Here is a 124,184-nt window from a genome sequence, read left to right as displayed (position 1 = left end):
TTCTATTATTTCTGTGACAGATTAGAAGAACACGGCTGCTTTCTTCCAGGAACAGCGCCTCTAGCGTCCTCAGGCCGCGTCAGGTATTGCACCTCCGTACAATGGACATCAATAGCGCCGCCGATTCTGGAGAACAAGAAAGCCGCCATTCATTTCTATTGACCTTTAACATTTTTTTTTTTAAATCTGATTCCTCATAATCCAAGATTATATTCACTATTTATTCAGTATTTAGGGAGTTTTTGATCGGCTTTGGGTTTTTTTTTTTACTTAATTTTATACCATTTTTATAGCAAAAAAAGAAAAAAAAAAAACTTTAAAAAAGGGACTTGGAAGCATCATGTGAACACTGCCCACTTGAGATTTTTTTTTATTTTTTTTTTTACAGGCATAAAAGTTTTCTTTTCACATACGTTTGTATTTATATAGCATATACGACGATAGGAAAAAGGATCGGTATAAATGCGTTTTTTGGGGGCTTTATGGCACAAACAGATGCGTTGTGTACATCACAAATCATGGGGTGATAAAAGTTTTATTTAGGTTTGATACAACTTTTAATTGATAAAGTCATGTGCCGATTACATGCGTTATTACTGCATTTTCGCAACAGAAATCCAATTAAAAAAAAAATCACTTTTTTAATTGATGGATTTTCTGCACACATTCACATCTATGGGAGGGAAATAATTTAAAAAAAAAAATTTAAAAAAATCGACAAATGAAAAAAGAAATTGACGTGTTGTGGAATCCAAAATGCAGCAAAAATCAGTTTCCAGAGAGAAAGATAAACCACAAAAAAAATGAGCACAAGATGTTCATAAATGTCAACCTTAGCCTAAAATAAGGTAATCTTCACCATTTAACCCTTGAAATGCCACAAACAAACCAGCGGAGCACACGTTGAACCGATTGGCTCATAAAATATTGATGTGTAGTCCCGCCCCCGAGGAACAATCAGAACTGTAAAGCCGCTCCCAATTCTGGGTGGGTTGGTTTCATAGCCCTTCCCTTTTAAGATTGGGATAATCTCATATTTGCCATGATTGTTTTATGAAAATGAAGGACTGTTGGAAACTGCTGTATGATCACGACATTTTTTTTTTGTGGGGGGGGGGGGGGAGAGATCCATCCTGACAGCTTAGGGTCCATAAAAAGACCCCTGAGTTGTCTGATCATATTCCTTGAAGTTAGGGCATATTTAAAGGGGTTGTCCACAACTTTAAAAAGGATTATTTATAGGCCTAGAGTGGTACAAAAAAAAAAAAATATATTTATTAATAAATAATAATCATAACAATAATATAATAATAATAAGAATGATGATAATAATAATAAACTATACTTACTTACCAGACCCCACCGATCCTCAGTTGGTCTCCATTTTTTTTCTGGCTCTGACAAAGCTTGACTGCTGCAGCCAATCATCTGTAAATGATTGTCTGCAGTGGTCACCTTATTCTTCAAGAAACGGAAGCCAGGAAAATCAGTGTAAGACACAGAGGTCCGGTATGCGAGTATAGAGTTTGTTAAGCACCACTCTGGACCCCATAATAATCCTTTTTATACTAGTAAGCACCCCCTTTAACAACTCCCTGTAGTACCAGTTTACAGACACATGTCAGATTGCCAGAAAATTTAATTCTAGAAAAAAAATAAAGGAAAAAAATAAATAAATCGATATGGGGTAAAAAAAATTTTTTTAAATAAAATAAATGAAAGAAGTAAAAAATGTAAGTAAAATAAAACACCACAAATTATTATTATTTTTTTTTATATAATAAACTTTATTAAATAGTATTCCGAAGGCATAAAATAATATCAACATATTTGATATTGTCTCATCAGTAACAAGACGTAGGGTCATATATGATGATTGCTGGAGGATGTAAGAAAAATAAGTTTAAAATTATTGAATTTTCACTTCAATAAAATGTTAAAAAGGAAATACTAATGCACCTAAAGAAAGTGCAACCCTTCCTGCAAAAATCAAAGCCTCGTACAGCTACCTCAAGCACATAGGACCCCGTAAAATTATATTGTGACCCTCTGTATCTCTGGAGGACCAGACAGGTCCATACATCACATATACAAGAAACAGAAGAGGTGTAATGCCTCATTTTGCCTGCGGGGGAGCTGCAGAGATATTAAACACTGCATGAAATTAGTGCATGCTGGCCCATGGCTCTTCTTCCTCATCAAAAGTATCATTCTCGGTAGTGGCATGCTGAGACTTATAGTTTCACAATAGCTGGAGATCTAGAAAGTGACACAACCCTGTTAAAATGTTCTTGCAGGAGCTGGAAAATTTTGTTTTTGCCAACTCGTTTTATGTGCCCTATTACAGAGTTTGCCAAAAACAGGGAGGACTGGCAACTTTTTGAAGAAAATATCCAGCCCAGATGGCGCTGCCCAGGATGAGGTGGCCGGTTGGCATAAAATCTTATTATATAACCTATATGTCATCTGCTCTTGTGAAAGGGAATGGAAGAAGGTTCCAGAATAATAGCAAAATCAGCAGCAGAGTATTGGGGAATAATGATTGGTCCACTCCTATTCTTATGAGCTGTCCGATTCGACATCAGTGTGTCCTGGCATACTCTGTGCTGCCGATCGTGTGACCATTCTGGAATCAAGCGGAGTCCTGGGTTCTGTTACCGTGGCAATGGGATTCTACAAGACCTTGTTCAGACCTAGGCTGGAATAAGGCGGATGTAAGAGGCTAGATGAGGGTGTACTGCGGACGGGGAGAGCTCCTGCTGCCCTACAGAAAATTCCGATGTATAGACGGAAAGTGCAGGGTGTGAACTGTGACCTACAGCGGTGGTCCAGAGTCATAGGATAATGGGTCAAATCTCGGCAAAACAAACAAGAAGGATGACTGCAAAGACCCTCTTCCCCTAAATGTTGCCCCAACGGTCTGGAATGATGCCGCCTGTGCCCCATGCCGTCACATCACACAATGGACCTTTCTGAGGATCTTCATTAACCTCCCCGGTTTCTCTTCAGACTGTGGACGGAAACTGGAGCACATGGCGCGGCCACCAACAGAGCCCGGTGAGGCTCGTAACCACTACAACCCCCATCAGGAGAAGACAGAGTCAACAACGACATCTCGGGGTTTAAGAACGCTGCCAAGAAGTCTTCCTCTGATCTCCCTATCCCGAGACCTCAGATCGGTGATTCATCCTCATGTTCCCAGGATTTACCCAGAAGAGTCCACCTCCCCTTCTACAGACTGGTAATTATCGCGGCAAAAACAGCAAATGGCTCCAGGATGATGGGCAGAGTAATGACTACTCCAGTCAGAGGCAGCACCCGCTGATGTCACTGCCCGCCGCACTGGGAAGTCTCAGAAGGAACCATGAACACAATGGGAATTACTCCAGTCGTAGAATCCATTGATAGACATTTCTATTTTTACCCCAAAATCATGCGAAGAACCAGGGCGAGATCAGAGACGAAAGAGGGGGCAAGGAGCCTGTGATGGCAGTATGACCCCGGCCGTGACCTCTAGGATTCATACTCCCCCTGATATAAGGAGTGGCCCTTACATAAAGTCTTGGCAGCGGAGTTTGGAGGGGCACCGCTAAGGGAACAGTCATGTACCACCAAGACCGGGCCGGACTGGGACCAAACAGCAGCCCTGATATCTGAAAGCAGACCGACCCCATGTAAGGCAACAATTGTGAAATACTGTCGTAGCATCTCCTCTGCATCCACAGAGGAAAAGATGCTACCTATTAATAGAGCCCCCTGTGCCTCTGTACATATTAATAGTCCCCCCCTCTGTGGCTCCATACAGTAAAAGTGCCCCCCAGTGATACTACATATTAATAGTGCCCCCTTCTGTGCCTCCATATAGTAAAAGTGCCCCCCAGTGATACTACATATTAATAGTGCCCCTCTGTGCCTACATATAGTAAAAGTGCCCCCCAGCGATACTACATAATAGTGCTCCTCTCTGTGTCTCCATATAGGAAAAGTGCCCCCCAGTGATACTACATATTAATCGTGCCCGTCTGTGCCTCCATATAGTAAAAGTGCCCCCCAGTGATACTACATATTAATAGTGCCCCTCTCTGTGCCTCCATATAGTAAAAGTGCCCCCCAGTGATACTACATATTAATAGTCCCCCTCTCTGTGCCTCCATATAGTAAAAGTGCCCCCCAGTGATACTACATATTAATAGTGCCCCCATGTAGTGATAGTGCCCCCTCTGTGCCTCCATATAGTAAAAGTGTCCCCCAGTGATACTACATATTAATAGTGCCCCTCTCTATGCCTCCATATAGTAAAAGTGCCACCCAGTAATACTACATAATAGTGCCCCTCTCTGTGCCTACATATAGTAAAAGGGCCCCCCAGTTATACTACATATTAATAGTGCCCCTCTGTGCCTCCATATAGTAAAAGTGCCCCCCAGCGATACTACATAATAGTGCTCCTCTCTGTGCCTCCATATAGTAAAAGTGCCCCCCAGTGATACTACATATTAATAGTGCCCCTCTCTGTGCCTCCATATAGTAAAAGTGCCCCCCAGAGATACTACATATTAAGTGTCCCCTCTGTGCCTCCATGTAGTAAAAGTGCCTCCCAGTGATACTACAAATTAATGGTTCTCCCCTCTAGGTGCCTCCATTTAGTAATAGTGCCCACCCTCTGGACCTCAATATAGTAATAGCACCCCTCTCTGTGCCTCCATATAGTAATAGTGCCCACCCTCTGTGCCCTCATACAGTAATAGTACCCCCTCTAGGTGCCTCCATATAGTAATAGTGCCCACCCTCTGTGCCCTCATACAGTAATACTACCCCCGCTAGGTGCCTCCATATAGTAATAGTGTCCCTCCATGTAGTAAAAGTGCCCACCCTCTGTGACTTCATACAGGAATAGTACACCCTCTTGGTCCATTCATATAGTAATAGAGCTCCCTCCTAATGCCCTGGCTATAAAACTAGTAAATATATTTATATCGAAACTCCTCCCATCCCGCTCCAAAAGATGAATGGTGGTGTCCTCTTCCTCGTTCCTGCAGCTCGGCATGAAGTGACGCCTTAACTCCACCAGATGTCCCCAGACTAACCGTCGATCTCTGGCCTGAAGCAGTCGGTGGCCAGACTGAGTGGTGGAGGAGGGAGCCGGCGGCCAGATTGAGTAGTGGAGGAGGGAGACTATGGTCAGACTGAGTGGTGGAGGAGGGAGCCGGCCGCCAGAGTGAGTGGTGGAGGAGGGAGCCAGGCGCCAGACTGAGTGATGGAGGAGTGAGCCGGGGGCCAGACTTAGTGGTGGAGGAGGGAGCCGGCCGCCAGGCTGAGTGGTGGAGGAAGGAGCCAGCCGCCAGACTGAGTGATGGAGGAGTGAGCCGGGGGCCAGACTGAGTGGTAGAGGAGTGAGCCGGCCGCCAGACTGAGTGGTGGAGAAGGGAGCTGGCCGCGAGGAGGGAGCTGGCCGCCAGACTGAGTGGTGGAGGAGGGAGCCGGCCGCCAGACTGAGTGGTGGAGGAGGGAGCCGGCCGCCAGACTGAGTGGTGGAGGGAGCTGGCGGCCAGACTGAGTAGTGGAGGACATAGACTGCGGACAGACAGTGGTGGAGGAGGGAGCCGGCAGCCAGACTGAGTGCTGAGTGGTGGAGGACATAGACTGCGGCCAGACTGAGTGGTGGAGGAGGGAGCCGGCCGCCAGACTGAGTGGTGGAGGAGGGAGCCGGCCGCCAGACTGAGTGGTGGAGGGAGCTGGCGGCCAGACTGAGTAGTGGAGGACATAGACTGCGGACAGACAGTGGTGGAGGAGGGAGCCGGCAGCCAGACTGAGTGCTGAGTGGTGGAGGACATAGACTGCGGCCAGACTGAGTGGTGGAGGAGGGAGCCGGCAGCTCACTGCTCTCCCACCGTTTAGAACGGTATCCGAGTCCTTAGATTGCAGATACTGTTGTAAGTACTGTGGATCCAATCATCCCACCACCAGACCTGACAGATGGGTGGTCCGGTCCCGCCACGAGATGAAGGACACATACTATATGGCGGCACCGATGAAGGAGGCAGTGCACCGCAATGTTCATATTAGCAATGCAGCGAAACCAATGACTGTGGATGTGGCGCCCCTTAGTAATTGAGGTGTGAACAGCCGGCATCTGTAACAATCAGATGATGGCTCCATAGTAAAGATGAAATAAATGTGGATAATTTCAAAACTTTTATTACAAAAACAGCCCATAAACTGGCATCATTTATAACGCAAAGTGCCAAGTGGCAAGGCTACGACACAGCGGGCGATAGAGGCGACAACTAAAACTCAGGTGACCAATCAAATGCCAACATTCATCTCCCGAGACAAACAAAATGACGTCTAGAATCTGATTGGCTGCCTCGGACAATGCGGCTGCGATGCCCTCCTATATTACAGCAGAGCCAGTGTGGGCGACAAGGATTACACAGAGGGGCACAGTAGGATGGTGACGGGGGCATCAGCAGTCAGACGACATGGGGGGCATATTACAAAACTAGTGCAAGAAAGACGAGCTCGGCAACCAATCAGATGATTAGAAAAGCAGTGATCTGATCGGCTGCCATAGGCAGTGTATACATTTCTTTAGTGTTTTTTTTTTGTAATTGATCCCCAGTGGAGGGATGGCGCTCGATGCCAGGTATGGGCCATCTTCCATTAGTGTTATATTTGGTTGTCTGTTTTTGGTTCCTTCGAGTGCCGCCATTGTCCAGGCAGAGGTCCCCACCCGACCCCTCTCGTGGGTGCTTCAACACAGCAGCCAAAAAGTCAACAACTAGGCCTGGCCCATAACCGATGCCCGCGGGCCGAAGCTTCCCTGAGATCGGACATTCAGCTTTCCTTCTGCCCAGGGCATCATTAGAGCCGGAGTGGACGAGCGGGCGAGGCGGTGAATGGAAGGAATGCCTGCTGAGGCGGGCATGTCTGACAAATCTAGCACCCTCCTACTCTCTAATCATCTGCCCGCACGCTCGGGATCCTCATCATGTATCCCTTACTACTACCCTCATCATTGATTTCTGAGCCTCAATGACTACTCTCTCCCCTCCCTCCTTAGTTTGTGTCCTAGCAGCTCTCCATTGCATTCCTTATGTTCTCCCGCCTCGGATCCTTTCTTCGCCCTCCACATACGGATCCACGGGTGATAATGTAAACATTATGAAGTTCAGAAGATCCGGTTCGGGCGTCACCATGGCCGGCGCTGTGCGGACACAGAAGTCGCTAATGCCCCCTGGTGGCGAGTCCGATATCTGAGCGTCCATACTTATGCGTCAATTTTGCGCAGACTTGTCCGGGTGAGAGAGTCCCTGAAATAAGAGCAAGTACCTTATTATATTGAGTGAAGAACGACGGCAAGACGTGGCGCGTGGCTGCGGGCATACGTGGCACATGGCTGCGGGCATACCTGGCGCTTGTGTGAGGCAGCAGATCGTTATACAGCTGCGGGATCTTGCGAGACGTTAGTGGGGCCAGAGCTTCCCGAAGACGTTGGTAGTTCCTCTCTAGCTCCCGGTGATATTCCCGCTGATCAGCTCCGATCAGAGTCTTATTTTTCCGTAGGGCGTCTTCACACCTAAAAATGAGCAAATATACACAAAGTATGAGCTGGTGCTTAGTGGGGGATGGCATGTTGTCACATAGGGAACCTGTGCTGGCACCCCAGAAAGTACCCACGTCATAAGCTACAACATGTGGACCAGAACAGGTCATCTTCTGTACGGTCTCCATTATCTGTCATTTTCCGTCTACACGGCTGATCTTTATTCTTTTTCCTCATTTTTGTGGCCCTCATTGGGCGTCACCCGTCACCTTGCAATGTGTGGCACTGTATGGGCCCACCCAGGACTGCGGGCTCTCTGGGCCTCCAACCTCATCATTGTGACTCGTTCCGGGCCCACAGAGTCAGCTTCCCCATTTTGTCTATTTCTGGGCCCCTCTGGGATAATAACATGATTAGGATTTTCTCTCTGGGTCCCTCCTGTCTTTAGCCCAATTATTATGACCCTCTTTGGGCCCTCTCAATGCAATACTCTGTGTTCCCCCACTATAATGCCATTATCGCCTTCTTTTGGTCACATATAAGGAAACAGAAAATCCAGTTTGGCCTTCTCCAATATCCAGTGTCACCCAGTGTTTCCACATTGAGCACCTCTCGGAGCTATACCAATCCCTTTCTCCCCTTTCCATTGTAACCCATTCGGTTCCTTCAATCCCCCATTCCGACCTCCCGCTGTGGGACTGTTTGTACCCTCCAATCTGCCCCTGACACTGTAGTCCCTTCTGGATCCCTAAGGCTCCTCCCCCCTATTGAGGTCCCCTGTGTTACGCTCTTATATTCTCCGCTCAGGCTTTGCTCCTCTCCCCGCTACAGTCTCCATTCTTCTACAGTCCTCACCGCTTGGTGAAGTCCCTGAAGCAAAGTCGGAGTTTGTTGTGGAGTCTGTAGAGACGAGGATCCTCTGGTATCTCTGAAAGGAACACTTGTGCCACCTCCAGCGGTCCCTGGGGAAAGAAATCGTACATTAGTGACACCCCTTACTCAGTTACACAAGTCTCCTCATACTCTGGAGGAGTCTAGATGTCTAGACTCGTCTCCAATTACCTGGTTAACAGTTGTCCCCACACAGCCCTGAAGCACCATCTGCAGCATCTTGGCATCAGCTGGGTCCTGGTGGGTCGCAAATGCCAACTCTTGTGTCTTCTTCTGCATATCTTCAATCGCAACTTCAACTGGTATCAGCACCACCTAGAAAACCAACAGAGATACCTTCAATGTCCGCCATGGCAAAAGGATGGCCCTGGTATAAGAAGGCCCCACCATGCTGAGCGAAGGATGACCTTACAACCACGAGGAGCGAAGGACGTCCTCAGTATGAGGAGCAAAAAATGACCCCCCCAATATGAGGAGCCGCCAAGGATGACCCCAGCATGAGGAGCAATGGATGACCCCCCCACCATGAGTAGCAAAGGATGACCCCCCCCATCATGAGGAGCCAATGATGACCCCAGCATGAGGAGCAAAGGATGACCTCAGCATGTAGACCGGTACCATAAGGACCCCAGAAAAAAAAAACACCAGCATGATTGACGCCTACCATGATGGCAGAGGGATGGTCCCAGTATAAAGACCACACCATGATAGAAAGATGACCTCAATATTAAGACGCTGCTATGACAGAAGGTTGGCCCCAGTATGAAGACACCACCATGATGAAAGAAGGATGACCAGTGTGTTCTGCCTGCCCCTGATGGCATTACCTCCTCCCGATGTAGGACGTTGACCCGCGTCTTGATGTAGGGGAAAGCATGTGACGTGGTTAACACGGTCTTGCGCTTGTACTGCTCATGGAGATCTCCGTGCGCCCGGCCGTCCAATGTGAACGGTGTACAGAAGAGGAAGGTCCGGAGGTTATAGTTCTTATCAAAGTAGGTGACCCTGTCTTTCAGTTCATATGTGTCAAAATATGGCTCCACGTAGGTGATCTGGATGAATGCCTGGTGGGAAAAGAGGACGTGTCATGTCGAGGGTCACAAAGAGGCTTACAGAGAAGACGCAAGACCACACACAGTTCTGTGAGGGGAAATGGTGCAATCTTAAAGTGACCCTTCAGATTCTAATGTCTTCTGTTTTTAGGACTGCCTTGTGGGGCTCCTAATGTAAGAAAGTGCTCTCATGAACCATTTTCAGACAATAAGATGCTATTGCAAGCAGCTAATGCCTTGAGTTTTGCTGGAAATGCTCCTTGGAAAGCAAAGTCCAGCAAATGAGCTCTCACCCAGAAGTAAGAAATCTCTCCAGCTCAACCTAGCGGTGGCCATAGGGCATCGGGCATCAGCCATCTGCCAGCATTGAGTCGTCGCTCACCTTGTTGGGGTCCAGTTTTGTTTTGTCCACAGGATTCGAGTCCTTCACCACCTGCACTGTCCCTTCTCCAAACTGTTCAGTGTAAAACTCCTGAAATCACAAGATGATATGGAGGGTGAATCACAGGCAGATATGAAGACGTAGAGCAGCTGGCAACACCGTACATACACAGGGTATATATACAGACCCAACAGTGGAGCCCCCTCCCCATACCTCCAGCCGGTGCGAGATCTCAGCCAGTTTAGTGATGGACGGTTCTTTATAGACAAATTCTTGCTCATCCAGGTCACCAAACTTGGAACCATAAAATCCAACACGGAAATATGTCCCAAACATCCGCTGTGCGTCTGTGGGAAAAGAGGGACGGCAATATTAAAGTATATTTGTATGTATATATGTATATAATATGTATATAATATGTTTCCACATTAAAATTGGACGAAGGGTTTAGGAGTTTCAGCTCCTTAATATGTGCCACCCTGTTTTTAAAGGGACCAAAAGTAATTGGACAGATTAAATAATTGTAAATAAAATGTTCATTTCTAGCACTTGGTTGAAAATCCTTTGTTGGCAATGACTGCCTGAAGTCTAGAACTCATGGACATCACCAGACGCTGTGTTTCCTCCTTTTTGATGCTCTGCCAGGCCTTCACTGCGGTGGTTTTCAGTTGCTGTTTGTTTGTGGGCCTTTCTGTCTGAAGTTTAGCCTTTAACAAGTGAAATGCTGCTCAATTGGGTTGAGATCAGGTGACTGACTTGGCCATTCAATAATATTCCACTTCTTTGCTTTAATAAACTCCTGGATTGCTTTGGCTTTATGTTTTGGGTCATTGTCCATCTGTAGTATGAAACGACGACCAATCAGTTTGGCTGCATTTGGCTGGATCTGAGCACACAGTATGGCGGCTCTGAAGACCTCAGAATTCATTCCTGTGTCACATCATCAATAAACACTAGTGACCCAGTGCCACTGGCAGCCATGCATGCCCAAGCCATCACACCGCCTCCGCCGTGTTTTACAGATGATGTGGTATGCTTCGGATCATGAGCTGTACCACGCCTTCGCCATACTTTTCTCTTTCCATCATTCTGGTAGAGGTTGATCTTGGTTTCATCTGTCCAAAGAATGTTCTTCCAGAACTGTGCTGGCTTTTTTAGATGTTTTTAGCCTTTTTATTCTTGACACTTATGAGTTGCTTGCACCGTGCAGTGAACCCTCTGTATTTACTTTCATGCAGTCTGCTCTTTATGGTAGATTTGGATATTGATACGCCGACCTCCGGGAGAGTGGTGGTCACTTGGTTGGCTGTTGTGAATGGGTTTCTCTTCACCATGGAGATTATTCTGCGATCATCCACCACTGTTGTCTTCCGTGGACGCCCAGGTCTTTTTGCATTGATGAGTTCACCAGTGCTTTCTTTCTTTCTCAGGATGTAACAAACTGTAGATTTTGCCACTCCTAATATTGTAGCAATTTCTCGGATGGGTTTTTTCTGTTTTCGCAGCTTAAGGATGGCTTGTTTCACCTGCATGGAGAGCTCCTTTGACGCATGTTTACTTCACAGCAAAACCTTCCAAATGCAGCACCACACCTCAAATCAACTCCAGGCCTTTTATCTGCTTAATTCAGAATGACATAACGAAGGGATTGCCCACACCTGCCCATGAAATAGCCTTGGAGTCAATTGTCCAATTACTTTTGGTCCCTTTAAAAGCAGGGTGGCACATGTTAAGGAGCTGAAACTCCTAAACCCTTCATCCAATTTTAATGTGGATATCCTCAAATGAAAGCTGAAAGTCTGAACTTCAACTGCATCTGAATTGTTTTGTTTAAAATTCATTGTGGTAATGTCTATAACCAAAATTAGAAAAAGGTTGTCTCTGTCCAAATATATATGGACCTAACTGTATGTATATATATATATATATATATATATATATATATATATATATATATATATATATATATATATATATATATATATATATATATATATATGTATATATATATATATATATATATATACATATACATATACATATACATATATATATATATATATATATATATATATATATATATACACACATACATACATACATACATACATACATACATACATACATACATACACACACACACACACATATATATACATACATACACACAGCGGTGTGAAAAAGTGATTGCCCCCTAAACCTATTAACTGGGCCACTCTTAGTAGCAACAACCGCAATCAAGCGTTTGGGATAATGAGTCTTTTACAACGCTCTGGAGGAGTTTTAGCCCACTCTTCTTCGAAGAATTGTTATAATTCAGCCACATTTGAGGGTTTCCGTGCATGAACTGCCTTTTTACGGTCATTACAGCATCTCAATTTTATTAAGGTCAGGTCTTTGACTAGGCCACTCCAAAGTCTTAATTTTGTTTTTCTTAAGCCATTCAGAGGTGACCTTGCTGGTGTGTTTTAGATCATTGTTCCGCTGCACTTCAGCTTGAGGTCACGAACAGATGGCCGGATGTTAGACAGCAGAATTCATGGTCCCATTTAACAAAGTAAGTCTACCAGGTCCTGAAGCAGCAATAACAGACCCAAACCATCAGACTAATACATCCGCGTCCGATGTTAGTAAGGTGTTACGGTCATGCCACAGCATCTCAACCGGACTAAGGTCAGGACTTTGACTAGGCTACCCCAAAGCCTTAATTTTGTTTTTCTTAAGCCCTTCAGCTGTGGGCTTGCTGGTGTGTTTTGGGTCATTGTTCTGCTGCATAACCCAAGTACTCTTCAGCTTGAGTTCATGATCAGATGGCTGGACATTCTCCTTCAGGATTTTTTGGTAGACAGCAGAATTCATGGTTCCATTTACCCCAGCAAGTCTTCCAGGTCCTGAAGCAGCAAAACAGCCCCAGACCATCACAATACACCACCATATTTTACTGCTGGTATGATGTTCCTTTTCTGAAATGATGTGTTACTTCTACCCCAGATGTAATGGGACATACACTTTTCAAAAAGTTCAACTTTTGTCTCGTCCATCCACAGAGTATTCTCCCAAAAGTCTTGGGGATCATAAAGATGTTTTCTGGCAAAAATGAAACAAGCCTTTATGTTCTTATTATTCACCAGTGGTTTTCGTCTTGGAACTCTGCCATGTAGGTCATTTTTGCCCAGTCTCTTTCTTAGGTCACGGACATTGACAATAACTGAGGCAGGTGAGGCCTTTAGTTCTTTGCATGTTGTTGTGGGGTATTTTGTGACTTCTTGAATGAGTCCTCGCTGCGCTCTTGGAATAATTTTGGACGGACGGACACTCCGGGGAAGATTCACCACTGTTCCATGTTGTCGATATTTGTGGACGCTGACGTCCCAACGCTTGAACAATGGCTTCATAACCTTTTCCAGACTGATAGATCTCAATTACTTTGTTTCTCACTTGTTCCAGAATTTCCGTGGATCGCAGCATGATGGCTTGTTTTTAAAGGATCCTTTCTTCTATTACGCTTTGTCAGGCAGGTCCTATTCAAGTGATTTCGTGATTGAGAACAGGTGTGGCAGTAATCAGGCCTGAGTGTGGCTAGGGAATCTGAACTCAACTTCTCAAAGATGTGATAAACCACAGTTAATTTAGGTTTTAAGGGAGGGAGGAAAATCACTTTTTCACACAGCGCCCTGTAAGTTTGGATTTCTTTTTCCATTAATAATAAAGACCTCCACTCGGATGTTGTTTTTGTGGGAAAAAGATTTCTCATACTTACGGAAAATCGCAGTCCCAGGTGTGGAGATCAATATGAGGTGCAAGGCGAAGAGAAGGGAAGAGAAAAAGAGAAAATTACAATCTGGAATCTGATGAGGAGTGAAGTAAGCTGGCCACACACGGCGATGGCTATAGGGGAACACTGGGGAGTCTTAGAAGGGGCGCCGTAATATCTCAGATAGGACTCACTGGCTGATATTTAGTTGAGGGTATAAGGAGCATCGGAGATGACCATGTGTGGCTGCTCAGATGTGAATCCATCATTTACATGCCGTGCAGCAGCCTCTTGTGACATCGGGCAGAGTACCTGCACTTCTTTAGAAGTCAAATCCATTTCTTGAAGAAATGAGAATAATTGGGGTCTCCACTTTGAACAACCCCTCTTTGATCATGCAGTGATCAGCAGTGAGAAACCTGGTGACGAGTCTTTGGTTTCTCTGCAGCACCACCGCAGGAGAGATGGAGAAGTGCACCCTTCCTATTGTAATCAATGGGCTTTTGAGTCCTCCAGAACAAGAGGGCCCTGGTTAATAGAGAAAGACCTCCTTAAAATTCTTGAACAGGGCATTTATGAATGGAATTTCGAAGCCAGGTAAACCCAGATATTAGTCCGACCCACAACATGGCTGCTATCTCCGAACACACATGATGGGTTCACAAACTTTGGTGAAGTTATTGTGAGTGCACTATATTACATACGCGACTATACGAGTGCACAGTCACACGCAGAACATGCCAAAACCAAGGCGTGCGCCCGTCATCCACAAAAACCCGTGACCGGCGCTCAGTAAATAGCCTCATGTGATTGCACATACACAAAGCCACGCACTGTCCTCCATAGACACCGGCTCTAGTTATGTAATAGGACTCAGCTGCTCAGATTTGTCTCCGGTGCCCGTCAGCGGGTAGGAAGTGTCACCCACCAACGGAACAGGACCGTCACCCGGAGGGCCGCAGGGTTAAGATCTCTGCTTTTCCTATTGCATAAGTAGATCCTGGCAGCGCGGTGAGCGTTAGCTGCCGTGCAGCAAGTGATCGTGGGTCAGAAAAGCGAGGTGAACGCACAGGTTAATTTTCACACTTCCTACCTCCCAGCTTGTGATCTGCCCGGGAGCAAAGGGGAAAAACAAAGAAGTGGAGAAAATAAGATCAGTCAGCTGGAAGAGGCAAACATAAGGACAAGAGAGGAGGAAGACTGGGGGAGGTGGAGTATAAAGGGGGAAAGGAGGAAGGAAAGGAAGAGATACAGACAGAGGAGCAAGTAAGACCAGAGAGCATGCGTACGCGCTAGAGCCCAAAGAGCATGGTACGTGCTAGAGCCCAAAGACCATTTGTACGCGCTAGAGCCCAAAGACCATGTGTACGCGCTAGAGCCCAAAGACCGTGTGTATGCGCTAGAGGCCAAAGACCATGTGTAGGCACTAGAGCCCAAAGACCATGTGTACACGCTAGAGCCCAAATACCATGTGTACGCACTAGAGCCCAAAGACCATGCGTAAGTGCTAGAGCCCAAAGACCATGCGTACGCGCTAAAGCCCAAAGACCATGCGTACGCGCTAAAGCCCAAAGACCATGCGTATGTGCTAGAGCCCAAAGAGCATGTGTATGTGCTAGAGCCCAAGAGCATGTGTATGCACTTGAGCCCAACGAGCATGCATACATGCTAGTACCAGAGCATGTGTACAAACTAGTGTCCAGAGCATGCATACGCACTAGAGTCAAAGCCCAAAGAATATGTGTACGCGCTTGAGCCAGAGCCCAAACCAAAAGAGCATGCGTATGCGCTAGGGTCAGAGCAAGAACCCAAAGAGCATGCGTACGTGCAAGAGCGAGCATATGTAAGCGCTAAAGCCTCAGGTGCATGTGTACGTGGTAGAGCCAGAGGCCAAGCAGAAAGGAGGGAAAAGGGAAAACCGTGAAAGGCGAAGAAGGAATCAATCAGGGAACATAAGGAACGGAGAGAAATAATACACAGTAACAAACAGTAACACCCAACATCTCCTCACTATCTAATCACAGCAGCAGGAGCAGGGTTAATCTGCACTGAGAGGGTCCTCTATGGAGCAGAACGGAGGAGATTGGGGGGTCTGTATGTATCTGTAGGGAGACTGGTCCTCGCTGCTCTCCTGACCATAAGTGATGCTCCCTGGGGGTCTACATGCTGGGGGTCTACATCCCACAGCTCCCAGACTATAGACCTTCAGCCGCCCTGCTCTGTCAGCTATCTAGCTTCACTTATTTACCCGTACAAACAATAGCGCCCCCACCTGGTTAGTGATTTTGTTGAACGCCTCCTGCAGCTTCCCGTGGACTGACGCCAGTTTCTTGTAGTCTCGATGGGCTTCATAAATGGGGATGAGAATTTTATAGACTTCGTTCACCGCCTCGAATAATGACCCCTGAAGACAGAAAGCACAACATAAGCGCATATGTATACCGTATCACCCAGGAAATATATATACCGTATATTCAGCTGCTAAAAAATTGTCCATATTTAGAAACACAAATTTTTGCCTTCCAAAACCAGCAACAGACTTACTCATCCCTGAACTGCAGTACAAGACAGAGGGACATAGGGAGGACAGAGGGACCAGGGGTGGGCAGGGGGACGCGGGGTGCACGTCACATGCACAATTTTGGATATGCCATAGGTTTGGGTATTGTCCATCTAGTAGGCCGCGTCTCCTGTATGACAAGTGCGTCTTGTAGATGACCAGAGAGTCCACAGACATTAAATCACTGGTGCTCCGTTACATGGAAGGGTTCTGCTATATGGATGAAAATACTTTTATGCTCAAAAATGACAGAAGGAGTGATAATTCTTCTGATTAGCCAATAAAGGTGTCACTCCTAGAACACTTTTGTCATTTTTTGGACATAAAAGAATTTACATGGATTTTTCTGGCTACCACAATATCATTCTTATTGCACTATACTGGAAATTTAAAGGGATATTACATTGATGGCTTGCAATCCTTATGGTGAATTGGCGCCCTCTGATGTCATTGTGTGGTATTACATAGGAGTTGATCATTGCAATATCTATCCCTTGCTCTTGGGCAACTTGGGAACTACACCTCCCAGGCTGCCCGGGCATGCGGGACCCACATATAAACACGTCCCTACCATAGAGAAGCTGGCACAGGCTTGCTCCAGCAGTCCCACCAGCCCGGCCTCTGTGAAATATTTCCCGGCACAGATCCCCTCCTCATCTGGCGACACGACATCATCCGACACGGCCGACTCCTCCAGCACATTGGAGGAGATGCTCTGCGGGGATACGAGGAGACCGGTATATAACATATACACGCCGACACCGGACACCCCCTTAACGTAATAGTCACAGTACCTGGAAACTGACGCAGCCCACGGGGAGGTGCCTGGCGTCCTCAATCATGCTGAGATACTCCGACACCAGCGCGGCTCCGTGGACCAGGCAGTGAGCCGCCTCGGCGTGGTTCCCACGCTCCGTGTGCTTGGCGGCCATGTTCTGGAGCCAGGTCAGACGCAGATCCGGGGAGTTCTGGTAGCCTTTAGCGATCCTGAATTATAAATGTAACACGAGTTTAATAAATATATTACTCTCCCCTTCTAATACTGTAATACTGTATGTACTGACCTGGAGGGCACTAGAGAAGAAGCTGAGCAATACAAGCACTGATGGCAATTTTGCCTTATAAGAGTGGGTGTCTAGAGCCGTAGCTTACTTGTGGTCTCCTGACATGCCGCAAATCTGGTTAGTGCACCTATATATTGTAATGGGTCCCAGATAGGAGCACAGTGACTACTGACGTGTGGACTGGATTACTGGTACAGGCCCAAAGCCTGAGGCTGCACTACTGAGACTGAGGAGAACACATGGAGTACATGGCCGCCGAGTCCTCTCACCGGTACATGAGATCCAACAGCATCTCCGGATCCTCCTGGTGTTCCTTCATCTTCACCGTATCCGTCAGGATCATGTGAAGATTAAACACCAGATCTTGGACCTGGAAATAAATAAATAAAGCACATGACTGTTTACTTACCAAAACAGCGCCACCCTTGTCCATGGTGGTGTCAGGTATTGCAGCTACTGAAATAAATGTGGCTCGGCTGTAATACCGGGCACAACCTGCAGGCAGGAGTGGCGCTGCAGCATGGTACGGTGAGTCTATGTGGCCGGGGGCATTACCTGCTCCGGGAATGTGGTGTCTCTCAGCTCCAGATCCTCCTCCGAATAAGTCAAGATAGTCTTCAGGGATCGCCGCAGATACTCTTCATTAAATTTCTGGGAGGTCCCCACTAGGGAGGACAGTGACATGGTCACCTGCATCTTCACACGGGCGAAGTTCTGATCCAAAATATTTAAAAAGAAAAAGAAAAATTCTATTAAAGAGCCAGAGACAGAAAATGTTTGTGATTGCTGCTGCCCCCTCGTGGGAATAACTAAGTATTACAAGCAAAGAACAAGTAATGTGACGGAATCTTAGAATGTATCCCTTTAATATGGCAGGTCCCATAATGATGGCAGACTTCTGATAATCCGGCATCTACTGATACTGGACTATAAGAAGTTCGCTGTGTCGGTAATGATCACATGGTGTGGTTTATCACTTACATTCCCGATCTCAAAGTTCTGTCTCATGAGCAGGTAGAGCGAGGCGCTGGCGTGGGTCCGCACGCTGCTGATGCAACTGCCGCAGTGGCGCAAGAGGCGCAGGCAGAGATCGGAGCAGAGTTCGGTGTCATCCTCAAACAGCATCTCTGGGAACTGAGGGTTTAACGCAAAGATGGGGTAGAGAAAAGTGCTGAAAAAGGGGAAGGAAATGACAGGGTCATCTGCGATGCATCTGGCACACTCACCTTGCACACCAGCGCCCGCTGGCTGGTGAAGCAGTGCTGCAGATACAGGGCACTTTGGTCGCAGCTCATACTGAGCAGTAGCACCTTCAGCACTCCTCCGAGGACGCTTTCCTTCATTTCAGACACCATGACCGTCTGCAAGACAAATGGGTGATGGGCAAATCTGTGCACCTCTGTGATGGCAGGAGACTCCCCAAGAGTCCAAAAATTATCCAAAAAATTATCCCTGCCATGGTAGAAGCACTCACCTGCACAATGATCTCCAGGGTGTCCAGCACCACCAGGTTGGCCTCTGCCGCCATATTGCCATCCACGGTGATTTCCAGGTCTCGTTCTGCCTGTGACCTGAGATTAGAGGGGAGGGAGTTACTTCAGACCACTAGGTGTTATATATATTAATATGCTACAGATGATTGGGGTTGTAGTACTCACTTCTCAGTTTTCTCACCGCTCGGTTTCCACTGAGTGACGTTTTTCCTCCATCGAACGTTTTCCTGGGTTGCAAAGGGGCTGCGCTCTGTAAGGAAAATCAGTCGGTGCGATGGCACAAGACACCGTCAGCGGGCAGTGTACCCGCATTCAGCGCACCGGCCGTACAGTCCTGTCCGTGGTGCCGCATTCACGCCAGGCTGCTCACCTCGGCTGCGCTTCACCATGTCCTGGCGGGCACCGATGGTCCCCAGTATGGCCTCCTCCAGTCTCGCTTTCATATCCAGAGATTTCTTGAAGGTCAGGCTGTTTATACGCTCAAACGCCTTCTTACCCTAAAGGAACAACAGAAAAACATAAAAATGTAAAAAAAGGAGGCACAGCGGACCCCGCGCCTCGAAAATGTACTGGTGAAGAACGCCTTATTATGGAGGAATGAAGTGTCCGCTGCCCCTACAGATAACAGAGGTGGTCCGGGGGCTCTTTGCCTCGTGTATACTGGTAGTAGGGGGTATGGGGACCCTCACCTTGTACTGGAAGCAGGACACACACAGACTGAGCCCCTACAGATAACAGAGGTGGTCCGGGGAGCTGTGCCTCGTGTATACTGGTAGTAGGGGGTATGGGGACCCTCACCTTGTACTGAAAGCAGGACACGCAAAGACTCAGCCCCTACAGATAACAGAGGTGGTCCGGGGGGCTGTGCCTTGTGTATACTGGTAGTAGGGGGTATGGGGACCCTCACCTTGTACTGAAAGCAGGACACGCAAAGACTGAGCCCCTACAGATAACGGAGGTGGTCCGGGGGTGCTGTGCCTCATGTATACTGGTAGTAGGGGGTATGGAGACCCTCACCTTGTACTGGAAGCAGGACACGCACAGACTTAGCCCCTACAGATAACAGGGGTGGTCCGGGGGGCTGTGCCTCGTGTATACTGGTAGTAGGGGGTATGGGGACCCTCACCTTGTACTGGAAGCAGGACACGCACAGACTCAGCCCCTACAGATAACAGAGGTGGTCCGGAGGCGCTGTGCCTCGTGTATACTGGTAGTAGGGGGTATGGGGACCCTCACCTTGTACTGGAAGCAGGACACGCACAGACTCAGCAGCTCCAGCACACGTGTCAGCTGTGCCACAGTCAGGCTGGAGAACCAGCGCTGCAGACAGTCCTGCTCTGCGTTCTTCAGCACCCACAGGGCGCACACCAGGAGGTTGCGGCTGGACTCGGCGGAGAGGACGCTGCCGGTGCGCACAGACTAGGGGAGGACAGGACACAGGATGTAATAATACAGGTGGGGATCCACTTTTTAGGGGTGGGGGTGTTATTATTTCTGCACTTACAGCAGGGGGAAGAGGGAAGCTTGTGGTCTTCTGCGCTGTGGGTAGTGGAGAGCCTGCGATTGCCAGAGCGACTGTCTGGCTGATGGTGCCGCCATCCGAGTCCACATCATCCATCATGGAGGAGGCATGGCGGACCCTTTGGGCATGTGGATCTGCTGAGAAAGGGACAGGAGGGGGGGTCAGCATCTTCTCAATAGACTTAACGCTGTCGTTCCCAGATCTCTGCTTGCGGTCAGTGAATGATCGGACAGAGCAGCACTTGTCAGTGGTCAGGAAAGGTTTTTCCAAGACAAGCTGTTGCCATTCACTGACAGCAAGCGGGACTATTCGGTGCAGTGTGTGGCATGGACAGTCACCCGTGAAGTCGTACAGCTGGGGCAGCGTCTCCATCACGATGCCAATCAGAGGAAGATACAGACGGGATATGCTCCGCTTTACCGCCGGCTCCGTATACCGCAGGTCGGTGTCGTGGCTGCAGAGCAGATTGTGCAGAGCGCTGATCGCCTTCTTCTGGAGGAAGAAAACTCTGCGGAGAGAAGAACGACACAAGATGACGGAGGGAGAAGAACGTCATCTGACACCCCGGTTAGTACGCAGATCTCCGCTTGCCATCGGTGAATGGAAACCGGCCTTAATAAGCTGTACATTCACAAGGCAGCAAGCAGAAATCGGAGGCTGCATGGGCGAGGAATGGCCACGGAAAGATGTAGCGGCAGAATCCAGCCTGCGTAATACTCCGTCTAGCTGCACTGACACATTGTAGCAAATGATCATGTCCTTTTAAATACCGGACTCACCCTTCAACGTCGGGCTCCAGTATTAGGGCGAGCTCGGTCAGGATGATGCCGGAGAGGAAGTGCTGCTGGCGAAACGGGACCGACAGCTCAAACATATTGGTGACCGTCTTGTCCTGAGCCGGGCTGGAGAAGACGGAGCTCTGAGGAAGACCGGACGGAAACAGTCAGTGCGAGCCCGATTATCAGACGTTCTGGATCACTGGACGCTCACACAACAGGATGTAGAAACCGGCTTGTGTAATTCCACATTATGCTGCTGTTCTGCGCCCGGATTATGGCACTTTCTGAATGATCAGATGCCAGATTAATGGACTTTTACTGGACGGAAAAACTTCATAAAAGCATAAGAAGCTCCGAAATTACCGTAATGCAGCCGGCGATACAGCTGTGAGCAGGAGAGAGATAAGGGGCGGCAGGACACTCCAGGCACCGCTTATCAACAACATCTATACTATCTATCCCCAATGGCCAGGGTCTATGGTGTCACAGTCTATATATATTAGATGGTCAGCTCATGTTAATTAACGCGGGGGTCTCATTACCTGCGAGGTGGTGGAAGAAATAGAGGGTGACGGAGAATTGGGTGGGGAGAGGCGGCCGCAGGGCAGGTTTAAGGCGACGTAGTGTTCGTGGGAGCACACGATGCGGATCAGGTCCATGCGCAGGGAGATCAGCACATTCGGGTTCGGAGCCTTTGGTAATTTACTGTTGATCTGTAAAACATGGCAGCACATATAGGGCGGGAATAGGAACGCCACAAATCTGTACTGCCCCCCTGACCCCAATATAAAATACCCCCACCTGCTTGTAGTAAGAGCGGAGGAGGTGAAACACAAATCCCCGATCCATCAGGGATAAGAGATCGTTCAGGAAGAAGGCCAGGCTGCTGTTCAGCCGCTCGGCAAGTTCTGCATCCTAAGAGAGAGGAGGAGGACGTCAGGAGAACCGTCAATGGAGGGCAAAAGGGGCAAGATGATCAAAAGGAAAGAATAAAAGAAAAATGGAAGAAAAAAAAAGGGAGGGGAGGAAAAAAAGGGAAGGGGAAGAAAAAAAGGGAACGGGAGGAAAAAGGACACGGGAGGACAAAGAAGGGGAGGAAAAAAGGGAAGAGGATAAGAAAAGAGGAAAAGAAAAAAGGAGAGAAAAGAAAAAGGAGAGGAAAAAGAAAAAAGGAGAGAAAAAAAAGAAAGGGGGGAAAGGAAGTGGAGAAGAAAAGGAGAGAAAAAAAGGATAGGAAAAAGCAAGGGGAGAAAAAACAACAACAACAAAAACCATGCCCCCATGCCCATAGGCAGCTTCTGGTATTGCAGTTCATCCTCATTCAAGTGAATGATGCAGCGCTGCAATATCAAACTAAGTCACAGTACAACAGTGGCGCAGGTTCTGAATGCTTTTGATTGGCGGGCCGCTGCGCTTAGTTTACCAACATACAGGCAGGTAAGGATGATCATGAGAAAAAAAAAATCGTTAAAGGGGTCCTCCACTTCTTATGAAATAAGAGCCTTCAAAAACAAGCTGATCACAGATTGTCCCATCGACAAGGATCTCAGCGATCAACTGTGATAAGTGCATCATTCCCCTGCAGCGCCACCACAGGAGAAACAAAGCATTACACAGTTCTCATGTGAAACAGACGTGTTGGGTCGTCCAGGGGAAGAGGCTCCCTGCGGCACTTTCTGCCCAGACTTGGAACGTAATCGTATGTCCTACGTCAGGTGCGGGGTGTTAGACTGGTACCTTCAGGTATCGGCTGGTGATCTCCGTGCAGACGTTGCACACAAGGGCCGATATGTCGTCCACGAACCTCTCCGGGAACCTGTGTACGCGGGGCGCGTCCAGCCGCTCAGAGTTATGGAGGTGCAGCGTCATGCTCTTGGTCTGAGTCAGGGAAAAGGACAGCATTATGTGGAGATGCCCCCTCCCAGTACATCCCAGTCTACAACCACTTACCATAAGCTGGAAGAAGAACCAGGCCTGGCTGAGGGCCGCCTCTCGCACCGGAGTGCCGCTCACCACCCACTGCAGCGCCAGCTCCTCGTGTAAGAGCTGCACAGAGAGAACAGCGTCACATCCCGACCCGACCGCCGCTGATCTGTACAGCCCCTGCCCTCAGTTTAGTGCGCAGCTCTACCGATGCACACTGCCCCTCATTAATGGGAAATGTCCATTTACACAGGGCGCAGGCATTATACCTGGCACCTCCTCCTGTCACCCTGCATGTCACATAGTTCCTCCCTCCTGTCACCCTGCCTGTCACATAGCTCCTCCCTCCTGTCTATCACTATCCATGTCACATAGCTCCTCCCTCCTGTCACCCTGCCTGTCACATAGCTCCTCCCTCCTGTCACCCTGCATGTCATAGCTCCTCCCTCCCGTCACCCTGCATGTCACATAGCTCCTCCCTCCCGTCACCCTGCATGTCACATAGCTCCTCCCTCCCGTCACCCTGCATGTCACATAGCTCCTCCCTCCCGTCACCCTGCATGTCACATAGCTCCTCCCTCCCATTACCCTGCCTGTCCCATAGCTCATCCCTCCTGTCACCCTGCATGTCATATAGCTCCTCCCTCCTGTCACCCTGCATGTCACATAGCTCCTCCCTCCCCTCACCTTGCCTGTCACATAGCTCCTCCCTCCTGTCTATCACTATCCATGTCACATAGCTCCTTCCTCCTGTCACCTTGTGGTGAGAGGGGCAGACTTCAGGTCATATAGCTCCTCCCTCCTGTCACCCTGCATGTCACATAGCTCCTCCCTCCCATCACCCTGCATGTCACATAACTCCTCCCTCCCATCACGCTGCATGTCACATAGCTCCTCCCTCCTGTCTGTATCACTATCCATGTCACATAAATCCTCCCTCCTGTTACCCTGTGGTGGGAGGGGCAATTTCCATGTCACATAGGGTCTGCCCCTCTCACCATAAGGTGACAGTCAGGGGGAGAAGCTATGTCACATGGCTCCTCCCTCCTGACTGTCACGGTGTTGTGGGAGGGGCAGACCCCATGTCACATGGCTCCTCCCTCCTGACTGTCACGTTGTTGTGGGAGGGGCAGGCCCCATTTGACATATCTGCTCCTTCCTGTGCCACACCGTGGTGGGCGGTGTGCTGAAAGCTCATCAACAGGAAACATTTTCCTGAACATAAGACAGATATTTCTGGTTATTCGGATTAGTGAGCCGGTGAGAGACTTGTCAGCACCCCCTCCGCACCACGGCGCCCGCTATGTATTAACATGAACTAGCGAGTTACCAATTACAAGTCAAGGTCCATTTCTGTCTCCCTGCGTCCTGCTGCGCCCATTATCCCACAGTCCGGGCTTTATCATATACCTTTCTGGCGACGGGGCGAGGCTGGGCGGAAGCAGCTTCGCCCTCCATGTAGCTGGAGATGCGGTTGGGGCTGCGCTCATTGCTCTACGAGAGTTAGAAGGCGGCAGAGAGAAGGCGATGGAGAGGTAACATGGAAAAAAGGATGATGGGTTAGAGACCTGGTGACTATGGGAGAGAATAGGACACGAGATGGGTGGAGGACCACCATAAAATGCTACCAAGGGTGACATGACAGTAGTCTAGATCTGCAGTGGTGGTCTCCAGCCTGTGCTGCCCCAGATGTGGTAAGACTACAATTCCCAGCATGTCTAACAGCTGGAGCCCCACGGGCTGGAGAACAGGACGTGCCTAAAGTAATGTGGCTCATACCCACCACAGCTACATACAAGGAACCTGCATGTGCCGCGGTGGGAGACACAAGGAACAAGCTACAGAGAGAGAATGGAGATGGCACAGATGAGGGTCTACACAGGGCATGCATGGGTGGAGAGGCTGGCACATGCATCACACATATATAATGGAGGGCGAGTGCCACCTGTCGAAGCTCAGTGTTGGAACTGGGCTGGGTCCGTCGTTGCACAGATTTTGGACCCCCGGGACAATAAGCCGAGTTCACCCAAGAGTGAGAGCGATCGATCCCCTGCAGAAGAGAGAATTACCAGGAAGAGTGGCTGGATCAGTGGAGGGAAAACCAATGTAACCAGTACAGGAGGAAGGCACACCCAGTATAGACCAAGATGGAAGACATGCCCATAATATACTATGCTCATTCTGAAGAAGGCAGAACGTGATGATGGAAGACACATCCGAGAAGGAGAAGTAGGGTGAAGGTGGAGAACACGTCCAAGGAGGAGAAGAAGGGTGATGGTGGAGGACATGTCGGAGAAGGAGGATTGAAAGGGTGAAGGTGGAGGACACATCCAAGAAGGAGCAGACGGGTGAGGATGGAAGACACGTCCATGAAGGAGGAGAAGGGTGAAGGTGGAGGACATGTCTGAAGAGGAGGAGTAAAAGGTAGAAGATGGAGGACACGTACGAGAAGGAGGATTGAAAGGGTGAAGGTGGAGGACACATCCAAGAAGGAGCAGACGGGTGAGGATGGAAGACATGACCGAGAAGGAGGAGAGAAAGGGTGAAGGTGGAGGACACATCCAAGAAGGAGGAGAAGATGGGTGAGGATGGAAGGCAAGTCCAAGAAGGAGGAGAAGAAGGGTGAAGGTGGAGAACACATCCAAGAAGGAGAGTAATAGTGAAGATGGAAGACATGTCTGAGAAGGAGGAGGAGATTGAGGTGGGTAAAAATCGAAAACGTGTCCAGGAGGCGTAGGAGGGTAAAGATAGAAGATGTGTCCATCGGTCTCTCAGGGAAAGAATGTGACATGGGGAGACTCAGCAGACACTACACCAGGAGGATAAAGTATGAATAAACAGGCTGGACCAAGGCTAGGAGGAGAAGGGAGGATTAAAGACACGCCCAGTAAAGAATATGACACCAGAAGGACGTGGATGAACAAAAGACAAGTCCAGAAGAAGAATGAAGCTGTGAAGGAGAGAGGACCCGAGAAAGATTATACCGGGCACAGAAGGGTGAAGTAGGGATCGATACTTCATATTCAGGAGATTAAACTGAAAGAAGGATGGCAAAAAAAAATTAAGATTTAGGATTGACTAAATCAGAAGGAGGATTAAAGTCAAAGCTTTGTCTAGGGGGGAGTAGGGAACAGATAAACAAAAAAGACATACCCAAGGATATGATAAAGGAAAGAAGATGAAGTATGAGGATACGTTTAGTATAAGAAATTGCCAGGAAGAGATGAAGGGGAATCAGGAAAGAACACAGGGCCAGTATATACCACCCCAGAGAAGAGAGGATAGGCATGGCCGACCAAGGAGGGATAAGAGAGGATGTAGAAGGAACATTTTGAAGTAGTGTATGGATCAGGGAGGAGAACAAGGACAATGAACAAGTAAGATATAGCCAGAAGAGACCCCATCTCGGGGGCAGGGTGGGACTGGAGCATCACGGCCCACCAGGGCAAACGTTCTGAGGACCAACCATCATTATCATCTATTCCACCATGAGGTCTTCAACCTTTCAGGTTCATAATTGTGCCAGAATCAAGGCCCAATGTAGGGTCTCCTGCTATTCTGCCAGTCCGACTGTGCCCAGGAGGAAAACGCCAAGTATTGGCAATGCCCAGGAGATGAAGAGGGAATGTATACCCAGTATAGAAAACAGGCATCAAAGTGGAGACATAGTCAGTAAGAAATAAGACGAGACAGAAGACATAGCCCTGGCTGAGGCCCAGCTGCCCTATGTACCAACGCTGCACGGCCCTGGCACTCACGTCCATCATCTATCCGGGTGCCAAATCCTCATTGTAAGCTGTATGACTGACATAGCGCCACTCTTGTTCCTGGGCAGTATCTGGTATTACAGCTCAGCCCCATTCTTATTATGGTTATTTGGCTGCAATACCAGATACAACCATGGACGACAGTGGCGCTGTTTCTGCCTGGTCTATATAACCTATATAATGGCGGGCCCGTCTTCTGTAGCCTACAATATCCTTTAACACTTATATGTCAGCTCCTTTCAATTCCTCAGAATCTCCCCGAAGCTGTCTGTGACTAGAAACAATCCAGAGTACAGCCCCCAAGATAATATATATCTGGCCGTGAGGTTGTCCCACAGTGCACACTTAGTTGGGAGCCCCCCGTAGTGATCCCCCCATGACTGACGGCCCACATCCGGGCAGAGGTGGTACACCGGGAGCTGGAAATCAGGGAGAACAGACGTATAATACAAGTACAGAGGAGGACGTGAAGGCAGAGAGGCATTACTACAAACAGGAAACCCCCCGCTGAGGCGAGCCGAGCCCCCGCTTCCAGAAATAACCACGGCCCAGATGACGCAGCGTGTACCTTGCCTCCCATGATCTTCTGCACCTCCTCATCGTCTGTGGAGCCCGGCGTAGTGGTCAGATCGGGGTTACTGTTACTAATACTCCGGCAGCGCGCCAGGTTGACGCCGGCGGGCCGCCCCGTGGCACGAGAGAGCGTGGCGGACTGGTACGCAGCGGTGGGTGAAGCGTGGGAAACCGCTGTGGAAAGTGAAGAGGACGAGAGCGTCAGTGAGGTACCGGGGTGGGGGGAGGTCAATAATTCTCACCCTCTTATCTAGTGTGACGGCCATTACTGCAAAGGGTTAATTAAATCCGGGGGTGGGGGGGAAAGTGCTTCAAAACAAAAGAACAACGTGCCATACAAGGCCTCAGCCAGCAGATGGCACCGATGAGACACACTTAGTGCTTGTGGCCACTGGATGATAACAGAGAACAATTACTTCCCAGAAAAAAAAACCAAAAAAACGTTTATACTCAAATATTAGAATTTAATCATATACTGATTTTTTTTCTTCTGTCCCCATGCTTTACACTGCAGCCCTGCTCTATAATGAGTAAGAGCTCTCCAGGACCTCGGCCCACATTAAGGCTCTGCTGGGCTATTAGACTGACACTTACAGCTGCTGAGCTGGGCCGGCATGTCGCTGGGAAGGTGGAAGGCGTAGTACAGGTATGATGCCAGGAGGCCGTTCCTGCCGTGCTGGTCCTGAGAGCCCTCCAGCGTGCGGTGGATCTGGCTCACCAGCAGGGCCACCACTTCAAAGGCCGCCCGGCCCAGGTTCACTGCCAACAAGAATGGGACAGGACTCAGATTGGGCAACATCCCAGTAAATCACGTCACATGCCGGGATCAGAAAGAGTCTGGGGATTTACAGTAACATGACCATGTGCCGGGTCTGCTATACCAGGCGTGACCATGGAGCAGAGGGGCGCAGTTTCTGGAGGAAAAAAAAACAAACAAAAACACAGGCACGCTTTTTCTAATCCTGGAAAACCCATTTGAGACTCCATATGTAAGAATAAGAAGTACTGACCGATCTGCCCCCCGATGATAGGGGGTCTCACGATGAGCAATATGAGCTTATCCAGGAGCTGGTGACAGAAGCAAACAGAGGGGCCGAGGGCGGCGAGGCGCAGGTTGCCCATACTGCTCTTCAGCTCAGACTCCACGTTACTTTCTGTAATGATGACGTCCTTCAGCCGGAAAGGAAAACTCTGCTCCTCCAGCACCTGCACCAGGGTGAAGAACTTGTCCAAATGGGGGTCCTGGAGGGACAGAAAGAAAAGTGGGTGGCTGTAGACATTCATATACACCGAGCTCTCCCTAGTGGTGGCTATGTGGAGTGCTACCCCTGGTGATGGCTGTGGACATTAGGTATGTGCTGAGCTCTCCCTAATGGTGGATGTAGACATTCGTACGAGCCGAGCTCCCCCTATTGGTGGCTGTAGATATTCACACGTGCTGACCTACCTCTAGTGGTGGCTGTAGACATTCATATGTGCAGTGCTCCCCCTAGCGATGGCTGTGGACATTAGGTATGTGCAGTGCTCCCCCTAGCGATGGCTGTGGACATTAGGTATGTGCAGTGCTCCCCCTAGCGATGGCTGTAGACATTAGGTATGTGCAGTGCTCCCCCTAGCGATGGCTGTGGACATTAGGTATGTGCAGTGCTCCCCCTAGCGATGGCTGTGGACATTAGGTATGTGCAGTGCTCCCCCTAGCGATGGCTGTGGACATTAGGTATGTGCAGTGCTCCCCCTAGTGATGGCTGTGGACATTAGGTATGCACTGAGCTCCCCCTACTGATGGCTGTAGATATTAGGTATGCGCCGAGCTCCCCCTAGTGGTGGCTGTAGATATTAGGTATGCGCCGAGCTCCCCCTAGTGGTGGCTGTAGATATTAGGTATGCGCCGAGCTCCCCCTAGTGGTGGCTGTAGATATTAGGTATGCGCCGAGCTCCCCCTAGTGGTGGCTGTAGATATTAGGTATGCGCCGAGCTCCCCCTAGTGGTGGCTGTAGAGATTCATATGTGCAGAGCTCCCCCTACTGGTGGCGTAGATATTAGGTACGCGCCGAGCTCCCCCTAGTGGTGGCTGTAGACATTCATATGTGCAGAGCTCCCCCTACTGGTGGCTGTAGATATTAGGTATGCGCCGAGCTCCCCCTAGTGGTGGCTGTAGACATTCATATGTGCAGAGCTCCCCCTACTGGTGGCGTAGATATTAGGTATGCGCCGAGCTCCCCCTAGTGGTGGCTGTAGACATTCAGACTTACGGTATGTACTGTATGAAGGGAAGCAGAGAATTTGGAGACAATGGGCAGATCATCAATGTAATAATGGCATTTCCCTATCATAAATGTATTGTGGCAAACACCTATTTTATATAAATTTTCTCATGCCACTTTTTTCTATACATTTAATAGTGGGCGAGCCTTACGAGGGTCCTTTAGCTCCCTTTTATAAATATAAAAAAAACATTGGGGGAAAAAAATGTCTTTCGCCAATGCCAGATTCAGAAATTTGTTATGGGGTCCTATGATTTTCAGGTATCCCCAGCACTATTGCTGACCAGTGACAGTACTCCACCTGTGTGTGCACCGAGGATGCCGCCACCAGGTCCACCGTGAAGACGGCTTTATGATTATCCACCCACTTCATCCCCGGGAGCTGGACCTGTAGAACAAGTGGGATTATTACTGATCCTCTGCGGCAATCTGCAGGACTAAGTATGCCGACTAATGTCTCCCACCCATATGGCGGACAGACGGTGCCGTCTGTGTACTCACATCAGGGGTCAGGACCGAGTAACTGGGTGGTGGTTTTTCCAGAGACACTGGAAGTGAGAAAGATCCAGATCTCAGGCGGCCATGTTGCATCAGAGGGATCCACTGTGAAAGAGACACAGATTTATATGGGCATCTTAGAGGGATCATTCTCAATAACCCTTCAGGAGCCCACCAGGACTTGGTGAAGATCCAGGGGTGTCTCGCTCACCGTATATCCTGCGGGGGTCTCCAGGGACGTGGTCTGGTTCTGCCGGCAGCTCACATGGTAGAAGGTGAAGAGAAGGTGATGGTTTTCCGTCAGATTTCCCGGAATTTTCATCTTAAATTCTTCATAAAATTCCGGAGATCTGAGAAAGGATTGAGACTCCGATTAGGCGTGTGGGAAGTAACTGGGACTGTGTTCAGTCTATTGCTCCCTGTTATCAGCCACCCATTATAATGACTTGGTCATTACTGGTATATAAAGATGGCCGCCACCACACAGAGGACAGATCCAACTCACTTATTATGATAGACGATGGCGGTGTAACTCTCGGTGTAGAACTCGTTGCAGCTGGACCTGCCGAATATCACCTGCGAGGGCGGAGACCGGGCATCAGTACGGGGCGTTCAGCAACATGGCGCCCACTCTCCCTTCTTACACTCACCGGCAAGGCTTGGTTGGGGTCCTCTCCAGCCATGAACTGCACCTTTATGGCGATGTTCCTGACCGATCCCTGGCGGCTGCTGAAATTGAGGCACTTGGGGTAGACGTATAGAAGGTTCCTGCGGAGACGGAGGGAAAGGAAACATGGAGAACCAGATACCAAAGCAGAGACAGGACTGATCATTCCAGGGCTAAAACAGAAAATGTCTAAGCTTCTAGGTTTGATAAGCGGCATCATAAGTGTGATAACCGCTTATCTCCAGAGTTCATGGCTGGTGGCCACACAGCTCCCTAGATGGTGGCCACACAGCTACCTAGATGGTGGCGATAGGGGCCTTCACCGAGGCGCTGGCTGACAAAGCAACCCATCGGCCATCAGCGTGACAGCAGCAATCTGAGCCAGCTCCGGTCACTGCTGTATACTCAGCAACATGGTGCGGGAAGGGGTTAAATAACCATAATATGGTCAGATATTGATCCTTTCTCCTATACTCTGAAGCATTTTCGGGTGGGAATGATAAATCGTAACTTTGGCACAGAGCGGGGTATGCCATGGATGCCAGTGGACGAGCTGCGCCAGCCGTCATCCCTCCTGCATGATGTGGGCACAGTCACAGAGGCCAATGAGGAGGCAGCAGACGGCGTCACCTCTGGGTAACCCCGGGGCGAGGTCACCTGTGTTTACCTGGCAATGACACCAGACGGGAGAGGACGGGTGAATGAACTTATGCAACAGCTGAATGAATGGGGACGAGTCTGACATATAAATGTATAGGTTACATATACAGAGAGCGGCTACGCTGCCCGTCACGTAATATTATATAATATAGCTTAGAGCTCGATCGAAAGAGTGCAGATCAGCCCAGATAAGCGGTGGCCTCTCGCCCTTCTCTTCCAGGTCCGACCTGCTGTAATCTCCAGCCCGGCTTACACAATCCGGCACCTCCTCGCTCACACCCACCTCTCGGGTGCCTTTAACCCGGCATGCAAGCCGCATCAGCCTCCTCACTCTGCCCGGCGCCCATTCCCTGCTGTGCCATGCTGCTCGTGCTCCTCATGGTGCTGCCGCTCTCTCTGGGTGAGGAGCAGAAGACGCCGGCCATGCAGGAGGACTTGAACGTGCTGGTGTACGGGACGCTGCAGCTGGGGCAGGCGCTGAGGGACACCTACAGCTCCACCAACGACAAACTTCAGAGGATCGCCGGCCGACAAGGCAAGATGGAGAAGAGGATCGAGAGGCTGCAGGCGGAGGTGTCCAGGGCGAGGCGAGAGGATGGGAGGATTGGAGAGGAGGTGGACAGGCTGCAGGTAAAGTCCAAGCTGGGCGACCATCTAGAACGCCATTGTTGGTGGTCATCTTTCCCCGAACAGTAGAAGCCTCTCTGTGATTTCCGCTTCCCTTCGAGTGACTCATCGAATTCTCCCATGATGTCATACATAGTACAATGTTCTGATCTCCTGACCTCCCGGGCAGAGAGAAGAGCACGAGAGGAGATCACTCTCCCACAGAGCGGCGGAGGATCTGCGAGACGCCCAAAGGGAGTACGCAGCGCTCCAGAGATGGGTGCACGATCTGGAGAAAGGGGTGCGAGCTAAGGAGCAACGTCTTCCTGACCTTAAGGTAAGAGGCACCACAGGGTCTATAGAGCGATGATTTACATTCCCGGAGTCCCCCCACCGCTATAACGAGTCCACCAGAGGGAACCCATGCTCTTAAAACCATGCATACTCACACCTGTGACTGGGCTCCCTCTGGCTCCTTTATCAACCCCATTAATAGTTCATTTGGCTGAATATATCTAAACATCCCTCGTCCGCTTGGGAAGCAAAAGTGAGCGGGATATAATGTTCTAACTGGTGAAACAAGCCAGGTAACTGGGAATACTGGAACAATAAAAAGGAGTTCTCCGCTTTGGACAATTCATAGTTTTCACCAGGTTGCAGCTGGTGTTAAATTTCCCTATAGCACCCCCGCAGGGGAAATGGAGTATTACACTGTTCTAACTCAAAAAATCAATGGGCTATATGTGTAATACAGAAGTGGTCGGGTCCTCCAGGAGGAAGACGCTCTACATTGCTGCTCTCCAAGTGTCATGACCTATATTGTCCAGTGAACGTCATGTAGTCGTGGGGGCCGGTTAGAAGGGCCCAGAATGCCAGACAGAAGTGAACCAGCGTCCTAATATATGTTAGACCACTAATTTTATATTCCGGAGAACGCCTTGTGTGGGCATACGAGTAACTTCCTCCAGATGACGCCCGCTTTGTTTTGTTTTTTTCACTATAGGAGCGTGTAGAACAGCAAAATCTGATCCTCCAAGTCATCACGGAGGAAACGGCGCGGCAGAAGAAGCAGATGACGGAGCAGAAGGAGCGACTCCTAAGCGTCCTCAGACAAGTATGTGATCGAAACTTCTCACAGTTCACCTGGCCCTAGAGTCGCATATTCACCCCCCCCCCCAAAAAAAAATAAAAATAAAAAAAAAACATTCTATATATATATTTTAGATATATACACGCACACACACACATATACACACACATACACACACATATATATATTTTGTTTACTTTAATAACTTGCTTGTGTTCCTTTAAGGGAATCAAGTCATGTTAAATATGCAGAAAAGGTGCGGCCAGCATGTTGTAGAGCAGGAGGTGCTGAGCAGATTGATATATAGTTTGATAAGAAAATAGAAGAAATATTATTTTTTTTGTTTATTCTGGGTGTAATAGTCAAGAGGGCGGTCCTATTGATAGATAAGACCACCCACTTGACTTTAAAAAATATTATCCATATATTATAAACACACGTTAAATACTTTTAAAAGGGAAAATATTTTTTTTGCGCATTCCAGGCTCAGTAGTCAAGTGGGCGGTCTTATTCATCATCAAGACCTCCTACTGGACTCCTAAAAGGGGTTAAAAAAATGTAAAAAGGTTTTACTGAATCTTTTTCAATAAATTTATCTATTAATCAGCTCTGTAACACGCTGCCCACCCACAGATCGGACTGTATGTTCTGTATGACAAGTTCCCTTTCAGAAGGTAACCTTAATGTCGGTATCTAAAAAATGACCAACACCGATTCAATGACAAACCCCATATAATTTTTTTTTTTTCTTCTTACCAGGCCTCTGCTATTGGTTCTAGTTGAGAAAGAGCCCCAAGGGCCATTATTCTACCGGGTCCAGGCCCCTGTGACCATAAACTAAGGACAACACGCTGTGGATCGTGGCTTACCATTCCGGGGCAGCTAGTAGCCAGAGTCATGATGGCGTGAGAAGTAGACGCTACTATCCCACCACATTATATACTAATGTAGACATCACAATGGACTGTAAATATGAAGGACAACCCCTAAAGGAAGTCATTACTGTGCCCATAGCGGTTCCCATAAAGTAAAACATTTCCCATGGATCTGCCTCTGCAGATTTCATTAAAGGGATATTCCCATCTCCAAGATCCTATCTCAATATGTAGTGGGTGTAATAATAATAATATTAGCAAATACATCCAATTAGAAATGTACTATAGTTTTTCTGATTCGCTATGTTGCTTACTCCATGTATGGGCATTGCAGTAGCTTAGGTATCCATGGTTACGACTACTAACAACTGTCACTATATGAGTGGTTGTAACCATGGATATTTAAGCTACTGCAATGCCCTGCACATGGGGTAAGACGTCGTCAATCAAAGAACTACACTATATTTCTAATTGGAGGTATTTAATAATATTGTTATTACATCTATTACATATTGGGATAGGATATTGGAGATGGAATACCCCGTGAAGTATTTTCTAGCATTGTATTCATGCACCAGGAGGTCCAGGATAAACGACGCTCTAGTATATGCATGACTAGCAGTGTATGGACTGATGTATATAACTGTACGGTCTTTTTTGTACGGATTTTGGCATATATCGGAATATTATAGCGCTTCCCGACAGTAAGCGAGAAGCTGGGGTATTATTTATTTTCTACGAGCTTCTGAGTAAATGATAATAAAGATGGAAAAAAAAAAAAAAATTATCAATAAAATATTAGCCAATAATGATGTGTCAGTGGCCAGCGGAAACTTATCTTCCTCGATAGCCAACTCTGGTTTTAAAAGTATCGGTAAATTTATTGTCCTATTCTTTCTTTAATGTGAAATCGCAGGTTATTCTCTGTTATCAGCCAAGAAGATGTCTGAAGTGGTGAGAAATGGACGACTATCACCCAGGAGTCGTGCACATGGCCGCCATTAATCAGCCTCTCGTCATAAAGACCTTTAAAGGCAATGATCACAAGAGCTAAGGATTTGGGTTTTGTTTTTTTAAGAACCCCAATAATAATAAGTCACGGTGGGTCTATCCGATGGGGACGGCGGTCTTGGGAGATAGCTGTGGGCCAGATGCCCTTATTAATAACTTGGTGCTGCCTCCAGATCTTCTCTTGTGCTGCACGCAGACGGCAGTCACAGAATAGACTACAAGGAGTGTGAGGTGTCATGTCGCCTATGGGTCCAGTGGGGTCTCGCGTGCTATCCGGAGGGGTGCTCTGACCTGTAGGAGGTGTAGGGCGAATACACGTCCCGCGGAGTGATCTCCAGGATCTCTTTGGTGGGCCGCACACGCGGATCCGGATACGGCTTCACATGACGTAGTTCAGGAGAAAGGCAAAACTGGGGGGTCTCCGGAGCAGGCGAGACATCGATCTTCAGCTGAGCTAAAAACAGGAGATTTCTGGGCTTAGATACACATACTCCGCGGACACACAGTATCACACATGCCAAGCTCAGATACTGGGGCTCAGCAGACTGTATCGCATGCTAAAGGCTTCAATATGGCGACTCTTTTCAGATGGTACCACAAATGACAAGCTCAGGCACCTATGTATCTGAGCTCGTTATATGTGATACCATCTGTAACAGAGTCATCATATCTAAGCTCCTCATGTTTGATAGTCTTGGCTGAGCCTAACACAGCTTAGATGCAGCAGCTCAGCAGGCAGAAGCACACACAACAGGCGGCTTAGATACACATGCTCGGAAGACAGCATCACGCATGATAAGCTTAGATGCATCAGGCATAAATATAGTGACTCAGTTACAGACAGTATCACACAATGTGCTGAGATACATTGATAGTCTTTGCTTAGCGTACTGATCTCAGCACAATGTATTATACTGTCTATTAAACAGGAGATTATTGATGCATCTAAGCTTATCATGTGTGATACTGTCTTACGAGCATGTGTATCTAAGCCTCCTGTTGCTATCTCGCGTGTTTCTGCCTGCTGAGCTGCTGCATCTAAGCAAAGGCTAACAAAGTGCCTGAGCATTACACATGACAGGCTTAGATAGACTTGTCATCAGACAGTATCACACAATAGGATTGGATACACATACACGGCAGACCGTATCATACAAATAATACACCTAGGTACAGCAGCTCAGTGGACACATCATAGGCTTAGATGCACTTGCTCATCAGACAGTATCACACATGATAAGCTTAGATGCACTTGCTCATCAGACAGTATCACACACACACGTCACCTAGATAACCAATGTTCACCGGTCAGTATCACGCAGGATGTGCTTAGATACAGCGGCTCAGCAGGACCACCGACGCTCGCTGGGGTCTGACAAGGACTGTGTACAATGTCCCCCCTCACCGGTCACTGGCCGCAGTCTCCGCAGGACCGAGGTCGGTCTTTTCATATCAGCCAAGAACTTGTAGAGATCCTCATCGCTCAGACGATCTCCTTCCTGTGAAGATGACAGAGCGGCATGGCTTATCCCTACTGACCCCATCCTCCTTCTCGGCAGCGGACAGTCACGGGGTCGGACGTTTCTCACCTGCTTAAAGAAGTTGGTGACGGTGAGCGTTGCTGGTCGGAAGGAGTTAAACCCGCACACGTCATCCCCGACGCTGAGCCTCTCGAAGGCTTTCTTCTTCCTTTCATTCCACGTTCCCTTCCTTTCTGTGAAGGGGAGAAGAATGGAGACGATGACATAAAGGTCACAGGAAACATCTGCTAATGGCCGAGACGGAGGAGCGCTAATTCAGGGAAGACGCGTCAGGAGTAGTCAACTGGGAAAATGGGGCATCGGACCATTGTGACCAGTATGGCTGTGACCTTAAAATTTTCCAGTCTGCCTTAAGCGATGTTACATCTGCCATATAATGAGCCGTGTACACAAAGTCTAAGCGATGTCTGTCCATTTCAATAATCCCCGTTTTAGTGAACATTTTTTTTTTTTTTTTTTTTTTTACATCTAACAGACTTGAGAAAGGGGTTAAACTCCCTTTAAAACTTTTCTGAAGACGTTGGGGCGGCTGCATAAATGCATTTACATTACCGTGACTGCCCCCCCTCGATAAAGTTGTCGAAAACCACACCTATTCTGGGAATAAGTAAGGTCCCGATGACCCTTATAGAATTATTCTTACCGCTCTCAGAGTCGGAGTCTCGATCCGATGTCACCGCGCTGTTGATGATGTTCATCAAATGAATGGCCGTCCAGGCAAAAGGCATACGGTACCGGCCCAAACGGGAGCAGAACTGTTCCGCCTGCGCCCTCAGCTTGTCCACTTTCTCCTTGTTCTGGTGCCGGAAAGGAAATAGGGAAAGAGGATTTCTGCAATGTGACTCCAGATTCGATGCAATATATTACATTAGGTTCGGATACGTATGAGAAGGTCATGCCCAAATAAAAACACACTCGAAACATATGTAAAAACCCTGACAAGTCGGAAGTTAAAGGGTGCGTGCACCCCATTAATAAATACCATATACTGAACTATACCCAAGAGCCGCTCCCCAAGTGACCTCTTAGTAAAGGAACCCCCCTAGAAAGGAAACCCTGTCCCCATAGTTGTTAGGAACTCTCCCCTAGAAAAGAAACCATCTCCATAGTTGTTAGGAACTCACCCCTAGAAAAGAAACCCAGTCCCCATAGTTGTTAGGAACTCTCCCCTAGAAAAGAAACCCTGTCCCCATAGTTGTTAGGAACTCTCCCCTAGAAAAGAAACCGTCTCCATAGTTGTTAGGAACTCACCCCTAGAAAAGAAACCCAGTCCCCATAGTTATTAGGAAATCACCCCTAGAAAAGAAACCCTGTCCCCATAGTTGTTAGGAACTCTCCCCTAGAAAAGAAACCCTGTCCCCATAGTTGTTAGGAACTCACCCCTAGAAAAGAAACCCAGTCCCCATAGTTATTAGGAAATCACCCCTAGAAAAGAAACCCTGTCCCCATAGTTGTTAGGAACTCTCCCCTAGAAAAGAAACCCTGTCCCCATAGATATTAGGAACTCACCCCTAGAAAAGAAACCCTGTCCTCAAAGTTAAGAACTCCCCCCTAGAAAAGAAACTCTGTCCCCATAGTTATTAGGAAATCACCCCTAGAAAAGAAACCCAGTCCGCATAGTTGTTAGGAACTCACCCCTAGAAAATAAACCCTGTCTCCATAGTTATTAGGAACTCTCCCCTAGAAAAGAAACCCTGTCTCCATAGTTGTTAGGAACTCACCCCTAGAAAAGAAACCCTGTCTCCATAGTTGTTAGGAACTCACCCCTAGAAAAGAAACCCTGTCTCCATAGTTATTAGGAACTCTCCCCTAGAAAAGAAACCCTGTCTCCATAGTTGTTAGGAACTCACCCCTAGAAAAGAAACCCTGTCTCCATAGTTATTAGGAACTCTCCCCTAGAAAAGAAACCCTGTCTCCATAGTTGTTAGGAACTCACCCCTAGAAAAGAAACCCTGTCTCCATAGTTGTTAGGAACTCACCCCTAGAAAAGAAACCCTGTCTCCATAGTTATTAGGAACTCTCCCCTAGAAAAGAAACCCTGTCTCCATAGTTGTTAGGAACTCACCCCTAGAAAAGAAACCCTGTCTCCATAGTTATTAGGAACTCTCCCCTAGAAAAGAAACCCTGTCTCCATAGTTGTTAGGAACTCACCCCTAGAAAAGAAACCCTGTCTCCATAGTTGTTAGGAACTCTCCCCTAGAAAAGAAACCCTGTCTCCATAGTTGTAAGGAACTCTCCCCTAGAAAAGAAACCCTGTCCTCAAAGTTAAGAACTCCCCCCTAGAAAAGAAACTCTGTCCCCATAGTTATTAGGAACTCTCCCCTAGAAAAGAAACCCTGTCTCCATAGTTGTTAGGAACTCACCCCTAGAAAAGAAACCCTGTCTCCATAGTTGTTAGGAACTCTCCCCTAGAAAAGAAACCCTGTCCCCATAGTTGTTAGGAACTCTCCCCTAGAAAAGAAACCCTGTCCCCATAGTTGTAAGGAACTCTCCCCTAGAAAAGAAACCCTGTCCTCAAAGTTAAGAACTCCCCCCTAGAAAAGAAACCCTGTCTCCATAGTTGTAAGGAACTCTCCCCTAGAAAAGAAACCCTGTCCTCAAAGTTAAGAACTCCCCCCTAGAAAAGAAACTCTGTCCCCATAGTGTCAAGCAGCTGCCGCTAAAGCAAACACAATCTTGTTTGTGATGTATAAAAAAAAAAAAAAAAAAAAAAAAATAGTATTCTTGATTATCTCACCATCCAGGCAGCAATATTGAAGGCCATCATATAGTATCTCACCTTGATGCCATCACTCTCCTTTAGGACCATGTAGGGTTCACAGCACTCCCCTATGTCCCCCTGCTGTAGGACCTTCTCCAGCTGGAAAACAGATCATACAAATCAGTATACATACGCACATCAAACAGTGGCCAATATGGAAAATGGAAGAAGTCCCACAACTCCTCCCTTTATAATCCCCCCAAAAAGGAATATCAATAGAACAACCCCCCCACCACCACCGCTGCGGCCACCACCCTGTGCACCTTGATGACGAGAAATATGTCAGGTGATGGGTATGTGATGGAGAAGATGGCGGATCTCGCGAGGGTGGAGGGCGCTTGGTGGCCACCTTGTGTCCGCAGCAAATTTTTCATGGTGTCTGAGTTCAAGTCGAAATGAAAGCTTTCCGATATCTGAGGATAGAGCAAAATTAAAAATGCAAATTATATATATCAGTATGTAAAAAGGGTGTTACAGAAGCAGCTGCCATGAGGCACAATTGGAGACCCCTTCAAATTTTTAGAAAAGGGTGAATATCTTGCTGCCGTCAAACAGGAGCACTTAAATTTTCATTATATATATATATATATATATATATATATCATATAAAGTCATCTCATTTACTGCAGAATGTTTCTAAATTAATTTTTGGAAAATTGGAGCTCATAGTACGAGTCTAATTCCAAAAACTGACCTTTTTCTTCTCTTTAGCATCATACAAGGCCATGACACAAAATATCGGTTCAATCTCAATCTCAAACCTAAGAGAGAAAAATATAATATATTAACACAAAAAAAACAACACAAAAAACATACAAATGTCAAAAGGAAAAGTGGAGACTAAAACTCACTTAAGCGATATACACTTCACTAAGATTCTCTGTCCAAAGTGCTCCTTGGGTACGTCGGGAATAGTGGAGCGTTCAACAGCTTCATCCTACAGAACAAAACCATGGAAAAAAAGAAACTGTAAAATAAATAATACAGGGTTAAATGGGTAATAAGAGGATGAAGAGCCAGGTTACTGTAATAAGAGGTTACAGGGGTAATAAGAGGATCAGGAGCTGGGTTACAGGGTAATAAGAGGATCAGGAGCCGGGTTACAGGGTAATAAGAGGATCAGGAGCCGGGTTACTGTAATAAGAGGTTACAGGGGTAATAAGAGGATCAGGAGCCGGGTTACAGGGTAATAAGAGGATCAGGAGCCGGGTTACAGGGGTAATAAGAGGATCAGGAGCCGGGTTACTGTAATAAGAGGTTACAGGGTAATAAGAGGATCAGGAGCCGGGTTACAGGGTAATAAGAGGATCAGGAGCCGGGTTACAGGGTAATAAGAGGATCAGGAGCCGGGTTACAGGGGTAATAAGAGGATCAGGAGCCGGGTTACAGGGGTAATAAGAGGATCAGGAGCCGGGTTACTGTAATAAGAGGTTACAGGGTAATAAGAGGATCAGGAGCCGGGTTGCAGGGTAATAAGAGGATCAGGAGCCGGGTTACTGTAATAACAGGTTACAGGGTAATAAGAGGATCAGGAGCCGGGTTACAGGGTAATAAGAGGACCAGGAGCCGGGTTACTGTAATAAGAGGTTAGAGGATAATAAGAGGATGAGAACCCAGTTTACTGTAATAAGAGGGTACAGGGTAATAAGAGGATCAGGAGCCGGGTTACTGTAATAAGAGATTACAAGTTAATAAGAGGATCAGGAGCCGGGTTACTATAATAAGAGGTTACAGGGGTAATAGGAGGATCAGGAGCCGGTTACTGTAATAAGAGGTTACAGGGTAATAAGAGGATCAGGAGCCGGTTACTGCAATAAGAGGTTACAGAGTAATAAGAGGATCAGGAGTCGGGTTACTGCAATAAGAGATTACAGAGGTAATAAGAAGATCAGGAGCCGGGTTACTGTAATAAGAGGATACAGGGTAATAAGAGGATCAGGAGCCGGGTTACTGTAATAAGAGGTTACAGGGTAATAAGAGGATCAGGAGCCGGGTTACTGTAATAAGAGGTTACAGGGTAATAAGAGGATCAGGAGCCGGGTTACTGTAATAAGAGGTTACAGGGTAATAGGAGGATCAGGAGCCGGGTTACTGTAATAAGAGGGTACAGGGTAATAGGAGGATGACCAGGAGCCGGGGTACTGTAATAAGAGGTTACAGGGTAATAAGAGGATCAGGAGCCGGGTTACTGTAATAAGAGGTTACAGGGTAATAAGAGGATCAGGAGCCGGGTTACTATTATAAGAGGTTACAGGGTAATAAGAGGATCAGGAGCCGGGTTACTGTACTGCAATCAGAGGCTCAGGCAGTCACATACAGTATACCTGCGCTCTCCTGGCAGTTGTAGTGCTCAGTATTACCTCATCAGGGGCAGGGTATAATGACAGGATGTGGGGGTGTCTGCTGTCCCTCCTCTGCTCCTCATTGATCCTGTCCATCTCCTCAGGAGGGGCTCTGTCTAGAAGGTTCGCTAATAAGGGGTCAGGTGCAGAGTTCTTCAAATCAAATATACTGGAGGCCCAGCTGCCCCGCGGGGTCTCATCCATGGATACTGACGCCCTTTTTTTTTCCTCCTGTGGAATCAAGGGAAAATATGAAGTCTATGTTAATAATGACGTGGACATGGCGTACATCACCCATCACATTTCAGCCTTCCACTAAAGAAGGTTTTAAAAAAAAAAAAAAAAATGATGCCCCTCTTACCTGGCGTCTACACACAAAAAAATATAACAGTCAATGGTTTTCAGTTGCTCATCCTTTTAACCCCTTAAAGACCAATGGGAACTAAGTGACAAAACAACATTGTGCCCAAATTTAACTTTTTTCTCCCTCTTTCGGCTTCCCCTCAGGGTCCCCCCGGCTGTGTCTGACACCCCTACGGCCATGACGCCACAGATGGGTAGACTGGGACACAACATCTGTCTCCACAGAGATGAAGAAGTGGACGGGGTAGGGCCTGCAGGGAAGAAAATATCAGGCCTCATTTTTCAAAACGGTTTGCCCATAGCAACCAATCAGAACTCAGCTTTCATTTTACCACAGCAGTTTCGGAAATGAAAGCTGGACTGTGATTGGTTGCTATGGGAAAGTACATCTTAATCCTATAGCTACAACCACCATACATGCTTATCGCATGTACTCACAACATGCCTGTAGCGGGCTCAGGAGTTGAGCACACGCCATACAGCGCAGGGTGTCAGCTGTGTTGTACAGCCGGTACCCGAGATTAACTGATGCTAGCTCTGATTACAGTAGTTTAACCTCTTAAATGGTGTAGTCAAGCTTGACAGCGACATATCAATGGCTTCATCATGGAGGATCGCTGTTCTGCTAGCCATTAGCCCCCCACACAACAGTCAGGGGCCTACTATAGTCCCCCATGTTTGCCTGTGGTTAGGCCTCATAGGAGGCACCCAGTTTTCCAAGACAGTCCATTAAATAGGTGAACGCGGGTTCAAATTGTAATTACAAAAAAATATCTCAATAAAAAGGCAACACAAGCAAATCTTTGGTTTATATAGTAAAATGGAGAATTTTCTTCAAAACTACAACTGGTCTGGCTAAAAAAAAAAAAATAATATAATACTATTATACAGATAGGACCAGAAATATTTAGACAGTGACATAAGTTTTGCCATTTCAGCTGTTTATCAAAATATATTCAAGATAATTAATACGAGCTTATAGTGCCCTCTCTCAGCTTTAATTTGAGGGTTTTGGATTAAAGGCTTAGGAATTACAGCTCTTTAATACGTGGCTGCCTCTTTTTCAAGGGACCAAAAGTAATTGGACAGATATCTAAAACGCTCTTCAATGGGCTGCATTTGCTATTCCCTCATTAATCCATCATGGATTAAGCAGGTAAAAGATATAGGGCTCACTCCAGGTATGGCATTTGCATTTGTAAGCTGTTGCTGTGAACCCACAACATGCATTCGAAGAAGCTCTCAATAGAAGAGAAACAGGTCATCATTAGGCAGAAAAATAAATAAATCAAGCAGAGAGATAGCATAAATGTTAGGAGTGGCCAAATCAACAGTTTGGTATATAATGCAAAAAAAAATAAATAAAAATGCACCGAGCTTGGAAACGTAAAAGGGCATGGACCTCCACTGGTGGGCGATGGAAGAATCCTTTCCATAGTGAAGATAAAACTCTTCACAACATCCACGAAGTGAAGAACCCTCATCAGGAAGTTGGTGATTCAGTATCTCCCATAAGTCTACCATAAAGAGAAGACTCCATGAGAGCAAATACAGAGGGTTCACCACGAAAAAACCCGTTCACGACCTTGGGGTTTTCCGTTTACGAGCTTCTATTTTTTTGGTCCCCTTCCTCCCAGAGCCATAACTTTTTTATTTTCCCGTCAATATGGCCATGTGAGGACTTGTTTTTTGCAGGATGAGATGGACTTTTTAACGACACCATTAGTTTTACCATATAATGTACTGGAAAGCGGGAAAAAAAATTCAAAGTGCGGTGAAATTGCAAAAAAAGTGCAATTGTTGTTTGTTTTTTTACCATGTTTACCAAATGCTAAAACTGACCTGTCACTATGGTGTCTAAATACTCAATGATCTGGAGAATCAAACATGCATAAGTTGATTTTTATTTAAATGGTGAAAAAAAAAATCCAAAATTTGTAAAAAAAAACATCCAAAAAACACCATTTGCATTGCATTTTATTGCAATATTGCGGTGACCAAAAAAAACATAATTCTGGCGCTTTGATTTTTTCTCTCGTTCCTCCTTTTACCAATCGGATTCATTCTAGTTATATTTTGATAGCTCAGGCGTTTCTGAACACAGCAATACCAAATACCGTATGTTTATTTTTTATTTTGAATGGGGCAAAAAGGAGGTAATTTTATATTTTTTTAATATTTTTTTTTCTACTTTTTACATGCTTCTATAGCCTTCTTAGGAGACTTGAAGCTGCAGTCGTCTGATCGCCTGTGCCACACAGAGCTATACTATGTGCAGCAGAATTGATCATCTGCTATGAACGCCGGCCAAGGGGCGGCATTCATAGCAGATCAGCAATGACAACCACAGCGGTCACATGCAGACCCCGGGTTGTCATGTCAACTCTTCGGCACCCCGCAATGATATAACGGACGCGCCGATTGGCGGGATTAGTGACGGACTTCCAAAGGAGCCATGTTAAATGCCGCTGTGGAAAATTGACAGCAACGTTCAACATGTTAACAGCTGCGGGTGGATCGTGATTCTTCCACCAGCGGCTGTTATAGGCACATGGCAGCTGATCAAATCAGCTGTCGTGCCGGAAAACATGATTCTGTCACTGTCCAAATGTTTCTGGACCTAACAGTATATTATTAGTTTTATTGGGACCTTTAGTGTAAAGGGCAGAAACTCTAACAGTGAGACACAGGCTGCCTTGTAATATATGACAAACATATGACATACCTGCTCCTCAGCACTTGGCTTCTCTTCGGGAGCCTCATCCAGCTCATAGATCTGTCGGGTGAGGTTTTTCTGACGTTGTCTTTGGCGCTCGGCAGTGATCGGGGTGTACGCTGTGCTTTGTTTCTGTGACCTGAAAGGTGGTAAGAGGGTGACAAGTTCTGCGTGTGACTGATATAACAGGGCTCCTTTCACCAAACGAACCCTTACAAAGAGCGTGCACTCTATATCAAACATTACATCTGTTTCCTCTGCTTTTTGGAAAATCTCATTTTAGACAACCCAACTTTACTAATTGATGATATATACTGGGTGTACATATAGAAATGGAAAAGGGAAGACTGACAAATCAAACGTCTGTTCAGAATACCCCATATAGATTAGAAGAGTGGTTGTCAACTTGTGGATCTTTAGCCATTGCATGCTGGGAGCATAGGGTGTGTGTGTGTGCTCTGCAGGCGATCACTTACCTCCTCTGGGCAATCACCCAGTCGTGCGTATACACCTTTAACGCATCTCGGACACGAGCGTCTAGCTTTCTGTTAAAGAAGAATGGAGGGTGAAATTAAAATGACTGAATTGAATACAGTCTATGCCTGAAAATTAAAAACAAAAATCATAAACGGGAGGAGGGGTGGTCGATGACACAGGAAATATTAGGAGATGTTGGATGGGATTCTCACATAGTTGCAGGGGGCAGGGGTGTCTGGACCCCCAGATGAAGTAGGGTTGACGCGCGTCGGGGACCGAGATGGAGTCCGACATGGTGCCACATTCTATTTTTGGGTATGTCTGACTATAATACATCTCTATCTTTTTACTATTAACTTAATTTTGTGTATTACATTGCACCAAAATTCTATAGTTACAACTTTCAGAACTGCATTGTAATTAGCTTTGTGGATATATATATATGGTACCCGTTATCATTATTCCTACCCCTTGTATGGTCTTCATTATTTTGTTTCTCTCGTCGGCCTCCCCATGCTGTCATCGAATCTTGATTTGAATTACTTTTAATTTTTATTGTATAGTTCTGTACCTCAATACAATATCTATATTTATATACATTTGTCTGATCTCTGATTATTGTCACGTAACACTTATATGATATTTTAGGCTTTCATTTATATTGGAATTAACTTTTGGAATGTATGTTTTTTTTCCTCTTCCTTCTCTTAATGCAGAGGGCGGTCTAGGAACCTACAGCGTTAAAAGGCAAAAACTGTACACTGTTGTATATGGCAGGATTTTTTCTGCCTGAAGATCTAAATTTCCTTCTTCTTTACAGGTATATTGTACTGGTATACACATATATACCTCTACATAACGCTCACCCTTCTTCCGGAGCAGCAGGTTCTAGTGTGCGGCATTCTCGTGGCTCATACAGGATCTCAATATCATCGGTAGGAAAATCGTATAGATCCTTCAAGGCTTCACATTCTGAATCAGGGGGGTGGTTGGTCAAATACGCCTCAAAATCCAGAGGCTCGACCACATCCGACAGCGGGACCTGCACCAGAGGTGTAAAAAAGGATGTGTGACGAATGACAAAAAAACAAAATGATAACCATGGCTGAAAAGATCAGAGACTCACAGCCTGTGTCCCCCCAGCACGCTTCTTCGATGGCTGTGGAGACCCCCCATACTCTCTGGAGACCTGCTTCCGAACTTCAGATGCCACAGTCCTGTAATAGGAAACAGACGCTCATCATCATCATTATCACAATATACAGCGATAAATCAGGATTGCATGTGGTTATCTATGCAGGGTCAGGGCACGGTGAAATATGGCCCCAGGCAGGGGATGGATCCAGGGCCCGGCCTCAGGTCTTTATCCTCTGTGCCACTCGTCTCATGTAAGCTCCGTAATCCTAACTCATGGGACGATATACAAGTTCTATACAGGAGATGCCCAGGTTATACCAGCCGTACATATATAATTCTATACAGGAGATGCCCAAGTTATACCAGCCGTACATATATAATCATATACAGGAGATGCCCAGGTTATACCAGCCGTACATATATAATCATATACAGGAGATATCCAGGTTATACCAGCAGGCTACATGGCGCTGTGTACGAGACATATATATATATATATATATATATATATATATAATTAGTGTCCAGGTTACTACAGACTCCTCATTGATAATTACGATTGTGGTCAGTCTATCATCAGTCCTCCGTCTCCACCACATCAGGACGTTTCGCTTTCACCCTTCAGCAGGTGATCTCACTACCGCAGATTCTCCTCCAGATCCGGCTCTTCCAGGGTTATATAAACTCCTGGCCGCCGTAAAATTATAGCTGCAGCTTTCTAGATTCTTTGCATTTTAATGTCTAAGGCCTCATCAGTGACAAGTACGAGGTCTGTACCGATGGCCAGTCTCAGGATGGAAGAGAACGCTTTCCTTCACTGACAGCAAGCAGAGTTGTGGTGGAGAATTGACTCCTGAGAGATGTTAGAATGATTGCGCTTTATTTACCTGCGGCAGAACCTATTCCCCTTTAATCGTCGGTGATGCCGCACACAGAAGATTGACGTACACAGGCAGGGAGGACGCCCGCACGCCCCGTCGCCCACCGTGGGCTACTGACACACTTCCACTCATTATGCCCTCAGAGGAAGCGTGCACAAAAAGGGTCCGGAAAGCGGCGAGCTATACAAAAGGACTTAATGGTGTCACACGCCTCCCGCCCTGCAGAGCTTATCCGCTATTGTGAGGAAGCGAGACAGCCTGACGAGCGAGACACGCCGAGAACGAGTGCAGCGAGATGAGGACAACACTGACATTCATTATTGCATTTGCACCTTATTTTTGTCCAATTTATGTAGAGTTTCGCCCATTTTTCATTTGGTCCTTACTTGTATTTTAAATTTGCACATTTTTATTTATTTATTTTTTTTAAGTCCGCCATTGTTAGAGTGGTTTTTATTTTATGACAATTCTTCAACTGTGACTAATAAAAAAAAAATAAAAAAAAAAAAAAAAATTGCTCATCAGGCAGCCCAGCACAGCTCAGCAGGCAGCCCAGCTCAGCTCATCAGGTAGCCCCGCACAGCTCATCAGGCAGCCCAGCTCAGCAGGCAGCCCAGCTCAGCAGGCAGCCCAGCTCAGCAGGCAGCCCAGCTCAGCTCAGCAGGCAGCCCAGCTCAGCTCAGCAGGCAGCCCAGCACAGCTCAGCTCATCAGGTAGCCCCGCACAGCTCATCAGGCAGCCCAGCACAGCTCAGCAGGCAGCCCAGCTCATCAGGCAGCCCAGCTCAGCAGGCAGCCCAGCTCAGCAGGCAGCCCAGCTCAGCAGGCAGCCCAGCTCAGCTCAGCAGGCAGCCCAGCACAGCTCAGCTCATCAGGTAGCCCCGCACAGCTCAGCAGGCAGCCCAGCACAGCTCAGCAGGCAGCCCAGCACAGCTCATCAGGTAGCCCAGCACAGCTCAGCAGGCAGCCCAGCACAGCTCAGCAGGCAGCCCAGCACAGCTCAGCAGGCAGCCCAGCACAGCTCATCAGGTAGCCCAGCACAGCTCAGCAGGCAGCCCAGCACAGCTCAGCAGGCAGCCCAGCACAGCTCATCAGGTAGCCCAGCACAGCTCAGCAGGCAGCCCAGCACAGCTCAGCAGGCAGCCCAGCACAGCTCAGCAGGCAGCCCAGCACAGCTCAGCAGGCAGCCCAGCACAGCTCAGCAGGCAGCCCAGCACAGCTCAGCAGGCAGCCCAGCACAGCTCAGCAGGCAGCCCAGCACAGCTCAGCAGGCAGCCCAGCACAGCTCAGCAGGCAGCCCAGCACAGCTCAGCAGGCAGCCCAGCTCAGCACAGCTCATCAGGCAGCCCAGTACAAATCATCAGGCAGCCCAGTACAAATCATCAGCCAGCCCAGTACAAATCATCAGGCAGCCCAGTACAAATCATCAGGCAGCCCAGTACAAATCATCAGGCAGCCCAGTACAAATCATCAGGCAGCCCAGTACAAATCATCAGGCAGCCCAGTACAAATCATCAGGCAGCCCAGTACAAATCATCAGGCAGCCCAGCTCTGATTTAGGCCAGTTCAAAGACAAGATAGTTACTCCGATTTAGTATAAAGTATCAGACATAACGGGATTAGATACACCATTTTCGATGACACAGTAGGATTACAGCTCAGCAGTTAGTAGGACAAATGATGGGATTAGAAGGTGTGCCGCAGCAGACAGTATCAAATAGGATTCTGGTTAAGAGACAGTGACACACATGAGATTAGCTACATCAGTTGGGAGACATGATAGGCTTAGATACTCCAATTTAGCAGACAGTATCACACATGATGGGATTAGATATACCAAATCAAGTATAATATAGGTTTAGATACTCTGATTCAGTAGACGGTACAATAAACTATGGGATTACATAATCTTATGTTTTAGATACAGGCTTAGATACACTGTCTCAGCAAACAGTATTGCACACGATAGACCTAGATACAGCAGACAGTATCACCCATGTTATATGCAGATACTGGAACCATTTATCCACATTCATAATATATATCACTACTACATGTGTACAGTAGAGCGTTACCAGGAAGACGTATTCAGGCAAGTTGGAAAAATGCAATTTATTGAATGCCTGACGCAATAGCTAAGGGGTAGGGGTGCTACAACGTGACACCACCAGACTAGACAATTTTAGGTTGATGATTGCAGTTCCCACTATATAGAGACTCAATTTCTGTTAGGGTGTGTTCACTACGTCTTTTCCCAGCGATCAAAAACGTCTGTTTTTCATGCAGAAGATGCTTTAGGAATTGCGCCTTTTTTTCCTGTAGTTTTATAAACCTAAACTATCTTTTTTTTTTTGCAGCTTTTTTGCTCATTTCCTGAATGTTTTTTTTTCAGCATATTTTGGGGGCATCTTTATAAGAAGCAAAAACACTGACAAAAATGTTCAAAAAAGATGCCCGGGGCAGTGGAAAATGCCAGAAGAATGGCCGCTCGCTTGTTACAAATGCTCGGCTTCTTCAAAGTGTTCAGAAGGTATTCCAGAGACGGAACATATGACCAGAAAATCGTTTTCCCATCCTAATTAAACACTATTCTATTTTGATAGTTTTGTTAGTGTTTTTTTTTTTACATTTTTTTGAGCGGACCTGCTAAAAAAACAAAACAAAAAAACCCCACAACAGAAAGAGAAGTCGTGTGAACAATCCCTTAGATTTCTGAAAACCTTTCTCATTCAGCTGAATGCAATACTCCTGGGGCAGAAATATGCAAATTCAGCTCCTTTGTTGAAATGAACTCGTCTCCGTTCTGCATGGGTCTTCATGAACACGACCCACTGAGGAGCGAGACATCAGTGATGGCCACCATCCATGGTGCTGCAAACATCTTCCAGTCATCTACATAGACCCAGGCCATCTTATCCTCTGTAGGATACAGCTTATAGAGCTTCTGTCGGAGGGAGTTTTTGTCTCATGATTTGGTCAAGGATCTACTTTGGTGTTGAGGACTTAATCACTAGGTCCAGCTTTGGGCTACTTCTTCATGACTGGTCAAGTTTCTGAGAGGAGAAGCCGGACCAGTCCGATTGTCCACGTTCCTCAGTTCACCCTGTATTGTTTTCTGTAAAAACGAGTCATGACGTCTTTCGAATTCTTGATGTGTCCTATCATGTTATACCCTACATCAGGACCAAGTCTATCATGTCTGTCCGTCATTGTCACCGGGCTCCACCCATCCCTGACAATGCACTTGTCCCAAGCCCAGATCATCTCCTACGGTCAGGAGCCATACACACCTCAACCCTACATTCAGACGGGATCAATTACCTCAGTCTACTGTAATCCTGTCGGCTTTAGTAAATCACAAAGGCTCCGAAAAGATCAGCGCAAGAATGACAGGTCCTACAGGGATATTTTGTAGGCTAGACAAGTAATTATTATTTGGTTAGAAATATCCTCATCATGTTAGATACTGAGGTGGCGGACACAAGAAATGAATAGGTCGCAGGTTAGTCTGTGTTTGAACGGTTCGGTGATGGGGCATACGGGTGGGTTGTACGTCAACATGGCGTGATTAGCCACTGCCATGCTAGCAGGGCTGTGGAGTCGGAGCCCATTTTGGTGGAGTCGGAGTCATGGAAATCGAGGAGTCGGAGGTTTGGCTTACTGACTGCACAGCCCTGCGTGTTAGAATCCAAGTGACCATCAGCCATAATTTTTCATCGAGGCCGGAAAGCTTCAGTGCAGAAGTCTGGTAGGAAGCGAAGGCCGGTCACTATGAAGTAAAGTCTCCCACACCATGGACACAGCACAGAGCTCAACCCATAGGTGATTTATGTGTATTTACACTACGTACTCTGCCGCAGAGGCCCACATAGCGCCAGAAGGCACGTACCATCACAAAGCCCATGTAATGACTATGGGGCCTCACTGATACCATGGAAGGAGTCTGAGGTGACAAGAAAGATGTGCCCACAAGAGGAGACACCACCCAGCATTACTACTTGCACATGTAGGGCTCGTACAAGCCAGATATTTTTATTTTATGTATTTTTTTTTTTTCCACTTTTTTCCTCCGACTCTGGCTAATCAAGACACGGCCATGCCGTTATACACCTATTATTACAGAGGGGCACAGAAGATATTTAAAAAAAAAAAAAAATCCAGAGGAGGAACTCAGATTGAGGCCACATTCACAAATTCAGTATTTGACCAGTATTTGTAAACCAAAACCAGGAGAGGAACGATCAGAGGAACATTATAATAGAAACAAGTCACCACTTCTGCATTTTTCACCTACTCCTGGTTATGGCTTACAAATACTGAAGGTGTGAACGAGGCCCAAGAGTTCGTGCAGATGTCTGAGCGTTATACATATATGGAACAGTCACACTCAGATTGGGAGCCCCGCGGCCAGTCCGTGCTCCGATGTCTGCATGAACCCTACATGTAGAAATACAGTCCTTATTAAAGCTACACTCCCATGATGGGTTTTTGATGCTGCAAATTTTCTGCATCCATTAGGTAACTTGCGTTTTTTTAAATGAGTTTTAACTGCTTAAATAGAGCTTTTTATAAAAAAAAAAAAAAAAAAAAGTACTTCCTGCTATTTGGCTTTTCAGATAGCCTTATTGATAGTCATGTGTTGCTCACATACGTTTTTTATCTGCGGATTTTCCGTATTAAAGCCTATAGAGAAAACAAGCAAAAAAAAAAAAAAAATACACAGTTCAACAGCAACTTTAAAACGCACTGTGAGCACAAGTTCAGTAAATCACATCCACTTCACCTGATCTGTTAAAATACGAAAAAAAATTCTCTGCATAAAAAAAAAAAAAACACACGCAGCGTATACGCTATGTGGGAACATCGTCTTACAAGTGAGAGGCAGTGTTTTGAGGATATTTTTTGGGGAACTGGTGGACTTAATAGATGCAAAAAAAAAAAAAAAAATAGAATGAAATTCAATTTTGAAAGACAGATGGTTAGGAAAAAAAAGTGGGCTCACATTTTTTGAAGCAGATTTTCTGGAGGCCATGTTCACGTATAGTTTTGTTTTTATGTCTGTAATGCAGAAAATATCAATGGAGGCAAAACGGATGGGATTTCATGAAAACCACCGCCTAATGTGCATGTATGTATATGTGCATGTATGTATACAGTACATATGATTGAATATATATATTATATATACATATATAATCTATTATTAATTCCATTGCGCTTTACATGTGAGGATATATAGATAGAGGAGATATATATATATATATATATATATATATATATATATATATTATATCTCTATGTACACATTGGGGAGGGGTTTTCATGAAATCCCATCCGTTGTGCCTCCATTAATATTTTCTGCATTACATTTATGCATATATAAACATGGCCTCAAATTTCACATCAAGTAAATAAAAAAAAAAAAAAAGCATGAAAGAAAAAAAGAAAAAAAAAAAAAAAAGGAGCATATACTAAGGCTTTGTCGTTGTAATTTTCCAAAATCGTGGTAAAACTGCAATGTCTTTACTGCAATTTCAGAAAAAAACAGATGCGAAACCCCCCCCCCACACGAATAGCATTTTTTGAGTATTACGTGTCAATACTGAGCCAGAGTCCTTAAGAAATAAACACAAGTCCCAGCGTTTCCTCTCGACATGTCAATTCTTGAAAGCCTCAAATTACCCGGCCACGTGAGAGGAGCCTCAGACACCTGTCTCCCAGATCGCACACCCTGCGGCGGCGGCATTTCTGGCAGTGAATGAGTTAACCGTGACTGGAGCCGCTCCCTGCATTCACCTGTTCTGCTCTCCTGACACAGAGAACAGGTGTATCCCAAAACTGGGGCACACACACCCCATGTGTGTGGTAATAACACACACAGCGCTCCCTGCGAGCCCGTGTCGCCCTGCAGTGGGAGGGGCTTAGTCACATAGCTCCTGTCCGTCACCCTTTGGTGGGAGGGGCTGAAGCACCCTAGTAGGGTGGAAGTAGCAGATTCCTTTCTTTTTTTTGCTCGCCGATTGTTTCCCAATCTTTCCCTGTGAACTTTCGCTCACACCCATTCCCACACCGCTCTGTAACCCAGCCGCAGGCTACGTGCTGCACACATCGCAACTGAATTAACAATAAAATGGAGAGAAATTTAGGCCTCGTAACCCACGGCAACAGGAAGCCATGTCGAGACTACCAGTGTAGGAAAGAACCCAACAGCAGAATTCTTACTGGTTGCTATGGGCAACAAGGCCACTTTTCTTCACGATAGACAAGACCTTGTATGTAGCAGCATCAAGGACCGAAAACCTTCACCAGATACCGTACCATGTCCTAACTGTAGTCACCCCCACTAAATTTAAGACCGTGTTCACATATCGCAGGCGCGGTAGGGTTCTTCATTTCAATGTCACCATTTAAAAAAACAAATATATATATATATATATATATATATATATATATATTGTAAAGTGGCCTAAGAATAAAGCCAGAGGCTGCGGGTGAGGCTCCGGTCACCTGTTGGCGGGCCAATGGTCACACAGTGCGGCCGTACCCCAAGGGTGGTTTTACACGGCCCTGGTAAGGACTACAATGCCCAGTCCGGCCACAGGTCACCTGATCTGAACTCCCAAACCTCCTAATGATATGGCGTTTGCGGTAGGTGACCCTCGGCCTCCCCAGATATTGCAGGCCGTACTCGGATTGTGAATTTCAAATGTGTAAAACCGGCCTCATGCTTGCGAGGTGCGACAAACTGCTAATTTTTGGGCCAGTAACACCAAACAGCATTAAAAAAAACAAAAAAACAAAAAACAACCTTGGGTCCCGATTCATTATTATATTTGCATTTTTTTTCCTAATTTTTGGCATTTTTTTTTGCCTTTTTTTGTTTTTGCGTCTTCTTCTAATTTGAGTTTAAAAAAAATAAATAAATAAATAAATTAAAAAAAATAAAAAGTCTATGGCCCGATCCAAGGCCGCTCGTGTTGGAGCGGACACTCCGGATTCATTTAGAGGTGCAGTTGGAGTAGTGAATTCCACCACTTGTGATGAATTTGTCAAAAGTGGTGCAAAAATGGCGTGAAAACACCAGATGTCGCAGCAAAAATTGCAACTTTCCAAAGTTTTTTTGGCCTCAGAAATCCGGCAAAAAAAAAAAACTACGATGAATCGCCCTGTATTACCATATGCGCTTAGAAGTTTTTTTATATTCGTCTTTGAGGACAAAGTTTGGGGTTTCCAGATAGTTCAGGGTCGAATTCATCAATTGCGACTTTTTAAACCATTTTGCGCAAACGTACTGCAGTCCTCATGTGCATCTGAAATTTTTAGCAGAACATGTAAAAAAATTTTGTAGCCCAAAAAGAGTTAAAAGGTGAAAATAGAAAGTTTTTTTTTTTTTTTTTTAAGAATTTGATGCACAAAATGACAAATACAAAAAAAAATCAAAATTGATAAATTGGGCCCTTGGGGTTTTTGGAAAAAATCAAGGCAAAACTGCCAGATGATGGCCGTAATGTGACTGCACCATGTGAACGAAACGTTACAGGAGATGGTAGACAAAGGGGAGGATATAACAAGAATGGTATTCTGTAAGTCAGTCGAGACCCTAAGGGTATGTGCACACGTTGCGGATTCTGCTGCGGATTTTTCCGCAGCGGATTTGGAAAATCCGCAGTGCAAAACCACTGCGGTTTTCACTGTGGATTTTCTCGCGGTTTCTTCTGCGGATTCCTCTGCGGGTTTTCAACTGCACTTTCCTATTGGTGCATGTTGAAAACCGCTGCGGAATCCGCAGAAAGAATTGACATGCTGGGAAAATAATATGCTGCGTTTCCACGCTGATTTTTCCGTAGCATGTGCACAGCGATTTTTTTTTCCCATAGGTTTACATGGTACTGTAAACTTAGGGAAAACTGCTGCGGATCCGCAGCGTCAAATCCGCTGCGGATCCGCAGCAAAATCCGCAGCGTGTGCACATACCCTAAAACCTCGCTGATGGTGCACCAAGTTTCACAAACCTTAATTTGGCACATTTAACATCTTCACTAATCCTAGACATGGGGCAGCACGGTGGCTCAGTGGTTACCTTTATCTCTGTATATGGCGCTGACGGGCACACAGTACAACAGGTGGCGGCTTTATATTAGGTGTGTGTATAAACCAACATATAGGTGCAGAGTACACCGCTCCACCAACGTGTAACAGGCAATCACCAGCCAAAAAACGTGAGACACTATTACCCCCCTCCACCAAAATTTTGGAAATCCCTGAAATTAAGCTATAAAATCCATCCATACTAAGTGCCATAACCATACCCAAAACTTAAAGAACCTATAAAACTGGTCGCTGGTCCGACGCCATCGACTGGTTGCCTGGTGGCATGATGGAAAATAGGCCACATGTGAATCCATCCTTAAAGGGGTTGTTGAAGGGAAAAAATGGCCGCTTTCTCCCAAAAACAGCATAGAGTAGATCAGCAATACCAGTGAACCTGCAGACAGGTGCGGTGCCATTTTTTTAAGGAAATTGGCCATACTTTTCTAATTGTGGACAATGAAGCACAGGACTGAAGGAGGCGAAGCTATGACCCCTGTAGACAGTTTCTACACCAAGATGACAGAACAAAAAGTGATTCCCCTTTCCACTATGAGGGGAAACCGGACTCGTGTTCAGTATATAAATGGTCCCGGTCTGTCGTTAGTATAAATTCTCCATACACTGTGATCGGAGTGACAGGAGGCTGCGGAGGACAGCAGTACTGAGCGCGGCCAGCTACCGTCACCCGCACACGGCACAATGCAGCTCTGTGCACACTGCTTCGCAAACAAAAAACCAAATAGCATTACTCATCCTCGCCCGGTAACGACCCTCCGGATCACATCGGATATATGGACAATCTGATGAACAATGGTGGATCATCCAAACATTCCTGGACAACACCAGATAAAGTGAAATATCATTATTTGTGGCATAAGAGGGGCTATCCTCCCCAAAAACTGGGCATATTTGATGCCCAAACAATCATCTGTTGACCACAATCCCTTCTGAGACCATGCCCACCATCCCACACCAGGACCTCATCTTATGAGGTTTCTGGATGGTTCGCAGGAGATTTGCCAAATGGTCAGTGATTTTTTTTTTTCCCCTCCCCCTAGGAACCTCCTGGATGTTTCAGAAAAGATTTCAAGTATGAAATAATTTGGCAGAACTTGACATACCCCCTTCCGACACCAGTAAAGGTGATCTTTTGGAAGCTTATGGTATCCACAATATAAGCTGTAGCTTCTGTTATAAATAAAGGACCAAATGCAGATGTGAACTAAGCTTTAGAAGGATCTGCAGCCAGGTGAAAAGCGACCATATTTTGCTGCTAGTGTAATCCTGCCACTTCCCTGAGTTTTTCACGTTTTGTTTTTCTTTTTAAATACGCCATACAGTTCTAGAGTAATTGGCTTTTTTATTTTGTGACTTTCTACAAGGGGGTGCAACTTAGCAATTATGCAGGGCTGTCGAAAGACACGCCCCTGAGGAACCTGTGAGAAACATTCTCTCATACCTTTGCTAAAGACCATAAACATTAGAATATTGGGTGCATTGAATTAAGAGGCCCCCATATCACTGCAACCGTTTGGTAGATTTTGATCTGTGGGAACAAATTGAGGGCAAAAATTGATGATTTTTGACCTGGTAACATGTCTTTACTTGACGCTATACAGGTCTAGGTCTAGTCATACTCCAAAACTTTGCATATAGATGCCTCAAAAAAAATACCAGTCTATTATGATATTCCAAAAAAAAAAACAAAAAAAAAAAACACTAACTGCCTTGTAAGATGACACGATTTGTGTGATAATCCCATTACACCACATATACTGCAGACTGAGTTCAGACAGCCGCATTTTTTTTTTACATTACTTTGTGTCGCAGATTTTTCCCCAGCAAAAAACGCTGAGAGAATGAACATGCCACACAGTAAATCCACAAAGAAATCCTTCATTTTGTGACATCTGTGCATAAAAAAAAGCCTCAAAACTGCAGCAGACACTATAGTACACGCATCAAAAAAGCAGCAACAGGTTATTTTTGGCCAAAAAAAAAAAAAAAAGTAAATACCACACACATTTGACAACTGAAAACAAAATATGCCCCATAAATCAAAAACCTCGTCAAAACAGACATTTTATTAAACTCATCCGTGCCCCTCTTGGCCAGTGGCTTTTGCAGCACAGCAGCGGCCATTTTATTTAATTAATAACGATGAATAACTGACAGCCGCCACCTGCTGACTGAAACTGCCTACAAAATGGCTGCCTGAAGGTGACAGGTGCAAGGATATCTCTTTGGGCAAATACAGAGCATACGTTTCCAGGGCCATAGGTAAGGAAAAATAATACAATTATGATGGGCGCCATTAATGTGATTACAATAACGACGAGCAATTTATCATGTGGTAACTATGAGGGAAAAGATAATGTCCGGATGATGTAATAAGATCAGTTACCGGTAACTATTATCATTCCTGTAATATACCGTAATGGCAGTGAAAAATAGAAAAGGTCATACAGAGCGACCAGGCGAAACGTGGCGAAACCAGGATAATGTCAGGGGCCACTGTACCCACGCTTCAATTTTGGACATCCATGAGTGGGCTCAGAAGCTGTTATACAGCCGGCACCCAAAAAAGATACAACAAAAATAGGGGATGGTGTCTCCTTACGCCCATCGGCCCAAAGTAACATGACTGCGGGGTCCCCATGGGCACTGTCATGGCAGACCACCCATGTTTGTGTCCTGGGTCTAATCTTCATGGACGTTAGATAATTTAATAATATACTACAATATTATAATATTGCAGTATATTGTACAGGCAAACACAGGATCAAATCCCCTAGAAATTTTTTTTTACAAAAATCCACTTTTCAGAGGACACAATAAAAATCTAAAACATATTTGGGATCGCCACACCTATCCAATCAAGTAAGATACCATAACGACGAATCAGGACCTGGGTGTGACGTCCACGTTGGTACTGCTCACCAGCCAGACCAGGCATCTCGGGCGCCTTTTGCGATTACTAGGCCTCCGTGACGTAACGTTAGGATGTTCCGGGGGTCTCGTAACCACAAAAGGTGCCCAAGACGCCTGCACTGTGGTGGTCCGAGAGCCAACCTGGATCCTGCGAATCTTTTGGCTCAACTCTAAAACATGAGGGGAAGTCCAACTAAAAATATAAAAGGGGTCTCGAGCAGCACCTTAAATTCCCTCATCAGACGAAGAGAGAAACTGACGAGCGCCAGGCAGGAAAGTTACCGAGCAGCCGGCGGGTATCGGACATATTCACGATAACTTTGGGGCTCCTGACTGTTGCCTCGGAAACCGTCCCACCCAGCAACTCGATCTTTCTGCTCCTTTTCTCCTCACTTGATGGCCATTTTGTTTTGCCAGATGGCGGCCATGGGACCTCTTTTCCGCTAGGGAACCCTCACATACAAAACACATACATCCTTAAAAAGATGACATCACAGCACAAAATAATGACATCACAGCAATGGCAAGCCCCGCCCACATTCCCATCATTAGTATAAAAAAAAAAAAACACAAACTTTTTATGGTCCAGGATATTAACTAACCACTAATAACTATATAATGCTCCGGGGAGGCGCTGTAAGGAGAGGTGGTCCTGACATTTACCCAAGAGCAGGCTCCTATCACACTGCACAGATGCTGACACATTAAACCGGTTGCTCTGCATTTTACAAGAGACACTGGGAGGGAACCGAATATTTCCAGGTCACATTCTGAATAATTCACCATCTTCCATCAATGCTAAGCCCAAAGCAAAGAGACCGAAGACAGATAAACACCAAGGACACAGAGAGTAATCTTCCCACAGAAAGGGGAGGCGAGGGGCAAAGGAGCTGGCCTCAAGAGCTTACGCTCAACAACAAAGTAACTGAATCCGGACCCCAAGAGCTTACACTCTGAACAAGCAGTAATCAAAAGCAAAGCTCACACTCTACTCGAAGCCATGACATGTCCCACATGAGCAGCTCCCACGAGAGGACAGTCCGTCTCTCACACACCGATATGAGAGGAAGTGCGGCCCGAGCAACACAATAACAGGACGCAGGAGAGGGGAGGACGAAGGAAATGAGGAACAAAAAAAATGATATGGTGAGGGCGGGGGTGCGAGGGGATGTCTGGAGAATATGGACTTCAAAATGATGAAGAGTGATTAACAGTTTGTAAATTATAATCACACCTTTGTATCAAGATATTACCGCAACCTGTCTCCTAAGCATCTTATTACAGTAACCCGGCTCCTGATCCTCTTATTACCCTGTAACCTCTTATTACAGTAACCCGGCTCCTGATCCTCTTATTACAGTAACCCGGCTCCTGATCCTCTTATTACCCTGTAACCTCTTATTACAGTAACCCGGCTCCTGATCCTCTTATTACCCTGTAACCTCTTATTACAGTAACCCGGCTCCTGATCCTCTTATTACCCTGTAACCTCTTATTACAGTAACCCGGCTCCTGACCCTCTTATTACCTCTGTAACCTCTTATTACAGTAACCCGGCTCCTGATCCTCTTATTACCTCTGTAACCTCTTATTACAGTAACCTGGCTCCTGATCCTCTTATTACCCCTGTAACCTCTTATTACAGTAACCCGGCTCCTGATCTCTTATTACCCCTGTAACCTCTTATTACAGTAACCCGGCTCCTGATCCTCTTATTACCCTGTAACCTCTTATTACAGTAACCCGGCTCCTGATCCCCTTATTACCCTGTAACCTCTTATTACAGTAACCTGGCTCCTGATCCTCTTATTACCCCTGTAACCTCTTATTACAGTAACCCGGCTCCTGATCCTCTTATTACAGTAACCCGGCTCCTGATCTTATATTACCCTGTAACCTCTTATTACAGTAACCAGCTCCTGATCCTCTTATTACCCTGTAACCTCTTATTACAGTAACCCGGCTCCTGATCCTCTTATTACCCTGTAATCTCTTATTACAGTAACCCGGCTCCTGATCCTCTTATTACCCTGTACCCTCTTATTACAGTAACCCGGCTCCTGATCCTCTTATTACCCTGTAACCTCTTATTACAGTAACCCGGCTCCTGATCCTCTTATTACCCCTGTAACCTCTTATTACAGTAACCCGGCTCCTGATCCTCTTATTACCCTGTAACCTCTTATTACAGTAACCCGGCTCCTGATCCTCTTATTACCCCTGTAACCTCTTATTACAGTAACCCGGCTCCTGATCCTCTTATTACCCCTGTAACCTCTTATTACAGTAACCCGGCTCCTGATCCTCTTATTACCCCTGTAACCTCTTATTACAGTAACCCGGCTCCTGATCCTCTTATTACCCTGTAACCTCTTATTACAGTAACCCGGCTCCTGATCCTCTTATTACCCTGTAACCTCTTATTACAGTAACCCGGCTCCTGATCCTCTTATTACCCTGTAACCTCTTATTACAGTAACCCGGCTCCTGATCCTCTTATTACCCTGTAACCTCTTATTACAGTAACCCGGCTCCTGATCCTCTTATTACCCCTGTAACCTCTTATCACAGTAACCCGGCTCCTGATCCTCTTATTACCCTGTAACCTCTTATTACAGTAACCCGGCTCCTGATCCTCTTATTACCCTGTAACCTCTTATTACAGTAACCCGGCTCCTGATCCCCTTATTACAGTAACCTGGCTCCTGATCCTCTTATTACCCTGTAACCTCTTATTACAGTAACCCGGCTCCTGATCCTCTTATTACCCTGTAACCTCTTATTACAGTAACCCGGCTCCTGATCCTCTTATTACCCTGTAACCTCTTATTACAGTAACCCGGCTCCTGATCCCCTTATTACCCTGTAACCTCTTATTACAGTAACCCGGCTCCTGATCCTCTTATTACCCTGTAACCTCTTATTACAGTAACCCGGCTCCTGATCCTCTTATTACCCTGTAACCTCTTATTACAGTAACCCGGCTCCTGATCCCCTTATTACCCTGTAACCTCTTATTACAGTAACCCGGCTCCTGATCCTCTTATTACCCCTGTATCCTCTTATTACAGTAACCTGGCTCCTGATCCTCTTATTACCCTGTAACCTCTTATTACAGTAACCCGGCTCCTGATCCTCTTATTACCCTGTAACCTCTTATTACAGTAACCCGGCTCCTGATCCTCTTATTACCCCTGTAACCTCTTATTACAGTAACCCGGCTCCTGATCCTCTTATTACCCTGTAACCTCTTATTACAGTAACCCGGCTCCTGATCCTCTTATTACCCCTGTAACCTCTTATTACAGTAACCCGGCTCCTGAGCCTCTTATTACCCTGTAACCTCTTATTACAGTAACCCGGCTCCTGAGCCTCTTATTACCCTGTAACCTCTTATTACAGTAACCCGGCTCCTGATCCTCTTATTACCCTGTAACCTCTTATTACAGTAACCCGGCTCCTGATCCTCTTATTACCCTGTAACCTCTTATTACAGTAACCCGGCTCCTGATCCCCTTATTACCCTGTAACCTCTTATTACAGTAACCCGGCTCCTGATCCTCTTATTACCCCTGTATCCTCTTATTACAGTAACCTGGCTCCTGATCCTCTTATTACCCTGTAACCTCTTATTACAGTAACCCGGCTCCTGATCCTCTTATTACCCTGTAACCTCTTATTACAGTAACCCGGCTCCTGATCCTCTTATTACCCCTGTAACCTCTTATTACAGTAACCCGGCTCCTGATCCTCTTATTACCCTGTAACCTCTTATTACAGTAACCCGGCTCCTGATCCCCTTATTACCCTGTAACCTCTTATTACAGTAACCCGGCTCCTGATCCTCTTATTACCCCTGTATCCTCTTATTACAGTAACCTGGCTCCTGATCCTCTTATTACCCTGTAACCTCTTATTACAGTAACCCGGCTCCTGATCCTCTTATTACCCTGTAACCTCTTATTACAGTAACCCGGCTCCTGATCCTCTTATTACCCCTGTAACCTCTTATTACAGTAACCCGGCTCCTGATCCTCTTATTACCCTGTAACCTCTTATTACAGTAACCCGGCTCCTGATCCTCTTATTACCCCTGTAACCTCTTATTACAGTAACCCGGCTCCTAATCCTTATTACCCCTGTAACCTCTTATTACAGTAACCCGGCTCCTGATCCTCTTATTACCCCTGTAACCTCTTATTACAGTAACCCGGCTCCTGATCCTCTTATTACCCTGTAACCTCTTATTACAGTAACCCGGCTCCTGATCCTCTTATTACCCCTGTAACCTTATTACAGTAACCCGGCTCCTGAGCCTCTTATTACCCTGTAACCTCTTATTACAGTAACCCGGCTCCTGATCCTCTTATTACCCTGTAACCTCTTATTACAGTAACCCGGCTCCTGAGCCTCTTATTACCCTGTAACCTCTTATTACAGTAACCCGGCTCCTGATCCTCTTATTACCCTGTAACCTCTTATTACAGTAACCCGGCTCCTGATCCTCTTATTACCCTGTAACCTCTTATTACAGTAACCCGGCTCCTGATCCCCTTATTACCCTGTAACCTCTTATTATAGTAACCCGGCTCCTGATCCTCTTATTACCCCTGTATCCTCTTATTACAGTAACCTGGCTCCTGATCCTCTTATTACCCTGTAACCTCTTATTACAGTAACCCGGCTCCTGATCCTCTTATTACCCTGTAACCTCTTATTACAGTAACCCGGCTCCTGATCCTCTTATTACCCCTGTAACCTCTTATTACAGTAACCTGGCTCCTGATCCTCTTATTACCCTGTAACCTCTTATTACAGTAACCCGGCTCCTGATCCTCTTATTACTCTGTAACCTCTTATTACAGGAACCCGGCTCCTGATCCTCTTATTACCCTGTAACCTCTTATTACAGTAACCCGGCTCCTGATCCTCTTATTACCCTGTAACCTCTTATTACAGTAACCCGGCTCCTGATCCTCTTATTACCCCTGTAACCTCTTATTACAGTAACCCGGCTCCTGATCCTCTTATTACCCTGTAACCTCTTATTACAGTAACCCGGCTCCTGATCCTCTTATTACCCCTGTAACCTCTTATTACAGTAACCCGGCTCCTGATCCTCTTATTACCCTGTAACCTCTTATTACAGTAACCCGGCTCCTGATCCTCTTATTACCCTGTAACCTCTTATTACAGTAACCCGGCTCCTGAGCCTCTTATTACCCTGTAACCCGGCTCCTCACCCTCTCCCTTCTTGGCCTTGTTCTCTTATTGCCCCTCGCACTTCTGCCCCCGTTTGTACACTGACAGCCGGCGGCCATTGTTTGGCTCAGCTGTCTGAACAGATGGCGCGGCAGTGTGGAATGATTTCAGATCACTGTACTGTAGTCTGGCTGAATGAATTAGTGAAATGTTACACCCCGGACTGGTGCGGTGGCGGCGAGTCACGGGGGGGGGCATGGGACCCTTATATCACAGGACGGCCCCTAATGCCCAGGGGGGTCTCACTCTAAATGATCCTATTTCCAATATTCCTCATTCGTTAAGCAGTAATTAGCTGATGAATATTAATGAGCTGTACAGTCAGGGGCAGCTGTCACTTTAAGAAGTCCCGATCCGGGGGTCTTACCCCAATGTGGCAGCTCTGTCCCCCCCGTTATCACAGGGGTGAGAGATCTGAGGGGCCTCAAGACCGGAGCTCGAAAGTGTCTAAAAATAACCAAACTGGAAAAAAAAGGGGGCAGCGAGGGTCCGAAAAGCAGAGAGATCTACGAGGTTTAGGATTTGTTTTTTACTTAAGACCTCTGCTTGCTGTCAGAGAATGGCTGACTATTCACAGACCGGCGCAGCCTCCATACTGCTCACAGCTGGGGGGTTGTTACAGTTTTATCCAGACTCTTTCATTCTCCCCTACCTGGTCCTGGTTTGTTACAATGTGTCAGCGCAGGAGAAATATGGCCTCAACTTAAAGGACAGGTGGCAAAGAAAGGGCCCATGACATAACAGGAGATTTCTAACTACAAGTCCCAGCAGGCTCGGAGCACGCAGCTGTCAGTGCTTGCTGGGGGTTGTAGTTCCTCAGGCTGCAGGGCATGCCTTCTTTAGCATTTCCTCCATAGCTCACACACAATGCCGCTGTCTGCAGTCCTGCCCCCATTATAACGCCATTACCATACACCTGGCACTGCTGCAGCCGCCCCCTCACCTGTTTATCTTCTGAGCGAAGGCCCTGCGCTCCGCAGCCGCCGCCATCGAGTCCCTGACCACAACTCCAACAGCAGCTGTACCGGCGGCGGCAGGAGCCAGGCTGAGGCGATCCCGGCAGGACACCCCGCGGGCCGGCCCTCGCCCGCCCCATCACCGCCCACACTGCCGGCACCGGCGAGCGATAGATATACAGGCGACACCGTGCGCTCATGCCGGGTACTGCAAGTGTCAAGAACGCTTTATTAATGGTTCTATTGCGGCCCCAAGTGGCGGACAGTGGTATCGCGCTTCTTCTCTTTTAACCCCTACATTTTTACATCTGACCAGTGTCCCGTTATGTGGTAATAACTCTGGAACGCTTCAACAAATCCCAGTGATTCTTAGGCCTCTTTTCACAGGTCTGTGTCTCCTCCGGTACGTGTGGTGACAGTTTTCACATGTAGCGGAGACACTGACACACACAGACCCATTCAAATGAATGGGTCTGTGCACATGTGAGTGTTTCCACGGACCCTGTGTCTGTGTGTCCCACATGTAGACATGTCCAGTTTTTACCGTTCGCACGGGCGGCAAAATGTTCCGCACACTGAGAACACACATTGATGTCCTCCGTGTGACGCGCGTCGGCGCCGGGGTAGAAGCGCTACAGTAAGTGCTGTTCCCCGAAGGCTGGTGTTCAAGCCGACTCTCATCATTCGGCAATCAGAGGAGAATTATGAGTTATAATAAAGTCAGAACGATGACAGCAGGTGGGGGCTTTTGGGACTCTTACCCCCATCATCCGAAGCGGATAATGGGGGTATTCCTCAGCTGCCGCCTGCGATATAACTAAATAAATGAATGAATGAAAACCCGGTGTGGGTTCCCCCCTATTTACTATAACCAGCCAGGCAAAACTTTCAGCTGTCAGCTTTAGCTAGGCTGGTTATCAAGAATAGAGGGGTCCCCACGCTGTTTATTTATTTATTTATTTATTTAAATAATTTTAAAATAAGAACAGCGTGGGGTCCCCCCCATTTTAGGGACCTATCCATGTTTGAAGTGACTTTGGGGGTCCTGTATATTGGAAAAACCCCAAAAGCGATACCATTTTAAAAACAGCACCCCCTGACAGCAAGTTGTCAGCTATAGTGTACAGCCGGCAGCGGCTGGATTGTCACCTGTATGGGGAGGCTAGTCTCTTGTATCGCAGGGCAGTAAAACGACGTATTGTGGGTCATTAAGGGGTTAATGGTTTTTTTTACTCTGCTGCCCCCCAGTGGATTTATGGTGTATAACTCCAGATTGCATATTTGGTCTTCTGAGACACCTTGTGGTGATATTGGGTACTGTACCAATGAGGACACTTAGAAAGGCTGGTCACAAAAAAAAAGCAGGAAGCTCCAAATTTTTTTGCTTTCAGAGTCACATTCACCCAAGAAATTCCCCTTTATAAAGTAATAATGGCCCGAGTGCCCCCTTATACAGCGATAATGGCCCGAGTGCCCCCTTATACAGCGAAAATGGCCCTAGTGCCCCTTTATACAGCGATAATGGCCCTAGTGCCCCTTTATACAGCGATAATGGCCCTAGTGCCCCCTTATACAGCGATAATGGCCCAAGTGCACCTTTATGCAGCAATAATGGCCCGAGTCCCCCTTACACAGCGATAATGGCCCTAGTGCCCCCTTATACAGCGAAAATGGCCCTAGTGCCCCTTTATACAGCAATAATGGCCCGAGTGCCCCCTTATACAGCGATAATGGCCGGAGTGACCCCTTTATACTGTGATAATGGCCTAAGTGCACTGTTGTGAATTCTGCTCTTGGGCTCCCTCCGGTGGTTGTCAGTGGTAGTGCAGTTGTCTTGGGGTTGTAATCCGAGGCAGGTGTTTCTGCTGATTGCAGCTCTATTAGGTATTTAGGTGTGCAGGCTCCATGAGTCCGTGCCAGTTGTCCATTGTACTTGGAGGGATTGCATCTCTCTCTGGTTCCTCATGTCCTGCTGCCAGTTCAGCTAAGATAAGTGTCTGGTTTTTGTCTCTGTGCACACATGCAGTGTGCTTTGCAATTCAGTGCAATTTATTGTGTTTTTGTCCAGCTTAGACTTTGTTTGGATTTTTCTGTCTGCTGGATTCTCAGGAGATGCAGATATACTTTCTATGTCTTTAGTTAGATGTAGAATATTTGTATTTTCTGCTGTGGATATTTTTAGGATTTTAATACTGACCGCTTAGAATTCTGTCCTATCCTTTTCTATTTAGCTAGAAGTGCCTCCTTTGCTAAATCCTGTTCTTCTGCCTGCGTGTGTCTTTCCTCTTATACTCACAGTCAATATTTGTGGGGGCTGCCTATCCTCTGGGGTTCTGCTCTGAGGCAAGATAGAATTCCCATTTCCATCTATAGGGGTATTTAGTCCTCCGGCGGTGTCGAGGTGTCTAGGACGTGTTAGGTACACCCCACGGCTACTTCTAGTTGTGGTGTTAGTTTAGGGTTTGCGGTCAGTACAGGTACCACCTACTCCTGAGAAAGTCTCTCATGCAGCTCCAAGGTCACCGGATCATAACAGTGCCCCTTAAAAAGCGATAATGGCCCGAGTGCCCCTTAAAAAGCGATAATGTCCCGAGTGCCCCCTTTTTACAGTGATAATGGCCTGAGTGACCCCTTATACAGCGATAATGGCCCTAGTTCCCCCTTATACAGCGATAATGGCCCTAGTTCCCCCTTATACAGCGATAATGGCCCTAGTTCCCCCATATACAGCGATAACGGCCCGAGTGCCCCCATATACAGCGATAATGGCCCGAGTGCCCCCATATACAGCGATAATGGCCCGAGTGCCCCCTTATACAGTGATAATGGCCCGAGTGCCCCCTTATACAGTGGTAATGGCCCGAGTGCCCCCATATACAGCGATAATGGCCCGAGTGCCCCCTTATACAGCGATAATGGTCCGAGTGCCCCCTTATACAGCGATAATGGCCCGAGTGCCCCCTTATGCAGTGATAATGGCCCGAGAGCCGCCTTATACAGGGATAATGGCCCGAGTGCCCCCTTATACAGTGATGGCCCGAGGGCCCCCTTATACAGCGATAATGGCAACGAGTGCCCCCTTATGCAGCGATAATGGCAACGAGTGCCCCCTTATGCAGCGATAATGGCAACGAGTGCCCCCTTATGCAGCGATAATGGCAACGAGTGCCCCCTTATGCAGCGATAATGGCCCGAGTGCCCCCTTATGCAGCGATAATGGCCCGAGTGCCCCCTTATGCAGCGATAATGGCCCGAGTGCCCCCTTATGCAGCGATAATGGCCCGAGTGCCCCCTTATGCAGCGATAATGGCCCGAGTGCCCCCTTATGCAGCGATAATGGCCCGAGTGCCCCCTTATGCAGCGATAATGGCCCGAGTGCCCCCTTATGCAGCGATAATGGCCCGAGTGCCCCCTTATGCAGCGATAATGGCCCGAGTGCCCCCTTATGCAGCGATAATGGCCCGAGTGCCCCCTTATGCAGCGATAATGGCCCGAGTGCCCCCTTATACAGCGATAATGGCCCGAATGCCCCCTTATACTGTGATAATGGTCCGAGTGCCCACTTTTACTGTTATAATGGCCCGAGTGCCCCTTTATACCGCGACAATGGCCAGAGTGCCCCCTTTTACAGCGATAATGGTCCGAGTGCCCCCTTTTACAGCGATAATGGCCCTAGTGCCCCTTTATACAGCGATAATGGCCCGATGACCCCCTTATACTGTGATAATGGCCCAAGTGCCCCCTTATACTGTGATAATGGCCCAAGTGCCCCCTTATACTGTGATAATGGCCCAAGTGCCCCCTTATACTGTGATAATGGCCCGAGTGCCCCCTTATACTGTGATAATGGCCCGAGTGCCCCCTTATACTGTGATAATGGCCCGAGTACCCCCTTATACAGTGATAATGGCCCAAGTGCCCCCTTATACAGTGATAATGGCCCGATGACCCCCTTATACTGTGATAATGGGCAGCAAGAGAACCATCCGATGCCGCGCTCTTCTAGTCACCTGATCCCTTCAGCCAATCACAGGAGTCGGCAGTCCTTTGACTTATGAGCGGAGCAGACAGAGCTAGGGCAAACCATGCAGAGCGGCACGGTCTGGATCCGCGGGGGTGGCGAGTACTCCACTTTTTTCCATTTTCAGCACATCCATGCCTTCCATTTTATTTTTCAATGTTGGACAACCCCCTTGAAATAGAAAGCATGTTAGAAAAATGCCTGTAGCAGTCCCCCACACGTGCCCCCAGAATATAAAGGGTTACTCTCGTCCTGTAGGCAGCGAGTGCCAGGATCCCAGGCAGCGCACCACGCCGTGTCCCTCCCAGCAGGCAGCTCCCAGGTGAGCAGCTCAGGTGTTCAGCCTCCGAGAGGAATCAGAGCAAGTCACCGTCACCTGACAGCAGCAGGCAGCGAGCAGGGCTCCGAAATCAGAGACCGCACCAGGTAAGTGCCCATCCGCACCGGTCCTTATCGCCAGTGCGGGGTCCCTCTGCCTGGTGCCATGCAAAGTAATATTAATGATAAATAATGCCACCCCACTACCGTGGCAGATTGTCCTGTGCCCTCCTCCAAGGGTATATTACAGAACATATGGAGTGAAGTGAGTGGAGAAAGTTTCTGAGGGGAGTATGGAGTGAAATGAGTGGGTTGGTTATGGGGAGTACATGGTATATATGGAATAAAGTGAGTAGGAATGGTGAGCGAGATGTATGACACATAAGGCATGTAATGATTGAAGATGGGTAGAGGGGAATATTTTGCGCCCTCTAATCTAAGTCCCCCTCCATGAGTCCAGTATTGATCCCCTTATCTCCCAAGTGTATATCTTGTATTTTAAGAAAATACTGATGTAATTATAGTTTCCCCCTTTTGACTTTCTGGTTTTATTCTATAATATAACATAACATTTTAAAAGTAAGTTATACATTTTATATATTTTATTTTGTTGTTGCATTTTTATGTAACGATTTTATTAAACGAGATCATCTGTAACTGTATCGGTTAACGTGTGGGGGAGGTTAGCGAGAGTATATAGTATGTATAGTGAAATGAGTGGGAGTGGTTAGAGAAAAGAGCGGCTAAAAACAACAATATACAGTATGTATAGTGAAATGAATAGGGGTGGTTAGAAATAGTGTGTCTATAGTGAAATGAGTGGACATGGAGACAGAGGAGAACATAGAGTGTGTGTGTGTATGTATATATATATATGAAATAAAATGGCTGGGGGTAGTTAAGATAAGAGTATATGGTGAAATGAGTGGGACTGGTTAGAGAAAAGAGACTAAAAACAACAATATACAGTATGTATAGTGAAATGAATAGGGGTGGTTAGAAATATAGTGTGGGTACAGTGAAATGAGTGGACATGGCTACAGAGAGGAGAACACAGTATATAGGTGGAATAAAATGACTGTGAGTCGTTAAGACAAGTATATAGTGAAATGAGTGGGAGAGGTTAGAGAGAAGGGTATATAGTGAAATGAGTGGGAGAGGTTAGAGAGAAGGGTTTATAGTGAAATGAGTGGAGAGGTTAGATAGAAGGGTATATAGTGAAATGAGTGGGAGAGGTTAGATAGAAGAGTATATAGTGAAATGAGTGGGAGAGGTTAGAGAGAAGGGTTTATAGTGAAATGAGTGGAGAGGTTAGATAGAAGAGTATATAGTGAAATGAGTGGGAGAGGTTAGAGAGAAGGGTATGTAGTGAAATGAGTGGGAGAGGTTAGAGAGAAGGGTATATAGTGAAATGAGTGGGAGAGGTTAGAGAGAAGGGTATATAGTGAAGAGTGGGAGAGGTTAGAGAGAAGGGTATATAGTGAAATGAGTGGGAGAGGTTAGAGAGAAGGGTATATAGTGAAGAGTGGGAGTGGTTAGAGAGAAGGGTATATAGTGAAATGAGTGGGAGAGGTTAGAGAGAAGGGTATATAGTGAAATGAGTGGGAGAGGTTGGAGAGAAGGGTATATAGTGAAATGAGTGGGAGAGGTTAGAAAGATGAGTTCACACATAGAGTGAAATGAATGGGGAGGTTACAGAAAAGAATGTACATTATATATTAGATATATAGTGTATATAGTGAAATGAGTGGACATGGTTACAGAGAGGAGAACATAGTGTACACGGAGGTTAGGGAGAAGAGTATACATTAATATACTCCTTGTATTCGTATAATGAAGATGACAAAAACCCGGTATATTCCGATAAGTATTTACACAAAAACTGGAAAATCCAGAAGCGCGTTGTGATATCACACATCCGCTCGGCATATAAATACAGCGCTCTCTTCTGCCAGGACTCCGAACACAGAGCCCTCTGTATCTGCAATAAGACGCATTTTGGGCTCGATCACTCGCCATTTTGCATATCTGTCGTAATTTGCCTTTTAGAAAAGTGTCAAGTGCAAAAATTTTCATATCCTTCATCTTTTAAGCAAACAAAGCAGAAACCTTTTCAATGTGCCCTTTCCAACACTTTGTGACGAGTGCGCAGACTGCGGCAGGTGGCACGGCGCGGTGGCCCAGGCCTCGCTCAGAGGTCACACATTCACCAGGCTCCTCTATGGGTTACACATTCAGAATCTAGGCTATCAATGATTTAGTGGCACCCGTCAATCATAAACTGCAAGTTAACAAGTTTACATGACTTTGGTCAGATTCAGTCTAACATGGTGCACGCAGTCACAGCGCCTGGGAATGGCGGAGCTATGGTGCCCACATAACCAGCCACGGTGACTAGGAACCAGCCGTGGTGCCCCAATGGCCGCCACATTAACTTCTATCCCCCAGACGATAAGCTTCTAGTTACACCTGAGCTATGTACCCAGTAGACACAACAGGACCCCCAGCAACAGCCGCAGTACCCCAGTACCACCCACAATGGCCCCATTACAAGCCGAGCCTCCAGTAACAATGATAGTACCTCATTAAGAGCTACAGTACCCAAGTAACAGCCACAGTACCCTAGGAACACCCAAAATGGCCCCAGTGTATACAACAGTGCCTCCAGTAACAATGATAGTACCTCATTAAGAGCTACAGTACCCAAGTAACAGCCACAGTACCCTAGGAACACCCAAAATGGCCCCAGTACAAGCAACAGTGCCTCCAGTAACAATGGCAGTACCTCATTAAGAGCCTCAGTACCCAAGTAACAGCCACAGTACCCTAGGAACACCCAAAATGGCCCCAGTACAAGCAACAGTGCCTCCAGTAACAATGGCAGTACCTCATTAAGAGCCACAGTACCCAAGTAACAGCCACAATGGCCCCATTACAAGCCGTGCCTCCTGTAACAATGATATTACCTCATTAGAGCTACAGTACCCCAGTAATACCCACAGTGCCTCCCGTATCAATGATGGTAGTTTAGCTCTTGATGAGGTACTAAGGTAACAGTATCCCAGTAACACCCACAATGGCCCAAGTGTATTTAACTGTGCCTCTAGTTACAATGATAGTACCTCATTAAGAGCTAGAGTACCAAGGTAACAGCTACAGTACCCCAGTAACACCCACAATGGCCCCAGTACAAGCAACAGTGCCTCCAGTAACAATGACAGCACCTCATTAAGAGCCATAGAACCCCAGTAATACCCCCAATGGCTCCAGTACAAGCAGCAGTGCCTCTAGCGTTAATGATGGTAGTTTAGCTCTTAATGAAGTACTCTGGTAACAGCTACAGTGCCCTAGTACAAGCAACAGTGCCTCTAGTTACAATGGTAGTACCTCATAAAGAGCTAGAGTATAAGGTAATAGCTACAGTACTCCTGTAACACCAACAATGGCCTCAGTGTATACAGCAGTGCCCTCACTAACAATGATTGTACCTCATAAAGAGCTAGGAGTACCGAGGTAACAGCTACAGTACCCCAGTAACACCCACAACCGCCCCAGTATATACAACAGTGCCTCTAGTAGCAGCCACAATATCTCATTAATAGCCACAGTACCTAAGAGGCACAGTACCCCAGTAACACCTAAATTACCGCCAGTACACGCAACAATGCCTGCAGTAATAACCATAGTACTCCCGTAACACCCACAACACACTGTACCGCGGCCACTGTACATGCAACATTTCCTCCAGTAAAAGCCACAGTACCTCATTAAGAGTCACATTACTCGAGTAACAGCCACAATGGCCCCAGTACAAGCAACAGTGCCTCCAGTAACGATGACAGCACCTCATTAAGAGGCCATAGTACCCCAGTAACACCCACAAAGGCTCCAGTATATACAACAGTACCTCATTAAGAGGCACGGTACTCAGGTAACAGCCACAATGGCCCCAGTACACACAACAGTGCCTCCAGTAACAGCCACAGGGCACCAGTATCACCTACCAAAGTACCTCAGAACCCCTGTAACACGCAAAATACCCCCGGTGCACCCAGCAGCGCCTCCAGTAACAGCGCCAGTTCCCCAGTAACACCCACAGTCCCTTCCCGCTGACGCTCTGGACCTCTATAATGGGGCACACCGTGTAGCAGGGGTATATAGCAGCATGTCCTATATACTACTTCAGCTCAGTGACCTTCATATTCTCTGGCCCGGAGAAGGTTTTCACTCTTGGCCGCCTTTTGTGTTTTTTGGCTACGTGTTTATACAATGATAGTTTCCCTGGAAGCTGCTCCCTGCATATCCGTAATCAGAGCAGCGCAGCCGAGGGAGTATAGCTATTGTGTGTAGTGTAAGCCAGGCGCCATGACAGGGACACCATGAGATCATGGAAAAAGGCGCCACCCATGTCTACAGGCAGTGCCTGGTATTACACTTCAAGTGAAGAGGGCTGAGCTGCAGTACCACACAGTGGCCATGGACATGAGTGGCGCTGTTTCTAAAGAAAAAGCAGATCGGAAATTGGCAATGACTTATGGTTAACCCCAAAACCATTCATGGACTGTCACCCTCACAAGAATCCAGGAAGCTGAGATATGAGGAGCTGTCTGAGGGCTTCAACCCAAATAAGCAATAATTACACAATATATTCATTTGTAATCGACTGTTTTGTGTTGTTTTTTTTTTCATTAGAACCAAAAATGAGCTGCTTTTCGTTCCTAAAAACTATGATGTTCATATTCAACGGCATCATCTTCGTAAGTATTGTATTTTACATAGTTCCCCCAATATGGCTGCCGACTCTTCTGCACATTCAAACAACCTGATCCAGACATCTGTGGGGTATTAGCTCCAAGAAATCACAAAATATTGTTTAAATATATTCTTTAACTCCATGTATTTTATCTGCCTGCAGCTGGGGGGCACCGCGGTGCTGGGTATCGGAATCTGGGTGAAGGTGGATGGGGGGTCCTTCCTCAGGATCCTGGGCTCAGCCGCACCACAACTCATGCAGGTGGTAAATGTCGGTTATCTGTGTATGGCTGTGGGAGGATTCCTCATCCTCATGGGGTTCCTGGGCTGCTGCGGAGCTGTGAAAGAAAGCAGGTGTATGTTAATGCTGGTAAGTACAAAACCACTGCTGTATCCCCCCCTATTACCCCATATATCCCCCCTATATCTCCTCCTATTACTCCATATATCCCCCTATATCTCCCCCTATTACTCCATATATCCTCCCTATATCTCCTCCTATTACTCCATATATTGTCCTATATCTCCTCCTATTACTCCATATATCCCCCTATATCTCCCCCTATTACCCCATATATCCCCCTATATCTCCTCCTATTACTCCATATATCCTCCTATATCTCCTCCTATTACTCCATATATCCCCCTATATCTCCTCCTATTACTCCATATATCCTCCCTATATCTCCTCCTATTACTCCATATATCCTCCCTATATCTCCTCCTATTACTCCATATATCCTCCCTATATCTCCTCCTATTACTCCATATATCCTCCCTATATCTCCTCCTATTACTCCATATATCCCCCTATATCTCCTCCTATTACTCCATATATCCTCCTATATCTCCTCCTATTACTCCATATATCCTCCCTATATCTCCTCCTATTACTCCATATATCCTCCCTATATCTCCTCCTATTACTCCATATATCCTCCCTATATCTCCTCCTATTACTCCATATATCCTCCTATATCTCCCCCTATTACCCCATATATCCTCCTATATCTCCTCCTATTACTCCATATATCCCCCTATAGCTCCCCCTATTACTCCATATATCCTCCTATATCTCCTCCTATTACTCCATATATCCTCCCTATATCTCCCCCTATTACTCCATATATCCTCCCTATATCTCCTCCTATTACTCCATATATCCTCCCTATATCTCCTCCTATTACCCCATATATCCTCCTATATCTCCTCCTATTACTCCATATATCCTCCTATATCTCCTCCTATTACTCCATATATCCTCCCTATATCTCCTCCTATTACCCCATATATCCTCCCTATATCTCCTCCTATTACTCCATATATCCTCCTATATCTCCTCCTATTACTCCATATATCCTCCTATATCTCCTCCTATTACTCCATATATCCCCCTATATCTCCTCCTATTACTCCATATATCCTCCCTATATCTCCTCCTATTACTCCATATATCCTCCCTATATCTCCTCCTATTACCCCATATATCCTCCCTATATCTCCTCCTATTACTCAATATATCCTCCCTATATCCCCTCCTATTACTCCATATATCCTCCTATATCTCCCCCTATTACCCCATATATCCTCCTATATCTCCTCCTATTACTCCATATATCCTCCCTATATCTCCTCCTATTACTCCATATATCCTCCTATATCTCCCCCTATTACTCCATATATCCTCCCTATATCTCCTCCTATTACTCCATATATCCTCCCTATATCTCCCCCTATTACTCCATATATCCTCCCTATATCTCCCCCTATTACTCCATATATCCTCCCTATATCTCCTCCTATTACTCCATATATCCCCCTATATCTCCTCCTATTTGTAATAATTATAGGGGATAACTCAGGAGACTCTTTGTGTGGAACAAGACAACTACAGGACACAGTTTTATAAGTGGTAAAGTCTATATTATCACACGGTGATTCAAACAGTGTTATGATCCCAATGGCAGGGGACCTCAACGATTACAGCAAAGTCTGCAAAACATAAATACCAGCTCATAGGGAAGTGGTAACTAGGCTGACCATATACCTGATCCTAGCGCAAACACTAACAGCAACCGGGGAACGTGCCTACGTTGATCCTAGACGTCTCTCGCCAGCCGGAGAACTAACTACCCCTATCAGGGAAAATAAGACCTCTCTTGCCTCCAGAGAAAAGACCCCAAAGTAATACAAGCCCCCAACAAATAATAACGGTGAGGTAAGAAGAAGAGACAAACGTAAGAATGAACTAGATTTAGCAAAGAGAGGCCCACTGACTAATAGCAGAATATAGTAAGAAGACTTATATGGTCAGCAAAAAACCCTGCAAAATATCCACGCTGAATATCCAAGAACCCCCAAACCGACTGACGGTGTGGGGGGAGAATATCAGCCCCCTAGAGCTTCCAGCGATAACAGGAATCACATATTGTACAAGCTGGACAAAAAATATGAACAATGCAATGACAAGAGTACGAAAGCAGGACTTAGCTTATCTTGCAAAGAACCAGGACCTGAAGACAGGAGCAAACAGAAGTGAACTGATTACAACGATGCCAGGCACTGGACTGAGAATCCAGGAAGTTTAAATAGCAACACCCCAGGCCTAACGAAGCAGGTGAGCACCAACCTGGTAAAAGACAATCCAAGTGCCAAATCACTAGTGACCACAAGAGGGAGCCAAAAGGTATAGTTCACAACAAACAGGTGCAGAGAGAAACTCAAGTCCACAACACTTCGTGTAAATACTAAACGCAGCTTAAACAGTCTATAGGGAACTTCAAAGGAAAATGCAATCACGCAGAAAGTCTATGAAGCACAATTATTCTTGAGGATACTTGACACGAATAAGTCCTTGATTTAATCCAAACACAGATAGATATGCTTATAAGGCAGTTCAAGCAATGTATTATCTCAACCAGGAAAGGCCTGGGTGATAATCTCAGGTTTAAGCAGAGCAGCAACAGCTTACATGTCCAACAAGAGCAGCAGATGAAGGAGGATTACTGGAAACTTGTGTATGCAGCAGGAACTCAGAGCAGAGTAGCAGGATAACCACACAGGTTCACAGGAGCAGGTATATAGCCAGGGAGTCATCAGAGTCAGGAGCTGGATGCAAGGCAGAATACTCTAGCACAGACTGAAGGCTGGGGTGGAGATTTATAGCAGGAAGACACAGTGCACATGTGACCAAAGATGCCATCTTGGAAAAGGGCAGTAATGCACAAAAGGTAATAAAAATGTTCAGAGTCCTGACACTATTACTCCATAAATCCCCTATATCTCCTTCTATTACTCCATATATCCTCCCTATATCTCCTCCTATTACTCCATATATCCTCCCTATATCTCCTCCTATTACTCCATATATCCTCCTATATCTCCTCCTATTACTCCATATATCCTCCCTATATCTCCTCCTATTACTCCATATATCCTCCTATATCTCCTCCTATTACTCCATATATCCTCCTATATCTCCTCCTATTACTCCATATATCCTCCTATATCTCCTCCTATTACTCCATATATCCCCCTATATCTCCTCCTATTACTCCATATATCCTCCCTATATCTCCCCCTATTACTCCATATATCCTCCTTATATCTCCCTCTATTACTCCATATATCCTCCCTATATCTCCTCCTATTACTCCATATATCCTCCTATATCTCCTCCTATTACCCCATATATCATCCCTATATCTCCCCCTATTACTCCATATATCCTCCTTATATCTCCTCCTATTACTCCATATATCCTCCCTATATCTCCCCCTATTACTCCATATATCCTCCTTATATCTCCCTCTATTACTCCATATATCCTCCTATATCTCCCCCTATTACTCCATATATCCCCCTATATCTCCCCCTATTACTCCATATATCCTCCCTATATCTCCCCCTATTACTCCATATATCCCCCTATATCTCCTCCTATTACCCCATATATCATCCCTATATCTCCCCCTATTACTCCATATATCCTCCTTATATCTCCCTCTATTACTCCATATATCCTCCCTATATCTCCCCCTATTACTCCATATATCCTCCTTATATCTCTTCCTATTACTCCATATATCCTCCTATATCTCCTCCTATTACTCCGTATATCCTCCTTATATCTCCTCCTATTACTCCATATATCCCCCTATACAGTGGCGTAACTACAAAGTTATGGGCCCCGGTGCGAACTTCCAAATGGGGCCCCCCCCCCTACCTCCGTGACGCCCCCCCACCCCCTTCCCCTAGATACGCCTCGGACTGTTGCAGGAATCTCCTGCACTGCAACATGGTGTTGGGTGCCAGCACAGCCCGCACAGTGGTATATCCAGCACAGCCCGCACAGTGGTATATCCAGCACAGCCCGCACAGTGGTATATCCAGCACAGCCCGCACAGTGGTATATCCAGCACAGCCCGCACAGTGGTATATCCAGCACAGCCCGCACAGTGGTATATCCAGCACAGCCCGCACAGTGGTATATCCAGCACAGCCCGCACAGTGGTATGTACAGCAAAGCCCGCACAGGGGTATATACAGCACAGCCAGCACAGGGGTATATACAGCACAGCCGGCACAGGGGTATATAGAGCACAGCCAGCACAGGGGTATATAGAGCACAGCCCGCACAGGGGTATATAGAGCACAGCCCGCACAGGGGTATATAGAGCACAGCCCGCACAGGGGTATATAGAGCACAGCCCGCACAGGGGTATATACAGCAGAGCCCGCACAGGGGTATATACAGCAGAGCCCGCACAGGGGTATATACAGCAGAGCCCGCACAGGGGTATATACAGCACAGCCCGCACAGGGGTATATACAGCACAGCCCGCACAGGGGTATATACAGCACAGCCCGCACAGGGGTATATACAGCACAGCCCACACAGGGGTATATACAGCAGAGCCCGCACAGGGGTATATGCAGCACAGCCAGCACAGGGGTATATAGAGCACAGCCGGCACAGGGGTATATAGAGCACAGCCGGCACAGGGGTATATAGAGCACAGCCAGCACAGGGGTATATAGAGCACAGCCCGCACAGGGGTATATAGAGCACAGCCCGCACAGGGGTATATACAGCAGAGCCCGCACAGGGGTATATACAGCAGAGCCCGCACAGGGGTATATACAGCAGAGCCCGCACAGGGGTATATAGAGCACAGCCCGCACAGGGGTATATAGAGCACAGCCCGCACAGGGGTATATAGAGCACAGCCCGCACAGGGGTATATACAGCAGAGCCCGCACAGGGGTATATACAGCAGAGCCCGCACAGGGGTATATACAGCAGAGCCCGCACAGGGGTATATAGAGCACAGCCCGCACAGGGGTATATAGAGCACAGCCCGCACAGGGGTATATACAGCAGAGCCCGCACAGGGGTATATACAGCACAGCCAGCACAGGGGTATATAGAGCACAGCCCGCACAGGGATATATACAGCAGAGCCCACACAGGGGTATATACAGCAGAGCCCGCACAGGGGTATATGCAGCACAGGGGTATATAGAGCACAGCCAGCACAGGGGTATATAGAGCACAGCCAGCACAGGGGTATATAGAGCACAGCCAGCACAGGGGTATATACAGCACAGCCCGCACAGGGATATATACAGCACAGCCCGCACAGGGATATATACAGCAGAGCCCGCACAGGGGTATATGCAGCACAGCCAGCACAGGGGTATATAGAGCACAGCCCGCACAGGGGTATATAGAGCACAGCCCGCACAGGGGTATATACAGCAGAGCCCGCACAGGGGTATATACAGCAGAGCCCGCACAGGGGTATATACAGCAGAGCCCGCACAGGGGTATATACAGCACAGCCAGCACAGGGGTATATACAGCACAGCCGGCACAGGGGTATATGCAGCACAGCCAGCACAGGGGTATATAGAGCACAGCCAGCACAGGGGTATATAGAGCACAGCCCGCACAGGGATATATACAGCAGAGCCCACACAGGGGTATATACAGCAGAGCCCGCACAGGGGTATATGCAGCACAGCCCGCACAGGGGTATATAGAGCACAGCCAGCACAGGGGTATATAGAGCACAGCCAGCACAGGGGTATATAGAGCACAGCCAGCACAGGGATATATACAGCACAGCCCGCACAGGGATATATACAGCACAGCCCGCACAGGGATATATACAGCAGAGCCCGCACAGGGGTATATGCAGCACAGCCAGCACAGGGGTATATAGAGCAGAGCCCGCACAGGGATATATAGAGCACAGCCCGCATCTCATCTCCCCCCCCCCCCCCCCCGATAATGGCCCCACAGTCCGGTGAAAAAGAAAAAAAAAAACTCTCCTCACCTTTCCTTTTGCCCGCGCTGCTCCTGGTGGCTGCAGTCTGCCCAGGACACTGCAGGTGCGCGATGATATGACATCATCGCGCACCCGCAGTGTACTGTCAGAGGCAGAGCGGGGAATGATGGGAGAGGGAGCGTCAGGTGACGCTCTCCTCCATCATTGCATTGAACTATACCGGTGTCATAGACGCCGGTATAGTTAAATGCGGCGGCGGCGGCGGCGGGGGGGGGGAGGAACAGTGCAGCGGCCCACTACTGGCATCGGCTCTTCTGGCATTTGCCAGAAGTGCCCGATGTCCAGCCCGGCCCTGCCCTGACCTGCCGGCCCGGGGCCCCTGACCTGCGGGGCCCGGTCGCAATGGCGACCGCTGCGACCGCGGTCGTTACGCCCCTGCCCCTATATCTCCTCTAATTACTCCATATATCCCCCTATATCTCCTCCTATTACTCATATATCCTCCTATATCTCCTCCTATTACTCCATATATCCTCCTATATCTCCTCCTATTACTACATATATCCCCCTATATCTCCTCCTATTACCCCATATATCCCCCTATATCTCCTCCTATTACTACATATATCCTCCTATATCTCCTCCTATTACTCCATATATCCCCCTATATCTCCTCCTATTACTCCATATATCCTCCTATATCTCCTCCTATTACTCCATATATCCCCCTATATCTCCTCCTATTACCCCATATATCCCCCTATATCTCCTCCTATTACTACATATATCCTCCTATATCTCCTCCTATTACTCCATATATCCCCCTATATCTCCTCCTATTACTCCATATATCCCCCTATATCTCCTCCTATTACTCCATATATCCTCCTATATCTCCTCCTATTACTCCATATATCCCCCTATATCTCCTCCTATTACTCCATATATCCTCCCTATATCTCCTCCTATTACTCCATATATCCTCCTATATCTCCTCCTATTACTCCATATATCCCCCTATATCTCCTCCTATTACTCCATATATCCTCCCTATATCTCCGCCTATTACTACATATATCCCCCTATATCTCCTCCTATTACTCCATATATCCTCCTATATCTCCTCCTATTACTACATATATCCCCCTATATCTCCTCCTATTACTCCATATATCCCCCTATATTTCCCCCTATTACTCCATATATCCTCCCTATATCTCCCCCTATTACTCCATATATCCCCCTATATCTCCTCCTATTACTCCATATATCCTCCCTATATCTCCTCCTATTACTCCATATATCCCCCTATATCTCCTCCTATTACCCCATATATCCTCCCTATATCTCCTCCTATTACTCCATATATCTCCTATATCTCCTCCTATTACTCCATATATCCTCCCTATATCTCCTCCTATTACTCCATATATCCCCCTATATCTCCCCCTATATCTCCTCCTATTACCCCATATATCCTCCCTCCTATATCTCCTCCTATTACTCCATATATCCCCCTATATCTCCTCCTATTACTCCATATATCCCCCTATATTTCCCCCTATTACTCCATATATCCTCCCTATATCTCCCCCTATTACTCCATATATCCCCCTATATCTCCTCCTATTACTCCATATATCCTCCCTATATCTCCTCCTATTACTCCATATATCCCCCTATATCTCCTCCTATTACCCCATATATCCTCCCTATATCTCCTCCTATTACTCCATATATCTCCTATATCTCCTCCTATTACTCCATATATCCTCCCTATATCTCCTCCTATTACTCCATATATCCTCCCTATATCTCCTCCTATTACCCCATATATCCTCCTATATCTCCTCCTATTACTCCATATATCCCCCTATATCTCCTCCTATTACTCCATATATCCTCCTATATCTCCTCCTATTACTCCATATATCCCCCTATATCTCCTCCTATTACTCCATATATCCCCCTATATCTCCTCCTATTACTCCATATATCCTCCCTATATCTCCCCCTATTACTCCATATATCCTCCTATATCTCCTTCTATTACTCCATATATCCCCCTATATCTCCTCCTATTACTCCATATATCCTCCCTATATCTCCTCCTATTACTCCATATATCCTCCTATATCTCCTCCTATTACTCCATATATCCCCCTATATCTCCTCCTATTACTCCATATATCCTCCCTATATCTCCTCCTATTACTCCATATATCCTCCTATATCTCCTCCTATTACTCCATATATCCTCCCTATATCTCCCCCTATTACTCCATATATCCTCCTATATCTCCTTCTATTACTCCATATATCCTCCTATATCTCCTCCTATTACTCCATATATCCTCCCTATATCTCCTCCTATTACTCCATATATCCTCCTATATCTCCTCCTATTACTCCGTATATCCTCCTATATCTCCTCCTATTACTCCATATATCCCCCTATATCTCCTCCTATTACTCCATATATCCTCCCTATATCTCCTCCTATTACTCCATATATCTCCCCTATATCTCCTCCTATTACTCCATATATCTCCCCTATATCTCCCCCTATTACATGTGATTTCTTGGTAAATGGTTTGTTGTTGTTTTTTTTCTAGTTTTTCACCATCATCCTCATTATTTTCATTGCGGAAATTGCAGGAGCAGTAGTAGTTTTGGCTTTCTCTTCTTTGGTAAGAGTCCCTCTTTACACTTCTGTGCTGCAGATCTTTCACACATACACAGATGATATCCTGAGAATTGATGAAGTGCGCATGTTCATTTGAATGCAGAAGGGAGAATGAAACTCCATTGAACACCTTCTTCTATTAAAATCCATCCTGCCCCGAGCATGGGGGAATAGAGACCGCCATACCTACAGAGCTTAGCATAAAGTTGGCCAAACACTGATTTTTGTTGATATTGGACCATGGTAATATACAGTGCTTTACATAAGTGAGTACACCCCTGAAGACACAAGTTGTCATTGCTCTCTCCGTTGAGCTCGTCCTTGAGAAATGGAAAAAGATAGATGTAATATGTCGCCAACTTGTTCATTCCAGACCTAGAAGATTCGGTGCTGTCCTTAATAATCATGGAGGTCATACTCAATGCATGTAGGAGGCTTTGATTTGGGGAATACTTTTTTTTACATCAACTAATTTGAGTAAAATTTTAGATTTTGTAATGAAAGTTACGTAGGTTGAAAAGAAGACCTAGGTCCATCAAGTTCCTATTTTCTCCAATTTTTTGTATTACTTATTATTTTGACCAGGGGTGCACAAACTTTTACATGCCACTGTAAATGAGATCTCCTCTGAGGCTTCTTTTTTCTAAGCTAAACAAACCCAACTTTTCCAACCTCTCATCACACGAGACCTTCCATCCTTTGTAATCATCTAGTTATATTATTAACCTTACTTTCATGATATGGGTTAAAAATTGTTCTTTGAATCTGTCTTGTCAAAATTTTGGAAATTGTTCTTGTATTTAGTGAGAAAATGATTAAAATCAAAAGGGGGTGTACTCTTTATGCTCAACACTGTATATGGCGATGGTCCAATTGTCAACAAAATCAGTGTTTGGATAACTATCATCTGTCAGCCATACCATTTCAGTATTGGTGAGTTGATCATGTGACTACTTTCCGCTAGTCCATACTTCATAACAGTACTCCATTTTGGACTTCAGGGTTCTCTGCATGGCTACTATGGCACATACCGGCCATAAAGGCTGAATTCGGATCAGGTGCACCAAATAGCATCGCTACACAACAGATTGGTCTTGCGGATAAAGTGTAACGCGCGGTTTTCTTTCTCAGTCTAGCATCTTCATTGAGTACCTTGGCAATGTGGCAGTAAAATTTCTGCGGCACGATTATGGAGGTGCCAACGAACTGACAACAGTGTGGAATACAACCATGAAAGAGGTAAAAAAATGTTTTCTGTAGCATTGGAAAAACTTGTGGTGTTAAGTGAAGCCTACAAGCTTTACTTTAGGCTTTGTCACCGTTCATCTGGGAGTGAAGAGTAAAAGGTTGAGATTGTTATTTCTCTCCTTCAAGGAGATCCTCAATCCTGGGCCTTTTCACTTCCATCAGACTCACTGTCTCTCCAGTCGGTTGATGGTTTTTTGAGGCTTTAGGCCTTTTGTATGATGATCTGGACCGTGTCTCCCTTGCTGAGTCTAAGCTACGTAAGCTCCAGCAAGGAGACCAACCATCAGAGGAATTCTGCTCATAGTTCAGGAGATGGGCCACTGACACCCGGTGGACCGATCCTGCTCTCAGGAATCAGTTTTGTGAGGGCCTGTCAGAAGGATTAAAAGCCACAATAGTGTTTTACGAAACTCAAGTCACTGGAGATCGCCATGGCTCTGGCCATACATAGATGCCTTAGGGATAGACCAGGTGTGACTCTGTCCCCATGGTACTCCCTAAAACCAAGGTTGTCCCTGTGTGCTCTGATGAACCGATGCAGTTAGATGGAGTTGTTTTTTTTCTGTGGTCGGAATGGACATTTCATTGGGGTCTGTCCTTCTTTACCAAAACACAAAAAGCTATTGTAAAACTTCGAACCCCAGGTTGTGTGGAAGAGAACAAACTGGGAGTATATGGAGCGCCCCCACACCGCCGCAGGGCCGAGGGGTACCCGGAGCGGGGCCTCTGGGATCTCAGTCCTGGGGTTGTCACGGTGGCTAGACCCGGTCCGTGGCCCTGTCTGTCAGTGGGGGACGTCCGTTGCAAATAGGTGCTGTTAACGGTGGTATAGCGGTGCAGTTGTGGGGTGCAGGTCGCGGTAAATAACGAGGACACCAGGTTGCAGTCTCTTTACCTCTTTACTGGAGATCTCTCGGTCCTCAGTCCAGAATCCGGTCCACCAGGCTGCGCAAGTCCGGCCGGTTCAATGGCACCTCCAGAGTTCTCCTCACAGGTGGAAATCAGTGCCTTCCTTCTTAGCGCTTTGTGTTGTAGTCCTTCCCTGCTGTGCTTACGGAAAGTACCCCACAACTGTTGTGTCTGTTTCTTAAGTTCCCTCACAACTCGATTAACTGATCTTCTGCTAATCTTCCGTCCCTTCCTGATGTTACAGTAAGAACGGCACCCGTTTGTCAGGTAGGCCTGGAGTTCTTCCGGGACCCTAGAGACGCCCCTCTCCCGCAATTGCCCCCCAAGACTTCATAGGTGATATGTGGTAGACAGCCCGCCTGAGACTGACTGTCCTGCCGCTGTTTGGAGTATGGCTTAAAGCTGTATATTATTCCACTCCCTCGGCGTTCCGGCCACCGGTAATGCGCCTCAGCAAGGTGCTGCCTCTTTCAACAAAACCCCTGCTGGTATTCTCCTTCTGCTCGATTTCGTTTCTCACTCAGCACAATCTATCTCGCTTCTAATCCTTTCTTAGGGCACCGCCGCTATTCTGAGCAGGCACGGTCCCGTTACGTTCTTTCAATGCCAAGCCTCTGCCAGGATCCCACCCCTGGCAGAGACCCTACTGTCTCTTCCTCCACAACACCCTCTCTCACTAGGTGTTGCTTCGTTCGATCCAGTCAGCTTTCTCTACTAACTTCCTGCCTGACCCCCAGTTTACCCACTATGGTGGGGAGTGGCCTAATGAATAGCACCCTTAGCTCCCCCCGGAGGCCCAGCTGTGAAACATATTGGTGTCTGTGATACCTGATTGGAGGAACTCCTTCAGTGCCATCGAACGCACCATGGCTCCCCTTAGTGGCGGAGCCACAGTACTGCAACGACCAGGACTCTGGGGCGCTGCACTCCCCCCTGGTTAAACACAGTACTCCGGGACTGGGAAGAAAACAACAATACAGGTTAGCAAAAAGACATACAAATTTGTTGAGTGCAAAACAATAAGCATACTTGAACAGGCTTCCCTTTATGGGAGGTGAGGACACTTTAACGTTACAAAACATAATCAAATATCATAGCAACAGGCTACAATTAACTCTCATTACCCAACCGGGTATTCTACTAAGTGCAAATGCTGGAACAATAAATTAACATTGCCTTTAAGAAACATACACTCTTAGTTTATCAAAGGCCTTCCTATAATCACATTACAGGGCAAGGTAACTTCACATTCTCCTACTTTGAACCTGCAGGACCGCCTGTCCCTATGGCACCAGACCTACTGCCTCTCCTTTCTTTTACAGGACCGCCCCGTTCAGCCAGGGCCTACTGCCTTTCTCTACTATACATAGTATAGACATAACATTCCTTTCAATTTGAGAGCATGGAGCCCACTCTGCTTGGCTCCTATAAGGACTCACTCACTAACCCCTACGGGTCTACTTTCTGTCCTTAGTAACGAACTAACTTTCTATGGGGACGCAGGGTTTACCTTCTATCCTCACCTTCGTTATTACTTCTTTACTTTTAGTTAAACGGAACTCTACATCTACCCCTACGGGCTTTCTACATCTTTCTCTTCAAAGAACATTATCTAGGTTTCACATTTTAAACAAATTAAACACACATAACTTTTCCATGAAAAACAGTTACATTTCCTTCAAAGCATTATCTTGACATTACTGTTCTAAAACAGTATCACTTTCAAGTTCAATTCTAACCTCCCCTTTAAGAGGAGATCAAGTCTTTCTGAGGTAGCTCTTCTTCTCAGCCTACCAGTCCATGCAAAGGCTCCGGAATGGTATCTTCGCAAAATGTCTTTAAACAAAACCAGTAGGAAGCACCTTTAAGAAGGTGCAAACTATTTACAAGAAAGTTCAAATCATGCACAGTCCATGATTTCGCAGTTTGTGTAACTTTGTGCAAAACTTCAAGAAAACAACAATAGTGACCCCGGGTCAACAAAGGGGTCACCTTTTTAAAGTTTACCCTGGACGGGTTTAGCAGCAACTTAAAGAACAAACAGTAACTATTTACATTTTCAGGTTTCCGAGGCTTAGTTGGACGGCTTCCAGGGCTGCACCTGGCACTTAACCCTTCTCGGCCTGGGAAAAGTGAGGTCCAGGGTTACACCCAGTGCTGGACAAACGCCGTTAATCCGTCTTTCATGTATGGTTAAATCATGCGCAGCGATGGAGATCTGCGCAGCTTGAGTAGGGGCATTTGTTGCAGCAGAGGTAGAGGCTGCTGCAAGATCAGTCACTGGAACTGGGTCAGCAGCTGTGGCACCAGCAGTCACGGGAGTGGTGTCAGTTGTCAGGGCAGGGTCGTCCTTCATACCTGCTTCAGATGCGGTCCCTCCGGTGCCGGTCTGCTCCGTCTCCACTGGGGTCTGGAACGCTGGTTGCGGGACCTTGTGCTGCGGCGTCGTCATCTCTGCTCGCAGCATACCCCTTCCCGGCAGCGCCTTGCTTTCCAGCTTCGGAGCGCTGGGACTTCTTTCCTGCTCCGGACCAGATGAGGCTGCCGACAGATGTCCGGTGAGGCTCCTGATGATGGCCTTCTTCCACCCGGCCTCGGTGCTCAGCTGCGTCCGCCGGGGTCGGTCGCCGAGCTCGTCCACTCCGGCCTGCAGGAATTCAGCGTCAGCGGTGGAGGCCTGGTTGCGGTGCCCCTCCGGGTAGCTGGGGGAGTCCTCGGCTCCGACCCCACGCTCCGGCTCCGGGTGGCTCGCCATGGCGTCCTCCATGTCTCTGACTTCTTCTTCCTGGTCCTTTTCCCGCTCTCTCCTTCGTGGGCGGTTTCGTTTTCTCTGTCTCTGCCCACCGTTGAGGATCAGGAGGCGGATCTCGGCTGCTGACGGACACGTCCTCAAGGGGCCGAGATATTTAGACTGGGCGGCCATTGTCTTTCGCGCTCTTCAGCTTGTTCACGCCCACTTCCACGCCCTTCTTCTTCTCCTGCGCTCTCCTTAGCGCTGTAATGGCGGCGGTTTTGGCGGGAACTCCTGGCGGCAAGTGGCAACACACAGTCCTTGTAATAAAGCACAGTCCAAGCACGATAAATCACAGTTCCAAGGCACACATGACCTGATTCTTCAGGCTTAAGTAGATCCTGTTCGTGACGCCAAGTTTTTGGAGCGCCCCCACACCGCCGCAGGGCCGAGGGGTACCCGGAGCCGGGCCTCTGGGATCTCAGTCCTGGGGTTGTCACGGTGGCTAGACCCGGTCCGTGGCCCTGTCTGTCAGTGGGGGACGTCCGTTGCAAATAGGTGCTGTTAACGGTGGTATAGCGGTGCAGTTGTGGGGTGCAGGTCGCGGTAAATAACGAGGACACCAGGTTGCAGTCTCTTTACCTCTTTACTGGAGATCTCTCGGTCCTCAGTCCAGAATCCGGTCCACCAGGCTGCGCAAGTCCGGCCGGTTCAATGGCACCTCCAGAGTTCTCCTCACAGGTGGAAATCAGTGCCTTCCTTCTTAGCGCTTTGTGTTGTAGTCCTTCCCTGCTGTGCTTACGGAAAGTACCCCACAACTGTTGTGTCTGTTTCTTAAGTTCCCTCACAACTCGATTAACTGATCTTCTGCTAATCTTCCGTCCCTTCCTGATGTTACAGTAAGAACGGCACCCGTTTGTCAGGTAGGCCTGGAGTTCTTCCGGGACCCTAGAGACGCCCCTCTCCCGCAATTGCCCCCCAAGACTTCATAGGTGATATGTGGTAGACAGCCCGCCTGAGACTGACTGTCCTGCCGCTGTTTGGAGTATGGCTTAAAGCTGTATATTATTCCACTCCCTCGGCGTTCCGGCCACCGGTAATGCGCCTCAGCAAGGTGCTGCCTCTTTCAACAAAACCCCTGCTGGTATTCTCCTTCTGCTCAATTTCGTTTCTCACTCAGCACAATCTATCTCGCTTCTAGTCCTTTCTTAGGGCACCGCCGCTATTCTGAGCAGGCACGGTCCCGTTACGTTCTTTCAATGCCAAGCCTCTGCCAGGATCCCACCCCTGGCAGAGACCCTACTGTCTCTTCCTCCACAACACCCTCTCTCACTAGGTGTTGCTTCGTTCGATCCAGTCAGCTTTCTCTACTAACTTCCTGCCTGACCCCCAGTTTACCCACTATGGTGGGGAGTGGCCTAATGAATAGCACCCTTAGCTCCCCCCGGAGGCCCAGCTGTGAAACATATTGGTGTCTGTGATACCTGATTGGAGGAACTCCTTCAGTGCCATCGAACGCACCATGGCTCCCCTTAGTGGCGGAGCCACAGTACTGCAACGACCAGGACTCTGGGGCGCTGCATATACATCTCCTCCACATATGTTTTCCAGTTTTTCTTACCTGCAAAACTGGTTATTGGTATGAAAACTGAGAAAATATCTATCCTCTTGGATAGTGAGGTGGGAGCCAACATGGTGGTTGCTCAGTTTGCACGGGACCTTGGTCTTCCCTGTAAGACTCTGGCGAAGCCCATACCCATATTTGCGATTGACTCTACATCTTTCAGTCAGGGAAATTTTATGCAAATAGTACATATGAACCTGCACATAGGGTTTTTTTTACAGGGAGCACCTGTCTTATGTCTTAGAAGGTCTCCCTACTCCTATTGTGTTAGGCCTTCCCTGGCCATAAATCCGGTTATTGACTGGCAGTCCAGAGAAAGTCAAATGGGAGTAATTTCTGCAAAAATAATTGCTTGTGTACTATCATTTCTACTGTTATCACTAAAACCATACCCTCTTTTCTGTCTGATTTTGTGGATGTGTTTTCATAAAAGGGGTGCCAGGAACTGCCACCACACTGTGTGTATGATTGCCCCGTAAACTTGCTCCCTGGAGGAAAATTACCCAAGACCAGATTATACAGTCTGTCTGGTCCTGAAAGGCAGGCCCTGAAGGATTATATCTGAGAGTCTTGCTAAGGGACATATTAGACCCTCCACTTCGCCCATAGTGGTGGGGTTCTTATTTGTTAAAAGGAAAGATGTGGGCCTGCCTCCCTATTTTAGATTTTTGAGAGTTAAATCGAATTATTATCCGATACCCATATTCCCTCCCACTCATTCCTGACTTATTTAATCAGATTGTTGGGGCAAAATGGTTCTCCAAGTTGGACTTCAGGGGAGCCTATAATCTCATTAGGACCATGGAGGGGGATGAGTGGAAGACTGCCTTTAACACTCTTGAAGGGCATTATGAAAACTTAGTCATGCCCTTTAGTTTGACTAATGCCCCGCCGTTTTCCAATATTTTGTTAATGACTTTTTTCGTTACCTTGTGGGTAGATTTTAAGTGGGGTATTGACGATATTTTAATATACTGACCTGATCTCAAGTGACATCAGGTACATGTCCAGCGGGTATACAGATTTTGCAGGATAATAAACTGTACTTCAAATTAGAAAAATGTGTATTCGACATACAAGAGGTTCAGTTCTTTGGTTTCCTCATGTCTGCTGTAGGTTTTTGGATGGATCCTGATAGTCTGTGTAGTTGTGGAATGGGATCTACCAGAAAATCTGAAAGCACTGCAGATTTTTTTGGGTCTGCTAACTCCTATCGAAAGTTTATCAAAAACTTCTCATCGATTGTCAAACCCCTCACTGACGTGGCACAGAAAGGTATGGACTTCTCAAGGTGGTCCGACTGCGCCAGTCAGGCATTTTCTTTTTTGAAGAAATGTTTTTCCACTGCTCCTGTACTCATTCAACCCGAAGTTTCCCAACCCTTTATTATTGAGGTTGACGCATCTGAGGCGGTGGTTGGGGATGTGTTGTCTCAAGGGTCGCCCCCGGTAAGTGGCATCCATGTGCCTTATTCTCTAAAAGAAAAAAAAAAAAATAATAATTATCTTCGGCCGACAGGAACTATGATGTAGGCAATAGAGAACTTTTGGCCATCAAGTTGACTTTTGAGCAGTGGCGTCACTTTTTGCAGGGGGCAGTTCACCCTGTCACGGTCACTACAGATCATAAAAATCTGTTATACCTCAAATCCACTAAACATCTTAATCCTAGACAATCTAGATGGTCTTTGTTTTTTACCAGATTTAATTTTATTGTCACTTACCGTCCTGGGATTAAGAACGTCAAAGCTGATGCTTTGTCTTGGTTTCACTGGGGGTGCTTGTTCAGATGACACTGTCCCTATTTTACAGGAAGGGGTGGTAGTCTCTGCCATGTGTTCTGAGCTGGAGGGAGTGGTATTGAAGTCTCAGGGGGATGCCTATGCTTGTCCTTCAGGGAAATTATTTGTTCAATTGCATATGCGTCTCAAAGTTTTAGGGGCACATCATAGCTCCGCTCTTGCTCATCATCCAGGTAGTAAAGCAACCTTGGACCTCCTTTCTCGTAGTTTTTGGTCGTCAAGGTTGCATCTGGATGTAGCAGACTGTGTCTTCCTGTAATGTCTGTTCGCATTCTAAGACTCCACATAATTGAGGCTCTTCTACCATTAACCACACCCGACCGGCCATGGATACACTTCTTCATGGATTTTATTACAAACCTTCCTTACTTTTATAGTAAGACTGTTATCTTAGTTGTGGTGGATAGGTTCAGTATTGGTCCTCTGTTCTACCAATAGCGGAGTTCGCCTTAAACAATCGAGTCCACTGGAAAGTCGCCATTTTTTTGGTGCATATGGCTTCCATCCTGAATTCTCTACCTTCAGTAAGGAGGTGTCTTAAGGGGTTCCTGGGGAGCAACGATTCTCTTTATCACTCTCATCTGTATGGCAAGGGGTTCCAAACCATGTAACGAAAGATCATGCGGGACAGATACAAATGCAAGGCTGATAAGAAATGGTTGTAATTCCGGACCTAGGTGTGAATTACTTAGTATGGCTGTCTACTAGAAATATTCAACTGAAAATTTCTTTGAGGAAATTAGGTCTTAGGTTCATTGGTCCTTACATGGTGTTCACCATAATTACCCCTGTGGCCTTTCGTCTTGAGCTTCCTCTAACTCTTAAAATCCAAATTTTCCACAGGTCATTTTTTAAAAAACATGTAGCACCTCTCTAGTCGTCACCCTTTCCACGGCAACCGATTATTGTTGATGATAATTTGGAGTTTCAGGGGGCAAGAATTGTGGATTCCTGTATGGTTCACAGCTCTTTACAATACTTGGTGCACTGGAAGAGGTATGGTCCTGAAGAAAGGATGTGGGTACCAGCATCTGAAGTTAATGCCGATAAACTAATGTGGTCCTTCCATGCGGCCCATAAACCTGGTCGGGGGGTCCAGTTGCCCATCATAGAAGGGGGTAGGGTACTGTCACGAGGGTGTCACGTTCCCTTGGAAGACTTGGAGTTAGACGGTCACATCGGTCGGGTAATGAATGGCAGTCCTCTTTAGAGGTGGTGTGATTCATTTCCTAATTTAAATGGATTTTCATTTCCTTCAATGCCGAGAGGGTTAAGGACTCTTTCCATGCTGGCTGAGACCATACAGCCTGCTTGTTCTCAGCTGCAACTGCTTACCTTTTACTCCCTCTATATATACAAGCTCTGGGTGTTTAGTCCCTGCCGGTGAAAGATTCATCTTCCTGTGCTGTGTACTAAAACTAAATAGTTGAAGTTTGGAGTTGTGTTCTGTAGTACGTGTGTTTATCTCCTGTTCCCTTTTCCCATTCAGTTTATTCCTCCCTGTCCCTATCCTCCTCCCTATTGTTGGTTAGTGTTGTTGTATGATAGAGGTTTTCTGTTATCCATGTCTTGTCTTTTTGTCTGGATTACCTTTCTTTCTGACCCATATCTCATGGGGAGGTGGGGGTGACAAATTAGGGCTTTTACAGGAGCATAGTAAGGTCGGAGACTCGGGCCTCTCTCCGTTTAAGCGTATCCCCGGGACAGGGATTGTTAGGGTCACAGCTCCAGGGACAGTTTGAGGCCCCTCTTCCTTACTGAAGACCATCACAGCGTGACACGGGATCCCCTCTGGCTGTCAATGAGAATTACGTCTGAAGTCAAGCCCCATCACATCAGCAGAGGCAGCTGAATACCTGGCAGGAGCGGTCTATGACCTCTGTGCCAGGAAAGAACGGTGCTGTGCACAACAGGCAGGCAAGTTACAATTACCCAAAGTCCCAAATATACCCTTTACGGACCACTGTAGTCATTGTGATCACATATAGTCACGTACAGATCGATTTGAAAGATATATCCAAAACATTGGAAAGATCAACTCTACCAGGCATAAATGGTTTTGGATTAGTCTATTTTATTAGTTTAGTTTGGGATTTATTGCATAGAAAACATAGAAGATGGCAAAGTCACTTGTTTTTCTCATGAACTTTGCAATAGACCACAGAAGTGTATACAGGTATGATGTATACAGTCAGCTAAGAATGTATGGCAGGCAAGAGTACTAAAAAAATGTCCTGTGCCAAAACAGTGCTGTCATTGGAAACCTTAAAGATTAGAAAAGGAGCAGTGTTAGGCTATTATATTCTTGCACATGGGGGCTTTTGTCAGGAATGGTAGCTCCATACCTGAGTGGGCCCCTCGCGCTCCTGAGCGGGCTCCAGCTCTCCGGCAGGTCGCCAGTCACCTTTATCTGGCCATGAGGGGCAGGGTGTCACCTCTCAGGGCAGAGCTTGCGGGGGTGTTTGCTCAGTCTGGATATCACATTCTAGGAGATGCACTCTTAGCATCGCCGGGAGACGGGACGCTGCTGGTCCCAGTGATTATGCTGTGCGGGGACCCCTGGTACCCTGGTGTTAGCTGCTGCCAGCAGGTCAGGTGTGGGACGCTGTACCTGCTGGGGCAGTCAGATGGTGGGAGGTTCCCTCCAGTCTTCTCTCCCCTCATCTGGTGTATCTGTGGCTTGGGAGAGGAGATTGGGCCCAGCGTGGTCAGGTGATTGCTGGGAGGCAGATTTAAACATGCTATTTCCTCCTTTTTATTGCTGATTATTCTCGGTTCTAGTGGGTCGTTAAGGTCAGTGTTGCTGTGCTTCTGAGGAGGTTCATGCTTTGGCCCCTGTGCTTGGTTTATCATTGTTCACCTTAGTTTCGGCAGTTGCACTGCTGTTTCTAGGTTCTGGTGTGTTTGCCCTGTCTGCTGCTTGTCTGTCCGGTCACCAGCCGCCATGCTGCTTGCTGCCTGGGAAGGGCTCTGCTAAAGCCCCCTTGCCAGAACCGGGAGGTGGGTGAAGAGTATACTCGGCCCTCAAGGGTACGCGGCAGTGCAATGGCTAGTGCCAAGTGTGGCCGACACACTGCTTTTGCTGGCTAGCAGTAGGTCAGTTCACCATCACCCAGCATAACATAATAATCAGCCCAGATTGAATGGATCCAGCCGGTCAGCTGGTGAAGTAGATGTGGAATCTTCTTGGCATGTTTCAGGATTTGGCTGCTAATGAGGGACATCATACCCAAGCCGTGGCTCAGTTACGTACTAAAGCTCCCTCTCCTGGGGTAGCTTCTATATCCCATGTACCGGTCCCTGTGATGTGGGCTGGGAGATTCGTGAGGATAAAGTTCCATTGTCCGATTTTTTGTGAGATCGCAAGCAATTTCTTAATAGAATTGCAAGTTCTATTTTCAGCTTAGACCCATATCTTCAGGAAACAAGAGGTCTCAGGTGGGACTGGTTATCAACTTACTCAAGAAGGATCCCCAGACATGGGCCTTTACTCTGGCGGATGATTTCCTGGCCCAGAATTCCGTTGAATTATTTTAGGCCACTGGGACGCATTTATGATGAACCAGATAGAGCTGCCATTGCTGAATCTAACCTCAGAGCTCTTATTCAGTGTAGCTTCCTGGTGGAGAAATATTTGTTCTCAATTCAGATGGTGGTCTGTTGAGGTGGGGTCGAATGACACATCCTTAAGGAGCATTTTCCTGGATGGACTGGCAGATTCCATAAAGGACATGTTGGTGCACCAACAACCACCTCAAAGTTTGGAGGCCGCCATGATTCTGGCCGTGCATCTGGACAGAAGGAGACGAGATTGGTTGTGGGACAAAGCCTCCGGTGGGAGAGTAGTGCCATCTCAGGAACTACCTTTGTCATCTGGGAGGAGCCGATGTAACTGGGAAAAGTGGCCTCCTCTGCGGGTCAGCTAAACATCTGGTATGTGACTGCCCTCGTCTGGAGCATCTAATAAACGACCACTTCTAGTTGGATCAGGGGGCCCCAACTAGGCAGGCACATAGGTACCCATTTAAAAAAGTTTTTTTTTTCCCATTATATTGACTTATTGGGGGAGGGAGGCTAAAGGTCGATTTTGGGGAAGAAGTACAATTTTTGGATATCTCCAGGGCCAGGGCTTTGGAGCTTCCCCTCCTGGCTTTGGAATCAGTCATTAAACTTCCCTCACTGGATAACTCCCTTCTAAGTGTGTAAAAACGTGTACTGATTATACAGTATCCCTGCGGGTGGGGTGGCTCCATAAGCAAGAGATAACATTCTTGGCTCTTCAAACCCTTCCAGCTTCTGTGGAACTGTGTCTTCCTTGGCTCAGAAAACATAATCACCATATTGACTGGGTTACTGGGGATGTCATTGAGTCAGGGGAGAAGTGTTGGGGCATATGTTGACACACTATTCCTTGCCTTGAGTATTCTACCCCTCAAACTCCTCCATACTTGGTTTCCAGAGGTATTTTCTGAAAAGGGAGCTCAGTTTTGCCTCCCCATCAGCCCTATGACTTTGAGATACATCTTATGACCGATGCCCCACTAACCAAGGGCAGGATCTTTACTAAACTGGATTTTAAGAGGGCCTATAATCATGTTCGCTTCAAGTCAGGAAATGAGTGGAAGACAGTTTTGAACACTCCAGATGGGCATTATAAATATTTGGTAATACCATTTGGTCTCTTACGCCCCTGCAGTATTTCAGGCTTTAACGACCTCTTCAGAGATATTCTGGGGAGTTTCATTATTGTCTATATATTGATATTCTTATTTTCTCTAAGGATGTGTCCTCCCATAGGGATCATGTTCGCATTGTTCTCAATAGGCTCGAGGATAATTTTTTTTATATGTACAGTAAATCTGCCCAAATGCTTTTTAGAGATGGAGGAGATTGAATTTCTTGGTAGTTTTGTCCTCCACTGTTTCCGTATGGACCCTGCTAAGGTACAGGTCATACGGGACGGAGTGCAACCCAAGAACCTCAAGGCTCTTCAAAGGTTTTTGGGGTTTTGCCAACTACTGCAGAAGGTTCATCATGGGATTTTTCCAAAATTGTGGAACTCCTTACGGACCTTACTCGCAAGGAGGTTGATATAGTTGGGTGGGGGATTGAGTCTGATGGGGCATTGTCTAGCCTCAAGGAGGACTTTCTCTACCCCTTTTCTGGTCCAGCCGGACCTCAATAGACCATTTGTGGTGGAGGTGGATGCCTCTGAAGTGGGCACGGTGTTGTCCCATGAATCTGCTTCTCTCACTCACATTCGGCCTTTTTTTGTCTAAGAAATTTTCTCACATGGAGTTAAACTAGAATGTGGGCAACTGGGAGTTGTTGGTCATTAAATGGGTTCTTGAGGAGTGGCAGCACTTGTTGGAGGGAGCAAGACATCAGTTTTTGGTGCTCACTGACCATAAAAATGTAATCTATTTGGAGAATTATTATTTATTGTTTTAGCGCCATTTATTCCATGGCGCTTTACATGTGAGGAGGGGTATGCATAATAAAAACAAGTACAATATTCTTAAACAATACAAGTCATAACTGGTACAGGAGGAGAGAGGACCCTGCCCGCGAAGGCTCACAATCTACAAGGGATGGGTGAGAATACAGTAGGTGAGGATAGAGCTGGTCATGCAGCGGTTTGGTTGATCGGTGGTTACTGCAGGTTGGAGGCTTGTCGGTAGAGGTAGGTCTTCAGGTTATTTTTGAAGGTTTCGATGGTAGGCGAGAGTCTGATGTGTTGTGGTAGAGGGTTCCAGAGTAGGGGTGATACGCGAGAGAAATCTTGTATGTGATTGTGGGAAGAGGAGATAAGAGGGGAGTAGAGCAGGAGATCTTGTGAGGATCGGAGGTTGCGTGTAGGTAAGTACCGGGAGACGAGGTCACAGATGTATGGAGGAGACAGGTTGTGGATGGCTTTGTATGTCATGGTTAGGGTTTTGTATTGGAGTCTCTGGGCAATGGGGAGCCAGTGAAGGGATTGACAGAGGGGAGAGGCCGGGGAATAGTGGGGAGACAGGTGGATTAGTCGGGCAGCACAGTTTAGAATAGATTGGAGGGGTGCGAGAGTGTTAGAGGGGAGGCCACAGAGCAGAAGGTTGCAGTAGTCAAGGCGAGAGATGATGAGGGCATGGACTAGGGTTTTTGCAGATTCTTGGTTGAGGAATGTACGGATTCGTGAAATATTTTTGAGTTGAAGTCGGCAGGAAGTGGAAAGGGCTTGGATATGTGGTTTGAAGGACAGATCAGCGTCAAGGATTATCCCGAGGCAGCGAGCTTGTGGGACTGGGGAGAGTGGGCAGCCATGCACTGTAATGGATAGGTTCATTGGGGGGGTCACGTGAGATGGGGGAAAGATGATGAATTCTGTTTTGTCCATGTTAAGTTTCAGAAATCTAGCAGAGAAGAAGGATGAAATAGTGGACAGACACTGAGGGATTCTGGTTAGTAGGGAGGTGATATCTGGTCCAGAGATGTAGATCTGTGTGTCATCAGCATAGAGGTGATACTGGAAGCCATGAAATTCTATGAGCTGTCCCAGGCCGAAGGTGTAAATGGAGAAGAGCAGGGGCCCAAGGACTGAACCTTGTGGGACTCCGACAGATAGGGGGCGAGGTGAGGAGGTGGTGTGTGAGTGGGAGACGCTGAATGTCCGGTCTGTTAGGTATGATGAGATCCAGGATAGGGCCAAGTCTGTGATGCCAAGGGATGAGAGGGTCTGTAATAATAAGGAATGGTCCACTGTGTCAAAGGCAGCCGACAGGTCGAGGAGGACAGAGTAGTGTCGCTTGCTCTTGGCGGTTAAGAGGTCATTGGTGACCTTAGTTAGGGCAGTTTCAGTGGAATGGTGTGACCGGAAGCCAGATTGTAAGCGGTCAAAGAGGGAGCAAGAAGAGAGATGGGAGGAGAGTTCAAGGTAGACGTGTTGTTCCAGTAGTTTGGAGGCATAGGGGAGAAGTGATATAGGGCGATAGCTAGATACAGAGAAGGCTTTTTGAGGATAGGTGTGATTGAGGCATGTTTAAAGCTTGAGGGGAAAACACCAGTTGTTAGTGATAGGTTGAAGAGATGGGTTAGGGTTGGGATGAAGACTTTGGTGAGGTTTGGGATGAAGTGGGATGGGAACGGGTCAAGTGCACAGGTGGTGAGATGCGATCTTGAGAGTAGAGTGGAGAGTTGATCTTCTGTAATGGTGAAGTTGGTTTTGGAGGTGGAGGGCTGGGAAGTCGGGAGGAAGGGCTCTGGGGGTTGTTGACCAAAACTGTCTCTGATGTTATCAATCTTCTGCTTGAAAAATGAGGCAAAGTCTTCAGCTGAGATAAGTGGGGAGGGAGGAGGTGCTGGGGGACGGAGGAGAGAATTGAAAGTGTTGAATAACTGTTTAGGGTTGTGAGACAGGGAGGATATGAGAGATGAGAAGTAGGTTTGTTTAGCTGTGGCGAGTGTGGTCTTGAAAGTAGTGAGGGACTGTTTGAATGCGATGAAGTGCTCGTTGGAGTGGGATCTTTTCCATCTGCGCTCAGTAGCCCTGGAGGCTCGCCTCAGTTCTTTGGTCAGGCTGGTGTGCCAGGGCTGTCTGTTGATTTTGCGAGCTTTGGTATGTGTAAGTGGGGCTGCAGATTCCAGAGCTACAGCCATTGTGGTGTATATAGAGCGGCAGCGTCATCCGCATTGTGTAAAGAACTTATGTCTGTGAGAGGGAGGAGAATGACAAGAGGCTTAAACCCAGACAGGCTAGATGGGCCTTGTTTTTTCACAATTTCATTTTTCTATTACCTACATTCCTGGGTCTAAAAACACCCAGAGTTTATGCCCTGCTCAGCAGGAGGAGGTTCCGCCTGTTTTCCCCTGGTATGGTGGTCGCCACTACCAGTGTAGAATGGGAGATTAAGTCACAACATTTGGCCCCTCCTGATACCCTGCAGGGTAAGTTGTTTGAGCCTGCTAACCTTGGGCTCCTGTCACGACTCGGTCCTGGCTGGCCACCCATGGATCAAGGGTACCATGCACTTGGTGAAATAATGGTATTGGTGGCCCTCCTTGGGTCAGGATGTGGAGACATTTGCTCAGTCCTGTGAGGTGTGCGCCAGGAGTAAGGTGCCGCGGCCTGTTCATGTTCGTAAACTCCTCCCATTTTCCGTTCCGGACTGACCCTGGTCGCACATTGACATGTTACATTCTTGTTTTCAGTACAAAGTTTTCCCCCCAAACGAACCCCGCAATCCCAACTTATCCCGCCCCCCCCCCAATAAGACAGCTCACCTTGTTTAATAGCTCCACACTCAAATCTATAGGATGACTATCCCTTCAGTTAGAACCATAGGCCACATGTTATGTTTACACCAATTCAGGGTCTTGATTCATCCATACTCTATAACAAACCTATCCCATGGCAAGCCACGGAGACCACAGCTTATCGAACATTTCAATTTTCCCTCTTTTCTGATAAAACCCCTTTTCCAGTTTCAGGCCCTGCTTCACATATTGGAGGAATTCTCTTCTTGAAGGCGGCTCGTCCTTAATCCAATTTTGCGCTATTACCTTCCGGGCCATATACAGTAATCTGGCAATAGCGGTCTTCAGTTTGTTATCCACTCCAATCTCATCCACGCACCCCAACAAGCACACCATCGGGTCCCTTGGCACCGTGCATATGTATGCTCCTTCCACACGACTCAAAACTACCAACCAAAAAGCAGCCAATCTCGGACACGTCCACATCATATGAAATATATCTACATCTGTAGATTTACACCTCGGGCACTCAGAATCATCACGCAAACCTGCCTTATATGACACCTTCGGAGATTTGTAAACTCTGTGTACATAAAGCTGTGACAGCCTATACGGTTCGCCCAGAGACAGCCGTGGAACCCACTCCAGCACCGACTCCCAAGTTTCATTCTTCATTGGGCCCAGATCCCTCTCCCACTTAGCTCTCGCCAGTATTGGAAACCTTAACAGGAAAGTGTGCAGCAAGTCTTTATAAAGAGTGGAAATAACCCCCCCAGTAGTCCCTTCACCACACACATACTCTAACACTATATCCCTTTGAATTCTGATGCCTCCGTCCCTGTTCTCAGCTCCAAATGCGTGTCTCATCCACAAATATTGATATTCCCTGCAGGCCCGAGATCAAATTCCACCTGCAATTGGGAAAAGGATTTCAACTCTCCCTGCTCAATTATCTGATAGACATATTGAATCCCCTTGGCCTGCCATTCTGGTAGTACCCCCATTGCCACAAACTCCTTAAAATTATTATTATGCCATAGCGGGGAGAATCTGGTCAGACCCGTAATCCCACGTACAGGTCCTTCTCAAAAAATTAGCATATAGTGTTAAATTTCATTATTTACCATAATGTAATGATTACAATTAAACTTTCATATATTATAGATTCATTATCCACCAACTGAAATTTGTCAGGTCTTTTATTGTTTTAATACTGATGATTTTGGCCTACAACTCCTGATAACCCAAAAAACCTGTCTCAATAAATTAGCATATCAAGAAAAGGTTCTCTAAACGACCTATTACCCTAATCTTCTGAATCAACTAATTAACTCTAAACACATGCAAAAGATACCTGAGGCTTTTAAAAACTCCCTGCCTGGTTCATTACTTAAAACCCCCATCATGGGTAAGACTAGCGACCTGACAGATGTCAAGAAGGCCATCATTGACACCCTCAAGCAAGAGGGTAAGACCCAGAAAGAAATTTCTCAACAAATAGGCTGTTCCCAGAGTGCTGTATCAAGGCACCTCAATGGTAAGTCTGTTGGAAGGAAACAATGTGGCAGAAAACGCTGTACAACGAGAAGAGGTGACCGGAACCTGAGGAAGCAGTGGAGAAGGACCGATTCCAGACCTTGGGGAACCTGAGGAAGCAGTGGACTGAGTCTGGTGTGGAAACATCCAGAGCCACCGTGCACAGGCGTGTGCAGGAAATGGGCTACAGGTGCCGCATTCCCCAGGTAAAGCCACTTTTGAACCATAAACAGCGGCAGAAGCGCCTGACCTGGGCTACAGAGAAGCAGCACTGGACTGTTGCTAAGTGGTCCCAAGTACTTTTTTCTGATGAAAGCAAATTTTGCATGTCATTCGGAAATCAAGGTGCCAGAGTCTGGAGGAAGACTGGGGAGAAGGAAATGCCAAAATGCCTGAAGTCCAGTGTCAAGTACCCAGTCAGTGATGGTGTGGGGTGCCATGTCAGCTGCTGGTGTTGGTCCACTGTGTTTCATCAAGGGCAGGGTCAATGCAGCTAGCTATCAGGAGATTTTGGAGCACTTCATGCTTCCATCGGCTGAAATGCTTTATGGAGATGAAGATTTCATTTTTCAGCACGACCTGGCACCTGCTCACAGTGCCAAAACCACTGGTAAATGGTTTACTGACCATGATATTACTGTGCTCAATTGGCCAGCCAACTCTCCTGACCTGAACCCCATAGAGAATCTGTGGGATATTGTGAAGAGAAAGTTGAGAGACGCAAGACCCAACACTCTGGATGAGCTTAAGGCCGCTATTGAAGCATCCTGGGCCTCCATAACATCTCAGCAGTGTCACAGGCTGATTGCCTCCATGCCACGCCGCATTGAAGCAGTCATTTCTGCCAAAGGATTCCCGACCAAGTATTGAGTGCATAACTGAACATTATTATTTGATGGTTTTTTTGTTTGTTATTAAAAAAACACTTATTTGATTGGACGGGTGAAATATGCTAATTTATTGAGACAGGTTTTTTGGGTTATCAGGAGTTGTAGGCCAAAATCATCAGTATTAAAACAATAAAAGACCTGACAAATTTCAGTTGGTGGATAATGAATCTATAATATATGAAAGTTTAATTGTAATCATTACATTATGGTAAATAATGAAATTTAACACTATATGCTAATTTTTTGAGAAGGACCTGTATATGTTTTAGTCTACCCCACAGCTTACATATCAATAACATAGTCGGATACAATTTCCCCAAAGCCCCCAGGGAGCTTTGTCACCTTTTCCATTAATTGCTGTACCGCCCCGGACGACCCTTCATGCACCCAGCCCTTTAAGTGCTGACTCTGGGCTGCAAGAAAATATACTTCAGGGTTAGTCAATGCCAAGCCCCCATCTTCCTTGGGTCGCTGAAGTGTCTCCAGTCTGATACGTGGATGTTGTCTCCCCCATACCAAATTCCTGAACAGGGAGTTAATCTGCCGAAATTTCCCGCGCGGTATCCAAACTGGCGCATTATGTAGAACATACAGAATCTTCGGCATCAAAATCATTTTGATAAGATTCACCCTGCCCACCACAGATAAATGCAGCTTAACCCAAGCATCCACTTTTGCCTTAACACCTAAGATCGGAGTCAGATTCCTATGTATGTAATCCGTAACCGGCATAGATACCCATATCCCAAGATATTTAAATTGACTTACCACCTTCAGTCGCCCATCCTCCCGCGGCTCACTCCCCTCCTCCCCTACGTCGTCCACTTTAAACAAAATAGACTTACTCCAGTTTATCGTCAGTCCTGACAGTGAGCCAAATCTTTCAATAATCCCAATAGCCCCCCCAAGGAAGCAACCGGGTCAGCTAGAAACAGTAGAATATCATCCGTATACAACGCCACCCTCTTCAATCATCCCATATTTAAACCCAAACACCTCGTCAGACTGTCGAAGTTTAGCAGCCAGTGGCTCCACGGCCAGAGCAAACAAAAGAGGAGAGAGCGGACATCCCTGCCTTGTCCCTCTAGCTAATTGTATAGTCCGTGATAACTCCCCATTCACCCTGAGTCTGGCCATCGGCTGCGAATACAGCAGCTGAATCCAGGACACAAACCGCGAGCCAAACCCCAGATATTGCAACACCTGCCAGAGATATCTCCATTCCACTCTGTCGAACGCCTTATGGGCGTCTAAAGATGCAATAACTCTCTGGCCACAGTTATCAGACCTAAGCTGCAGATTCATAAATAGCCTCCGTAGGTTGACCGCCGTGGATCTATCAGGCATAAAGCCAGATTGGTCTGGGTGCTCCAGGCCGGAGATTACACTCGTCAACCTCATCGCCAACACTTTGGCCAGAATCTTGACATCTATATTGAGCAAGGAGATTGGCCGGTATGACTCAGGTTGCCCCAAGTCTTTCCCCTCCTTAGGAATCACCGCTATTATGGCCTCTCTCATGGATGTAGGCAGACACTCCCTAGTCTGAGCCTCCTCTAGGACCGCCTTTAATCTGGGAAATAGCACCTCCCCCATATGTTTATAGATCTCAGCAGGAAACCCATCTACTCCAGGCGCCTTCCCATTAGCCATAGACTGTAATGCCCGACCCAGTTCCTCCTCCGTGATAGGAGCCTCCAAGCCCTCTATCTGCGTCACTCAACCTCGGGAGCTCCAGTCCCTCAAGGAACGCCACTGTGTCTCCCACCGTCCCATCCACCCGAGAGGAATATAGGTCCTCGTAAAAATCCGCAAAAGCCTCCAAAATCTCTGGAGTCTCAGAGACACTCGTACCACTTCTGGAAACCAGAGAATGGACAAACGAAGTACTTCTCTGTGCAGAAGCCACCAGCGACAGCATGTGACCTACAGTTTCATCCTCCTGATAATTAGCCAGCTTCATGAATTCCCACTTCCTTTCAGCTTTACCCAGCAAAATTTCTTCCAGATGACTTTGAGCTGCCTTTCATCTCTTCCCAGCTTCCGGATTACCCAGTTTCACCATCTCATCCTCCGCTGCCCTCAACCCATCAATCGCTGCCTTTTCTGCCTCTCTCGACTTCCGCTTACATCTACTAATGTCTCTAAACAACAGCCCTCTTAAGTACGCCTTCATGGCTTCCCATACAGTAAGAGCATCTACACTCCCATCATTCAGCTCAAAAAATTCCACCAACTCCCGTTTTATCTTATCTAGATCTATACTGTGCAGCCAGTTAGGGTGAATCTTCCACTCTCTCCTGTTCACGGCCCCTGTCCCTATCGGCCGAAACTCCACCTCAATTGGACTATGGTCTGAGAGGGCCCTAGGCAAATATCTCACATCCCCTACCATCGTGTCCAACAGACGGTTGCCCAGTGCCAAATCAATTCTGGATAGAGTACCATGAGCCGGTGAATAACATGAGTACCCCCTTTCCCAAACATGCCTAACTCTCCATAGATCAGTCATACCCACTTCACGAATATAAGTCCCAAACGTAGTAATGTGTCCCACTGTCCTATTCTGGGAGTTTTTATTTTTATCCCAAAAGTCATCACATATATTAAGATCCCCAATAATTAGAAATGGTATCGGGCCCCAGCGTTCCACCCTCTCCAGCACCTCTCTAATTTTCTTGAGTATGGAGGCGGACTATACATTGCCGCTATACACATCAACACTCCATTTACTTTGCATTGCACCACCACATACTGACCATCCACATCCTCCTGTACCAACACCTCTTCATACTGCACTCCCACAGATACCAACACCGACATACCCCTAGAGTACGTAGAGAAGGTAGAATGGTATGCCCTCTGTATCCAGCGCCTGTTCAATACATCCACCTTTTCCCAACCTAAATGTGTCTCCAGCAGGCATATCATTGAGACCTTCTGTTCTCGAACATACTGCAGGCTTGCCGCCCACCGAGTTTTATCCGCTAGGCCGCTTACATTCCAACTCAATATTTTAATGCGGTCCCCCATCATACGGCTCCTCATCCTTCATAGTATCCACTTTTCCAAGTATGAGCTGTCTAATCCCTCCCACCCCCCCTACCAACTCCCAACTTGCCCCCCTAACCCACCCAATACAACACATTCTTCCTCTCATCAAGAGTGGGGCTCCACCGCCCATTGCGAACACTCTCCCTTACTTAACCCTCTCCATGCGCCTCCCGCTGCAGTAACAATCCGAATTTCCCAGTTTGTTTTTTCCAACATTGCAACTTAAATAAACATGTAGAGAAATTACCAAACCAATTTGCAGTACCCGGCATAACCCACCTCCCCCATACTTATTAATCGTTACTATCCCCTCCGGTCAATCACTCAATATGGCACAGCCGAGCCCTCAACCGCTGCTCAACCCTTTAACCAATGTGCCATTAAACGCAAATCCCTCCTCCAACATGTGGATTTTATCACGGATCCACCTACCACCGGTGGGATGGTAGTTACCTGGGATATCGTTAACCGTTTCTTCCACTAGTGTCACATCATCCCTCCTGCACATTTGCCTTCCTCTCATGAGATGGTAAACGTGTTTATAGCGTGGTCAGATTTCATGAGGGGCGTAGTGTCCCCTCCGGGGGGCTGAGCTTGCAGAGGTGCTTGCTTAGTCCAGGTATCTCATTCTAGGAGATGCACTCCTAGCATCGCTGGGAGACTGGACGCCGCTGCTCCCAGCGATTATGCTGTACGGGGCTCCTGGGTGTTTGCTGCTGCCAGCGGCTACGGGATACCATACTTGCTGTGGCAGTCAAATGGTGGAAGGCTCACTCCAGTCTTCTCTCCCCTCCTCTAGGGTCTCTGTGGTCTGGGGGTGGAGATGGGGCGTTACCCCAGCATGGTCAGTTGACTGCTGGGGGGCAGATTTAAACCTTCCAGTTTCTCCTTGTGTTGATTATTCCAGTTCTGGGTGGGGGGTTAAGGTCAGTGTTGCTGTGCTCCTGAGGAGGTTCATGCTTTGGTGCCTGTGCTTGGTTTATCATTATTCTCCTTAGTTCCTGCAGTGGCACTGCGATTTTTAGTTCCGGTGTGTTTACCTTGTCTGCGGCTTTTGTGTCCGGTCACCAGCCGCCATGCTGCTCGCCACCTGGAAAGGGCTCTGCTAAAGGCCCACCTTACCAGGACTAGGAGGCGGGTGAAGACTATACCTGGCCCTTAAGAGTGCGAGACAGGGCGACGGCTAGAGCCAGGTGTGACCAACACACTGCTCTTGCTGGCTAGCAGTAGGTCAGTTCACCATCATCCAACATTACAGCGTTATGATAGTAGTTATATTCTTGTACTGTGCATAGGGGGCAGTATTATAGTTGTTATATTCTTGTACTGTACATAGGGGCAGTATTATAGTAGTTATATTCTTGTATATAGGGGTCAGTATTATAGTAGTTATATTCTTGTACTGTACATAGGGGCAGTATTATAGTAGTTATATTCTTGTATATAGGGGTCAGTATTATAGTAGCTATATTCTTGTACATAGGGGCAGTATTATAGTAGCTATATTCTTGTACATAGGGGCAGTATTATAGTAGCTATATTCTTGTACATAGGGGCAGTATTATAGTAGCTATATTCTTGTACATAGGGGCAGTATTATAGTAGTTATATTCTTGTACTGTGCATAGGGGCAGTATTATAGTAGTTATATTCTTGTATATAGGGGTCAGTATTATAGTAGTTATATTCTTGTACTGTACATAGGGGCAGTATTATAGTAGTTATATTCTTGTATATAGGGGTCAGTATTATAGTAGCTATATTCTTGTACATAGGGGCAGTATTATAGTAGCTATATTCTTGTACATAGGGGCAGTATTATAGTAGCTATATTCTTGTACATAGGGGCAGTATTATAGTAGTTATATTCTTGTACATAGGGGGCAGTATTATAGTAGTTATATTCTTGTATATTGGGGGCAGTATTATAGTAGTTATATTCTTGTACATAGGAGCAGTATTATAGTAGTTATATTCCTGTACATAGGAGCAGTATTATAGTAGTTATATTCCTGTACATAGGGGCAGTATTATAGTAGTTATATTCTTGTACATAGGAGCAGTATTATAATAGTTATACTCTTGTACATGGGGGCAGTATTATAGTAGTTATATTCTTGTACATAGGGGCAGTATTATAGTAGTTATATTCTTGTACATAGGAGCAGTATTATAATAGTTATAGTCTTGTACATAGGAGCAGTATTATAGTAGTTATATTCTTGTACATAGGAGCAGTATTATAGTAGTTATATTCTTGTACATAGGAGGCAGTATTATAGTAGTTATATTCTTGTACATAGGAGCAGTATTATAATAGTTATAGTCTTGTACATAGGAGCAGTATTATAGTAGTTATATTCTTGTACATAGGAGCAGTATTATAGTAGTTATATTCTTGTACATAGGGGCAGTATTATAGTAGTTATAATCTTGTACATAGGGGCAGTATTATAGTAGTTATAATCTTGTACATAGGGGCAGTATTATAGTAGTTATATTCTTGTACATAGGGGCAGTATTATAGTAGTTATAATCTTGTACATAGGGGCAGTATTATAGTAGTTCTATTCTTGTACATAGGGAGCAATATTATAGTAGTTATATTCTTATACATAGGGGCAGTATTATAGTAGTTATAATCTTGTACATAGGAGCAGTATTATAGTAGTTATATTCTTGTACATAGGAGCAGTATTATAGTAGTTAGGGGCAGTATTATAGTAGTTATATTCTTATACATAGGGGCAGTATTATAGTAGTTATATTCTTGTACATAGGGAGCAGTATTATAGTAGTCATATTCTTGTACACAGGAGCAGTATTATAGTAGTTATATTCTTGTACATAGGGGCAGTATTATAGTAGTCATATTCTTGTACACAGGAGGTAGTAGTGTAGTAATGTTTGGCTTTGTCCGGTGAAAACTGATAAGTCTGCAGTCACTCTGTGTCGCTTCAGACTTATCCGTTTTGACCGGACAATCCCTTTAAATAGTTTTTTGTTGTTTTTTATTGTAAAAAAAATAAAAAATCATATCACAAATACAAGTTAAACTATATTTCATCATTAGAAGGAATGGTTCCCTTTAAGACTACATGTGCTTGCTATTTCCTTACCTTCCTGAGTCCAGGATATGTCTTGGCAGCCGCTCCAGTAATTGTTTACAGGCTGCAGACATGACGTCCTGCTCACAGCGCTGCAGTCAGCCAATCACGGAGCTCAATGGCTCTGCTGATCAAGATGGTGGAAGCCGCTGAGTTTGGTGATTGGCTGCAGCGCTGCCAACATGATGTCACCACTGCACTCAAATATCAGAGACCAGGACAATACAGGGAGCCCAGTGCCAGACCCCAGAAGGGTAAATAAAGGGTGGTTTATTTGTTAAGAATGAACTGATCTGGGAGCAAAATGGGTCAACCTGTTTAATACAAAACTGAAATCTAGTGCACATCAATATTACTGCACCGCAGTATACATAATGTCATTGTAAATTACAATGTCAATGCCTGTTGGGTAAAAAAGTTAAAGAACAAAACTTTTATGGCAAAATTCATTCTGCAGCTTTAAAGGGATTGTACATTACTCAAACAACCCTTTCTGAATCCTTGTTTCCCCCCAGTTATATAATAACAGCTATACTTCCCTCCAGTGCTGGCGATGTTGCAGCGGTATTGGAACTGGCCCTCCTGGGGATCACGTGACATTTTGTCACATGATCATTGCGGACAATTCCCGCTGGCTTCACACTTCTTTTCTACGAATGTAATTGACATTGGGAGGAAGTGAGAACTGCGGCTGCTCTTACTCTGGATGACTTGATTGGTCCGAAGGAGAAGAGACTGAAACCAGCGCCGATTGGCTGCAGTGATCGCGTGACAATGTCAGGCAAGCCTCGGGAGAGCCAGTGCGTGCCAACACCGCTGCAAGTGCCCCAGCACTGGAGGGGAATGTAGCTGTTACATTACTGGGGGGGAAACACAGGCACTCAGAAGGGGTTATTAGAACTCTGGAAAACCCTTTAAACCAAAGACTCAATCGATGGACACTACATTCAGTCACCATGGTAAATACTCACTAACACACTTTTTGACTGAAATTTTAAACCAGAAACTCTACAACTCCACCATCAAACCTCATGGTTCCTGATCCAAAAACTCAGCCAAAAAAGTGTGAACCCTCAAAAAAAATCAAAGAGCAGATGTATTCATCATCATAGATTTGAATCGGAGATATTTTGCGGACTGCTTTTTTCAGTGTCTGATACGGACTGGCGTTCCCCTAAAGGGTTTTCTGTTTTGTAGGAGGACTATCCTCTCGATAGAAGTTAACCTGCTCCTCTATCTTCCGTAACTCTTTCTATCCATCTCCTCCTCAGTTTCGAACTGTGTTAGGACACGGTGACTATGTTCAAGAACCATCAACTCTGTTTCGCTAGTTGCTTTCTTTTTGGCTGGCCTTTGGTCCGTGCACCTCTCGCCCTCAGACTTACGACTGGATTTATCTTTTTTTCCTTCTCTTAATCTGCGCGCTCTCATTATTTTCCCTGTTGGACACTGAGGCAGGAGACCAAGACCCCTCTGATGAATCACTAGCCCCCTGTGCTGAATCACTACTCCCGCTCTGAGGCTCTGGCCTTCTAAGTACCGGCCCTGACAGCAGCGCCTCCTCCTCCAGGTCCTCTGCTGACACCGGCAGGTCCTCATTATGCCAAAAATCGGAATAATCCCTCTGGGAACGACCGATCTGACCACACAAATTACACCGGACATTCCAGCACTTGGCTTTTGCATGCCCAAACTCCCCACACAGGCTGCACTTTACCACGGAGTAGGCGCAGGCGCTCGCCAGGTGACCGGTCCGACCACACCTATAGCATTCCCTCGGCTGACCCGCATAGAAACAGATGCCTTTCTCTCTACCAATATAAAAGGAAACTGGCAGATGATGGGTGAAGTTTGGGCTCTGACGCAGTTTAACCAGGACCCTCCAGCCTCCGGTCCAGATACCGTCCGCATCCCTGTCCTTAGTCAGATCTGACATGAGGTCACAATGTCTCTGCAGCCAGGTGACAATGTACTGAGGAGGCACTGCTTCATTCCAGAAGATTATGGTCACGCTTACTGTATCCGACTTAGAAATGGGGATAAATCTGAACTTGTTCCAACCGTCCACATCTCGAAACTTGAAGAAGTTCGCCCAGAAATGGCGCAGCCGAGACCTAACCTTAAAGCTGACATCATAGCCCTGCCGGTTCGGGAGGCTTATCAGAGCCAAGATGTTGGTGGGCCTGAAGCCCATCTGGTTACACAGGAGCTCTCGGATAACAAAGCTCCGGCTGGGTAGCTCTTCTCTGGCACCTCTGTGTCTGAACCGTACGACATTCCTCCTCTTTAAGGCCTGGATGGTATACCCAGTGTCTGACGAGAATGGTGACCCATGGCTCCATACATTTCCAGAAGAACCACCACCAGCACAAATCTCCTCCTGCTGACCGCTGGCCACCACTCTTCCCGTAACTGAAAGGGGGAGAAAGTTTGCAAATTGGTGTGTACTGCACACTCATCATCAACCTCTATACTAATATCTGTGCACTTACCAGCTGGGTTGTCCTGCACGTCAGAGGCCACGTTGTCCCGCACGTCAGAGGCCACGTTGTCCCGCACGTCAGAGGCCACGTTGTCCCGCACGTCAGAGGCCACGTTGTCCCGCACGTCAGAGGCCACGTTGTCCCGCACGTCAGAGGCCACGTTGTCCCGCACGTCAGAGGCCACGTTGTCCCGCACGTCAGAGGCCACGTTGTCCCGCACGTCAGAGGCCACGTTGACCTGCACAATTATAACATGTGAGTGATGATGTGCTGTTACACCATTACCTTTAGGCTATGTGCGCATGTTGCATATTTGCTTGCAGAATTTTCTGCAAGGTTTCTGCATCTATTGGCAGAAAAACGCAGTGGAATTCAACTCTTTTTATGTGTTTTTTAATGCGTTTTTGTAAATCCATAGAGCTAAATATAGATATTATTATTATTATTATTATTAAAAAAAAAAAAATTGTGATGTCACTTCCTTGTTCAACCTCTACAGTCAGATACCCTGGTGCCACACAGTGCTCCATACTATATAATTGGCCCACATGATGCTGGGTACAGTATAATGGCCCCACATGATACTGCGTACAGTATAATGGCCACACATGGTTACCCCACCCCCATCATTGCCCTCACACCCCCATCATTGCCTTCTCCATCACCACACACACACACACACACACACACACACACACACACCTTTCAACGCGCTCCCTCGCAGCAGCTAGCAGCTTCCACTCCCGCGGCGCTGAATGATGTCATCCTGCCACGCCGCGGACTGCTGACGCCGCTGCAGGTCCGGTATGCCATTGATAAAGACCTGTCCATGTCTCCTGTGCCATTCAGTATCAGAGCGAGGAGCAACATCTGCTCCGATCCGACACAGCTAGTGTCCGCTTCGTACACACGCGGCTCCACTTCGTACACACACGACTCCGTTCCATACACCTCATACAGACACGCGGCTCCGCTCCGTACACCTCATACACACACAGCTCTGCTACATCCACAATGTAAACACCTCCTGACCCCACACATAAACTTACCCTCATCCAGCACCATGACAACCACCAGAGTCCTGCATGCATACACGGAGGTCCCGATCATGTGACCCCCTGACTCCTCCCCTCCAGTGACCTCATCACAGGTCCTGTGCGCACAGAGCAGCCATATATGTGGCGTGCAGCTCTGCAGGTGGAGGGAATGGATGAGGCTGACATTGCAGTGCAGGAAAACTAATGTCCCGCCCGTGACCGCGGGCAGACTGTCAAAATCCAAATCGGGACTGCCCCACTGGATACGGGACAGTTGGGAGGTGTGCATAAGTACCGGATCGCGGCTCTGAATCTCCCCAGTTCAGGGAACCGGCTGCTTTAACAAGTGGTTCCATCGAACCGGGGAGAACCGGCCGAATCCCACCCCTTCTTAGAGCACTATTGCTAAGTGAGAACTTTCCCATGCAGCGGTGCCAGAAGTGAGGGCATCTGAGCTGATCAGCTGAGGAACTCCGGTGAACTCACAGCGGTCAGTGATACACTGAGAGGAGATGATCATTCCCGCAGTGTATCGCCGGCGGCCGGGTGAGATCGACGTGTGACACTCGGTATTAAATGGACTACAGCGGACAGGTGAGTATATGTTGGTTTCTTATTTTTGATTGCTTGCAGGAGACACGGGCATTGGGGATTAGGTGTTCGGTGAGTAAGTATTTTGTATGTGAATATGTAAATGTTTTGATTTTTTTTTTTTACAATTGAACACAGGCGCCGGATGATGAGACTATTCTCCCATCATCGGCTCATGCCATCTGTTATATGTGACAAAACACATAGCCAGATGGGAGTAGTAGTCCCATCAGACGACGCCTGGGTATACACGTCGCATGGGTACACACAGACACACGCACATTTTCTCCGCACACACACGCACGCACATTCTCCGCCCACACACACGCGCATTCTCCGCACACACACGCGCATTCTCCGCACACACACGCGCATTCTCCGCACACACACGCGCATTCTCCGCACACACACGCGCATTCTCCGCACACACACGCGCATTCTCTGCACACACACGCGCATTCTCTGCACACACACGCGCATTCTCTGCACACACACGCGCATTCTCTGCACACACACGCGCATTCTCTGCACACACACGCGCATTCTCTGCACACACACGCGCATTCTCTGCACACACACGCGCATTCTCTGCACACACACGCGCATTCTCTGCACACACACGCGCATTCTCTGCACACACACGCGCATTCTCTGCACACACACGCGCATTCTCTGCACACACACGCGCATTCTCTGCACACACACGCGCATTCTCTGCACACACACGCGCATTCTCTGCACACACACGCGCATTCTCTGCACACACACGCGCATTCTCTGCACACACACGCGCATTCTCTGCACACACACGCGCATTCTCTGCACACACACGCGCATTCTCTGCACACACACGCGCATTCTCTGCACACACACGCGCATTCTCTGCACACACACGCGCATTCTCTGCACACACACGCGCATTCTCTGCACACACACGCGCATTCTCTGCACACACACGCGCATTCTCTGCACACACACGCGCATTCTCTGCACACACACGCGCATTCTCTGCACACACACGCGCATTCTCTGCACACACACGCGCATTCTCTGCACACACACGCGCATTCTCCGCCCAGAGACACACGCACGCGCATTCTCCGCCCAGAGACACACGCACGCGCATTCTCCGCCCAGAGACACACGCACGCGCATTCTCCGCCCAGAGACACACGCACGCGCATTCTCCGCCCAGAGACACACGCACATTTTCCGCACATTCTCCACCCAGAGACACACGCACATTCTCCGCCCACGCACTTTCTCCTTCTGACATCATTTCCCTTTGACAATTCGCAGCGTTTTTGGCGGATTCTGCAGCACATTCTCAAACCTTTTTACATCTGCGTTTTTGCTGCAGATTTGACTGACGAAGTCAATTAGTCAAAAACACTACAGAAACGCAAAAAGTAGTAACATGCTGCAGAAAACAAAACGCTGCAAATACGGACGGAAATGTACGGATCACGAGCGCAACACTTCAGGACTGTCATTGCATTACCTCGCTTTAGTATTCCATGGAGCATTTCTGTGCATAAAAAAAACACCTCAAAAACGCATCGTGTGCACATAGCCTTACGTGACGGTGTACAGTTTTGCTCGAGTACTTACTGCTGGGACTTGTGGTGTCACACCAGAAACCGCTGCGGATCTCTGCAGTTGCTGCAGCACTGGTCTTGCATAGGACTGCTGGGTGCCAGTTACCAGAAGGTCTCTCATCCTTACAGCTGTGTCTCCCCTGGTTCCCAGCACCAGTCTCTGCGGCTCCTGACATGCTGCTGTGGGGTCAGAAACTCCAGGTTGTGGATCAGGTGCCAGTGTTTTTCCTTCACTAGTGGCACCATGAGGCCTCTCTGATGGTTCCCCCTTGGTCTCCATGTTCACAGCTTTCTGGTTGCTCCCAGATTGCATGCGGCCTTCAAATCCAGAGTCAGTCAGATCCTCCTTCATGGCTGCTCCTCCAGAGAAGTCCTCCTCTTCCTGCCTGGGAGGGCTGCACTGATCACCTGCAGGAGGGCTCACCACACAGCTTCATTCTGCAATCACTTTTCCTTCCATAATTACTTGGTAGCTGTGGCCATATGTTGGCCTTGGAGGCTGGGCCTTGGCAGGGGGTCTTCAGGTCTTCTCCTCCCAGTGTGATCCCTCCCTGAGAGCTACAAACACAGGAGCTCACAGCATGGAGTCAGGGACAGAAAAAGATTCAAGAGGTTGAAGTCGGTTTCTTATTAGGCATTTTTTTTCTTTTCTGTTTTTTATAGGTTTAACAACAAAAAAATAATCATCACAATAATAACATAGAATGCAGTGAGGTGCCCTGATGTGAATACACTTAAAAACAGCTGCAAAAACAATAAAACTGGCACAAAAATGGGCATCAAAGTGGGCACCGAAGGGCGTTGATGAAAGGGTTAAATGACCTTGGGCCACTGATATCACAGTGCAGACATACAGAACAGGACGCCCCACATCAAAACCAGGTCCCTATAGCCTGGCCCAAATGGGTTCTGAGCATCAGAACTGGCATCAAAGTTGGCAGACAGCCCATTTTTTCACAGATTTGAATAAGTAACTGATGTTTTAAGGGGTTAAATGACTTTGGGCCACTGATCTCACACTATGAATACACAGATAGTGATACCCCGCATCAAACCCAGGTCCCTCCAGCCTGGCCCAAATGGGTTCTGGGCACCAGAACTGGTATCAAAGTCGGCAAAAAGTCGATTTTCACAGATTTGAATAAGTAATGTTTTTAAGGCCAGGCTGGAGGGACCTGGGTTTGATACGGGCCATCACTATCTGGGTATTCATAGTGTGAGATCAGTGGGCCAAAGTCATTTTAACCCCTTAAAACATCAGTTACTTATTCAAATCTGTGAAAATCGGCTGTTTGCCAACTGTGATGCCAGTTCTGATGCCCGGAACCCATTTGGGCCAGGCTGGAGGGACCTGGTTTTGATGTGGGGCGCCCTGTTCTGTATGTCTGCACTGTGATATCAGTGGCCCAAAGTCATTTAACCCTTTGATTAACGCCCTTCGATGCCCACTTTGATGCCCATTTTTGTGCCAGTTTTATGATTTTTATAGCTGTTTTTAAGTGTATTCACATCAGGCTCCTCGCTGCATCGTGTCTTATTATTGTGATGATTATTTTTTGTTGTTAAACCTACAAAAAACAGAAAAGAAAAAAATGCCGAATAAGAAACAGACTTCAGCCTCATTAAAATTCAGCCCTGGCATTTGTAAGCACACAGGTCCATGCCGCCTCCGTCCCCTTCTCCAGATTATCCTGCCAGCAGGGTACCACCTCTATTTCCAATAATACCGCTTCATAAGACTAAATAATAATAATAATATTGCAACATAACAAATATAGCCAGCATATCTAGTAGTGATAATACCGCCATCATAATCATTAATCAAAATCATTATCTTTTATATAAGAAGCAGTGTCTATTTAAAATTTTTCTTTTAGATCTCAAAAAATGAAACCAGAGCTCTAACCAGTTATCAGCATCATCACAGAATAATATTTAGACTTTTGTTATTTTCTTTTCAGCTCAAATGCTGCGGATTTCATGGTTATGAAGATTTCACCAACTCCACGTACTACCGAGATCACCAGGAATACCCTCCGGTGTGCTGCTCCTACGTCAGCCCCTGCCAGCGGTACAATATCAGCTCTGATGTGAAGGTAGAAGGTTTCAATTCTTGTTTTCAGTCTTTATAGCAGAAATAGTATCCAGAACTGTTACCACATCCTGAATATTTGGGTATAGGACCTCCGGAGTCACAATCCTATTGTATCCCACAGTGCCTCTATAGCCCATCACCGGTGGTGCCCATAATGACAGCCCCATAAGAACCGCCACTGTGCCCTGTAGCAGTAAATTTTATACCCGGGTTTCAAGTTTACACTTTGTGATCCACTGGTTTAGTCTATGCGTCAAGTTCCACTGGTTTAGAGTCTACATAGTGATCCACTGGTTTTGCGTTTACGCCCTGTAATACACTGGTTTAATGACTATGCTTTGAATACTACTGGTTTATGGTCTGTCTGGTGATTCACTTCTTAAGAGTTTACCGGATGATCCACTGGTTGAGTCTATGCATCATGATCCACCAGTTTAAAGTCGGGATCGACTGGATTAGAGTCTGTGCTTCGAGGTTTATAGTCAATCTGGTGATCCACTCATTTTAAGATCTATACAATGCAGCCTACTGGTTTTGCCCTCTGAGATCCACTGATTTAGAGCCTACGCCATGTGATCCACTGGTTTAGAGTCTACCCTTGGTGGCCTACTGGTTTAGAGTCTACTTAATTAGCCCTTGGTATAGAGTCTTTTCCTCATAATCCACTGTTTTTTACAATCTACCTTGTGATCTATTGGTTTAAGTTCTACCTAGTCATCCACTAGTTTAGTCTTTCCTTCATGATCCACCCATGTTCAATATTTTCCTCAAGATCTACTGGTTTAGAGTCTACACTTATAGATCCAGTGGGTAAGATACTAACTTAATGACCCAGCCGTATAGAAACTATAACTGGTAATCCATTGATTTAGTATCTAAACCCGGTGATCTACTAATTTATCAGCTAAATTTAGATCCAGTGGATCAGTGGCCAAAGCTTTGTCACAGAGTTGTTCCATTGTCTGTAACCAAGAACAGCCCTCCAGACCGATGAGTGAGGTCTATCCTCACCAGACGTTCATCATATGGGATCTCACCTGAGTCTCAGATAAATGGGTAGAGTATGCTCAGATCCATCAGAGATCACGGTGAGGTTGGGAATCCTTTATTTGGGACTGGATTACTCTGTATGCTCAAAACTCCCATTTGTAAATGTCCAATTTCGTTCTCCCATTTTCCAGGGTTGCTTTAAGGCTTTCGAACACTTTCTGTCACAAAATGGAAAAATTGTAGGAGGTGTCGCCCTAGGAATCTGCGGACTGGAGGTAGGTGCCCCCTGAAATCTACACTATGGACAATTCCGAGTGCAAATCTTCCTGCGCCTCCTGCTTGTTCACACTCTGTTGCATGCAGAATCACTCGCCCTACCGTTATGTGCAACCGTTACCTTCTAACCATGATCATAACTTTATGTCTCTCCCTTCCAGCTGGCAGCCATGATCGTCTCCCTTGTGCTGTTTTGCCAGATTGGTAATAAATAGACGCGTCCAGAATTTCATGGCGGTGAAGAATGCATGGGTGTTAAGCTAAATTACCCGTAATCCTCACAATCCGACTTTCACTACTTTTCCATCATACTGCGGTGGACTTGGCATGAACGGAACGTACCACGACCCAGCAGCTGTGGCCTGGCGCTCGCTGTTCTGGCTTGGTAGACATGATGTTTAGCTAATATAGACATTATTTTCTTACTATTCTGTTACCATCATTATCATCTTCATCCTCCTCATCATCATCTTTATCATCTTCATTATCCTCATCTTCATCATCGTCATCATCCTCTTCATCATCATCGCTACTCGCTGTTTATTGTAGGATTAGAGTAATAAATATATATATAAATATTGTACATAGAAGACAAGAATAATAATATGTGCATTTCTAACAATAAAAGGAAATAAATTGTTTAGATTGAGTCAGTTTAATTTTTAAAGGGATAAGCGAAATCTTAGGAGGAGTGGGAGGAGAAAACCGCCATAGTGTCAGAGAATAGTCCAGCAAAGGTGTGACTGTCTGCTCCAGCACCCCAACCTGGTAGAGGGGTCTTCAGTCCCCATTAGAGCCCAGGGCTCACAACAACTGCTGTGTGTCTAAGACGCTCTATGCTCACAGCTGTCACCTATACCGACACGTTGTCAGAACTATCACGGCTTTACACCAGGTCCACCTTAAAAGATTCTCAAAAAACCTCCAACAGCTTCGAGAACAATACCTTCCCAAGCTCTTTGTGTAACTCAGAAGGGGGTCCGTCCATGCCCGGGGGGGGGGGGGGGGGGGGGGGGGGGGGCTTGCCTTATTAGTTTGAAAAGAGCTTAAAGCCTCCTCTAATTCCTCCACCCCAAGAGTTGCATCTAGTGCCTCCCTTTGTTCAACAGACAATGGCGGTAATGAATTGGCCAAGATGACTATCAATAGCCTCCGGGGTCTTGGATAATATAGAGGAATACAGCTGTTCATAAAAATGGAGGAATTACAACAGAATAGTTTCTGAGTCGATAATCAGAGATCCATCTGAAACCTATAACTGGGTATAACTGGGGAACCCTGTTTTGCCTCGGCCACTGTAGCCAGTAAACGACCTGTATGGAGAACAATATGGGACCCATAATAATGTATGGATGACTATTTGGGACTCATAATACTGTATGGAGGACTGTGAGCCCATAATACTGTATGGATGGCTATATGGGGCCCATAATACTGTATGGAGGACTGTGGGCCCATAATACTGTATGGATGGCTATATGGGGCCCATAATACTGTATGGAGGACTATTTGGGGCTCACTATACTGTATGGCGGACTATCTGTGTCCCATTCTATCATATTAACCAAAAAGGAGGCATATTTATGAAAGGGGGGGCTCATCCATAAATATTAAGTAGATAACCAAATGAAAAATGGATAACATTGCAGTGCCAAAAAAATGATATAGCTTTATTACAAGTTTTTGACAAACAAAATTAATATAATAGAAATCTAAACAGATAAGTAAAATACAAAGGGTAGCAACACCTTAGTGCCACATATGAGCAAGGTATAGGTATAAAGATCTATACAAGCATATAATAGGAGTTAAATAAAAAATACATAGGTGGTAATACTATATGTACTGTAGATAATCATATGGTCAGACCTAGAGATACCCTGTGGGGAAGTAAATGTAAGTAGAATTACGGTATATAAAGTGCAGGGCCGGACTGGGACTAAAATTCGGCCCTGGCATTTGAAGTTACACAGGCCCACTTGTCACATGGTGACTGTATAATATCTTTGTACACTTGTAGGCAGGGCCGGTTTTAGGCAAAGTGGGGCCCTAGGCAAAATTTAAAATGGGGCCCCAAATGCTAACATATTGCACATCACACAAAAGCATTTCGATTGTATTTACATGCGCTGTTCTCAGGCCGCTAAATGAGTTTGATCGACCATACTGAAGTTGTTCAACGCTTGTTTCACGGCCTCTTTCCACCAGCTGAGAAATAATGATGGGACAGAACGATCACTAATAGATCCCTAACAGATCACCATACAGTATCATGTTATCAGCAGCACATCTACAGTTTACACCGGCGATGTGCTGCTGAGAACAAGGATTTTTGTTCCAGCAAAAACAATCTGAATATGCAGCATTTTACTTGTTTAGTAAAATACACCCCATAGTCCTCCATATATTATAATGTGCACCACAGTCCTCCATATAGTATAATACACTCCCTATAGTCCTCCATATATTAAAATACAGTGCTCAGTCCTCCATATAGCATAATACACTCCTCATAGTGTGTTAGGGCTAGCGGAACGCACCAAATGAATATAGAGACTTTATTATAATATATGCGTTCACAGCCCGGGGTCCACCATGCAGGAGAACCTGCTGCTAGCAAATGGCGGAACTAAATAGCGGTATGAGCTACCTCTGTTACTTCACAGAGTAGCCGTGAACTCAAAGCACTGCGCCCTGTTAACCTTCACAGTGGCACAGGCTAACTACCCAAACGAGAGCAGTCAGTGGTCATGCATGCACACAAAACTCCTCGCCGGAGGTGCCAGCATTCTAGGGGTTTATTTCAGCCGGGTCCCTGAACACTATCATACGTGACCACACTGGCGCAAAGTACAACATAGAACAATACTAGCGCATGGCCGTGCGGCCATGCGAGCCTTAGATAGTTGCAGCACATACAGGACCTTCCTAGAAGGACCAATGAGAGGCTGCCACAGAGCGTGAGCACCTACAGGACCATCCTGAAGGACCAATGGCCTTAGCTGCAGTGTCTGATCATGTGACCCTCGATCTCCACTGAGAGATCTTACTCTGGGCATGCTCAGAACGAGAAAAGCAGGACTTAGTCCCAGAAGTGTCTGCTCGCCGCTGCCCAGCACTGACTCCAATGGCAGAAGCAGGAAAAGCAGCAGTAACTCTCTGTACAGAGTCAGACTGAGCGAGACGCTGGGACCGATGTCTCCGCTGAGCAGGCTCCACTGCGGCAAGAGAAGAATGGGAGACCACAGCGGAGATGGCCCGAGATTCCCCCTGTTCAGAGGCGGGAACTAGACCCCCAACATGCCCCACCCCCCCTTGGGCCTCGCTACATTCGAAGGCAGCAATGAGCTGCGGAGCCCGAATGTGCTCAGCAGGCTCCCAGGACCTATCCTCAGGACCGTAACCCTTCCAGTCCACCAAATAAATTTTTTTGCCACAAACCACATTGCACCCCAAAATAGCGTTCACCTCGTAATCGTCCATAGACGAACCTGATGTCCCGGCAGATGACTCAGAAAACCGGGACATGTATACGGGCTTAAGGAGGGACACATGAAAGGTGTCGGTGATACCTAGGCGTGGAGGAAGGGCTAGACGGTAGACCACAGGGTTAACCTGTTCGAGGACCTTGAAGGGACCTAAGTAGCGAGGTGCAAACTTAGTGGATTCAACACGCAGCCTGATGTTACGGGCGGAGAGCCTCACTAAGTCGCCAGGAGCAAAGGTCGGGGCAGGGCGCCGATGTGCATCGGCGGAGGACCTCATTCTCTCCTTGGAGGCCTGGATAGCATCCTGAGTGCGGTCCCAAATGTCTCGCGCCTCCACTGCCCAGTCTGCCACCCTGGAATCAGCAGAGGACACGGGCATAGGCACAGGAACCCGCGGATGTTGGCCGCAATTAAGGAGGAAAGGAGTCTGACCGGTGGAGTCGGCTACAGCGTTGTTAAGGGCAAACTCAGCCCACGGTAACAAGGATGCCCAGTCATCCTGCCTGGCAGAAACAAAATGTCGCAAATAAGTGACCAGAGTCTGATTGGCCCTCTCAACCAACCCATTCGTCTCGGGATGATAAGCCGAGGAGAGATTTAACTCAATACTGAGTAGACGACAAAGCTCCCTCCAGAATCGAGACGCAAACTGGGGACCCCGGTCACTGACAATCTTGTCTGGCATACCGTGTAAATGAAAGATATGCTTGATGAACAAGGCTGCCAGAGCACGTGCAGACGGTAGCCGTAAAAGAGGCACCAAATGAACCATTTTGGAAAAATGATCGGTGATCACCCAGATAATGGTGCAGTTACGAGACTTGGGTAAGCCCACCACAAAGTCCATCCCGACCATCTCCCAGGGCCTGTCCGCCACCGGCAGAGGATAAAGCAACCCAGCTAGCCATTGCCAAGGGGACTTGTTCTTGGCGCAAGAGACACACGCCCGAACATAGTCTGTGACATCACGAGCCATATGCGGCCACCAGTATGTCCTCGCCAGTAACTCAGATGTCCTTTTGGAACCAAAATGTCCACCCACCCTGGACGAGTGTGCCCAAGAGAGAACCTCCGGTCGCAAACTGGATTGTACAAAAGTCTTGCCCGGAGGCACAGACTCTAGCGAAACCGGGGCCACGGTTCTCAGGCTCTCAGTGGGGACGATAAGCCGAGGCTCCTCTTCCTCCTCCACAGATGACACAACGAAGCGAGAGAGAGCATCGGCACGAATGTTCTTCTCCCCAGAAAGAAAATGGAGGGTGAAATGAAAGCGGGAGAAGAACAAGGACCATTTGGCCTGGCGAGAATTTAACCGCTGGGCTGTCTGCAGGTACACCAAATTTTTATGGTCTGTGAAGACTTGGAATGGAAAAGGAGCTCCCTCCAAGAGATGTCTCCACTCCGAGAAGGCCAACTTCATGGCTAGCAACTCCCTGTCCCCGATGGAATAGTTCCTCTCTGCTGGTGAGAAGGTCTTTGAAAAGAAGAAGCTAGGATGTTTCCGACCTTGAGCATCCTTTTGGAAGAGGACTGCTCCAGCACCAACACAAATAACAGATTTATCCATGATAAATGGCTTATCTACATCGGGGCGATGTAGGATGGGAGCGCTAGCGAAGTGTGTCTTTATGGAGTTAAAGGCCTTGGAGACCTCCTCAGACCACAATTTGGGATTTGCCCCCTTCTTGGTGAGGGCAACCAAGGGAGCTACCAAAGTTGAGAAGTGCGGAATGAACTGACGATAATAATTAATGAATCCCATAAAGCGCTGCACCGCTTTAAGAGAATGGAGTTCCTGCCAGTCCATCACAGCCTGTAGTTTGGCAGGATCCATAGCCAATCCCTGGGCGGAGATGATATAGCCTAGGAAAGGTAAGGACTCCTGCTCGAACATACACTTCTCCAACTTGGCATAGAGGGAGTTTGCCCGTAGGAGGTCGAAGACTTTGCAAACATCTCTCCGGTGGGAGTCAATATCTGGAGAGTAGATGAGAATATCATCCAGATAGACTACGACCGAGGTGGTGAGCATATCCCGGAAGATGTCGTTCACAAAGTCTTGGAAAATGGCTGGGGCATTACAGAGCCCGAAGGGCATCACTAGATATTCATAGTGCCCATTCCTGGTGTTAAAAGCCGTCTTCCATTCGTCCCCCTCACGGATGCGAATCAGGTTGTAAGCACCCCGCAGATCTAGTTTAGTAAACACTCTTGCTCCCCGAAGCCTATCGAAGAGCTCAGATATCAAGTGCAAAGGATACTTATTTTTAACGGTGATGGCGTTAAGACCCCTGTAGTCTATGCATGGAGGCAGTTCCCCACTGTTCTTCTGCACGAAGAAGAACCCAACCCCAGCAGGTGACACTGACTTCCTGATGAACCCTCTTGCCAGATTCTCTTGAATGTACTGAGACATTGCCTCCGTCTCTGGGAGAGATAACGGATAAACTCGACCCCGGGGAGGCTCAGCACCAGGCAAGAGATCAATAGGACAGTCATAGGGGTGATGGGGCGGAAGGGTCTCGCCTTTTTGGAGAACACGTCTGCATAAGACCAATATTGCTTGGGGAGAGAGGATAGATCTGCGGGTATCTCTGTTGTAGCAACCTGAACGCACTCCCTCTTACACCTACCCCCACAAGATTCACCCCAACCCAAAATTCTGCCTGAGGACCACTCGATATGAGGAGAATGGTACCGTAGCCATGGTATCCCCAACAGGACCTCATCAATTCCTTCAGGAATGACGAGCAGAGATATAATCTCCTGATGGGATGGCGACATGGACAGAGTAAGAGGGATGGTCTGGTGTGTTATCTGTGAGGGCAGTGTCGACCCATTCACCACTCGTACCGTTACTGGTTGAGCTAGCATAACCAGAGGTATTGCGTGACGTTGGGCGAAGGCTGAAGACATAAAATTGCCCTCCGCCCCAGAATCCATCCAGAGCTCTACCGAGTGGGTGGATGAACCAATAATTATTGTCCCCTTAAAGGACAATTTGGAGGCAAACGTCGCCGTGTCTAGTGTACCTCCACCTACTACCACTATACGCTGACGTTTCATCGGCCGCCGGGGACATCTGGTGGCAAGATGTCCTGACTGCTGGCAAACATGACAGACCTTGTGTGCACAAGCGGTCCGGGACTTAGAACCCTCATGTGACACTTCCATGGCCACATGTGACTCAGGAACCAGGACCGGAGATTCCAGAGGTTTGGCAAAGGTGGGAGCCAGCCGAAATCTCTGCCTACACTGAGCTCGCTCTAACCTCCGCTCGTTAAAACGGAGGTCAATACGAGTGGAGACAGATATTAACTCCTCCAGTGTGGCAGGAATCTCCCTAGTGGCCAGAGCGTCCTTAACGTGACCAGCCAGCCCCCTCCAAAATATGGGGATAAGGGCTTTATCCAACCACTCCAGCTCAGAAGCTAAAGTACGGAAGTGAACGGCAAATTGGCTGACCAAGGACTCACCCTGAGTTAATGCCAGCAGTTGGAGCATCGTGTCATGGGTGACTCGAGGTCCTAAAAAGACCTGTTTCAGAGTGCTCAGGAACAGCGGAGCACTCTGCACCACATGATCACCACACTCCCACAGCGGTGTAGCCCATTCCAACGCCCTGTCCGACAAGAGGGAAACAATAAATCCCACCTTAGCTCGCTCTGTGGGAAAACGTGCAGCCAGGAGCTCGAGGTGAATAGAGCACTGACTCACGAATCCCCTACAGGGCTTGCTGTCTCCAGAAAATTTCTCTGGCAGCGGAAGGCGAGATAATGTCGGAACAGGGGTGGCAGTGGACAGGGTTGCTGCAGCCACGCTAGCAGCCTGTACAGCAACTGCGGTAACATCCACAGCTGAGGTTGAGCTCTCGAGAGCCGCCAACCTACCCTCCAGCTGCTGGATATACCGCAAAGATTGCTGAATGTCCGCCATTTACTAGCCAGACCCTGGCGCTAGTATTATGTTAGGGCTAGCAGAACGCACCAA

General features: G+C 46.8%; 4 protein-coding genes across 11 annotated transcripts; 2 read left to right on the top strand and 2 right to left on the bottom strand.

The window, feature by feature from the left end:
• Positions 1–6,176: 6,176 nt before the first annotated feature.
• Positions 6,177–64,601, bottom strand: DOCK6 (dedicator of cytokinesis 6). Of its 6 annotated transcripts, none has more exons than XM_077261966.1 (50): positions 64,422–64,601; positions 46,304–46,394; positions 46,044–46,219; positions 45,177–45,245; positions 44,710–44,839; positions 41,640–41,852; positions 40,131–40,216; positions 39,974–40,040; positions 39,543–39,692; positions 39,298–39,378; positions 37,162–37,315; positions 36,567–36,691; positions 36,383–36,476; positions 35,269–35,431; positions 30,719–30,836; positions 30,574–30,644; positions 30,280–30,418; positions 30,072–30,173; positions 29,872–29,958; positions 28,317–28,548; positions 27,901–28,065; positions 27,302–27,480; positions 24,912–25,016; positions 24,377–24,460; positions 22,994–23,089; positions 22,781–22,921; positions 21,845–21,958; positions 21,586–21,756; positions 21,044–21,183; positions 20,603–20,772; positions 20,247–20,398; positions 19,979–20,161; positions 19,113–19,239; positions 18,908–18,992; positions 18,724–18,820; positions 18,476–18,610; positions 18,231–18,383; positions 17,805–17,963; positions 17,519–17,619; positions 16,980–17,172; positions 16,757–16,900; positions 15,898–16,029; positions 14,719–14,733; positions 10,085–10,210; positions 9,872–9,961; positions 9,265–9,501; positions 8,609–8,752; positions 8,402–8,508; positions 7,412–7,579; positions 6,177–7,313 (listed from the first exon to the last, which is right to left on the bottom strand). In XM_077261966.1, exons 1-50 carry the CDS (start codon positions 64,466–64,468, stop codon positions 7,271–7,273), a joined length of 6,351 nt encoding a protein of 2,116 aa, XP_077118081.1. In that variant the 5' UTR covers positions 64,469–64,601; the 3' UTR covers positions 6,177–7,270. The 6 variants fall into 6 exon arrangements, with proteins under 6 accessions (XP_077118081.1, XP_077118080.1, XP_077118083.1 ...); XM_077261965.1 differs by having other exon boundaries at positions 20,247–20,401; positions 64,422–64,600; XM_077261968.1 differs by lacking the exon at positions 64,422–64,601 and adding an exon at positions 59,202–59,233 and having other exon boundaries at positions 20,247–20,401.
• On the top strand, positions 24,368–34,776 carry ANGPTL8 (angiopoietin like 8). 2 transcript variants are annotated; one of them, XM_077261975.1, is made up of 5 exons: positions 24,368–24,501; positions 31,616–32,025; positions 32,192–32,338; positions 33,005–33,115; positions 33,851–34,776. In XM_077261975.1, exons 2-5 carry the CDS (start codon positions 31,702–31,704, stop codon positions 33,872–33,874), a joined length of 606 nt encoding a protein of 201 aa, XP_077118090.1. In that variant the 5' UTR covers positions 24,368–24,501; positions 31,616–31,701; the 3' UTR covers positions 33,875–34,776. The 2 variants fall into 2 exon arrangements, with proteins under 2 accessions (XP_077118090.1, XP_077118089.1); XM_077261974.1 differs by lacking the exon at positions 24,368–24,501 and adding an exon at positions 27,378–27,515.
• Positions 57,291–117,347, top strand: TSPAN16 (tetraspanin 16). Of its 2 annotated transcripts, XM_077261972.1 has the most exons (9): positions 57,291–57,565; positions 68,714–68,881; positions 73,466–73,530; positions 73,689–73,895; positions 82,434–82,508; positions 83,636–83,743; positions 115,307–115,441; positions 116,622–116,705; positions 116,868–117,347. In XM_077261972.1, the coding sequence occupies exons 3-9, from the start codon at positions 73,474–73,476 to the stop codon at positions 116,919–116,921; spliced, it is 720 nt and encodes a 239-aa protein (XP_077118087.1). In that variant the 5' UTR covers positions 57,291–57,565; positions 68,714–68,881; positions 73,466–73,473; the 3' UTR covers positions 116,922–117,347. The 2 variants fall into 2 exon arrangements, with proteins under 2 accessions (XP_077118087.1, XP_077118088.1); XM_077261973.1 differs by lacking the exon at positions 68,714–68,881 and having other exon boundaries at positions 57,503–57,565.
• On the bottom strand, positions 107,931–113,899 carry LOC143774409 (uncharacterized). The gene is made up of 3 exons (XM_077261971.1): positions 113,359–113,899; positions 110,129–110,357; positions 107,931–110,048 (listed from the first exon to the last, which is right to left on the bottom strand). Exons 1-3 carry the CDS (start codon positions 113,695–113,697, stop codon positions 109,030–109,032), a joined length of 1,587 nt encoding a protein of 528 aa, XP_077118086.1. The 5' UTR covers positions 113,698–113,899; the 3' UTR covers positions 107,931–109,029.
• Positions 117,348–124,184: the final 6,837 nt, after the last annotated feature.

The sequence above is a fragment of the Ranitomeya variabilis genome, chromosome 5 (assembly GCF_051348905.1).
Source record: "Ranitomeya variabilis isolate aRanVar5 chromosome 5, aRanVar5.hap1, whole genome shotgun sequence".
In the NCBI taxonomy this organism is placed as follows: Eukaryota; Metazoa; Chordata; class Amphibia; order Anura; family Dendrobatidae; genus Ranitomeya; species Ranitomeya variabilis.
Note: the sequence above shows the minus strand (reverse complement) of the source record. Positions and strands in the feature narration are given on the sequence as shown.

Coding starts and splice junctions, on each gene's coding strand:
- ANGPTL8 (XM_077261975.1), top strand. CDS start 31,702: ATGCAAGCCGCATCAGCCTCCTCACTCTGCCCGGCGCCCATTCCCTGC. Junction 32,026..32,191: donor AGGAGGTGGACAGGCTGCAG/GTAAAGTCCAAG, acceptor CCTCCCGGGCAG/AGAGAAGAGCACGAGAGGAG. Junction 32,339..33,004: donor AACGTCTTCCTGACCTTAAG/GTAAGAGGCACC, acceptor TTTTCACTATAG/GAGCGTGTAGAACAGCAAAA.
- DOCK6 (XM_077261965.1), bottom strand. CDS start 64,468: ATGGCGGCGGCTGCGGAGCGCAGGGCCTTCGCTCAGAAGATAAACAG. Junction 21,959..22,780: donor TCACCAGCCGATACCTGAAG/GTACCAGTCTAA, acceptor CCTCTCTCTTAG/GATGCAGAACTTGCCGAGCG. Junction 21,184..21,585: donor TTTCTTCCACCACCTCGCAG/GTAATGAGACCC, acceptor GGTCTTCCTCAG/AGCTCCGTCTTCTCCAGCCC.
- TSPAN16 (XM_077261972.1), top strand. CDS start 73,474: ATGAGCTGCTTTTCGTTCCTAAAAACTATGATGTTCATATTCAACGGC. Junction 73,531..73,688: donor TATTCAACGGCATCATCTTC/GTAAGTATTGTA, acceptor ATCTGCCTGCAG/CTGGGGGGCACCGCGGTGCT. Junction 73,896..82,433: donor GCAGGTGTATGTTAATGCTG/GTAAGTACAAAA, acceptor TTTTTTTTCTAG/TTTTTCACCATCATCCTCAT.
- LOC143774409 (XM_077261971.1), bottom strand. CDS start 113,697: ATGAAGGAGGATCTGACTGACTCTGGATTTGAAGGCCGCATGCAATCT. Junction 110,358..113,358: donor TGACACCACAAGTCCCAGCA/GTAAGTACTCGA, acceptor ATAATTGTGCAG/GTCAACGTGGCCTCTGACGT. Junction 110,049..110,128: donor CGTGCAGGACAACCCAGCTG/GTAAGTGCACAG, acceptor TCCCCCTTTCAG/TTACGGGAAGAGTGGTGGCC.